This window comes from Amborella trichopoda, chromosome 8 (genome assembly GCF_054954075.1).
Source record: "Amborella trichopoda isolate Santa Cruz 75 chromosome 8, AtrichopodaSantaCruz75HAP2 v2.0, whole genome shotgun sequence".
Taxonomy (NCBI): domain Eukaryota; kingdom Viridiplantae; phylum Streptophyta; class Magnoliopsida; order Amborellales; family Amborellaceae; genus Amborella; species Amborella trichopoda.
This window is the reverse complement of record NC_142343.1, coordinates 35,934,582-36,041,996: the sequence shown is the minus strand read 5'-3', so window position 1 is coordinate 36,041,996 and position 107,415 is coordinate 35,934,582. Positions and strand designations below refer to the sequence as shown.

General features: G+C 36.6%; 5 protein-coding genes across 15 annotated transcripts; 4 read left to right on the top strand and 1 right to left on the bottom strand.

The window, feature by feature from the left end:
- Positions 1 to 11,705: 11,705 nt before the first annotated feature.
- Positions 11,706 to 16,449, bottom strand: FOLK (Phosphatidate cytidylyltransferase family protein). The gene is made up of 6 exons (XM_006847372.4): positions 16,150 to 16,449; positions 14,217 to 14,284; positions 13,954 to 14,085; positions 13,517 to 13,632; positions 12,724 to 12,838; positions 11,706 to 12,116 (listed from the first exon to the last, which is right to left on the bottom strand). Exons 1-6 carry the CDS (start codon positions 16,264 to 16,266, stop codon positions 11,939 to 11,941), a joined length of 726 nt encoding a protein of 241 aa, XP_006847435.3. The 5' UTR covers positions 16,267 to 16,449; the 3' UTR covers positions 11,706 to 11,938.
- A 12,850-nt stretch (positions 16,450 to 29,299) lies between these two features.
- Positions 29,300 to 47,136, top strand: LOC18437156 (protein DOUBLE-STRAND BREAK FORMATION). Its single transcript, XM_020668995.2, has 5 exons — positions 29,300 to 29,361; positions 29,578 to 29,791; positions 30,943 to 31,086; positions 45,702 to 45,834; positions 46,957 to 47,136. Exons 1-5 carry the CDS (start codon positions 29,303 to 29,305, stop codon positions 46,989 to 46,991), a joined length of 585 nt encoding a protein of 194 aa, XP_020524654.1. The 5' UTR covers positions 29,300 to 29,302; the 3' UTR covers positions 46,992 to 47,136.
- Positions 47,137 to 50,522: 3,386 nt separating this feature from the next.
- LOC18437157 (autophagy-like protein) lies at positions 50,523 to 65,841 on the top strand. Of its 5 annotated transcripts, none has more exons than XR_016060619.1 (12): positions 50,523 to 51,070; positions 51,518 to 51,560; positions 51,762 to 51,815; positions 53,875 to 53,938; positions 54,718 to 54,774; positions 61,218 to 61,324; positions 61,452 to 61,490; positions 62,975 to 63,008; positions 63,609 to 63,697; positions 63,894 to 63,972; positions 64,988 to 65,035; positions 65,446 to 65,841. XR_016060619.1 is itself a non-coding variant. In XM_088873646.1 (12 exons), exons 1-12 carry the CDS (start codon positions 50,892 to 50,894, stop codon positions 65,524 to 65,526), a joined length of 984 nt encoding a protein of 327 aa, XP_088729772.1. In that variant the 5' UTR covers positions 50,523 to 50,891; the 3' UTR covers positions 65,527 to 65,841. The 5 variants fall into 5 exon arrangements, 4 of the variants coding, with proteins under 4 accessions (XP_088729772.1, XP_020524684.1, XP_088729773.1 ...); XM_088873646.1 differs by having other exon boundaries at positions 62,975 to 63,118; XM_020669025.2 differs by lacking the exon at positions 62,975 to 63,008.
- Positions 65,842 to 66,325: 484 nt separating this feature from the next.
- On the top strand, positions 66,326 to 68,710 carry EXO70C1 (exocyst subunit exo70 family protein C1). The gene has a single exon (XM_006847375.4). It carries the CDS (start codon positions 66,597 to 66,599, stop codon positions 68,553 to 68,555), a length of 1,959 nt encoding a protein of 652 aa, XP_006847438.2. The 5' UTR covers positions 66,326 to 66,596; the 3' UTR covers positions 68,556 to 68,710.
- Positions 68,711 to 75,288: 6,578 nt separating this feature from the next.
- Positions 75,289 to 98,197, top strand: LOC18437159 (cytosolic endo-beta-N-acetylglucosaminidase 1). Of its 7 annotated transcripts, none has more exons than XR_016060617.1 (11): positions 75,289 to 76,313; positions 80,039 to 80,176; positions 81,472 to 81,581; positions 81,681 to 81,792; positions 81,897 to 82,004; positions 84,110 to 84,230; positions 85,343 to 85,424; positions 86,193 to 86,273; positions 92,982 to 93,028; positions 96,727 to 96,862; positions 97,249 to 98,197. XR_016060617.1 is itself a non-coding variant. In XM_006847376.4 (11 exons), exons 1-11 carry the CDS (start codon positions 75,822 to 75,824, stop codon positions 98,032 to 98,034), a joined length of 2,205 nt encoding a protein of 734 aa, XP_006847439.4. In that variant the 5' UTR covers positions 75,328 to 75,821; the 3' UTR covers positions 98,035 to 98,197. The 7 variants fall into 7 exon arrangements, 3 of the variants coding, with proteins under 3 accessions (XP_006847439.4, XP_088729770.1, XP_088729771.1); XM_006847376.4 differs by having other exon boundaries at positions 75,328 to 76,313; positions 84,110 to 84,222; XM_088873644.1 differs by having other exon boundaries at positions 75,329 to 76,313; positions 84,110 to 84,222; positions 96,727 to 96,818.
- Positions 98,198 to 107,415: the final 9,218 nt, after the last annotated feature.

The following is a 107,415-nucleotide window of genomic DNA, read 5'->3' as shown; positions in this document are numbered from 1 at the left end:
GCATTGTATTGGGTTTTAACTAGATTTGAAAATTCCTTCAATTTTTCAAAGACTTCACTCTTGAATTTAAGCAAATATATCCAGATCATCCTAGAGAAATCATCAATAAAAAGCATAAAATATCTCAGTCCATTATAGGACTCAACCAGAGCAAGCCCCAGCACATCATAATGAATCAAGTCAAAAAGTTTTTCAGCCTTATTTCATGAAGACTGAAATGGAAGTCTTGGCTGTTTTGACAAATGACACATATCACAATTATAAGAGTCAATTGATGATTTAGGTTTTAAATAAAGTAAATATTTATTGGCAGGATGACCATGTCTGGAATACCAAATCTTGCTCAAGTCATCACTATTGGCAACCAAAGCCTTATTTTTCTTATCAATATAATAAAATCCTCGAGACAATCTCCCTTCACCAACCATCTTCCCCGTGACCCGATCTTGAAAGGAAACAGTATAAGGAGAAAAAATAACATTGCAATTCATGCTTTGAGTTAGTTTACTTACGGAAAGAAGGTTTGAAGGGAATGAGAGCATAAAAGAACATCAGAATAAAAATTAGTTCTACATATTCCATTAACGGGGATGAGTGAACCATTTGCAATTGATACAGGGGCTTTATCAAACACATCTTGATAAGCAGATAAAGAATTCTTATTTCCAGTCATATGATCTGTATTCCTTGAATCAATTATCCAACTATCATTATTAGAGGGAAAAAGGGATTGGAGAGCGCAACAGTTACTTGATTCACGAGGAAGATCCTGTGTGGAAGATGAGCTATTTTTTTGTAAAATGTTGAAAGAATTGAGCTAGTTTATCTATAGAAATCTGAATATCGACAATCTGAGCTTATGAAGATTCACCCATTCTATTTCTATTGGCTCTTATGTGAGGGTGCTTTTCCCTACATCTATAAACCAGATGACCAATTCCTTTATAATGATCACAACGTAGAGGAGGTCTATTACCACGACCTCTTCCACGACCCCTAGCTCCACCATATCCTCTTTTTTCAAACATATTATCATTTTTCTTCTCAATATTCTCCTTAGCAGCAACAAAGATAGATTTTTCACTTATTTCATATTCAGACTTTATTTCAACATTTATAACCTTTTTTTGGGTTTCTTCCTAATGAATAGTAGAACAAACATTTGTAAATGTTGAGAGTTTGGTGGTCATCAAAATCTGACTTCTAAGATTCTCATACTCAGGTTTCAAACCAGCAAAGAATGAAAATATTTTGTCTTGTTCAACACGCTTTTGATTGGTCTTCAGATAAGTTGTAATAGGTGAATAAGAAGTTAATCCATCCCATAATGTTTTGAATAGAGCAAGATATTCAGTAATAGTTTTATTTCCTTGATTGAATTTAAAAATTTCTTGCTTTAAATCATAAACACAAGAGATATTGTTATCTTTTCCATAAACTTCTTTTACTGAGTCTCACAATTCTTCGGCAGTATCTGCAGAAGTAAAGTTCTCGGCCATCTTTGGTTCCATGGAATTTAAAATCCAAGACATGACCTTGTGGTCATCGGATTGTCAATCTTCATATAAGGGATCATCAATGGCATGGGTTATTTTCCTTCCATTGATGTGTCATAACTTGGATCGTCCGCTCAAAGAAAGCGAGACAGCTTTTGACCAACTTAAATAATTTAGCCCGTTCAAAGGGATACTAGTTAATTTATCACTAGTATTGGACTCTTTTTCATAGATAATAATTTTAGGTTCAGGGTTCATGTTTACAATATCTTCCATGATGTAAAAAAAATCTGAACAAAAAACAAGAAGACTAAACCCAAAAAGAAGGAAACTGACCTAAGCAGGAGCACTGATTGAATAATATGCTCTCAAAGCCCAAGAGGCAAGAGTGGGTACCAGAAAAATGAATACCTAAGTCGATGGAAAAAATAACCACCTTGAAATAATATGGTCTTAAGGAACACCTCTTTACCTTTTGTAAAAGAATCAAGAACAAATCCCTTGTACTTGATAATCAAGGACTTCACAAAAAGGCCTTGTTATCAGATACCAGAGTTACCTTTGCAAAAACGAAGACTTTCTCTCTCTAGCCTTTTTTTTTTGGAGAGATACCTATGCCCATCGATCTTCAGTGCATCCCACGATCGAGCACCAAAGAGAAAGTCTGAGAAAAAAAGAGCGAAAAAAAATTTTCCGGCGAGGTTCTAGCAGGCAGTATGCAAAAGAGGACACGTTGATTTGAAGGTACTTCTTTGTATTGCGAGATTCAAGCAAAAGGTGAATCGAGCAATGTAGATATTGATGTATCAGAGAATCCGACAGCTGTGGTAAATGATCCAATATCTGCTTCTACCGGAATTTTCAAGAAGAGTATACAATGATCTGAGAAAATAATATTACCCCAAGGTAACACAAGAGATAAGAGCTAGCTAAAGAAAAACTTTTCGGCAATCAATATAGTGAAACCTATTTTGATACCATATTAGAAAAATAGAAAATCACGTGCACAGAAAGAGACAAGATTTATATCGTTCGGCAATGGCCTACGTCCACAATGAGCACTATATCCTTTATTCTGTCATGGTAAAAATACACAGGCTCAAGACAGATAATATATAGAAGAATGGAGCAACAGTTACATCCCATAAAAATCTATCATATACAGTTACATCCCATAAAAATCTATCATATCACATGATATATACTAACCTTCCAAAAATAAAAACCCACCAACAAGTAAACCATGGTATGACAAATTGGCAATGCGGTGATGATGCGGTGGCAACACGTTTTCAATAATGTTGATGATATTCTCTTCTCTGGAGATGATTTCACTTCCATCAAAGATATGAAGCTACAATTGCAAGAGAATTTCAAATGAAAGATCTTAGGGAAGTATCTTAGTTCCTTGGCCTTGAGTTCACTCGTTTTAAGCATGGTATTTATATCCATCAACAGAAGTATGTAGTTGATTTTGTTTTCAATACCAAATTGAATTATGTGAAGGTTGTTGATACATCCATGGAGTTCAATGTTAAACTTTTTGCACATGTTGGAGATCCTCTTTTTTATCCTACAATATGTCACAAACTTGTAGACTCCCTCAAGGATCTTATTATGACACGCTTAGATATTATATATGATGTATATATTGTGAGCCAGTTTGTTTCAAATCCTCGACAACCATGTCTATTAGCAGTTCATCGAATTTTGAGTTATGATCGAGGCACTTACAATCGTAGACTATTTTTTACCTCCACATCCTCTTTAGATCTTAGTGCATATATAGATACAGATTGGGCAGGTGATTCAAACACTTGCTGCTCGACTACAGGATATTGTGTATTTCTTGAATCATCCTTAATTTTATGAAAGAGTAAGAAACAAGATATTATCTCCAAGTCAAGGACTGAAGCTGAGTATCGTGCTATGTCCTTTGTTACTAGAGAGTTTATTTGGGTTCGTGCTTTTCTCAATAACTTTGATATCACTATTTCAAATCCTACACTTTTATATGCAAATAACCAAAGTGCGATTAAAATTGCATCTAATCTAGTTTTTCATGAGCGAACAAAATATATTAATGTGGATTGCCATTATGTTCACGACTACTATATTGATGACACGTTATATCTCCCTTATGTTTCTTCTTCTGCGCAAAAGGCTGATATTTTCACCAATCCTTTATTGTCGTTGTATATTTGTGTAAGCTATCAATTGTGACCTAGTTATACCAAAGGGAATAGTCTCATAGCATATTGGATTGCATGAGACTTTTTGTTTGGCAAAAGAAGGTCACAATACTTACATGGAATCAAATGTGAGATCCAATATGCTGGGAGAGTGTTACGGAGTTCGAAAAAAAAATTAAAGGGCTTTGAGCCCAATCAAAGTCACACCCTAGCTAATTAGTTTCAATCTAATAGCTAAAAGCAATGGTTTAAAAAATGGATCGGTGATCCGGATTGGGCACCTAAAAAACTGATTCGGATCGGCGAATCGACTTTCCAAATCGGGTATCGGCTGAATAGGTCGGATTAAAGCTTCAAAAAAATCCGAACAGATTATTAAAATTCATTATAAATGTTGTTTTTTAAGAATCCAATAAAAAATGAGGGTACTACATTATTAACTTTCATGTTTTTTATCAATTTGTGAATATTGAGATGTTCTTTCCCTGTATAAATTTATTTTAACTATTAAATTTGCATCACATAAAAGAAAAATCATAGAATTATCATGGATAAAATATGTAATTATATATGGACTATTATAAAGAGTAGACTAATCAATGAAAGAGTAGTCATTAAAATCTCGTTTTGGCGAAAAACCCTAACCCGCTAAAAAAACCCAAACTATTATAGCCTAACTAACTATAATCCAAAATTATTACAACCTCACTAATTATAATATTATATACTGAAATTATAATTATTAGTTTACATTTTATAATTATTTTATTAGACAAATAATAACAAATTAAAAATATTTTATAATATTATCTAATTTAAAATGTATTATTGACAACTGTAAGAAAAATAGTACATTACATGATTTATAATATTAAAATTCATAAATAAAATAAAAGATTTGGTTATCAATGTAAAAATTAATAAAATGCATACAAATTTTGGAAATAACACTTTAATTTTTCAAAAATTTATTGTTTTAGGTTTCTATAATAAATTTAGTAAAAGAGATTGTTAGTAGAAAGATGGAGATTTCAAATAGAATAAACTTTTTATTTTTATTTTTTTTATACCTTTCATATTATTTACAAAAATAATTATATCACTATATACAACAAAAATTAACGGTTATATAAAAAATTAATTTTTTTATTTTTCATTTTTTTATGTCTTTTATATTATTTGCAAAAATATTTATATTTATACCAACCACTATATTCACAACAAAAATATTTATATTTATACCAACCACTATATATACAACAAAAATGCAACACATGCCCAAAGGGATTCGAAAACAACAAAAATATTTATACCAACCACTATATATACACAATAAAAATGCAACACATGCCCAATGGGATTCAAATGCAACACATGCCCAAGGGGGTGCCCAAGGGGATTCGACCTTGGAACCTCAAGTAAAAATTCAAAATCATAACCATCAAGCCATCTAACTACATGTTACTATAAATTGCTGATTAATAGACTATATTTACATTTCGTTTTCATTTAATGATGTTTGGGAATTATCCCACATCTAAAGATGAGTATTCAAATTTCGTATATAAATACCTATGCAATATGCATTATAAAATGTGTATAAAAATATTAGGGCAACCGCGCATGTGCATTTGAACACACGTGTGCACATGTGAGTGTGCGTGGAGCACGCTCGCATGTGCGTGTCATGTGTTACGTGTGTGAACCGGGCTGAACCGGATGGGAACCGGCGGTTCCACTCTAGAACCCGGGCTAAACCGGATGGGAACCGACGGTTCCACTCTAGAACTAGGCTGAACTGGATGGGAACCGGCGGTTCCACTCTAGAACCAGGCTGAACCGGATGGGAACCGGCGGTTCCACTCTAGAACCCGGGCTGAACCGGATGGGAACCAGCGGTTCCACTCTAGGAACCCGGCACGGCCACGTGTGTTTCCGAGTCGAATCGGACGACTTGCCCTTTTTTAAAACACTGGCTAAGTGATTGTGACCTTATACCACATGTAAAATATGATTTTATAATTTTTCTAATGATTAAAATATTTAAATTTCTCGCACAATCATTTTCCTTCGTTCATTGAATTTGTGTGTCATAGGCATGTTTCAGATTGCTACAGCGTGGGGATTAATCAAGAGTAAAGACAATTACGATTATTATAACTCCTTTAATATATATCAATGTTTAAAAATTTACCAAGCCATCTCAGAATCCCTCGAGTCTGCTCAGGATTGGCATGGGATAGGTATGAGCCACCTAATGCTCAGGATTGACATGGGATAGGTATGAGCCACCTAAAGTATCAGGTGATTCACAAAAGGGAACAAAAAAAAACCTGTTTTTGTTCATGAAACCCTAGTTCCCCATTTTTAATCTGTCCCTCATTTTTTTCACCAAAACCATGAAACTCATGTCAAAATATTAGTTTTTTAGCCATCTTCCCATATATCAACAAATTTCGATCAAAAAACGAAAACGAAAAAGAAGAAATCGAGGGTCCAATATTTTGGAGCTTTTTTAAAGCCGAGATTAAAAAATCTTTGATTTTTCTCTCACTATTTCACCAAATTCTATCAAATTTGTCCCAAATTGTTCCTCTTGTATTATTTACAATAGTCCTAACAAAATTTTTTTAATCAAAACAAAAATCTCTAAGATTGATTTTGGAAATTTCTCCCCTTTTTTGGCACTTTTTTCAAATCCCTTCTTTTTTAAAAAAATCTATTTTCTCTTCGGAAATCATGAGTTTAATCTTTCAACTACTCTAGAAGAAGTAAATCATTTTTTTTTTTAATCAATGCTCCTATTAGATGAAAACAAAAAAGATGACAATTTGAAAAAAGATTTTATATTTTGAACTAAATTTTTTATTGTTACTATTTCAACTAAAACTATTTTCTAAATGTTATTTTCATCCAAATATTTCATTTGCAATATTTTTCTTGCCACTTTTCATCTCAAGTTTTTCTTGTTTATTTTTGTTTTCCTATTTTTTTAAAGGGCGTAGTTTGCATAAAGTTGCAACCCTAAACAATCCAATTAAGGTGCACCTCCAAATTTTATCATAACATGTAATTTGGGTGTAAAACATTCTTAAGATTATCTGAAAATCTATTTTCATCTCTAATTATAAAATTTTGAACTCCAAAAATGGTTAAAATCAGGTAAATCTATAAATATATGAAAATCTTGAAAATGAACGATCTAGATAATGTGTTGCAAGATACACTTTTTATGGGACTCAAAATCTTTTTTCTTTTTTTTTTATTCATACATCTCAATGTCGAGATGATTATTTAGAGGGTTTTTCAATATTAAAACAACGTTTTGCAACGGATTTTTTAGTTGAATTTTAAAAAGTTTTTCAACATTAAAACAACATTTTCCGATAGATATTTTAAGTGCACTTTTAATTCTATATTTTAAAATTGCAACCTTATATAAACTTTTTCGTTTTTAAAATATCATAGGTCACCAAGCCAACTAGCAAAGGGGGGCAATGTGAGTCAAAACGAAATGGGTGGCCAATTCGACCCACTAGTCTGGTCTTCAAACCCACTATGACATAAAATTATAAGCAAGGTATTCCGGGATATCATTTGATTTCAAACAATTTTTTATTGCCTCATCAAAAGTCAATAAGAAATGGTTGGTTTCAAACAATTTGCTATTTCAAATTACTCAAGACAGGACTATGCTAGGAATGGACTGAAGGCCATGTGGTTCGAGTTAATTGTTTCGTTAAAGTGAACAGTTAACGATATTTAGCCAATGAACATTGTTGTTATACAAGAGATTCGATCTAAAGAGAGGCAAATAATTTTGGGAAACCTTAGATTTCAATTCGAAGAGGTGTAGGAAAAAATTGGGTGGTTAGATTTCTAACCGCCCAGTTGATCGGAACTGGCCGGTTCTAGTTTCGTCCGGTTTTGATGAACCGGCTGGGTTTTAAAAAAAAATCATATAAAGTCCCAAAAATAAGATATTTTGTTTGTAATGCATTTTTTAATGTTTTTTTTATCATTTTGGCAAATATTGGAAATTGTTTTGCCCATTAATAGTTATTTTTTCATTTTTTCATTTTTTAAAAAATTTTAAAAATGCCCATGGGCACAAAATATTATTCTTTAAAATTCATTTTTTCATTAATTTTTTTCATTTTTTTCATTAATTTTCAAGTTCATTTGGATGTGCTTTGCCCAGCCATACTTTAAATATACTTTCATATTTTGTTAAATTTTTTAGTTTTTTATATTTTTTTAACACTTTTTTTGACCATCCTAGACTTGCCCGATTAGATCGGTTGAACTGAGAGATCTACCGGTTAAGCCAGTTGAACCGCTTCTAGCCTTATATCCGGTTAACCATTCCGGTTCAATATTTCTTACACTAATTCGAAGCCAAGGTTATTGATGCAGGTATCTCATACAATGCCCTCTCAGGAAGGCCAAGGCATCATGACAGTAAGGTCATTCTTGCACTCTCCATCATTGCTTTAAATTTTGAAAGGAAAGCAAGAATATGTGCCGATAAAAAGCATTTCAGCCATGGAGATAAAGTCATTCTTGCGGTCTCCATCAGTGCTTTAAATTTTGAATGGAGAGCAAGAATATGTGCTGATAAGAAGCATTTTAGGCATGGAGAGACGAACTTTGCCAATGCCGAGTTCTATATCCGAGAGAAATCAATCGTGAAGTCCATTTTCCAATGATAAACTACTCTTTAGTCAATTGAATCATATTTCAAGAAATGATTTTAGATAGTCATTCTTTATTGTCTTAAATTCTGTTACGATCCTAGATAGTTTAAGGCCTAACTTTTGACATTTCAATTGCCCAAGGATTTTGGGGCATATTGGTTAGGTACTCAGGTTCAAATCCTAGGAAAAAGCTACCTATAGAAGGGGCTACTTGAAAAAATAAAATCAGAGTGAGAGCTACCATAGAGTGAGAGCCTCCGAGGACGTCAACCACTGCGACCCATGTTCAAATCCTAAGAAAGAGCTACCTATGAAAAGGGCTACCTGAAAAAATAAAATCAGAGTGAGAGCCACCATAGAGTGAGAGCCTCCGAGGACATCGACTGCGGAGCGTAGTGGTATATTACGATCCCAAGTGGTTTAAAGGCTTAACTTTTTGCAATTCCATCACCCAAGGGTTTTGAAACCTAACTTTCCACGTTTCCATCACCCAAGGGTTTTGGGGCGTATTAGTTAGGTACCTAACAAATTCTAAAAAGCTGAACCCGGCTAGAGGCCAACTTGTTGAGTCTTAAATTGGTTAGGTACCTAACAAATTCTAAAAAGCTGAACCCGGCTGGAGGCCAACTTGTTAAGTCTTAAATTGGTTAGGTACCTAACAAATTCTAACTGGCTGAACCCGGTTGGAGGCCAACTTGTTAAGTCTTAAATTCTTAGTGCCCATTTTCTATGTGGGTTACCACCATCTCTCGTGTCCTTGCCTCTTCATATGCTTTCCTCAACATCATGGTTCAAGATTTCTTAGCAGCAAAACCCTAGAGGGCTGGCCATTCCAATTTGCATCCATCTATTTCCTCCATTTCTTTGTTTTTAAAATTCCAACGAATCGCTTCATCTTAGTTGCAGTATGAATAATCTTGGTCTCCATTTTATGAATGAATGCAGTGGAGATAGGGTTTATATGATGAGCCTTAATCAAGGCCAACAGGGCATGCATTTTGATCAATTAAAAGACATTTGGGCATCAAAACAACCTCTTCTGGTGAAAGTTTTGAGGTGGTGGACTCTAATTTGATTGTTTAGAGCCTCAGCTCTATATAAATTTTTTCCATTATATTAATATACATATGAAAGTCGTAGATTTAAAAATTATTTATGCCCAAACTTTATATTTGTTTTTATTTTTTCAAAATACTAGAACTTCAAGATTCTCATAAACAACAAAATTGCCATGTCTCCCAAGGTTCATGGCTTAGAGTAAATCTTTGTTATGTTATTTATTCATGGGAAAACTTTCATTGGATCTAGATCAGATATTTCAGAGTATTTTATGTTTAATTATTTTATTACAAATTATGTGAATATAAAATTTGGTGGGTATTATCATCTCAATTGGGTGCACCTAAAAAATATTTTAAAATATTTTTTAAAAAATAAGATAACCCTAAAAATTTTAGGAGTATTTTCGTCATCAAAAAATCTTTTAATATTTTATATATGTGTGACTCTATGAGAAGATGAGACCCCGCCCCAAATTTGGTGCAATCTATAGAACAAAAAATAAAAAAACCAAAAAAAAAATATTAAGGGATAACATTGTGATTGGGGCGATCTCATCCGTTTATTCATATCAGACAGAGTTGGCATATATAAATTCCTTAAGTTGGCATATATAAATTCCTTACACCTATTCGCACATAGAAAGCTTTAAATTATTTTTCTTTCAAAGTTCATGAGTGACTTCCATTAATTAGTCTCAAAAAATTACATTTGCAAATTCCTTACACATTCCTTACACCTATTGGCACACATAGAAAGCTTTAAATTATTTTTCTTTCGAAGTTCATGAGTGACTGTCCATTAATTAGTCTCAAAAAATTACATTTGAAGTCAGAATTGTCAAAGGGAAAGATACAATTTTGGTGCCAGGCTAGGAAATATATTTTCAAGACTAATCATAAAAGCTATCAATTAGATATATAAACATTTAAAAAATTGACAGTCCAGATAATGCATTACACGATACACCAGTTTTATGACTTGAAATTTTTTTTTTATCCTTTTTTTCCATATCTATACATCTTGAAATCGAGATGTTTTTTCCATATCCATACATCTTGAGATCGAGATGATTAATTTATATGTATCCATATATCTTGAGATCGAGATGATCAATTAAAGGTTTTCTATCATCGGAATATCCTTTTTTAATGGGGTTTTGAGATACATTTTACTTCAATAGTATAAGGTTCACACTAGGGTGAGAATATACCCGGTTTGGATCCGAAACCTGAATTTTGGGTCCTACCCGGATCCAACGGGTCAAATTTGGATCCAATATTTGGATCTGAATAATAAATTGTAATCGGAATTGGTACATGTGGATCTGATCTGGGTCCGACCCAATTATTAAAGTATTATATATTATTCTATAGATATAAAATAATATATAAATGATATTTTTGGATCCAATAGGACCCAAATCCATATCCAAAACCAGTATATACTCTTTGGATCCAGATCGGGCCCAAATCCAATTCCCATGTATGCTTATCGGATCTAAATCCGGATCTTAGTGGATCCAAACCTGATCTGATGCATTCTCAGCCCTAGTTCACACCTTATATAAACTTTTTTCGCACAATAAATAAATAAATCTTATTGTGTACTTTAACTCCTTAACTAAATCACCTTGAATTATATACAAGATGTTGTAAATCACCTTCAATTATGTATAAGATGTTGTAAATCACCTTCCATTATGTACCATTTGCTTTAAAACTGCCACAGGAGCAGAAAAAGTTGAAAATAGTGGAACCACTGTGGTCCAGCCTCCAAATCCAGCTCTACCCCCATAGAGCTCCAATCAAATGCATCTTGAGGCAAACCTTAGTTATACTACTTATTTTTTTACAACCTTTTCTAAAAACTTTTCACATGATTATAGAAGGGCTGTACCAATGAATTGCAACTGTACTACTAACCCTTGAAAGCAAACAATGCATATGAGACACTTCTTTCGGATTTTATATAGTTCATAAAGAACAAAAGGCATCACTTATCTCTAGAGTTAATAATTACTATGTTTAATAGCTGTACTCTAGGTAATTGAAAAGGGTGATTTCCAAATTAATGAATACATTAATGCCAATATACATTAGAGTTAGAGGGCCTCACAAGGGGGCTTAATGGGCAAAAAAAGCCAGCAGTTATGCCCATTTAATAGCTTGAAATTTTGTGATGAAAAAAAAAAACAGTGTTAAGTCCAAATATGAACCATAAGACGACTACATGACAAAGCTCGGATGAAGTGCCTCATAAAAAAGGAATACGGCTCGCACTAATTGAATCAAATCAAATGCCAAAAGTTTTTCACTGTCAGTTTTAGTTTCCAACTTCTTAAGTGGATTTTCCATAAGCTGAGAATGCAAATCCAGAAGGGTGACGACTGCCAAGGATACATGCACACTGTATTTGGGATGCGAAAGCCTACAGTGTTGATCTCCACTGCTAATATGACTAAACCATCCAAGGAATGGCTAGTTTACATAAACTAAAAAATAAGCCAACCAACAATCAAAGAAGTCAATGGAACAGTGAGATTATCATCTAGTTTTGTACTGATTGGAAGAGACTCCACAATTGAAGCAGCTAGAGAGACGAGAAAGAAGCCAGTCACTAAGTCCCAGCTTGCATTATAGAAGCCGAATAAGGAGAAGTAATACATGTACCTGTGAGATAATAGAAATACAAGAGAAGCAAAACCACAAATGTTGGTTCAAAATTTAGCGAAGTCAAGTGAAATATTGGCATAAATTGAGGTGAAGGTATATCACAATCCTATGGATTATGACATATGACACTACAAAGGGGCACTTGCCATTCGTTCATTATGATGATCAATGGAGATTATAACTGGTTGAATGTCCAGATGGACCCCACTCCGGTTATCTCCAGTGCCCATTATCATGATCAGGTGATGTACATTCTTTTGCAGAAATTTACCACCTATGATCCATATGATTGTGATATACTTTCCCTAAATTAAATCGAGGTACAGAATACTATGGGCCATATGATCATGGAGAAGTTGTGGTCCAAGTGGTTACCACCAGCGTAGATCAATTGATGGACAAACATGGAGAGAAAGTAGTACCTATCACTCTGGCAATATCATGTCACGAAGGATCCCACTCTCTCTCTGTTACCATCCATCAAGTGATAGGGCAGTGATAAAACTTATGACCAAGGACTTTCTGTGATCATATCGATCTTGATATGGCCGCTTAGGTCAATAAGAGAAGTAAATAAAATAAGAGCTTCATTTGAGTTACATACCCAATCGATGCCATGAAGCCCGCAACAGCCATGGTGATACTACCCATGAAGGACTTGTTCATATTGTAAGGAAGCTTTAAGGTCCCAAATCTCCTTCCCACAATGTCAGCAAACCCTACAAACAAATATAGAGAAGAATTCTCAGCATGGATGACATATTACATGGTTTTCACGCATAAACACATCCAAAGAGATAAGCAGAGATAAGCCCATGCATGAATGCGTTAATTATGCATCAGCATTTGTGATTTTACATATTATCTGAGTATCCTAACATCATAGGTGGGCAAAATATATGCATCAAACATCAAGTCCCATGGACACATTCACAAAAACATGGATCCATGGGCACCAAGAAAGAGGATCGTATGCCTAACACAATACATAGTATGCATTTCCATCCATGCATAGGGAAACAACCACAGAGAATATAAATCACTTCATTACAGGGTAAACTCACACTATTTTAAAAATCAGTGACTCAGGGCTCGGACTCCCCCTAGTCACTCAGAGCAAGTCAGGATGATTAACCCTAAGACCAGGGGCAAGTCTGAACCAAGTCACTAATTTTTATTGTACTCAGAGAGACACAACCGAGTCATACCACTGAGTTCCTGGTGAATCTGAGCCCAAGTCAGGTTTCTATCACCAGAGAAACCAGTAGATTGAACCAACCCAAACAGATATAAAAGGATAATTTAATATCAAATCGTGTGAGTACGAATATAGAGTTTGAGGACCAATTTGGCAACATATATAACAGAGAAAGAAAAAGTATAAAGGATAGGAATACCATCTCCAGAACACAAGTTGCAGATAGCAGCAACGGCAATAGGGGAAGTTCTCCAGAAAACTGCAGTTGCCAGAGTTATGGTACACGCATAGTATAAGGGCCCCTTCAATAGTTCCCTGAGGCACCAAGAAGTATATCACTGTTACTAATCTAGCAACATAGCCTATTATTATCTAAATGCGACATTGTTAGTTATTGTTGTTATCTATGCAACGCATTACTTTCTTTCTGCTACGCTATGCAGGGAATTTCATCATGTATTTTAGTCATTTCACCCTATTTTGGCTTGTATATAGGCTATGTTGACACATTTCATAAATCAAAAAATTTCATCTTTAACAGTCTACATATCTGAGGTCAGCTCTTGCATGTGGAGCAAAAGGACGAAAGTCTATGAGAAACAAGACCACTAATTCAAGGGGAACATATGACCTAACCTGTGGTCTCCATATCTGCTCATTGATTTGACCATATTCTCATTTTTCATAATACCCAAGCCCAATAAAATCATTCGAATTATATTGATCCCTGGAGCTAGAGCTGCTAGATATGCTGCCTCATGTCCGGAACTGTAGAAGATGAGAACCAAATTAGCAGCATGTAAATAGAACAAAAATGGTTTTAGAGGAAGAGAAAGTGACCATAAACAATGTTCTATGATATATTTTCCTTTTAAAGAATAGTCTAAATCAATTTCTACCTGAACAAAGGCCAGAAAAGCATGAAGACCAGCCCCACACTTATATGCACAAGCTTACGGTTCAGTTTCTGCATGAAATGAACAGAGAACAACAACTATAATGTTAAGGGAATCCAAATAGTTGGGAAAATGCAATTTATTTGAAGAAGTTGCTCCTCACCAATTAAAACTCCGGATGTTGGATAGTTTCTTTGTGGAAAATTGGCAGTAAAAATCTAGTTCTTGTCAAATAACAAAATTTGCATTCTTCAATTTCATAAAATTGTAAAGAAAGATTTGAAAATGCGCTAATTTGCAATGTATACTATAATGTAGATTAACCGGTTAAGTAATCAAATGTTCCACATTCCTAATTGCCCCCATATACGTTCTATAGCTCATAGCAATCGTTTAGACAATACATAGAACAGATGATTACACAAACTTCGTTTCATTTTATTTTTCGAAGTCGGATAAAACCACAACGAGAGAGGAAACTGAAACTACAGGTAAAAACTTTTACGAGAATTAAGCACCACCCAACCAAATGTAAACATATTTGGAAGCTCAAGAGTATTCCTTCAAAACATTTGCATTTACTTCAGATCCCTATTCACAAGTGACTAGACTAGGATCAAAACATTTGCATTTACTTCAGATCCCTATTCACAAGTGACTAGACTAGGACTTGTGCAGTTCTAAATCAAAAATAAATATGATCACATCTCACTAGACTAGATATTATCAAGAATTGAAGCAACTAAATATCTTGTAACATCAAAATTAATATTTTAGTTAGAAATTAAGCCAATAATCTAACCTCAGATTTTTAAAGGAAAATTGTTTCACGCTGGCTGGACTGCATTTCTACATATGCCGTCCAGAAAATGTAAAGCATCCATCTTAAAGATGGATGCATGTAGGTGTTCCATCGAAATAATGGAAACTAACCGTCCAAATGTTTTCTTACTAGAATTATTATTTCTAGTTTTTAAATTTATTTATTTTTTCATATTCATAATCTGCATGTTAGAGATTACATGTCTTTAAAAATTAAGTCTTAAAATCCATCTCAAAAATAGATTTATTAAGAGGCCCGCATTTCTACATATGCGGGCTTGGCCACATAGAAACCGGGTCCATTTTTAAATCACTAGACCCCATAGAAATCTCTTGGCTTTGGCAATAAACAGAGGAAAACCCTTGTCATTTTTGGCCAAAAGCTTCAACCTTGAAACCCTTGCTACTGAGTAGGTCCATCACACTGAAATCCATAAACTCGATGACCAAAACCAGTATAAATTAAATTATTTGATAAAAGCTTTAAAGAAGATTTCAAGCAAAACTTGTAATTGTAATTGGAAATCTTCATGATGGCTCTAATTGTAATTGGAAATCTTCATGATGGCTCTAAAATTTCCAACACCAACAATAAAATTTGAAACTAAAACAATAAACACTTACTTTTAGGAGGAAATGGAAGGTATAGATGATTTGTTGCAATATACACCATTTTTAAAATTTGAAATCCTAATTTTTTTTGCTGAGATGATCGATTTAAAGGTTTTTCAACCAGTGAATTGCAATTTTTGATGCGTTATGAGATGAATTGCATTTTCGATCAGATAATTACCTCACATTGATAGATCCACTGAACTTAAAAAAAAAAAAAAATCATGATTCTTAACAGAAGTGTCTTGAATCGATCCGAATATACTCAGTCTATACAATGCTGACTGACCATAACATCAAAATTCCCAGGAATTCGCTTGAGTATTTTAGAGAGAGAAAGAGAGAGATTGGAGGCTTATAAAGAGGGCACTAGCGGCGGTAGAGAGAGACAGTAGGGTCAAAGGGTAGAGAGAGAGAGAGTTTACAGGCTTGAAGAGAGGCACTGGTAGTGGGAGAGGGCATAGAAAGAAGAGAGAGAGAGAGTGAAGTAACGCCTAAATACCTGGTCGAAAACCCCGCGCTTGGCCATCTCATCCCAGAACCGCAGAAGCCCAAGAGCCGCGCCCGCCGCGATCGCCGCTGCCGCCACGTCCCGCACCACCTGGTTTTCCGGCAACATCACGGCCGCTCGCGTCAGAACCCGACGGCTTACACCGCTTTGATCCCGAATAAAATGCCCCCCTTCGCCGGAAAATAAGATAACCGGAATCCCAGAAACCGGTAAACGGCCCACAAATTGGGAGACCGGCTGCTGGAAAACTGAGAGATAACGGCGGGGATAATGGGAAAACGGAGGCCGTGTAAGGGGGAGGTAACGGCCGGGAAATAAATAACGCGGCGTGATTGGAGCTGCCGAAATAACGGAGAGGGGGGGAGGAAACGCATAGAAAGCGAAAGACATCGTCCGTTTTGGAACGAGTACAAATTCATGTGCTCAGTTACACGCGACTGAATCACTGCCAATTAAAATTTTAATTATTATTTTCAGTTTTCAATTTTTTTTATTTTTTCATATTCATGATCTCGTGTTAAAGATTATAATTTCTCTAAAAATGATCAAATTATATTGGGAAAATATATTTATCACCAAGCCTGCATTTGCACATGTGCAGGCTTGGCCACATGCTAACCATGTCCTTCATTAAGAATAATTGTTTTATGGGGGCTGGACTGCATTTATACAATACGCAGTCCAAAAATATACAGCATTAATCTTAAAGATTGATGCAAATAGGTAGTCCACTTAAAAATAATTGTAACTAACCGTTCAAATGTTTTTTCAATATAATTTTAACCTCTTATTATATACAATCCTTTTTTATATTGCTTTAAAAAAAATGTCATGGCCACCCAACTTTATCTTGGAAGAGGATGCCTAAATGGAGCTTATTTTATGTCCCCTTTTGTTGAAGTACTAACTGAAATTAAAATTTGTGGAAATTTTTCCATCATTATTAAGGGTATGCATGTGATACTTTTATAAAATTAATGATTCGTAATGACATAAATGGAAATTTTTGTCATTGAAATTTTATTTCAATTATATCATGAATAGGCATCTCTTCTTCAACCACATTTTTTTATTATTTGGAAAATGTGAAATTTTTAATCAAATTTATTACCTTCTTTACAATATTTTAAGAAAATTTTAATAGAAATATTGTAGGCACCTTATTTTTTAGCTGAAAAAATTCTACGGAATCGAAAATTTTGGAAGTCCTATGAATCTGTTTTAGACCCTCTCTAGACGAATCATAATTTTTGCCTTACCAAAAACATTAATTTTCTAGCCTACACCATGCTATGGAATATGGAGTATTCAACTATCTTAATGCCATTATTGTACACCCCATCCCCATCTCTGCAAAACCTGCACTGCCTCACTACAAACCATCTCTCTCTCACCACCAACTACCCCATCCCCATCTCTTAAAACCGGCACTGCCGCTCTTCCTTGAGCTCTCCCTAGGAACCAAAAGAAAAAAGACTTTTCTAGCCCCTCAAACCATCAAACTCGAACCAGGGGTGGCAATAGGTTGGGTCGGGTCTCGAACACGGATCCGAAATATATAATATGGGACTTGGACCCGACCCTACCCAATTGGACCCGATTCAAAAATAAAAAAATCTATATTTTTTAATATATTTCATAACTTTGAAACTAAAAATATAAGGTAGGACCGAAAGAAAGTCCTATATGATTTTTTACTGGAAAATACTTTCTTTTCTTTCTTTTTTTCACCTCTTTCTTTTGGAAAAATATCACTTACATGTGGTCTTTATTATAATAAAATAAATTTCAAAATAAAATCATCATAACAATAAAACTAAGATCTTAACAACTTGATATCATTGAAATAACTATGCACTATGCTTGAGAATAAAAGATAAGATTGCAATAAACAAAAGGAAGAGTGCCCGAGATTATCTCAACCAGGCTCATTACACCCCACACCGAGTCACCACCATATGATGGTGCGGGATCAACGGTCTAGCTTCAATTTCGAATCGAGAAAGCAAATTTCGGCCAAGCCAGACTAATGGAACATGAACTCATTTGATCACAAACTCAAACCCTAAGTGAATTCTCTTAGTAACCTAGTTTGAGAGAGATGGATTCTCTTTTTGCTAAACCTTAAAACCCTTAGCCGTAAATCCATATTTGAGATATATAAGAGAATAACTCTATAACCTAAACTCATAAGTTCTTTCACAAAATGAGAGAGAGATCAAACATAAGATACTAGTGCATGTCCCTTTTTTGGGATATGAGAGAGAAAGATGGGAATTAGAGATAATCCATTTTTATAGGCTTTGAATAAGATTAGGGTTTCTTAGGGTTTTCTTTAGCTTGCATCTTTTAATGAGATTGAACATAGACCGTCGATCAAGGGTGACTTGTGGGGTGAGAGATCTAAGCCATCCATTCTATAGATGGGCCATCAACATTATGGAATGTGTATGAATCATTATCCCCCGTTCTTAAACCATTTTCCCATCAATATATTTAAATAAAATAAATATCATGCATTCCATAAAATTGCACGATCCATGTCACATATTACATAAAGATATGTCAAATAATATCAAGTAGATAAATACTACCAAATATAAATAAGATAAGTTCCATATCAATTCAAATTGACCATATATTTTTAAAACAAACTTGCTACAAAATATATAAAGCCATGGTCAATATATCCCTTCCAAGATTTGACCACAAGCCACAAATCAAACTAACTTTATCTTAAAAGCAAACAAGAGAATCCAAAGAGGGTGGGGCATGCTACCCTTTTGTGGCACATGTGGGCCCCCACCCACACGCCACATAGTGGGGCCATGTGCACTATGGGCCCCCATGGAATATTATAAAAAATATTGTTTTAAAATTTGAATAAAATAATTTAAAATATATATTTGAAGTTTTTATAACTTTGTAATAACAATAACTGTATTTTTATAAGTCCAAAAATCACAACTAAAATATTGAGAGATTCATAAAAATTTAAATAATAAAACTGAAATCATTTCAATAATAAAATGAACACAATTAAATTAATATGATGGGAAAATGATCCATATGGTTTTAGGAATCCAATATGTAATAACGTGGTACTCCACCTTCAACTGTGGACTACAGACCATACTAGCTTTATCAAACCGACCTAGTGTTTTCCATGACCCACAGTCCAAACAGGGGCTCATTAACGGGTCACCAAAGTCAGGTCGATGAATCAAGGGGTCGCAATCCCAGTCTGTGGATTACAGTTCATCTCCTTGAGACGAGTCAAGGTCACCACGACCTGATGGGACCACAACTCTATGGCGCATAAGGGTATCTCTCACACATGCATACGCTTCACCAAAGGTGGATGATATCTAGTTTTTTCGAACGATCTATCAATATGCATGTTGTGTGATGGAACATGGATAAGGTTTTGGCCCCTGTCTCAGTAGGCCACCGTCACACATAAGGGTCACACAGTCCTTCGGCTCACTCATCCGGGCATGTTCTCGGACATCATCAAGGGCTAACCCATAAACCCTCATCGGTTTGTTCTTTATGCCCAAGTAACATGGGTTTTTTCCAATCGACCGGCCTAGATCGTTAAGCACAAATTGGTATCAGCAAACCATCGTTTGTTTAGTATGGCCCATGAGGGACCACACTCACACTGAGTTCATGTTCCACTATATCATTTCATTTTACAAACACTCATAAGGCATTTAAATGCCACATAAACCCAATATCTTCCACTTAACCTTTAAAGGCCTTATATTCTCTCATTCTTACTTTCTCTCATTCTCATCTCTCTCTCCCAATTACAATCTCTCTCAAACATTTTTACTTATTCTCTCAATACATTAATCATGGCTTTCGTTATCAATCCTTTCACAAAAGGATTTATAGAGGCAACACATTTTTCTCTTTGCTGCTAGGATGTCATCCCAAAAATGGTCGTAAGCTCATCTTTCACATCGCATCGCGAATCATAGATTTATTGTAGTAAAGGACCATCATGTACCCTCATCGCATGGGGTCGTATGTTCATGGGCTCAAAATAGTTCTTCAAATAAGCTGCTTCCTTTTGTAGATATACTACCAGCACCAAACATTTGGGTTCAATGGGTGAACAACATTATAGTTTGTTGTTCTATTTGGCATGCCAAATACTAGCAGGTGCTCCCATTGGAATATTTAGTTTATCTAGATCTTGATCTTTCTCAATCTTACCTCATTCCTCAAGTGATAAAAACATAGTTTTATATGGTTGGAGTTATTATGGAATCGTGGCTCCTTTGATATGCAAAACGTCACCGTGCTATTGCAGAAAATTCTTACTGCCTCACAACGCACGAGGTGAAAGTCAAGTCGATTAAGAAATTTCTTAATCCATACGACCTCCTTGATCACCAAACAGCACGTCATGTACTCTGCCTTCATGGTGGACAATTTCATCACATTCTATTTATTTGATTTCCAAGAAAATGTATGCCCTCCAAGCATGAACACATATCCAGATGTAGACTTCGCATCATCTGGATCTGTGAGATAGCTTGCACATGTATATCTAAATATCCGAGCAGCTAAAAAACCGTGGGACTGTAGCAGGTCCCACTCAATTATTGCACATACAACATTTACATTCTCAATATTCTTATGCATATATCATGAGTAGCATATCAAGTCTCATGTAATATGTAATTCAATACCCGTTGGTTTCACAATATGCAAAAACCTTCATGAACCACAAAGGTTTAACCACACTAGACATCTCGGTAGTAAATTCATACAAACCAAGTTATCTAATCAAATCAACACGTGTTAGGAAAGCCCAGCATGATGGCATTCCTACAACATTTCCTATGGTTCAAAGTCTTAGGTAATCAAGGATTCTAAATAACTAGAACCATGGGTCAAATCATATAGGTATTTAAAAAAAAAATACATGATAGTTTTTCTCTCACTTTTATAAATACCTTCAAGACATAATGTTTTTTTTTTTAATAAAAAAAAAATACATGATAGTTTTTCTCTCATTTTTATAAATACCTTCAAGACATAATGTTTTTCTTTTTAATAAAAAAAAAAAATTGACTTGGTATATATACATCCACAAGCAATAGTTATATAATAGTATAACTGTTAAAATGATTTTCATAAAGACTTAATGGACCTTGCAAGACTGTGTGATTTTCTCAAAACCATATTCATAGACTTAGGCTTTTTTCAAATCATCCAATTTAATTTTAAAATACATGCTTAGCCTTCATAAATCATTTTACTGCATTCACCTTTAATTTCCTACCAAGTCAAGTTCATGGTCACAAAAACAAATCATATATATCATCTTATAATTTTATCCAAAATAAAACATGACTAAATAATGTCTATTAAAGCTTTGACAAAATATTTCATTTGTGGCAATTATGGAGAATTTATCAAGAGATCATCATTACAAGCAACACATCATATTATAGACATTATTGGGAAGATGGTCACCAAGACCAAGTTCCATCAGAGCACTCCCTTTGTGCTTACATATTTAAATGAGCCACATCCATCTCTCGTGTTTCATCCTTAGGGCTCAAAGCCCTTGATCAAATCACATCTTCGTGTATATCACTACCTTAAGTAGTTCAGACTCAAGCACATGGAGACACAAAAACACAAGGTATTCAAAACTGGTACTTTCAAATTTGTTAACACTTATCACTTAATGTCCATACACTCCATACGTATTTATAAAACAATTAGCCAAAATATAACCAAAGCACATTAAACAAAGTCATTTAATCATCTTTCCCTATATGACCTTACCATATTAATTGAGATAGATTTCATACCTCAAAACCATATAGTGTGGTACCTGGGCTTTCTTGATTCATCGTTTTTACTCGTTTGACAAGCGTTTGTGATATTGAAAGTGCATGCAACTATTAAAGAATATATTGGTCATTAGTTTCACATGTCACGAAGTGTCCATCTTTTTGGCACTTGGATTCTCCTGTCTTACACCGTGAAGAAAATATCTTATTCATCCCATTATTTCAAATATCACAATTTCAATTCTCCCACTAATTTTTAATGATTCTGTGCTGCCATCAAGTCTCTCTATGTATCCATTCATTTCAAAGAAACCAATATGCTTTTATAGGTATTATGTTTATTATTCTTTCTGCTATTTTCAGATCGAATACTCTTCACATTGAGTGTTTTATCTTGCCAATTTCGTATTACATCTCTCTGAAGTTGTACTATAATAAACTATACTCATGGCACAGTATAAAGCCTTTTAAAATGATCTTAAAGGTCTCCATAATTGAGAATTCAAGGATGTGCCTTAACATGCTACATCTTTTAATTTACTGCAGCATAGAACATGAGCATCACATGATAAAAATATGATATCTGTCAACTCATAAAAATTCTATCTCCGAATCCTTTTGAGTATTGAAATAGACTAAAAAATATAAAATAATGATCAGTTCCATTCCTAAATCATACCATATAGTGAGTCTTCGTTTCAGTGACATTTAGGTCACAATGCAATTTTCTCAGCAGAAAATCAGATTGAGCACCTCTCGATAAAAAAATTGTTTCTCTCAATTCTCAAAGAATTTCTTCTTCAAATCTTTTGTGTTGCAAACTATACTCAAAACCAAATCATAACATCATAGTTTGAATCCCAAATAATACTTTTCTTCAAATAAGTGACATTCACGTCGCAAAATAAATCATATTGCAGAATTCCATGATGAACAACATCTAATAAAATTATCTTTTCTCTCTACCATCATGGAGTTTCCCTTTCAAGCCAATTTTGTTTGAAATTAGACTAATAATAGTAATGCATATATTTAGACTAATAATGGTAATGCATATATTTAGACTAATACTAGTAATGCATATATTTTCACAAGCCTTATATCACTTCGTTAAGTAGGCTTGATAAATATAGATATTCATGTCTTCAATGAATAACATACCAAATTAAAAAAAATTCAGGATGACCTCTCTTCAAACCAAAATTTTTATTCCGCTCTTCCCATAAATATTTCTCTTTCAAATAAATTGCATTAGAAAATAGACTCATAATAGAAGTCTAAAAATTTAGTGCGGACCATAAAACATTCAATTAAGTATAGAAATAAAATCATGACTTCCAAGTAATGGAAATAGCTTTTGTTGTAAAAAACAGCACTTGCACACCTTTCAATAAATTGATCATATCTTTCAAATCACGAGGAATTTCTTGATGAAACGTTTTTTTCTTGAAAGTAGACTCAATTTTATGAGTTGCAGTAAAATTTTAGTAAGAAATAAAATCATATGTTTGGTGGGAAAAATCACGTAACTCAATGGATAGTTCCTGTATTTTGCAGGGTCAGAACTAACACCCTTCATTGATGATTCCATAACTCTCAATTCCCGTAGGATCTCCCATTGAAATTTTTCAGGTACATCCTACTCTTAAAAATACAAAATATCACTGAAGTATGTAATAGAAAAATATCTCATTATCTTATTCATATCACTACTCCAAAATAACCTAGGATACTTATTCCGCAGACTGCCTTTTCAGTGTTGGAGTATTTCAATCATTATTAATCGTGGATGTATTTCTTGACCACAAAGGTCATTAGCTTTCTTATATCTCATTTCCAAGCTTCATCTAAACTCAATAAAGATAAAAGATAACTAATGGTATCAAGTATCAATAGCTCTAATACCACCGAAAGAAAGACCAATGTGATCTTTTACCGGGGAATACATTTGTTTTTTAATTTTTTTCACCCCTTTCTTTTGGCAAAAGATCACTTACATGTGGTCTTTATTATAATAAGATAAATTTCAAAATAAAATCATCATAACAATAAAACAAAGATCTTAACAACTTGATGTTATTGAAACAACTATGCACTATGCTTGAGAATAAAAGATAAGATTACAAGAAACAAAAGGAAGAGTACCGGAGATTACCTCAACCGGGCTTATTACACCCCACACCGAGTCACCACAATCCGATGGCGCGGGATCGACGGTCTAGCTTCAATCTCGAACCGAAAAAGCAAATTTCGGCCAAGCCACACCAATGGAACATGAACCCCTTTGATCATAAACTTAACCCTTAGGTGAATTCTCCTAGCAACCTAGTTTGAGAGAGATGATGGATTATCTTTCTACTAAACCTTAAAACCCTTAGTTGCAAATTCATATTTAAGAGATACGAGAGAAGAACTCCATAACCTAAACCCTTAAGTTCTTTCACAATGTGAGAGAGAGACCAAATATGAGAGAGTGATGCATGCCCCCTTTTTGGGATATGAGAGAGAAATATGAAAATTAGATACAAGAGATAACGTAAAGAGATTTTTGAGTAGAGACAATCCATTTTTATAGGCTTTGAATAAGATTAGGGTTTCTTAGGGTTTTTTTTAGCTTGCCTCTTCTTATGAGATTGAACATAAACTGTCGATCAAGGGTAACTTGTGGGGTGAGAGATCTGAGTCATCTATTCCATATATGGGCCATCAACATTATGGAAGGTGCATGAACCATTATCCCTCTTTTCTAAACCATTTCCCCATCAATATATTTAAATAAAATAAATATCATGCATTCTATAAAATTGCATGATCCATGTCACATATTCCATAAGGATATGTCAAATAATATCAAGTAGATAAATACTACCAAATATAAATAAGTTAAGATCCATATCAATTCAAATTGACCATATCTATTCAAAACAAACTTGCTGCAAAATAGAAAAAGCCATGGTCAATATATTCTTTCCAAGATTTGACCACATGCCACAAATCAAACTAACTTTATCTTAAAAGCAAACAAGAGAATCCAAAGAGGGTGGGGCATGCTACCCTTTTGCGGCACATGTGGGGCCCCACCCACATGCCACATAGTGGGCCCATGTGCACTATGGGCCCCCATGGAATATTATAAAAAATATTATTTTAAAATTTGAATAAAATAATTTAAAATATATATTTGAAGTTTTTATAACTTTGTAATAACAATAACTGTATTTTTATAAGTCAAAAAATTACAAATAAAATATTGAGAGATTCATAAAAATTTAAATAATAGAACTGAAATCATTTCAATAATAAAATGAACACAATTAAATTAATATGATAGGAAAATGATCCATATGGTTTTAAGAATCCAATATGTAATAACGGGGTACTCCACCTTCAACTGTGGACTACAGACCACACTAACTTTATCGAACCGACCCAGTGTTTTCCATAACCCACAGTCCAAATAGGGGCTCATTAACGGGTCACCAAAGTCAGGTCGATGAATCAAGGAGTCACAATCTCAGTCTGTGGATTACATGTCCTCCCTTAGAGACGAGTCAAGGTCTCCACGACTTGATCCGACCACAATTCTATGATGCATAGGGGTATCTCTCGCACATGCATACGCATATGGCTTTCCCGAACGATCTATCAATATGCATGCCGTGTAATGGAACATGGATGAGGTTTTGGCCCCCGTCTCAGTAGGCCACCATCACACATAAGGGTCACACAGTCTGTCGGCTCATTCATCCAGACATGTTCTCCGACATCATCAAGGGCTAACTCATAAACCCTCATCGATTTGTTCTTTATGCCCAAGTAACATGGGTTTTTCCCAGCCGACTGGCCTAGATCGTTAAATACAAATCGGTATCAGCAAACCATCGTTTGCTTAGTATGGTCCACGAGGGACCACACTCACACTGAGTTCATGTTCCTCTATATCATTTCATTTTACAACCACTCACAGGCCTTTAAAGGCCACATAAACCCAACAAAGGACCCGGACCTGGATCCTTACCCAAATAGTGCTTGGGTCCAAGATTTGGACCCAGATCCGACTCGTCAGGTCCAATTTTTGGACTCATACCCATAACAAATTCTAGTCTACCTATTAGGTCTTGGGTCGTGTCTAGGTCCATTGCTACCCCTTGCTCGAACCTCTTTCCACCCTCACAAACCTGTAACATCTCTCTTTCCCTCTACAAACTCTACACATGACCTCTATGATCCCTTAAAGCCCTGAGGATCATCCGAAACACATAGATTAGTAGTGAGCTTCATTGCCTCAAAATCATTTTCCTATCCAAGCAAGGAACTCAAAATTGAGCGGCTCTGGCTTGATCCTCCAACAAACAATGGGAACGGTCCCCTTGTATCGATAAATTCTAACTCGCGCCACCAATTCCGAGTGCTGGGCCTATGGACCCAACTTTGCCCATATAAGTCTACAATACCTACTTTTCTTTATTTAAATGTTTATTTTATTTTTTATTCTATTTCTAAGATATTTTTTAAAATCTCCCCATTTTCCCTTAGTTTTCTAAAATTTATTTATTTATGTGGTTTTTAGGCGATTTTTAGCTAGCATAGCCAGTGGACCACCAAACAAGCAACCATCGGATCATTTTTCTTTTATGGTTTGTAATTTGACAGAACCTAGTTTCTACCTATGAATGGGCAAGTTTAAATGGAAAATTAGACAAAAATATTATTTTTGCCAAAATTTTGCTTATAAACAAGTACACAATGATCATTTTCTCTCGGAATAAGGTCACAACACCACCTTTAGTTGCACAATAAGGTGGTGGCTGTGCGCCATTCGCCTAACTTAACGTTTTTTAAAAAGTAAAACTTTGAACTTTAAGATTCTCTTGTAGGTATCATATTTTATATTGGGATTGTATACTATGAGATCACTTATCTTCAATACAAGAAGATAAATCGATGACGTATAGTTTGACCGATGATATGATCCTTGATACAACATAATGGTAAGACATGATTTATGTATTCGACCCCAAATGTTTAAGAAATGGCTTGGATGATATTTTTAAATATAAAAAAATAAAGCAGATTTTTTTCAAATTTTAAATCTAAAGTCCATTTGTCATGAAGTAATTGTTAAACAATATATGGAGTAGATTTACCAATGGGGCTCCCTTCTACATACATTCATAGCCATCCAACTTTATCTTGTACGATGATGCCTAAATAGAGCTTCTTTTATGTTCCCTTTCGTTGAAGTACTAAATGAAAATAAAATTTGTGGTAACTTTTCCCCTCATGATTGAGGGGATACAGTACGTTGTACTTCCGTAAAATTAGTGAATCGCAATCACATGAATGAAAATTTTATCATTGAAATTTTACTTAGGTTATGTCAAGCATAGCCATTGCTTATTCACATGTTTTTTTTTTAAAATGTGGACTTTACTTTAATAAAAAATACTCTCTTCATTACAATAATTTAACAAAAATTTAAGGGCCCGTTTGGTTTTTTGGATATGAGTCTCCTATGGGTGTGTATAGGAGACTCATTTCCAGAGATACCAGCCATTTATTGTGTTTAGATGAACTCTCTATGCGGGAGACCAATTTTATCATATATATAATGAGATAATGTGCCGTGTGGTTTGCATAAGGTTGCAACCTTAAACAATTGTATTAAAGCGTCGTCCAAATTTTATCATAAATATAATTTCAGCATTAAAAATTCTTAAGATGGCTTGAGAATTTATTTGGATCTCCAAGTATAAAATTTCAAGAGTTAATTACATATGGACCTTAAATAAGTTAGAAAAATACGAGTTGTTCCTTTTAGAAAAATACAAGTTGCTTCCTTTATACATAAAAAAAAAACTTACGTTTCGGTCCGAGAATGCCATTTTCAGATCACAACTTTAAATTTTGAAAAAAAAAAAAACAAAAAAAAAAACAGTCCAGGGATGAAAAAACTTAATTTTATTAAAAAAAAAATCGCGTTGACCGATATTGATTGTAATTTTTGTTATAAAGAGAGCAACTCGTATTTTCCTAACTTATTTAAGGTTCCAACATAAATAACTCAAATTTTAAACTCCATAAATGGTTAGTAGATCTATAAAGAAATGAGTAGATCTATAAAGACATGATAATCTTGAAAATGAACAACCTAAATAATATGTTGAGAGATACACTATATTTGGGACTCGAAATCTTTTTTATTTATTTTTATATTAATACATTCCGAGGTTGAGATGATCAATTAAAGGGTTTTCTAACATCAAAATAGCCTTTTATGATAGGCTTTTGAGGTGCACATTAATTCTACATTTTAAGTTGTAATTTTATATAAACTATTGGGAAAATTATAGATATCTTAAAATGAACTTTCTAGACATCCTAACCCCCAATATTTTTTCTCTCATACCCTAAACCCCGACATTGGTTTTTATTGAATTTACCTATCCAGTCAAGAAGTCGACAAGTTAAAAACAAAAATGCCCTTGCCCCCTCTACACAAACCAAAATACTACACATGTTAGCTTTTTGAACTCCCTCTCATGTTCTCTCCCTATTTTTTATGTATCTACTTTTTTTTTTCTCTCTACAGTCATTTATCTCTTTATTTGCTTGTTATCTCTCTCTACATGCCATCTCTTCTTCTCTCTCTCCTCTTGCAAAAAAAAATTCGGTCCGACACACTAGGTATCGAACCGCCTTAAATGGACATAGGCTTCTTTGGCACACTAGATGTTGGATCAAAATTTTTTTTGTGGTCAGACCATTATAGAGGTTTCTCTGGATCAATACATGGCTAGTGTACAGGACTACCTTAGAGGTACAAAAGGCAAGTAGAGAAAGAGGATGGGTAGACAGAGGAAGTGAGAGGGTAGGTAAAGAGAGAAAATGAGATAGTGGAGAGGAGAGTTATAATGAGCAGAGAAAGAGAGTGTGTAGAGAGAGTTCAAAAGGCCGAAATGTGTCCGATTGTTGTTTGCATAGAGAGATGGTAAGGGCATTTTCATTTAAATATGTTGTTTCTTGATTGAAGGATAAATACAAGAAAAAAAAACGTTGGGCGATAGGATTTTTTAAAATTGATTTTGAAGTACCTATAATTTTCTTTGAATTTTTTCCGTATTTAAAATAGATTCTACATGGGACAACGTAGATTTTAAATAGAGGCGCATGTGTTATATATATGAGTAGGCTGACTCGTAGAAACCTGTCCATATTCCAAAGAGGAGATCCGAACAGGCCTTTCAGGGACATCTCCGTAATTACTGTGCATTTAAATCTCCTCGTATAAAGAGAAATAGAAGCGTCCCTTTGTGAGTGTTGAAATGGCGGGAGAAGCTGAGGAACTCATTTCAATATTCCGCTCCCAACTCATCCTCAAGCGGTTTTCTCTCTAACTTTTCATCTCTCTCTCACTACATTCTCTCTCATTCGCAGGTCTCTCAATCTAAGTTTTTCTGGATCTCTGCCATATAGGCCTGAGAAATTCCTTGCACTGAACTAAAATTTTTATTGATCTTTATTGTTATTTAGGGCAAAAACTTTACAAACCCTTGCCATGGATACTGAGAAAATGTTGCTTTTGTTATTATATTTGCAGCTATGACGATTCGACTCTTAGGGTTTTGCATACTATCATGCACTCGAAAGATGTAGGGCTTTTGCTCTCTGTTCGATCTCTTGTAAGGGAGATTTTGCAATCTACTGCGTTTGAAAGCCTTAAAGGAGTGGAAGTTTTGGAGAAAACAGTTGAAGAAAAGCTTCAAATTATAGGTTTCTTTGTCCATGCTTTCGCTCTTGCAGGGGATGTTGAGGTCTTGTTTTTCCTCTCTTTGCTTATTTTGCATTCGAAGATGTGAAGTTTTGTTAATGCATCTGTGAATTTATTCCCTGACATTGATTTTCTTTAATTCAGTTTTTCATACTATCTCTATGCAACAAAATTAACATTAGAGTTGAGAAAATGGAAATATGAAAAGTGGAAATGGTTGATGCTTCACTTTTATCAGTTTTTTGATGATTTTATAGTCTTTCTAGGCAGAACAGAGGGAGATATATCTCAAAACACTCAAAAAATGAGTCCAAACTATTTTGTCACTTCACAAATTCTTCCCAGTTTTTTTTGTGTACTTAATTTTCTCATGTTTTCATTATCTTAATCCCAGTTTTCTATTTTTCTTTTTATTTCCCTCTTGTATTTGATCTCAAAAGAAAGGGGCGTCAGCTTAAGAGCATGGTAATCAGTGTTTTTGTACATTATCTAACTGAATTGGTTGTTTGAATTATGTACTTCAATGTTGCTTATGATTGCAGGGGACGTTTTTAGCATCTAATTCATAAGTTATGGATTTTACTTACAGATGTTGGATATGAATTTTTTTTTTATTAGGATGTGCCCTTTGTTTGTTGAACATTGTGTTAGCTTTATTGTTTGGTTGTAGATGATTTTTCTACATTGAACTAGGGGATTAAAATTGATGATTATCAATTCCAACTGTGAATGTGTTTTTGGTCATCACTTTCTTTTTAGCTTAAAGGGATTTTGATTGGCATTGTAGGTTTATATACCCGAACTGCCGCTTTAAGAGCTGGAATCATTAGTACTTGAAGCAATTTAGCTTTTGACATTTCCATATTAAAATGGCGGTCTTGATGATACCATAGATCCTTGCTTTATTTTTTAACAAAGAATAGCATGAACATTTTAGTAGCCTGCATCTATTTTATCGATTTTGGCATATTCTTAAGGATGCATAACTTTGTGGAATTCGCTCACATCTGCCAACTTAGTCTTGTTTGTTCTCCATATGTTAATGTTTTACTCAACAAAAATTTTCAATTACGATTCACTTTTCAATGTCAGCATAGATGCATTTTCTTAATGCTTCACGGTTGTTGCTGATCACATTCTTCATAAGTTATTTTTTCTGATGAACATTTTTGATCAATTCAAGTTATCTTGCAGAATTCCCTGGCATTGAAATACGAGGCTTTGGTTTTACGAGATCATGTTTTTGTGAATAGTCCTCATTTGCAAGTTTCATATGATGAGTGGTTAAAGTTTGCTGAAGATTCACTGAACAATGGATTTTATTTAAATGCAATCCAGGTGATGTTTATCTTTTACATCTGTTTTGTATTTTGCATAATGACAACTCACAGGGTCAATTATCTTCAGATTCTATTTTAGAGAAACTTATTAGGCTTTATTTTCCATTGTAAAGATTCGAAATATGATTTATCTGAACATCTTGAATTACTATTACTGATTTTTTTGTTTCTTCAAAACATGAGTCCATTTGATTCTGTATTTCTACTTGTAAAAGGGGCATGTTTCCTTGGATCTTGTTTCCACTTGAAAACTGTGTGACTACAATTGTATGTTGAACACCAAGCTTTAAATATCAAATTATTATTTATAGCATGTAGTCTGGTAGATTGCTGAACGCTTTGACATTCAATTTATACATTTTTCTCCATGTATTTTGTCTTCTTTTCTATTGCTAGGAGTCAGCAAGGGTGGTTTTATATAGTATTGTACAAGCCTAAGCACAAAATTCTCATTCTTCATGATGGATATGCAATTCAAACACCAGGCAATATGGAGATCTTTCCTTAGATTTGGACCGTTTGGTTAATGCCGCTCTTGATTAATCTTTAACTTTTAGCTTTAGGCTTGAGGTCTCTCCTAAACAGAAATATGCGAGTGTCTTTGAGAGATAGAGAACTTCACGCGTGTGTTAAGATCTTATCGTAATTCTACAAGTAACTCTTTTAGCATTACCAGGATTGCACTGGTCATCAAACTGATAAGTGGTTAGTCTGTGCTTGGATTGTTGATATTGGTGCTCTATAAATTATCAGGGAAATAAATGTCTTAAGTTTGTTATTGCTTAATTTCAAAGAAAAGTTGTGAAAAACACAAGAATATGAGCTTTGTGTGGTAATTTTGTTTCAATAACATTCATAGAGGAGTGCATATGGGCATATGATTTTGCTACAGTGAAAAAGAATGGAGTTGGCTGCATGGGGTTTCAATAATACAAATTATACTTGGTTTAACAGGGAAGTTTAAGGCTACTTATTAGAAGAAATTATACAAATTTGAGGCTCTTTTACTCACTCTGTGTGCTTTATCTTAATGTTTTCTATTGTTAGAACTTCTTGTTTCAAAACTTATTAAGGATGACATCCAAATTCAGGGTTTTATTGACTTCTTTTCAATGCTTGAACAGTTTCACATGCAATATGTCTTGTGTTATATCATATTACTTTTTGATTTGACATTATGAACTGTGGCGAGGAGTTTTCCGGCTGAGAGTTCTAGCAGCGCGAGGACTCCGGTAGTGGTTTTGTAACAGAGGAGTGAGAAGTGCCGGCGAGCACAGGGATTCCGACAGTGATTCTGGGGTGCCATCCCTATTCGGCAAAAACCAACTTCTACCAAACCCACTCAAACCACTCAGCCCGTGTCGGTTGTATTGCAAAACCAGCCGACACCTAAGCCTGCTCCATCTAACCCTACTCCACCCAAGCCTACATCACAACCTACCATCCCTCCTAAGCCTGCGACAGGATCAGGGTACAAAAGGGCAAAGATGACAAGGTGAAGTACGATTTGATCGGGCACTTGAGGAAGCTTCTGGCCCTTCTCAGTATTTACGACGCCCACTTGGTTTCAAGAGACTATCAGACGGCTCTGATCCAAGCTCTCTCCAATCCAGAAGTGTATGAGACCGAAGTTGAGCCCATCAAGGTAGACCCGGCAATTCTAAGCGGCTGTTTGGCAATCACCTTTTCAAAGGATGACCTTCAATTGGGAGAAAAGTTTCACAATCGCTCTCCCTTTGTGACGGGTGAATCGCATGCATGCCCTATCAATCGAATCATGTTGGATGGAGGATCAGCTGTCAATCTTATCTCGAGAAGGATTCTCACTCAATTGGGATTAGGATCTGAAGACCTCACTCAACCTCACATCACAGTCCAGGGGTTCAACCAATCGAGAGAGAAGCCAGCAGGTACAATTCGTCTTCGCCTCAAAATTGGTGAATTAAATGATTACGCTCAGTTTCATATGATCAACACTGACACTTCGTACAACATCCTTCTCGGCCGCCCTTGGTTGCATGACCAGGGGGTAATTCTGTCCACACTGCATCAATGCTTCAAGTATTGTCGGGATGGGAGACAGTAAATGATCTATGTTGACAAAAGAACGTTTCCTGTAGCTGAGTCACATTATGCTGATGCAAAGTACTACTTCACAGAACCGATGTCATCCCAAGAGCCCAATGATGATGACCGGGAAACTGTAAGAAAGACAGAACTCTCACCCCATGAAGATGTCGAGGACATGTGACAGATGCTCACAGACATGTTCAAAGAAGAGGCAAGACAGGGCAAGATTCTCCCCTTAACCCCGATTCATTCTAATTTTCCCTGTTCCGTCCTGGAAGCAACATCATCCCTTCCCAAAGATGACAACCTCACCTCCTCTTCGAGCCTTGAGTTGCTTGCCAAAAATGATGAACCAGAAGACGTTCTCGAGGCAACAGAAGCCATGGGGATTGACTTCCTGACCCCAAAGGTCACGTACACGCCAGACCACCAAAAGTTCTTGCATGTCCCTATTGCACTTCTGGAAGCAGAACAGATACAGCAGCCACCACTAAGGATACTGCAAATCCCGGCTTCCTTGAGCAGGGAAGACTCTTCGCGTCCCACCACAGGGTCAGCTTAGACCAGTAGCCAGCCGAAGGTCTTGCGCTTCCCGGATTCTTTAGAAGAAGAAAGGTCAGAAGAAGAATAACTCTCTCACTCTCAAGAGCAATATACCTTGCTAATTTAGAAAGCGAAGTTCAGAGTATCCAAAATCTATTGATAGTCATATAAACTGCTTCAAAACACTTGAAGGAGTTCATACTTGAGACCAAGAGCTATGATGAGCTCAAAGGGAACGTGCCTCGAATAGAAGCTAAAGCCCATCCGAATTGGAGTATTTACAGTGACAAGGCTCATGTCACTATGAGAACGATGAATTACAAGCCTCTCGCTAACCAAACATTAAGAGGAGAGAAAGTGACTACTACTCCATTTGAGGTCATTGAAGCCACGGCTGGTTGTCACAAACAAAAGCAAGGCATTGGATATCCTGTCTCATCTCCCTCATTAAAGGTTCAGAGACAATAAAACGAGGGTCACCCAAGGAGAAAAACCCAAAGAAGCATAAAAGAAGAGAATGAGATAGAAAGAAGAAAATAGGTATTTCATTGACTAAAAAGTGTCAATGAACAAAGAAACAAAAGGGAGATAGGATGGCATCCTCAAAAGCGATCACGGATGTCATTAATCTTCACCAGACATGCTTCAGAAGATACTTTGGCCTGTTCAATGCTCCACTTCAGATTGAGCACTATCTGGGCCTCTTGCTTCAATAGAGCAGTCTCCTCCTCCAGAGAATAATCAAGAGTCGATAGCTACTCAGCAAGAGCTGCGTCTTCAGCCTCCCAAGCTTTTGTCTCAATCTCTAGCCCCTTGAACTCCTTCGTCAGCCTCGCTATTTTAGCCTTCAAGACAGTCATCTTGTTATGGCGAGCGACTGCCCCTTCAGTGAGGTTTGACCTTCGAGAGGCTGTGGCTTCCCTCTTCTGTGTTTGGGCCTCTACAGATTCGCGACGACGCATGAGGGAGGCCTCCAATGAAGCCAACTGAGAGTTCTCTAGCTACCGCACAGTTGCTTCTTGTTGTAAGGCCTTGAGTCTCCACCCTTCTACCTCATTCAAGATGCTATCAAAATAAGGAAGGATCTCTCTCTCATCCCCTAGAAGAGCAAGCTGCCTTAGGTTTTGAGATGCATCATCAAGTTCAGCTAAGGGAAGTCCCTTCATCTTTTGAGCACCAAGACGGAGCATGTCGATGATTATGCCGGGCACCCCGCCAAAATTTGGCCTGGGAAGAGTGACAAAGGTCCCTGCAACAGAAGCAGTCTCGACCTCTTAGGCTGAGGTAGAAGGGACAATTGCCATGCTCGTGACCACCTCCGCTGGAGAAATCATAAAGCTCGAGGCCCCAGGCTCCTCAGATGTAGAGCAGGCCTCAGTCCCAGGTTGCCCGGAATCCTTAGCATTATTCCCCTCTTTTGGACCGTCACTCATGGTCCTTCCGTCAACCTCCTTTGCCTGGTCTTCTGGAGCCGCTGTTCCTGCCTCAATATGCTCGGCCTCCACAACACCAATTTCCTCTTCTGAACCCTTACCCTCTTGAATTGCCATGCCAGCTTCGGCAGGTTCAAGGCCGACTCCTTCCCCTGGGTCCGCCATTTCAGTTTCGGCCACGACTTCTACCTGGCCTGCATCCTCTGCAGCCAGAGCCTCCGCCACAAAGCGCTCTATTCCTTCATCCTCAGGATCTGCGCCTCCTTGGGCCACTGCCTCTGGACCCTCAAGACCTTCCTCTTGAGAATGGCTTGGGTCTGCGTTCACCATGGCCTCATCATCAACATCTCTTGGGGCAGCCACCTCCCGGAGCTCAGCTTTGGGCTCCGCCCTCGCAGGACTGCTCGGGCCGTCCGTGACCTCATCCCTCACTGCACCCGGGGCAGCAGACCCTTGTTGCTCAGGCATCCTGTCTATCTCAAGCTTTCTCCCTGAACCGCTTCAAGCTCAGGCGTCACCTCTTGATCGAAAGCAACGATGATGGGGCTAGGAGAGCCTACGTTATCTGCCTCAGTCTCTGAAGAAGCAGAGAATAGCTCAAGGGAGGAAGAAGACGATGAAAAAAAAGCAAAGGGTGACTCGGAACGACTAGCAAATGATTCTGAGGAGACAGAAGACAAAGAGCTAACTGACGGCTCCCGAATGATGAAAGCATGCCACTGCTGCGTTTTTGAGGACGCATGGTAGCACGAGGTGGTATGGGAGAAACAGTCGGGGTGATTCAACGTCTGAGAGGTAGCCTTCTTCCTGTTAGTGACTGAGACGGCGACGCTGATCACCCCTTTCTGCTGGTTGCCCTGGGCATTAGTGCGGGAGCTACTGCTGCCCCTCAAGTCGACGGCAATAAGCAGCAGTCGTACAATCGGGTCCCACCTCCTAAAAACCAAAACCGAAGTGATTTCTGGACCAAACATCAAAACAAGGTACCCGTTTGAGAACGACTGGGTACTCGCATTGTTATGACTCTTGATAGAGCAGAGCATGATCATGCTGCAGGAGATTAAATTCCCCGATTGAGCTGAGCAGGTCACGCATGCAAAGTAATGTGCCGAATGTTGTAGAAAAGTTCATCTGGTCAGAGAAGCCAAATTCCACTCTTAGAATAAATTTGGGGGCCTTTCATCTAACATTAGTTTTCACATTGGTTGAATTTTAAGAATCTCTGTAAAGGATAATGGGATTATTACCTAGATTGAAAATATTTCTAAAATGCAGCAAGTTGATTTCGAACTCACTCGAATTGACTTCTCTCACTATTCTCCATGAAGGCTTGGCTAATTCTCTGACTCAATTTCGGCTATGCCGAGTTGCAATCGGGGTTGGTCTCTAAATTGTCTCTAGATCTAATTCCCACTCAAACCTATAGATTATGGAAGGTCTGAACACACATTGAATGTCTTGTGGAGATTTGAAGGACAATTTTGCTGAAATTTCTGAACAGGCTTCAATCCTCTTGTGACAGATTTACTGTTTTCCTTGGTTAAGGCATTCTTATGATTTATCTAAGCTTCATACCATCAGAATGGTCTATGGAAGAGGCTTAACTTCATCGGCTCCAAATAGTCTTTGGGCTGCTGAGACTTGTTCGACGATGATCATAGTCGTGGCATATAACAAAATAGGGACTATTCCTCCTTTTGTGCTTGGCTATCTCTAGTGAGAGAGAAAACCCACCTGTGGCGAGTTGGATGACGAACACAAATTTCATTAGATCTCCAGCCTAGCATGCCTTTTCATGCTGAGAAAATCCCAGTTGATCACAACATAAAACTATTGGATTTCTTAGCTTGTGGCTGCCCTTATGGGCGAGCCAAAGAGTATAGCCATCATCCCCTCAAATATTCGTCATTGCCTCCTTACTTACCATGTTATTGAAATAGTCATGAATCAGGTAAGCTTTTCATTCTATGTGATTTTGGGGGAGAAGCTCGCTTAGGGGATGCCATTCTCAGTCAGAACAAGTCCAATAGCATGACAAATCAAGTTAAGTTATTGAGAGCTCGAGATTTTATCTTCATGGTATGAAAATTGAGAAATCATTGCTATTACGGGGAAGATCTGAGCACCATCAGCTGTCAGGGAATGATACTTTCAAATTATATTGCAGAATTCTGATTGCACTAGATGAGGTTACATTGTGTTGGACAGGTCACATCTATCATCTAAACCTGGAGATGCACTTACCATCTGTGTGGTTTACTCATATCTGCTCTGTCACAGCTTGTTCAAATCGAACTTGGATGGAAATTCAAGGCAAAATGTGGATCTATCAAGTGACTGAGGATTGTTAATAGTGCCCAAACAATGCCACTCTTGGCGAATCATTTTCTCATAGGACCATAGTATTTTGGTCGAATGTAGATTTTGATGTTAACGCAATTGGCTGAAGTTCTCAAGGTCAAGTAGGCCATGCTTTGACTCATTTCTAATTATCGTAGATGCCTTCAAATGACAGTGTTGCATATAATTTGTGAGGGACTGCTGTTGCAAATAGGGGTGAACCTAGAGCACAACAGTGTCCAGTTCTCAGTGCAACCTTGGACCCGTTGCAAGTTTGGTAGTATTTATAACGTTGACTATCAAGTATCATGTGTCCTGTATGGTGTAGGACTAGCTTATCAACATTTTGTGGTTACTTTAGTGGTGCACTTCCCTACCTTTTAAATTCTTCATTACCCTCGGGGAATGTCTGTTTCCAATTTCACTTACACAATGTCCTCTATAACACAATATTACTGTTAGAAAACAAATTAAATACTGAATTTCCAAAGCAGGAGAAATCATTGGTTGAATTGCCAAAGAAGGAGAGATCATTGGTTTCAAGACTTCAGGAAAATTATTTGAGAGTTTTCATGAACACTTGAGAAATTTTGTAAGACTTTGTATTCCTCCTCAAAAATCATTTCCCACTATCGAAATTGCATGAAGGTTATTAAGAATATCTTTCTGGTACATGATTTTCATAGTATGTATTTTTTCCTAGTTGTTGTTGTGTTTCTTTCTTATAGAAAATTTTATATTAATGCAGTGAAGCTTAGGCTATAGAAGAAACTTATTACTTAAATTTTGCAATGTGGCTCAAATATTGATTAAATTTTTTTGGAGCTAATATCCTGGATTCATTCCTTCCCTTGAGCTCTCCTCAGTTTGTACAAATTATTTTATGGCTATATTCTTTAAAGAAAGTTATTTGGTCATAAATTATCTTGTGCGTGTTATTGACTTGAGGATAGAGCCAGTTGCACGCTTGTGGATCCATTTTCAAAATAGGTCATGTCCTTTTCTTTTATTTTTCTCCATGGTCTTAAACAAGTTTGTTATTTATATATGGTTATCTTGTCTTTCTATTTCTTGGCAATTTTCACTTTGAATCTGTGTAGGCATCTGCTGGTGAAAATTATGGAGGGAACTTATTACTTTGACATGCCGTTGGAATGAGTCACAGATAATATCCTCATTATATTTTTGAGAAAGGTTTGTAGAGTTTGCCACTACTGATATTTTTGGGCAATATTTGAAAGGCTGTTTTCTGATGCTTATTTGGATACGGCTTCAAATCATGATCTTCTCTTTAGCTTTTCTCCCTGACATCACCACGGGACGTACCACATATCAAAATGTTCCTCTCGACGAGACGAACACGCTCCAACTGGTTTGAGCGTGATCCGACCTCAGACGATGGAGATATAGGTGTTGCAAGTTGCTGGTGCGTGATTGTGCTTCAATGGTGTTGAGTTACTGGGTAGCCTCAAGAGAATAGCATGTGGCTCCTCCTGTTTTGATGTTTTGTTTATAACTTCTTCCTGGAGTGTCTGTTTAGGCTGAAATTTGACCTCTGGAGTTTTCAACCATGCTGGATCCAATGGCGTGGGTCCCACGACCTTTTGGTGCTTCGAAAGTATAACGGTAGTTATAAGCCATTTTGAGGTGCTAGATGTTGATTCTGTCAAAACAGTTTCTTTGTCTGCACTGCCTTAGACTTGTCGGAATGAGACGAAACTTGGCGGGTGGCTCTCTGATGTCCTTGTAAAAATCTTGGCGCGTCCTAAGACCATTCTGGGACTATGGGAACTTCTACTGACTGTGAGGCTTTATTTACCGACTCATCTACCGACGATACATGGTGTTGAAAAATACGTTCAAACAACCATCTCCTTAGATGCTCAGATTTTCATCCTCATTTTACCCCATATGGTTTTATGACAGGGTTGCTCCAACAAAAGGCTCTTCAGCACAACAAACAAACAAGAAAGTCACTCCGACGAACCAATGATGCCCCTAGAAGGCTAGGTCAACCCTGACTTTGGAGCGGCAATCAGATGTTATACCCAAAGCTGGTTTAGGCAGCGCAGACGAAGAAACGATTATGGAAAAATGGCTCCTAATGCCCTGTAACGGACCCCTATAATTGGACTACTGACGGAGTGTCGAATGGTTGTGAGACCACCGCCATTGGATCCGACGCAGTTGAAAACCCATGTGGGTCAAATTTTAGCTCAATCGGACACTCTGGGAAGAAGTTATAGGTAAAACATTGAAAAGGGGTAGGCTGCACACTGTTCCCGTGATGCCTCCCTGCACCTAGCCGCCATGGATGCTGGCTGGTGTTACATTCCCGGGCAGCAACTTCAACATGTTGTATCTCACTTGTCCAAGGTCGACTTGCGTTCAAATTTTGGGAGCGTGTTGGGCTCTTTCCCTCAAGCATTTTGATATGTGGCACGCGCCGTAACAATGCCTGAGCAGGGAGAGAAGCTAGAGAGAAGTTGCCAATTTGTGACAAGTGTTGTAGAAAATACAACAGTGGCGTGTTCTAATCGAATGACCGCATCACGACGCTTGTGTACCCTATCGATGCAAGACCGGTCCCCTTGCGTGCGTAAGGTTCAAGGCTACCATTGGGCCAAATCTCATGCGTGGTGAACGGTCGGATTTGGCACACGGAGAAGATAAGGCGACTGCAAATTCCGGCCAGCAAGATTAGATTCCGACCAAAGAATCCAAGAATGGGAAAAACCTCATTCGGGCACGAAATTGAGTCCCGTTTGTTATGAAACATTTGTGGGACAATGTTTGTCACGATTGAATAAAGCAATCATAGAAACATGTCAAGAATTGAACACTATCTTCACTCAAAAATTGTAAAAGTCTCATGAAATGAGTATCGCTTGATCGTGCCTCAAAAACACGATCCAAGGCTCGAAATGGGCATCAAAACGATCACCATTCCGAGCTGAATAAGAAAATGAGTATCTTTTGGCTGAACAAATGCCAAAGAACCCCGAATCTACCATTGAAAATCACGAAAGTTCTTGGACTGCAACAGGGACCAAAATGAAATTCGTGGCTTTGTTAGGGCAGGGGCAGAATGGTCATTTTACCCCTATTTTTTCATTTTTTTTTAATTAGTTTAATTGTTATTTTTAAGCAATGAGGTGGCTTTTGAGCATCCACCCATGTTTGGACCCCACCTCTATATATTTGAACGTGCACTTCATGTAAAAGGATCAATATTTGGCAATAGAAAACTCCCATTTTGCCTCAATGTTGGTGCATTACGTCCATGAGAGAGTGGGGAGACAGAATTTTGCGGGTACCTTTGCCTCCCCCAGCGGTTAGGTAAGTCTCTTCTCCCTCTTTCTCCCTTTTCTTCCCCCTTCTCTCTCCCTCTTTCTCTCTGCCCCCTTTCTCTCTCTCTCTCTCTCCTTTGCTTGTTTCATCCTCACAGGAACCCAATGCGGGCCTCCTCAGTGAGTTGATTGTTGACATGTTTTTGTGATTTCTTCATTTAATCGTGATGAGCATTGTCTCATCATCATTTTGCAACAAACGAGACTTGATTTCATGCCCGAATGAAGTTTTTCCCATTCTTGAAATTTTTGGCCGGAATCTAGTCTTGCTGGATGGAATTTGTAGTAGCTTCATCTTCTCCGTGTGTCAAATCCGACCGTTGGTTTCATGTGAGACTTGGCCTAGAGGTAGCTTTGGGCCTCATCTATACGACGGGACTGGTCTCGCTTTGATCAGATGCACAAGCATCGTGATACAGCCATTTGATCACGGTGCGCCACTGCTGTATTTCCTGCAACACTTGCTACAAAATGGCGACTTCTCTTTAGGTTTTCTTCTGGCTCCGGTGCTAGAGGTTGATTCTACCATACTTGTTTCTTTGACTGCACAGCCTTGGACAAGTCAGAATGTGACAGAACTTGGCAGGTGGCATTTTGGAGTCCATTGGAAGATCTTGGCCCATTTTGGGGTCATTCTGAGACTGACGACTTTTCCACTGAATTGCCAGGCTTTATTTACCGGTTTCTCTTTTTTTTTATTTTTTATTCCACATCGAGGTCCAAGGTGTTGACAAATGTCTTTAAACACCAGGCTCTCATAATAGGACTGAAAGTCGCTCTAGAGTTAAAAATAGAACAACTTTCCATCTTTGGCGACTCTGAGTTGGTGATTCGGCAACTGAGATATACAATGTAAGAAAGGACACCCTCAAACCATGCCACGATACTGCAAAATCCTTCATGGTGCAATTTGAGAGCGTATCGTTGATGCACATTCCCAGGCGATTGATCTCTCAAGCTGACGCGTTAGCCAAGCTCGGGGCAACTATCCAAATAGCTCCAAAAGGGCCGACGCTTATATGGGTGGCAGAATGGAGACACCTAGAATTGACAGAGGGCGTTGACGGGGATGATGAAAGGATTCTCTTCCCGGAATGTCCTCCGTACCCATTCGGGGCACTCTTGGCTGCCAAAGACGCCATCAAAGCTGAGAAGGGCGCGCTGCGTCCTCAAAGTCAGGAGTCTGAGAAGTCGAGCAAAGGATTCTTCGACCCAATGTGCATGGAAATTGAATTGGTTGAGGATTGGAGGAAACCCATCATTGACTTTATAAAATATGGCAGACTGCCAGAGGATCGCGTCGAGCGCAACAGTGTACGACGTATGTCTACCAAGTACACCCTCCTTGATGGGAATGTTCTCTTCTGACGCTCTTTTGATGGAATCCTTCTTAGATGCGTCAACATGAAAGATGCAACCCGGGTATTGGAAGTAGTGCATGGAAGAGTCCGTGGGCTTCATCAATTTGGGCATAAACTCTATGAACGGATATGCAGATTGGGGTATTACTTACCATTGATGATCGCAGATGCGTTAAATTACTCCAAGCGATGTCAGTTGTATCAGATACACTCAAATCTCATACATCAATCCCCAGAGCCGTTGCATCCCACAGTTACATCATGGCCCTTCTCTCAGTGGGGCATGGACATAGTGAGGCCTATTGTCTCACCCTCATGTGAGCCGTTTGTGATGTTGTGATTCCACCACTGGGGATTTTTGTGTGCATCCTCTTTAGTTGGAACCAGGGTTTTCTCTTGTGCTGCCTGGAGCTCTTTGGGACCAGGTGGTGAAGTCTTTCTTGAAGTTTTGTGCTGCCTGGAACTCTTTGGGACCAGGTAGCGGCGAATGGTGCTCATCTTTTTTTTTTTTTTTTTTGAGCCCTGACATCAAGGTGACATCAGGGATTTTCTTGAGGGTACAAGCTGGGGCTGTCTGTGATGACATGTGTCGTATCAACCTGCTTGTTGGTCCAAGCACGCTTTTTGGGTTTTCACTTGGATTGGGGAAGTGGCACCGTTGGCACGATTTTCACCGACTTCCCTTATATTTGGGGCTCCTTTACCCATGGCCTGGCGGCCATGTCCACCCATTTTCATCCGTTTTTGCTCACGGCGCCCTTGTCGGGTTTTCATCGTGCTTGGGTTTTTGCTTTTAAGACATTTTTACTAACGGTTTCGTGACTGTGCCCGTCCCTTTTCATCATTTTTTTTGTGGGGGTATATTTAAGGTCATGCCTCTGTGACCTGTGCGAAGCCTTTTAACATCATGTGGCTAGGACGTTTACTATAGTTTTAGGTCATACAGTTAGACCGAGGTTGTGCAGTTTAAAGTCATGTTGCGAGGACTTTTTGCAGTTTAATGTCATGTTGCGAAGACTTTTTGTAGTTTAAGGTCATGCAGCTAGACCATTTGCGTGGTGCCTTTTAACGTCGTACAGTCAAGACATGACTATAGTTTAGGTCATACAGTTGGACCGTGTTACTATGGGGCGGATCTGGTGGCTTTCGGCCCATTTTGGGAAAGTGGATCGTGGTGACCCACTAGCTTGCGGCGAGCGAGGGCATTGAAGGGGCTTGCCGCTTTGTGAGAGTGGGTGAGGCTCTTTGGAAAGTGATGGATGGTGCTGAGGAAGATGTATTCCTTGAAGAGTTGATGAAGGTGGTATGCGCCAAAGGTGTTGGGTGCGCGTGTGTGAGTCGTCATGTAGGTAAAACTCCAAGGGATAGAGATAATGGCTCGGTAAGAAGCGGACCCATCAGGGATTGCTGGGGTAAGTATGGCTCCATGGGGATGAAGAGTGATGCACACACCGTGTGGTGCGCATGTATATGGAGGTGTGTTTAAGGTCAGGCCTCCGAGACCTGTGCGAAACAGTTTAACGTCATGCGGTCAGTCAGGATGTGCACTATAGTTTTAGATCATACAGTTGGACCGTGGCTGTGCAGTTTAAAGTCATACGGCTAGGACTTTTCACAGTTTTAGGTCGTGCAGCTAGACCGCTCGCAGGTGCCTTTTATCGTCATACGGTCAGGACGTGACTATAATTTAAGGTCATATAGTTTGGATCGTGGTTGGCAATTTAAAGTCATGCTGCGAGGACTTTTTGCAGTTTTAGGTCGTGCAACTAGACCATCCGCGTGGTGCCTTTTATCGTCATACGGTCAGGATTTGTACTATAGTTTAAGGTCATACAGTTTTGACTGTGCTGCTATGCAGTTTAAAGCCTTGCGGTAAGGACTTTTTACAGTTTTAGGCCGTGCAGCTAGACCATTCATGCGATGCCTTTTATCGTCATGCGGCCAGGACGTGGATTACAGTTTAAGGTCATATAGTTTGGACTGTACTGCTATGCAGTTTAAAGTCTTGCGACGAGGACTTTTTGCAGTTTTAGGTCGTGCAGCTAGACCATTCGCGCGGTGCCTTTTATCATCATAAGGCCAAGACGTGTACTATAGTTTAAGGTCATATAGTTTGGACCGTGTTGCTATTCAGTTTAAAGTCTTGCGGCGAGGACTTTTTGTAGTTTTAGGTCGTGCAGCTAGACCATTCACGCAGTGCCTTTTATCGTCATGTAGTCAGGACATGGACTACAATTTAACGTCATATAGCTTGGACCGTAAAGTTTAGGGTCGTGCACCTAGGCTATGGCGTAGGTTACCATGGTGGTGAAACTTTGTAGGATGTAGGCTGGTATGGAGCAACCTTCACTAGCGAGTAATGTGGCCAGCATGACCCCGTGGGGTGTGTTTGTGGCTCGGGTGCACTTCACTGGGGATGGTGGTGAACCACAGCTGGTTGGCGCCCGACGTTGAATTTAGTGAGGCATGTGGCATATCATTTTAGTAAGGTGCACGGCGCTGGTTTCAGCGGAGTACAATGAAGCGCACGGCGCTGCCTTTAGTGAAGCACCGGCGCTGGTGAAGGATGCGCACGGTTCTTAGTGAATGAGGCGTATGGCACTTAGTGAATGAGGCTTACGGCGCCGTCCAAGTGTACGGTGTTTGATGAGCTGGCAGAATGTTGTGGACGGTGGCCAGTTGGTGGTACCAGTGGCAGCTCTTGTATTTGGGATGATGGAAATGCAATTCAAACACCAGGCAATATGGAGATCTTTCCTTCGATTTGGACCATTTGGTTGATGCTGCTCTTGATTAATCTTTAACTTTTGGCTTTAGGCTTGAGGTCTCTCCTAAACTGAAATATGCGAGTGTCTTTGAGAGAGAAAGAACTTCACGGCTGTGTTAAGATCTTGTCATAATACTACAAGTAACTCTTTTAGCATTATCAGGATTGCGCTGATCATCAAACTGATAAGTGGCTAGTCTGTGCATTGGTGGATTATTGATATTGGTGCTCTATAAATTATCAGGGAAAGAAATGTCCTAAGTTTGTTATTGCTTAATTTCAAAGAAAAGTTGTGAAAAACACAAGAATATGAGCTTTGTGTGGTAATTTTGTTACAATAACATTCATAGAGGAGTGCATATGGGCATATGATTTTGCTACAGTGAAAAAGAATGAAGTTGGATGCATGGGGTTTCAATAATATAAATTATACTTGGTTTAACAGGGAAGTTTAAGGCTAATTATTAGAAGAAATTATACAAATTTGAGACTCTTTTACACACTCTGTGTGCTTTATCTTAATGTTTTCTATTGTTAGAACTTTTGGTTTCAAAACTTTATCAAGGATGACATCCAAATTCATGGTTTTATTGACTTCTTTTCAATGCTTGAACAGTTCCACATGCAATATGTCTAGTGTTATATTATATTACTTTTTGATTTGACATTATGAAATTTAAACCTGGTGTTAGATTGTGGTCACTTATGAACATCTTGATTTTTCTGAATGAAATTCCTTTTACCTTTAGGGTTATGATCATGCGGTCCTATCCCTTCAGTCAACACATCCAAATCATGGTGTTTCTTGTGTTCAAGCGCACGAGGTTGAGGAAATTAAGAAACTGAAAGATGCTACGAGGACTTTAGTAACTTCTCAATCAGGTACTGAAATATCCTAGATAGCCTCTTATCTTTCACATGTCTTTCTACTTTTTAAGATCCATATTTCATGATAGAAGAACCGTGTCCAGTAACATGATAGTAAAAATGAAATATTTCTTTCTGAACCCTTAACTTATATACTAATGATCGATGGTCTTCTTCATTTTTGGTAAATATCGATATCTTAATCTTACAAAATTCAAGAGAACACAAGGGCGATAAAAGAAAAGAAGACTTAACAGTGCTACATTGTGATTCAAATTGTAGATAATCTATGTTATGTTATCTAACCTATCAGCCATCAAGTTTTCCTCTTGTTTGTGCGACTAGGCACACAAATAATAATCTCAGTATAATAGCTTGATAAATATTTGATTTCTGAAGAAAACTCTCCTAATCTCTATGGAACCAGGGAGTCTCCCCCAATCCAATGTATGGTATTGATAGAGTCACCAATCAATGCCCCTTCAAATGCTTCATCAAGATTCACACTGCTCCTGTTGCATTTAGTTTAACCTATGCTGGGTTCCCGCTAGAACTTAGCTGTTGTACCGTCTTGTTCTGAATCACACCCCAAAGCTTAATCGCTATGATTGTGTTTTGAAAGTAGGACCAGAATTAAGCTTGTCAGGCTAGTGAAGGGAGGTTTTCTCTCCACGTGCAATCAAGAATTAGGCATCCGAATGCGAATAAACTAATCCTAAACTGTACAAGAGCCTTGAAGATCTGCTAACGCAATTCCAGTTATTGCTCATAAAATCCAGAAATAACATCTCAAAAAGGATCTTAACAAAAGAATATCATGATTTGGAAGTTTTAATGCAAAAAATGGAAGCAAACGAGTTTGCCATTTTTTTGGTGGTAAGTTGGGATACAAACCTTGGACATTGTTAATAGAAGTGGAACCCCTAAGATAGAATATAGAATATAAGAAAAGTACAAAGAAGCGTACAAATCCGATTTGGGACTGTAAAAGAAAAAGAAACTCCAAAATTAAAATGAAAATAACTTCTAAATGCCTCCCTAGTTGTTGACATGTTTGGGATGTTGGCATGGTAAGGGGAATAGCATGAGGTATAAGATGCTTATATGGAGTAAGTTTTTTATGTCTTGGCATTGCAGAATGGCCGAGGGTGGTCAAGGGTTGTATCCATTGAAGATCGTCCTAAGAGCCCAAACAAGCTGAGCTACCCTTTGTTATTATGTCCCAAATTTGATCCTACTATTGTAACTACCTATCAACAATAAAAGAGAAAGCAAATGAATTTTCTATGGGATTATCGAGCCTCATTTCCACAAGAATTTAGATTGGCTTACAAATTTTAGGCAATGGTTTGTACTCTATCCAATGTTTAAAAAAATGCTGATCCGGATCAGGAATCGTCGTGGCCGAACCGGCTCTCGTGAAATATCGAGAACTGGCTGGTTCCCCCATGACACAGCCAGTTCTGGCTAATTCTCTAACAGAAATGTAGAATTAGTGTTCTGCCAAAGAACTGATTAGAACCTGCCCCACTTTTTCTTTATTCTTTTCATTTTATTTTAAATTTTTAATGTCTGGTTCGAAAATCCGGATCGTTGATTTTCTGAACCGGATAAAAAAGTCGGATGTGCAATCTGGGTCACCAATCCATTTCTTAAAACCTTGATTCTATCGTTTCTTGTGACTGGTTTAGAATTATGTCAAACAATTTACTAGTAGAAAAGTCCCACAGCTGTGTGACACTTATGTTTGATTCCTAGAGGTTTTGTTTTTTGGTTTTTTTGTTCTTCATCCTTGGTGGCAAGCAGTCCAGGCTCAAACGGCTATATATTTGAAAAAGAAAGCCGGCCAACTCAGTGGAGGGAAGGATTCAAAATCTTTGGGTCCAAGACATTTGGCCTCATCCTTGTTCCGAAGTGGCATCAAGAAGCATAACTTGAGAAAATTTGAAGCTTTCTCTGAAGGCAAACTGCCCCAGAATATAACTCAATAAAAATTAAACTAAGGACTTTCTTCATAAAAAATTGCAGCTTATGTTACTTGTAAAATTCATCAGCCATTTTCGATATTCTTTGTCAGTGAAAACTTTATAATACCGATGTTACTTGTAAAATTCAACAGCCATTTTCGATATTCTTTGTCAGTGAAAACTTTATAATACCGATGTTGGAATGATTGATTCATGCAACACTGCAAAAAAAAAGAAGCCACATTTTGCCTCCATGCTGCCCAAGCATTTACCCCTCTCTCTCTCTCTCTCTCTCTCTCTCTCTCTCGCACATTGTGACAAGCTTGTGTATGCGCACTTGGCATGCACATGTGCAAGTAACGTGAACGACAATAAAAAAAGGGATTCTAATACTTTGATATCATTTATTTTTGGTACAAGGAGGTCACAATTAGTACTAGCAATTAGATGTCAAATTGGATGGATTGAGGTGTGCCACAAAGTTTGATAAATTCTTTTTTGAACTTGAGGCATAGTTAATGATACTCACAACCATCCAATTTGAAATCCGATGGACAAAAGTGATTGTGATTTCCTTCTATTAAAAATAAATAATTTCTTTGTATACTTTTCCATAAAAAAAAATGTCGTTAGAGTTGACACAAGAAAATAAACAAAAGAATAAAAGTCGAAACTTACTTCAGAACTGAATCAAACTCGAGCTAAAAAAGCCAATATAATTGATTTCGTTGAAAGTTCATCAAATTTTATTGAATTTATACTAAATGTTCCATCTTGGACCGCCAAGAATTGAAGGATCTCAAATTACTACTTAGTATCTGAATTTCAAACGTCGATGAAAATTTTGGCTAGCCTTAATAATAGATCCATTAATACATGTATCTTAAAATTGGTACAATAATTGAAACCTAGGTGGGGGACGTAGTACAGCACATTTGGTTCGCGTGGGTGTGAAAAGATGCATTAAGACCGATTGATATTAAAATATTCCCACATATTTTTTGTTTTATGTAAAAATTTCACGTGAATCAAACGTGTTATGAGTTTGTGAGTGCATATAGGCCGCTCACTTGGGAACAATTGCGTGCTTAATCCCTTTTTGCTTTGAGGGATTTGGTCTGAAAACTTTGTATTCACCTTACAATTACTAGATGAATAATTCTCAAATAAAATGATCTCAAATAAAATGATTTGCGGGGTTAGTGTTTTAGCTCTTGAGATGGGATCTTTTCAAGCAATTAAATTTTTAATTTTTTATGTTATTATTTTATTTTATTATTTGTTTTTTATCATTGATTTTTGGGATGAGTAGAGAACATCCTTAACATGTTTCCCAAAACGGTGTGGTTTGTATAGAGACAATCAAAGTAGAGTGCACTTTCAAATAGTATCAAGAAATGTGGTTTTAATATTGAAAAATATTTGTGATAGTTTTAAAATATATTTTCATCGTTAATTATAAAATCTAAAGCTTCACAAATAATGTAGATCGGGCAGATCTATGAGAACTTGAAAATCTTGAAAATTAACGTTCCAAAAATGCATTATAAGGTGTACTATTTTGAAAATTTAAAATCCATTTTTTTTCTCATGTCCATTCATCTACATGTCGAGATGATCAATTTGAGGATATTTAAGCATCAAATAACCTCTTTTGGTGAAATTTTTGAGGTGGGCTCTAATTTGATTGTTTAGAGCCACGATTATATATAGAGTTTTTCTTTTCCAAACAGAATACCCCTAGGAAGTGAGTTTTTGCTCGACAGAGTAAGTGTACAGTTTGCTTAACCTCAGAGCATATCTATTTTGTTCTTTCAATGAGAAATTTATGAAAACACATTTAAAGCATCAACGGTTTAGAATTTCACTTATTTTGATGGGATTTCTTATATCAAATTAAAAGAAATACGAGAAATGTTTAAAGGAAAATCAGTGGGTGTCCATCTTTAAGATGTGTGTTAAAGGTGACCCAACCAAAGTTTGAAACAAACAGTGTAAAAAAAAAAAAACCGCGTTAAAATTTTAAATTTGTTTATTTTTGTATTCATTTCTAAAATGAATTATAGAAGGGAGGACTCACATGAATAGTTGCCTTGGCTGACTCGCCAAAACTCCACCCATTGTTAAATAGTTATAAACTTATAATCTTAATCTTAGATAAATTCCCCCGATTCATTAACATTGGCCTTATGTTACCCCACTCTTTCGGACGGGTTAAACATTTCTTGCCCTCGCGATTATAAATTTTTAATTTTTATTGACTTATTCTCATTAGTCGGATAACATATCCGGATCGATGTGGGTCAGTTTCCTAGATGGCTGGTTCATTCCAACAATTCGGGTCTTAAAATACTATTTATGCAATTAAAGTTAGTGGTGGCAATGGATCCAACTAGATCCAAGACTCTACAGGTAGACTCAATATTGGTTCTGGGTCTGGATCTAGCCGAACGTGACTATACTTGATTTATACCCATAGTCATAGAGTATATGATGGCAATCATGTATCTTTAGACACATGCTAAGTGTTTATGTTGTCGCAATATTAGCAACATTTATATTTTTATTGGCAAAAAAAAAGAAGAAGAGGCCCATAATCAGAGAGTATATGATGGTAAAAAAAAAAAAAAAACTAAAAAACTCATAGTCATTAGATGGCAATAGATCCATCCAGACTCAGAATCCGACGGGTAGACCTAGGACCCAACGGGTAGACCCGGGACCTACTTAAAGTTTGAGCCTGGCTCACCTGAACGGCTGAGCCCCATGACTGTTTCCATTTGAAACTTTGGTTGGGGTTAATTCCGTTAATTTAAAGATGAATAAGGGGTATTCAACGTCATTTTGTCCTGCAGTTTACTACGGGCTTTGTTCCGATCGTCCGCGATTTGCCCTTTCTAAAATTCCCTCCAATTGTACAACAACGATACACTGAAGCTAAGCTCCAATGGCGATTTCCTAGTCCCTCCCTCTGTCCCTCTAAAAATTTTTGAAGAATGAGAATTTCAGCAAATGTTCTTGCCACCCATCTATTTGCTCTCTTTCTCTGTCTATGAATGGCCAATTTCTTGCCCCTCTGTATCTCTCTCTAAAAGTTTGTGAAGGATGGGAAGCGCAGCAAATGTTCTCGTTACGCATATTCTTCCTTTCATTCTCTCTCTAAGAGTGGCTTTAGCCTCTGCTAACACCTGCGAATTCAGCATGCTCGACCAAAACAAGCTTTACAATTTCAGCTTGGCATCCCCAATAAAAAATTACCCTCATGGGGTTCTCAGCGAAGATGGGTAATTCTTATTTTTCTTTCCTGCCCATTTTTCTGCCTGTTTATGCTGTTTTTGTGTCAGGAAAAATTGGGTTTCCATTGTTTTGTTGTTTAGTTTTGAAACTCTTCTTATTTGTGCCAATAATACTCATTGTACCTATGAAAATTAGGGGATATTTCTATGGTTCTGTTGTTTCAATTGGATAGCGGATAAGTTTTCTTCAGTTCTCCTATTTATTTGGATATCTACTTTGTTTTGGGCATGAAGTTTAATCTTTTGTAGAGTTAATAAGGCTCAGCCTTGATGGTTTCTTAAACAACATTTTGTTTCCAGTTTCCACTTTCACAATACCTCAGAGGAAAACAACGCTTAATTTTTTTGCAGTATGGCATATACTTAATTTGGAAATATTTTGCAACATGGGTGCCTTAAACTCCAATTACATATTGTTTATGTGTTTTTTTACAGGTTTTATGTGGTTGCATTAAATGGCACCATTCTTTGGTTTCAGGTTGGTTTAATTCATTGTATCCCATTTTTGTTATTCTAGAATTCAACCACAAGTAACAGTTTAATATATACTCTGGTCACACCCTCGCAGTATTGTTTGATTCTATTTCCTTCATAACACTTAAGAACTGTTAGAACTATAGAACTTATATTCTAATAACAGCTATGGTTCTCATTTGTGATCTTTTACTGGTATTCACAGCTCTGTGATAGGATGTTATTCAATCATAACCCTCCAAGGTGTTTCAGATGCGAGGTAATTCTAATTGGAAGCAATGCACCATTTTTGTTGTGTATCCATGGATAGTCACTTTATTAATATGGTTAGAACAATCACAAACCCCTTACCCTCTAAATTCACAAATAAATCCTCTTGGACCTCCAACTTCTCCATCTCCATCTCCATCATTATCCCAGCAAAGTGGGCAACCTCTGTGAGATTCTATAATCTATATCTCCCTTATAAACAACTTTCAATAGGAACTATAACTTACGGTGTTGTTGCATTTGAGGCACTAGTCACCAACATCATGTCTAAAACATTACCCCACACAACCCCAATTGACCTCCTGGCAGCCTCTTGGATATTGGATATCTATAAAGCACCAACACAACTTTCATGAAGCTAATGGATATTGGATATCTATAAAGCACCAACACAACTTTCATGAAGCTAATTCTAGGTTTGGAGCTCATCATTCATTTTCTCTCATAAAAATAGATTTAGGCATTTGGAGATAGAAGTTCTTCAAGGCTTCCTCATGAACTACAAACTCAAATAATTACCCCTTCTTTGAATCTCAACCAACCCCTCAAGTCATTATACGGTGCTATGTTAGGAGACAATTCCTTCTCCTGTGGCAGCCACACTAAAAGAGCAGAAATCTCCTACCTTCCTCCTTGCTTATTACTCCTGACATCTTTTCTCTTTGATAGTATACTCTTCACATCAAGCTCTCTTCCTGAACTTGGGGGAGACCACCCTACAAACCCTCCCTCTTCACTTTCCCTATTCTGGATGATGTTATTGTAAACTTCTCTATACACCTAGCTTCCCCTTTATTTCTCACACCGTGCTTATCCAACATCAAACTTGGTCCATAACATGGTCTTTACCCCCAGACTGGAATATCCAACTAACAAGAAAAAATAAAGAATGCTAATTGATATGGGGGAAAAACTGAATCTGGTATGGACTCACCAGAAAATGATACCTTGGGTGGAATCAAGCATTACATGGATGTAGGGGTTACCTTTCAAAGCTGATGGTGTAAGAGCAATACTGTGTTCTAAAATTGGAGAGTGTGAACCTGGTTGTGAGAGAGCATCCAGACCTTGAACAAGTTCCAGTGTCACAATATATTCACTTGTTTTGTTATTAGTTCTTATAGTCTTGCTTATGACCATGCAATGGCGATCCCTTGATTTTTCATGTTACTTTACTGACTTGGTTCAATGAAGTTGTGTACATCCCAATTTTAGGAAAGGAAAAAATTCGGAAGATTTCTTTGTTCCTTACTTGAGTGGTAGAAGCTTGAAGGTTTCTCTGCACATCCAAAATTGAGTGTTTGCTTCATGATTGTTGCAGTAATATTGAAAGAAGCATGAGTGCCTCTTTTCGTTTGCTGCCCTCTTTTACTTTTTAATCTATAAATTATTTACAGTTCAATACCCATTTTTAAAATCCATATATTCTTCGTTTTATTTTTTTCTTTTTTCCCTAGTTTGTAATATCTCCATCCAAAAATCCATGGGATGCATGACAGCTTCTTGTCCTGTAGTAAAGGACGCAAACTCTTGTTGGACTGACTCTTTTAAACTCTTAATATATCCATGGCCTGAATCAATGTTTAAAAATCGAACTTGTGGGTCAAACTGGTTGCCCACTGCTTCAGAGTTGAACAGGTCGAGTCAGTGACAGCTTGGCCAACTCAGCCTTATAAAAAAAGAAACAAAAAGAAGAAAAATACAAATAAACAAAATTTAAACGCTTTAAAATGTTTAAGTTTGGCTTAAGAACTCCAAATCATCTTAAAAACACTAGTTTGGCAAAGTTTTTTTTTTTTTTTTTTAATTTATTTATGCACCCTTAGGTCTGAGTCCCTATTTAGGGAGGGATGACTTGGTCTGGATGGTTACTGGTCGCGGTTCGACTCATGCTTTTTTTAAACCCTGGCCTTAATCATAGAATTCAAGTCAGTTATGTTTTGTAGAGAGTTATCACTTCCTTTTTATTATATCTTGTTCACTTGCTTTTTATTATATATTGTTTTCTTCATTGCTTGTTGATATCACTTCCTTGTTTGATCGTGTAGGGTTGTGATGGGTCACTATACTGTGGTGCAAGATGCAGTGCACTAGTGGCAGAAAATATTGCAGGTATTTGGGCAAGTCTAGAAATCACATTTAGGCCAAACTTTTTCATTTTGATTTGTATCTTATTCAATTAAAGAACTCAGCATGAGTAAACTGCATTTCTCGGGTACATGTACAATTAATCACATGGGTTTTAGAGGAGAGACTAAAGAGGATTCATAACGGCTCTCACCATTTGAGATTGGGAAAAAATGTCTGAGATAGAAATGGCATAAATGACTGTGAGGTACCTTGTTGCTATGTTGCCTATGAAAGCTTTGGCCATATGAATTCATATCAAGTCATGAAGTATAGAATATTGTGCTGTCGTTTATTTTCCAACAATCAATATATTGATGGTTAATACTTATTTGTCTTACAACTTACATGATTGGCTCTCATGAACCAGGGTAGATTATCTGCCCATCTAAACATCAAATGGCACTATCAAAGTTTTTGATTCTTCTTAATCAGGAAATTGCATGATTTTATTCCCATCTTACGTGCCTTAAGTCAGATATCAAGTACATAGGTAATCCTTGAGATGGATATTCTCTTGCGTGATCTTTCCATTTCAATCCTATTGGTATTTTAGCACAATTAAATCCTTGTTCATTTTAGATGCCCTTTAACATTTGTAATGGACAAATCTCCTTCTGTTGCATGAGGCACTCTCATGCTTAAACCCTTTATAATAAAATTTCAAAGATATGCGAGGCAGCATATTTTGTTCTGAAAGAAGAAAAATCTAAGTTAGCTATCTGGTATGCTTAGACGACACAATGTTCTTATGTGTTTTGCAGGCTATCATGTATGTAGAGCAATTGGACGAGCCTCTAACTCAGTTATTACTCTCCTAGGTATGACATGTCTGTTTTTGTCTATTTTTTTAGAGCAGTACAATTTCATCTTGATCTTCAAAATGGGAAAATTAAATTAAAATTTCAGGTCCTATTGCTACGTTATCTTTGTCTATTTTCTATGTTAGACACTCTAATTCTGCATACCATGCACTGCCGTATGCATACTGATGATGGGTATGAAGAAACTGGATTTGGTTTATTTTTTTATCACAATATGTTAAAGGTTGTGCATATTATCTTTTATAATACTTGTGTTGCCTTTAAGTGTTCTTTTTTTTTTTTGAATTTGTTTCTATTTTTTCTTCTTGTAACTCATGAAGCTTATTTGGCACAACGGATGTCATATCATTTCAAGTGCTGAAATAACACATCTTCTCTGTTCTCTAACATTCTATTGGAGTTTCAACACAAAAAGATTTTTGAATTTCAATCCTTGAGTTTCTTTAGTAATTGTTCAAGTCCAATATGTTCTGTTGTTTCTTTTAGAAAGTGTATTTCATAATGATAAATAGGATTAATTTGAAATTAGTTTTTGTTTTAGGGTTTTTAATTTAAGGGGTTTATGGGAAAGGATTTGAACATAAGGTTTGTGAGACTATGGTCACTTAGGTTGGGAGAAGCCGAATGATCATTCTATATTTAGATGACTACATTGAGAGTAGTCCTTTTGGACTTCTTGGGAGTGTCAAGTGTAACATCTATAAGTATTTTCGATTGGGCAAAATGAGGGAAAGTAGACTTAGGTGGTCTAGTCATATGAAGCGTCGACTTGAAACAACACCAGAAGAGTGATTTGGTTCAAGTGGAAGACTTTAAAAAGGGCAAGGGGCAGGCCCAAAAGGACATGTATGGAAGTAGTGGGAAGAGATATGGTGAGTTATAGGCTGATTGAGGGTATGACCCTTGATAGATTGGAATGCTGGAATAGGATTCATGTAGCCAAACCCAAATAGTTGGGATAAGTCTTGGATGGTGATGATGATGTTGATGACAACGATGGTTAATTTGTAAGTCCAATATCAAAGTGCCTTATTGTTTATTGGTTGCATGTTTTCAAATCAAAGAAAGTTATTGCTTGAAGGGCTTGTAGAATTGTAGAGGTAATCTACCTCTATGGCCTCATGGACTTCTAGGTCATAACAGTGTCCAACATAATATGTTATTATTTTAAGATTCTTTGTCTTGTGGTTTATTCCTTGTCTAAGCTTTTGTCTAATAGACAAAAGGTTTCCCATGTGCCTTGTTTCTCACTTTGTCTAGGTTTATATCCTTAAGATGTGAAGTCTTGCTTGTATTTGGCCCTCCATGAATGACCCTCTAAGTTTACCCCATGATGATTTGTCAAAAAAGGACCAAAATGATCATGGCATTAGAGCCAATCTAATTGTCTCAGTGGAGTTCAAGGAGTAGTCTCTTATTATGGAACAAGGGACTAGGATTTGAAACGCATTTTGTTCGAGTCATTAAGGATGGATATCAACAGCAAGTCGAATCAATTCAGCATTGAGAAGTTAACAAATTCTAATTATCACTTACAGAGGTTATGTATGAAGGTGTATCCATAAGGGCATGATCTGTGGGAGAATGTCGCTAAAGCATATTCAAATATATTGGCTGACACACTGGCAATACCAAGTTCCAAAGGAAATGAAGGATCAATTGTGTGAAAAATCTCTTTGCCCTTCTTTCTTCAATAACAATGGTTTCATTGAGCATACTAGAAATATGAAAGTCTCTATTTGAAGCATGGGCAACTTCAAAATCTCTCTTCTCTTGTAAATAATGCATGGCTTCAATTTCTTGAAAATTAGCTTGCTGTTGTTTCACAAGGTAAAATGCTTATATTCCAATATTTTATAAAATTAAAAGATGAATCTGCCAAAATAAGAGCTGAATTTGAAAGAACCTGTGACTAAAGCATGGTTAATGAGACATCTTATTCAATGTCTTTTAGAAATGAATACACCCCAAATTTGTACTTCTATGTAAGGTTGCATGATCTAACCGACTATTGCAACATTAAAAATCTTGTGGTATACACCAAATATCTGATGTCTCAATTTCCAAAAGTGACTATATTCTATTTTTGGTCACTGTAAGACAATTGTTTGTCCAAATTTTTAGAAGAAAAAGCCTTCCCAGAATTCTTTTCTAATGGACTAAAAGGTTTTCCAAAATCAAGTCATGAGTCAAATAATCGTGCTGAACTTTTTTTTCAAAGGCCTAAAATTTTTCGTCGTTGCATATGTGGGGAAGTTGGACATATAGACACATGAAAAGTGTTGGGAAGCAAAATATGGCAGCAAGAATTTGGATTATTGCACTGTCTTCATAAGAAATGAGCAGGAGATAAATTGAGGTATTCCTGTTCTAATATCGATTGTACAAATTTTATATGAAAGCGCTTTGGCGGTCATGGATAATAGGATAGATTGGATCATTGGCTTCAGCTGCCATGATAACCTAACCAGGGATAAATCAAAGTTTTAAGGTCCTTTGAGAATATTATTCAGGTGATGCGATTGTAAGAGCCAACAACTCAATCCAGCCAGTGGAAATGAAGCATCAAAGAAAGGTGCCTCAAGTACTGATGCCATGATTTTCAAAACTGTGTATCATGTGCTTGGTATGACCAAAACTTATTATTTATTTATTTTTTGAATGTGTCAACTGTTGAATTGAGTTAGAGGAGAAACGGTACATAGGTGTAAGAGAGAGGTCCCTGAGCAGGTAGGGGCCCTGTAGAAAAACTTCAAGGGTCAAAAAATATACGCCTCTGAATAGGCTACCAAAAAATGTTGAACATGTACAACTTTGAGAACAAAAATAAAGGAATCTGGAGAGGAAAACGTGCTAAGATTTCCATCAAGCGTCAATGGGCAAGTTGTGGGTTGGGTAGCTCCAGCTTTTGCAAGAGAGTCAGCAACGATGTTAGCTTCCCGCTGGATGTGCCTCCATGAGACGTGGGAGGCTTCGCACCGGTCAAGAGATGATTGAGTCTCCAGGGGGAAGGTGCAGCTCTGGATGCCCATGCAGTAACGTATTTCAAAAAGCGCTAGGCGACACCTATGCGGTCGGGGGGTCTAGACTGCCCAGCTCCTAGGCGGGCGCCCAGAACCTGGGCAGCCCAGTAGAATTTTTTTTTTTTTTGGGTTTCCTCTCTCTAAAATAGCCTCTAATGGGGTTTTACCCCTTTAGTATTAAAAAAATGACCCAAAAATACCTTCAAGGAGCCACATTTTTGCCCCTGGGTGGGGTGCAAGCCTTGGGAGGCCGCCTAAGCGGGTTCAGGCCGGCGCCCAGGCGCTGGGCGGTATGCTTTTTGAAATAGTGTCCTTCAATAATAAGGAACGGTTTCCATTAGGGGTTGAAGGCTTTAAGGCCTTTGAGGAGGGCAGTAGCTTCGGCTGTAGTAGAGTTAGCAACACCAATTTGTCGGGAGTAGGTGAGCAGCGTGCGCCCCTCGAAGTTTCTAAAGAGGCTTCTGACACCTGCTGGTCCTAGGTTACCTAGGAAGTGGCCATCGAAATTCAGCTTCCAGCATATACGTTTATTTGGGCCAAATGTAAGGTACTGAAATTTTTTTCTGATGTTGTGTTACAAGACAAAAGGGTTAAATCATTGCATGTTTTACCCTCAAATGAGGCCTATGTTGAGAAGGATACTAGGCATGACATTTTTGTCATATGTTATAGTTGCCAATATGAAGGCACATCACTTACCATTTGAGCACTCTTTAGGTAGAAGTACTTCACAACTAGAGCGTGTACATTTCAATGTATTAGGTCCATGCAGGACCACAAAGCTATAGCGGCCATTGATGCTTGTGTGAGTAGTTATTTCTTCTCGTTTCTCTTGTGTGTTTTTCATGAAGGAAAAATTGGAAGGTCTCTCAAAAAGTGAAGAACTTACAAGCATGGTTGAGGTGGACTAGGCTTGAAATCAAGTGTTTGAGAATCGGTAATGCAAGGGAACACCTTTGGGGAGTTTCATAAATTTTGTGGTGAAAATGGAATTCAAAGGCAAAAAAAATTGGTGGCTGATCCCAAGTTATAACTCAGCATAAGTGTGTAGGCCATGGAATCATGCCAAAACTTTTCCAAGGAGTGTTGTTTGAAGCCATGAAATGCTCATGCCATATGTCATAAACTGGTTACCACTTTATTCAAACAACATTAAATCCCCATCTTATACTTTTAAATAATGGGCCCAATTTTATTTTTATATGACCATAATTTTCATGAAAGTACGAACCCCCAACTTTTTTATTCCACCCATGTTTTGGGCGGAATTTTGAAATAGTTGGGCTGGACCTGGTTTGGATTCTTGATAGGCTCTGGCCTGACCCAGTCCTGGACTCTAGGTCGGTGTCCTTTGATCCGAGTCCTGGCCAGCATCACCCTTGGCCTGATCCACTTGAATCCCTAATAATGGCAAACTCATTTTTGAGAAATTGAAGTTGAAATATTTTTAGCCAGTGAAGAGAGATTCTAATGTCCTTACTTCCATTGGATGTTCAATATCTTTGATGCTCTCAGTTAAATCCTTACAGACTGAAGCAGGAAGGGCAAAGAGAACCATACCCTATTTGATGCTCCATTTTCTTTGAATATGTCATTTCTCAGTGTGTCAGCCAGTATTCCCAAATCTACTCTTGGAGGACAAGTAGAGTTTATTAACTTCTCCATATTGAATTGATTTGACCTACTATTGGTTCTATCCTCAATGATTCAAATTACATAGCTTTTTAAATAATTAAGGCTTCATTCATCCACGAGAGAGCTATTTCTTTTCTAACCAAGGTTCCTTTGAGCCAGCTAGAATGGTTTTGCTGCCAACTCTCACTTCACATTGAATTTCTCCAAAGTGTGGAGAAATTATATGTCCTTGATTGTGTCCTTTGAGGTCTGCACTCAATTATAAAAGTAAATTTGGAAATGAATTGAGAGAAGAGTCACTTAATAATTAAATTCATCAAATACAACCTACATACTAAATTAATCACTTGCCTGTTACAAAAGTCTCTTCCTCTCCCTATACTCCTACCTCCCATCACCCAAGTCCCACACACTTGGCTTTATTTTCACTCCCTTACTCTACTTCTGATTACTTTATACAAATGAAATGGATTTACATGTAGATATAGAAGATTTCTAAACACTTTATAGGACCTGCCCAATGGGATTTCTTGGACTTTGCGAGAGCCCTCATGGTCCATACGAATTTTGAGTCCTTCATCTAGGAAGGTCCATTTTTAGGTTTTTTTTTAGTTTTTGACGTAGGTTATTTCAGGCTAGGAAATTTACACCACCTTGGGCTTCTAATCTCTAGAGAATTCTAGGATGACCCTTGCTAAAGTAACATTTTTACCGTCATAATAATTTGGCCAAATACCCTTACAAAAATTCCAAATTTTCCAATCAAGTTAGCATGATATTTCAGCAAAGTTCCAATATATAAAACTGATTTCTGACATTTCTGTTAAATATGTTTCTTAAAAAACTTTCCATATGTGTGAACTGTAACAATTGTACTGAACTTCATTGGCATTTTAGTTAATGTTTTTTCCTTCCTCATGTTATTGTATTTTTCCATTAGTGGGTATCTCATGTCTATGTGATTTGTTTATATAGGACTTATTCTGTCACTTCCATATTGCGCTCTTTTTCATTCCTTGAGTACCACACACATCATAGCATGGTTTTAGAAGTAGCATATAGGGAATCATGCTGATTGTGCTTATTACATCTTAGCATGATTTTATTCTGTCCAAATCGTATCTTGCAATCGACATTTTGTGCTGATTGTGCTCATCACATCAAATTTCTTGAGTCCTTTTTCTATAGGTGATTTCACATATTTAGAGTAATTTGGTTTGAGATGTTTGGGAAACCTTGTGGTTCACCTGACCCTCATCCCAGTTGGAAAAAGAGAAAGTTCAAAGACCATATAAATCCCCAGATTTCTTCACTTATTGTGTTATGTAGTTAAGGTAGGAAAGTTGCCAGGAATCTACAAGCAGTTCAACATGCTGAGCGTACTATGGATAGTGCTGCACAACAAGAATCAGTGCATTGAGGCATATTGCAAGTGCACCCTTGTTACCATTAGTTGCAAACTGAATAGAGAAAAAGATAAAAATATAATATATTGAGTTGTCTTATGATATTATTAGGTTAACATTCTCAAAAAAGATATTCCTCCTTCAGCTCTATGTGGAAGGATGATGAAGTGCAAGCTTTCTTTTCAGCTATTATGGTCATTTTGGTCGATTGTTTGGTGATTTAGTCCTTGGGTTGCATGCGGGAATCTGTATTTGTTCCTATATAATTTTTTATCTATATAATTAATATCTCTATATCTGGTTTGCTCATATTAGTATTTGAATTTTCTCAATGAAAAGTTTGTACTAAATTTTCCTTCTTTTTCAATTTCCATAGATAGAAAGGATCCACATAAAGGTGTTATTGTGAGGATGACTGCTAGCAGTTATAATAGTAATTGCTCACTTTCTGTATCGGTTGTTTGTGATACAAATCGAGCACTGGTAATTCTCTTTTTGTTGTGCATTAGCATTTTTCACTGTGATATCTTTGCTTTTCTAATGTTTGTCTCATTAATTCAGTCAGCAAATTCATTAGTGCTATATTTTTACTTCTCAACATCACTTGCAGGGTCCAAACTCACTGGAGCTATTAGGGACATGTGATTATGTAAGTCTAGTAAAATTTCCTTGTCAATCCAGTTATATTTTGAGACTTTTTGAAATCATTTCCCTTCTTGCTTATTTATTTATTTATTTGCTTTGAATTTGGCAATGTGGTGGCTATCATATTTGTTCTGTGCCATAGGTCTTGTCCCATTTCAAAATTGCAGTGAGAGGATTTCTTCTTATTAGTGCTGACTACTAGAAGAGGTGTTATTCAAAGAATTTATGGAATGAACTTATGTTTTGATACCAAGGAAAGAACAGCTGTATTATACATCTAATTTCATCGTCTCCTCCAATCTTTTGTTTTCTAATTTTACTCTACTCCCTCTTGAACCAATGTTTCAAATGCCCTGAATCCTTGTACTGTCCTCAAGTAACATGTCTTCAAAATTTGCAGCACCAATTCAAAAGGAAAAGTCTCAATTTTGAAGCACTATTTGACATCCATTAAGAGCTCTAATTGCCTGGATTTCATGAAATATTGTTCACCATTTATAATAAAAAAGGTACAAGTCTAAACGAGCAAAAGAAAAACTACCCCCTATTAAAACCCAAGTTTGCTAGGTTACCTACCATTGAGTTTGCTTCCCTTTTCACATGAGATAAATTTTATGTCTGTGGTTTCCACTCTTGTTGGCGAGAGAATAAATAATTCATGTATATGCTTATGCTTCCAAACATGATATATAGTTTAGCTATTAAGGTAAAGACCTTTAGCTTTCCAGATGATTGGTGAACACAGAATTCTCATTCATTATGTGTGTTGCACAAGTATTCCGTCTATGATACGTGTCTTAGAAAGAAATGATAGTATTATTCATTGTTATTGAAGGCCTTAATGGGTTGGGCCTGAAGTTTGAAAGTATTGCATCTACTTGATACAATAGTAGCAGATATAGGATTTAAGGACTCTAGATTGTCTATTCAGTCTTCTTCACTGCATAGTTGATGTTGCTTCTGAGGAGACTTTTCTTCTTGCGCTATATATTCCAAACTGCACCTACTATATTAAGAGTGATTCCCATTATGGTAAAAAACCAAAACATGTGCATCTGAACCACCCTAGGCGCCTTTATGCTAATGCTAGGTACCAAATAGGCCCAGCTCATGTTGCAATATACCACCTTCTAGCAAACGAAGGTCTGCCTAATTTTCCAGTCTGATGTTAACGGCCATGACTATGAAATGAAAAAGAGCCAGCATCTATCCTCCAAAGCGGATCTGATAGCTCCATGATTTTATGTAGTTATTTCGAGGTACCTCAGTCTTAGTTATTAGTTTAATAGTTCACTGATTAAATCATTGTGTTGAAAGTAAACTTTTTACCAAGTTGCCTTTTTAAAATAGGAATGCTTGTATCACCCATATTCATTCATCTACCTCATTTTATACGTGTCACAGAATGTCCATCATTCTTGTTCTTGTTGGTCAACTTGTGGACAAAACATAAATGCTACTTTTTCTCCTCATGGCTCTTTTGTGCAGGATCATGTGACAGATCAGTTGATTGATAAAGGAGGTATAGATGACAGGTTTTTACCTGGATTCGTGTGCTTTTCCATGTCATGCTTCTCTGCCTTCATACTTTTACTGGGAGATTGGTCAACAAAGTTGTTGCCGCATTGTAGAGTAGGACATCCATGTTCAGAATACTTTATTCATATTTGTGGATTTTTCTTTTTTATAAGGAACTGTTCATTAATTATTGAGTAATATTATGACATAGTTGTATTCCAAATTCTTGTGATCTTTCTTTTCCTTTGAATATTGATCAGTACCCTATCTAGTTAATGATCGTACATTGAAAAGAGTGCTAGCTTTACAAGCGTATTTGAATAAGGCTACCTGCTTGTATGATGTTGTATGTTCTCATCTATGTGGGCCTTCAAATGTCATATCTTTATGTAGTTTGTCATAGTATGTTGTTTTCATTGATGGGTTTTATGATGTATGCATGGATTTAACTTATGCATCTCAAGTTTGAAGTTCTTCCCCATTTCATGTTTCTGATGATTAATACTTCGTATGATGTTAATGTGACGGTTTTGCAATGCAAGTCTGGACATGCATGAATGTATCTCTGTTAATGTTTGAATTACTGATCTGGAATCGTGCGCAGGCTACTGTTCTCAGGCATCCAGCTGGTTGTGCTAAGGTCATATCTCTTGATGGAAATGAATGGGGATGGTTTGGTACTCTCATTACTATGTATGCAGTTTCTGCTCTTGATGATGCATTCATTGAAGGGGTTCTTTTCATCTAGGCTGTTGCACTTTAATTTTGATAGTCTCATTATGTCTAACTAATTGAATAAGCAGGGGATGAAATGGATTTCTCTTGTTTCTAAATAGATATGAAAGAATTGGTAGTGATAGCTGATTTGACAGTTGCTTCTGATTTTCAGAATTGTGTGCCTCTTTGGAGCATATTTTCTGGTTGGTATGGTTTATCGGTTCTTTTTCCTTGGAATTCAGGGTGTAGAGGTATGCATTCTCTTCAACCCCAATCTTTATCAGTTTAGCGTTCTTTATTCTGCTGCTTTGTATCGTTGAACTAATTGAACATATTCTTTTGGATAATGTTTTGTAAGGCAATATGTGAAGTTTTTATCTATAGCTTGATTTTATTTATCAATAATATATGTGAGCCCTGGAGGCTGACTATAGTCATCATCTGTAAATTTAGACTTATTCCTTAATGGGATGTTTGTGTAGATAATATTCTCTCACGGTGCACCATCACAATTAAAGAGTAACCTCAAAAGTAAATTAAAGCAAATTCATATACTTTCGTGGGTTCCACCTATGTGGTTAAATATGTCATTGTGCTATCTAGTTTCTACCAGTCATTCTTTCTGCAATGATAAGATAGGTACTGAAAATTCTGATGCATGTGAACATTTTACCCTTCTAAAGTGCTTTAGTTTCTTAAAAAGACATTATTGTGGAAGTTGCAAATGAGATGAGTCAAGAATATGCCCCCTTTCCCCTTGGTTTCACATAAAACCATTGTGTGCTTGAGCAGATCCATTCTGATTTTTGGAACCAATTTCTCCGTTGCTTCTAAATCTGAAGCTCAGATAGTGACATTTTCCGTATTGTACCTTCTAAATGTTATCATATTTCAATAGTCTAATTCGTTTGAGAAAGAATGATAATGATATTTGTTGTACTTCATGTATGATCCCATTCGTTCTTTTCAGGTCCTCTAATTCTGAACTATCATATGAGAAATAGAAAACTCCCTTCATTTATGGGTATTTTAGATCCGTGGGATGTCTGTTGTCATTCATTTAAGAGACTATAAGTTCGAATATGATTTTGGTAAATTATGTATTTGGCGTTGCCATATGGAAGTATACATGGTTTTTTGATTACTTGGGCTAGAGCAATTAAGCATACAACATTGGCTATCCAACGTTGTACTGTAAGCTACAAGTTATTTGTATATCATGGAGATAAGGGTTAGCAACAGTTCTAAGGGCTGCTTCAATTTCAGGTGGTTCCCAACCTGGAGTTTTGGCTCAGCCTACCACGACGATCTCAGGTTTGTATGATAAATCAGATATTTCATTTGATAGTATCATTGTACGGTTTATGTGCCAGGGTGTTAAAAATATCTTACATTATTTGCTTCATGGTGTTTTCTAGTTGGTTTTTCTGTTGTTCTCAATCTTGAAAGTTGAAAACAAAGCATGTACGAGTCTATTACACAGCAATTGGCCCTTTTTCTACTATTTTTGGTTTACATAACTATTTGAGTTCTGTTGATTGCTTCACAATTAGTTTGTGGACAAGTTTTTCTAGCTGCTTTCCCATTTCATTGTTAAATGGTCAGCTCTATTTATGTTATGTTTAATAACTTCAGAATGTTATGTTATATAACTTTATGCTGAACCATTTCTTTGACTAACCTTTGTTTGTCATGGACTGCACTCTCTTTGATCTTCTCTGTAGAATCTAGTGGGAGCTATATGGAGAAGAACAGGCAGACAGGCTCAAGCAAGCCGGAGCTCATACAGTACACTCAACTTTTAAAGTTTTAATGGCAAATTTGTCCATTGTGACTCAATTTTGCATTCCTGTGGTGTTTACATGAAGAGAGAGAAGGGAGAGAAATGTGGTAAAAGGTGTATATTGATTCATTCACATGACCTCTCTGCCTGAGTCCTTCGTAGCAAGTGAATGAAAGTCCCCGGTTCATGGGATTTATCTTCTGATTTGGCAAGTAGATAAAATTGCAGAGTTGTAGATTAACAATTCTTTGGTTTCTATTGCTTATTTTGGATGGTGATTCTTGGCATTTTGTAATAAGGAATGGTGCTATCCATGCTTCTGCTGATTTGAGCAAAATCTTTGTGAAGATTTTATTTTTATTTTTTATTTATTATTTATTTTTATATAATGTTCCATGTGAAACTAATTGTGAACTGTTCTCGTCAAAAGGATGAGAGGGCCAAGAGAGAGAGAGAGAGAGAGAGAGAGAGAGAGAGAGGGAGCAGCATTTGACTGAAATGAGTTAGACGAGTTCATGTCCTCCCCTGTTATAATACTTAAAAATAATTACGAGCACATGGGGTATAATTTATTTTCTCATTAGTGTAGAGAAAATTTTTAATATTTTTTTTTTAAAAAAAATGTTGATTTTAAAATAGATGCTTAGATCGAAAAGATCGTCCTAGTTCTGATATAGATATCAAATTTTTATATCTGAAAAATCATTTCAAAGAGAAAACAATAATGGTAAACTTAGAGAGAGAAAGGCAAATGATAGATGTGGCTTGCACATGAGAGAGATTCCAAGTTATTAGTGGCTCCCCACTTCTCATGCTTGCATCCCTATCGGAGTCAACAACCAAAACTCTCTTTCTCTCTCTCTCTCCCCCCTCATTTCCCGCCACCCTCTCCTCCCAAACCTTTGACCCTTTCCAAAACCCCTAAAATTACAAAACCACCCTTACAAGGTGATCCTGTCTCCTTCCGACAAAACCTCTACCCTTCTGCTTCCCTCTTCAAACAAACCTTCTCTCTCTCCTCCATTCTCCCCTGCTCCCTCTCTCTCTCTCTCTCTCTCTCTCTGCATGGCCTGGCCACCACTCTAAACCCAAATGGAAAATGTCCCTCAGAGAACCCACTCCTTTCCTGGTAACCTCCTTCGTAAAAATGACCATGAAAAACCAGAAATCATGTCGGAGGGCCGCTATGACTCACCTAAAAACCGCCATGACTTGGATTTAGACCAAATTCCTGCGGTCTCCACCACCCCTGAAACCCCTCACTGTGAGGATCTCGACAGCTTCACCTCTGATCTTGAAAGTTTCTTGGCTTCGATAGCTGGAAAAGATCAGAAACCGGAGCCACCGGCGTGTGTTGAAAGTTTCAGTGAGAAACTCTCTGGGAAAATCTTGAAATGGGAGTCCGGTGATCGGTTAAATTGGTTTTCTGGCGATGATTCTGGGCAATTCCTTGAATCGATTGATCTCGTATGGCGACTTTCTCAGGCTCTCCCTGAGCATCAGAAACTTGCTGTCGTCCTCCAACAATCAATGGCATTCTTGGAGGAAGAGCTCCGGTCACTTCTTGAAGATTCTAATGATTTGGAGTCTGATAATGATCGTTATGTCATTCCTCATCCACTGGAAAATGATTCTCCGGTGAAGTCTGGGAAAGATTCCAGTGATGAAAAACAGGAAGATTCCAGCGATCAAAAACATGTTTCTGATCAGATTCCGGCTGTTTTTGATGCATACTCACCAGAAAATTTGGCTTTGATATCAAGGATTGCCAGAATAATGATCAAAGCGGGTTATGAGACTGAGTGTCTACAAGTGTTTAGCATAGCAAGGCGGAAGCTGTTCGAAGGTAGTCTGGCAAAATTAGGATTTGAGCGAATCAGTATTGAAGACGTGCAGAAGATGCAGTGGGAGACACTGGAGACCGAGATCGGGAAATGGATGAAAGCTTTTCGCCGAATCGTTACCTTCTATTTCCCATCAGAGCAGAGGCTCTGTGAAGAGGTGTTTGGGAAAGGTGCAATGGCTGATTCTCTATTCCAAAACTTGGCTAGAGGTGTGGTGATCCAGCTTCTCAATTTTGCAGAAGCTGTCGCCATGAGCAAGCGATCTGCAGAGAAACTGTTCAAGTTTCTAGATATGTATGAGACTCTCAGGGATGTGGCTTCTTCGATAGCCAGTGGCCTCTGTTGGACCGAACTGTGTGTGGAGATCGAGTCTGCGCGCTCTCGACTGGGAGATGCAGCAGTTGGCATTTTTGCAGAGCTCGAGAGTGCAATTCATGGTGATGCTGCACGGACTCCAGTACCTGGAGGTGCAGTGCATCCGCTCACTCGCTACGTAATGAACTATTTGAAGCTCACCTGCGAGTATAAGGAACCACTGGAACAGGTGTTCTTGGAACACCGAGTAACTGCTGCATCCCCTAAAAAAGAGCAGAAGAATTCACCGGAAATGTCGCCTCTGGGTTTGCAGCTTGCAGGGATTATGGACCTCCTCGATAAGAACCTCGAGGCCAAGTCCAAGCTCTACAAGGACTTGTCTCTGAGCTATGTCTTCCTCATGAACAATGGCCGTTACATAGTCCAGAAGATCAAAGACTCAGAGATTTACGCCCTTCTCGGCGACGTCTGGTGCAGGAAGAGGAGCTCCGAGCTTCGCCATTACCACAAGAGCTACCAGAGAGAGACGTGGACAAAGGTCCTCGCCTGCTTGAAAGACGAGGGTCTTCATGCTAAGGGCAACTTCTCTTCAGGGGTTTCAAAGGCTGCTTTAAAAGAGAGATTCAAGCAATTTAACACACAGTTTGAAGAGATTCACAAGACACAGTCTTCATGGATTGTGAGCGATGAACAGTTGCAGAGTGAGCTCAGAATTGCTGTTTCTTCTGTTGTGATTCCTGCTTATAGATCCTTTTTGGGGAGATTCAGTCAATATTTAGATGGAGGAAGGCAAGCTGATAAGTATATCAAGTATGGGCCTGAAGAGCTTGAAGCTTGCATAGATGACTTATTTGAGGGGACCCCTCCTTCAATGATAAAGAGGAAAGCTTGAATTGAGTGCATGCATTTTTTAGGGCAAAGATTGTTGGTTGGTATTTTGTTGATTTTTGCATGGTCAGGGCAAAGGTCCTTTGTGTTTACTTGTTAACTCTGTATTATTTGTGGAGGGCTATTGAGACTGGCCTAGTTTAGGTCGGAATTTTCCAAGGTAGTGCATGCATGCATGTCCTCCACCCAAGAGGTTACTCCTCCCTCTCCTACACCCTTTTTTTTTTTATTAATGGCCAGTGCCTACCGGTCTGGTTGGCCTCGCCTTGCGTTCTTTTTTTTCTTTTTTTTATCTTTTTGTTTTTGGCCCGGCCCGGCCCCGCCTGGCCTGGCCTTAACCATGTAATGCCTGGCTTCGCTTGGGCATGCCCGATAGGAACAAGGGTCGGGCCGAGGCCATGGCAGGCCCAGCCCATGGCCACCCTTAGGCCAGAGGTTGGTAATTTTTAACAATCTATCCCTCCGTCACTCTCACATGCTGTTCCCATCCACAAAAAAGATGGTCCAATGAAGCTTGAATCATCTAAACTTTAGTGGGGCTGACTTATTTGGTCATTCTCATATTATTATGTTTTCTTTTGGTAAATAAAATGGCTTTTGGTAAATAAAATGGTTTCAGAACTCTATTGTTGCAAACTTGAATATTGGACCCATTTTAGGCAGTTCGTTTAAGGTGATTTTCATCTTTTTCATTGTTAATTTTACTAAATTGATTTTCAAATTGAATTGGTGAAAGTAATGAACAAGACTAAAATGTCTGGAGTTCTTTTGTAAATTGCAAAATTAAATTGCTTATTTTTAAAATTAAACAATTTTATAGATATTATTATTTTCGTAACAAATGACACTAATTTTGATAAGTAACTTATCTTCATTCAAAGGAGATGCTTGTTTTGTTGTGCTGTGAACTCATAAAACCTAGTGCCGTTGCTTTGATTTTAAAAGTCATCACTAATAAAAATCACTTGTTTTTTTTTTATTAAGGGTACCGTTTCATAAGCTGCAAACAAATAAACAATCAAAATAGGTGCACGTCCAAACTTTGCTATGAGATGCAATTTTGGTATCGAAAAATCGTAGGATGATGCGAAAATTTATGTTTGTCTCTAATTATAAAATTTTAGACTCCAAAAAATGGTTCAAATCGAGTGGATATGTAAACGCGTGAAAGTCTAGAAAATGGATGGTCTAGATAATGTATTATAAGATGTATTGTTTTTAGGACTTAAAATCTCTTTTTTTCTCTATATCTATACATATCGATATCAAGATAATTAATTAGATGTTCTTCTAACATTAAAAAAACCTTTTTTGAAGGATTTTATAGTTGTACCTTAATTCTATATTTTAAGGTGCCAACCTTATATAAACTTTTTCCTTTTAGAAAAAGGAAAGTATTTTATCAAGCAACAGCCAGAGCCACATTGGGGCTGAGCTACCATGGAATGAGGGTTAGGCCGAGCCAAGCTTGGGCCATGGGCCCAATGGAGCTGGCCTAACTCCACTATTTTTTTCCTTATTTTTTTCATTCTTTAAGTCTAATAGGTCTGGCCGAGCCTTGACTGAATGAAGGCCAGAACTGGCTCGGTCCATGCTTGACCTGTTGCCAGCATAGTGCAAAGATGTAGTTTTGGCATCAAATATCCTACAACTCAAATCATGAGGACCACAACAATAATAAATAAACAAACAATATTTCAAGCTCTAAAAATGGTTTATTTTATACATATTTTTGGGACTATTTGTTTTAAGTATCCATCGATCGGCCATGCCTGATTATTTTTGGAGCTTCAGTGTCCATGATCAGGAGCCGAAATAGATTTGCATAATAGCATAAGAACTATTGGCATCAAAACTACGTTTTCCAATAGAGTTTTGCACAAAGTTTACCAAAAATCGTAAAGCCCGAGCTAGACCCATGAAAAAATAGGAAAAAGTTTTATATAAGGTGATTTAGATGTAAGGTTGCAGGAATTTATATTGTCTATTTAGTTACATGATGTAGATTAGCACTATCTTAAAGATGTACCGGATCTTAAAAATGGCTTAAAATAAAATCTATACCATCTAAATAAATGAACAAAATATAGAATACCCCAGCCTTACTTTTGAAAATAAACTTGTCGCCCTATACAAATTGCACCTAATAAAATGGGGAGTGGTTTGTATAAGGTGATAATCTCGCTTGTAGAAATAAGGTACAATATTATATGAAAAATGGTTTGATAGGGCTGCAGCTCTATCAAAACAAGTAAAGCCTCACCTCATAACTTATTCAAAATTGTAATTTAAGCATCAGAAAAATTTTGCATCAATCATCTTGGTTTCAACATTATATAGTTGTAAAATAAAAAAAATGGATTTCAAGCTCTAAAATTAATGTATATTGTAACAAATTATCTAGATCACCCATTTCACCCTAAAAATAGTGTTCATAGATCTGCAACTTTTGTACCATTTTTTGAGTTTTAAAGTTTATTTTCGGTATTGAAAATTGATTGTAGAGCCATCATAGAGATTTCCATTGCCGAAAGTGCTTTCCGAACGAGGATTTGAGGTGAGGGTTTATTTTGTTTTTAAGCTTTATAGAAACCTCATTCGTATTATATACTACTTAATTTACTTGAATCATATAGATTTGACAAATCTTTTAAAACAATATCAAAAAAATAATGTCTTTTAGAACACTCAAAATAAAATGGACACTATTGACTGTTGCAATTTATTTGTAGATTTGTACCGTACTTCTGCAAATAAGGTTTCTAACTTTCAACGGTGCCTAAGTTTCTTCAATAAATAATGTAACTCGATCTATTCATTAAAATGGATATGGAGTGACGGGCACAAGAGTTGGAACTCGTGTGCTTGGTGATTAGAACAACACTATTAATCATGGGATATATAATAAGGCTACGGTTAACATGCGGCCAAGCCCACACATCTGGAAATGCAGGCCCCTTAATAAATTTATTTTTGGAAATATAATTCAATCCTAATTTTTAGAGAATATATAATTTTTAATATGGAGTTCATGAATATAAAAAAATAAATACAGTTTGAATACTAAAAATAATTAAAAAAACATTTGGACTGTTAATTTCAATTGTTTTTAGATGGACCACCTATTGACATCCATCTTTAAGATGGATGCTGTATACTTTTGGACCACATATTGTACAAATGCGGTTCAACCTACATGAAACAATTGTTCATATAAAGGATTTTTAAGGAGAGGGAAGCTATTTAAAGGAGTTATCTCTATATTTATTGCCCTTATACCTAAGAAGACCATAATTACAAGACTTAGGGATATTATACCCATCAGTCTTATTTCAAGCCTTTATAAAATTGTGGCGAAGGTGCTAGCTGAAAAGTTGAAAGTGGTTCTGCCCTTAATTATATCTGGACCTCAATCTGCCTTGATTAAAGATTGGTTGATCACAGATAGTGTGTTGGTGGCTTAAGAGGGTATCCATTCTAGGGTTTTGAGTGGAAATCCGGGGATTGTTTTAAAATTGGATATAGAAAAGGCCTATGATAGAGTAGAGAGTAGTGTTATTTTAGAGATATGAAAAATATGGGGTTTGGAGAAAAAAGAAGGAGTTGGATTTATGGTTATTTGTCCACTGCGCATTTCACCATTCTTTATAAAGGGAGCCCTACTGGTTTTTTTGGTGCTTCTCGAGGATTACGTTAAGGTGAACCATTATCTTTTATTTTTGTTTACAATCTATGCATAATGCTTTAGTCTTATGGTGCGTAATGTGGAGAGTAAGGGAAATTTTGCTGGTTTTAAGGAGGCAAATGAGGGACCGTGTGTGTCACATTTGCAATACGCAGATGATACTTTTATCTTCTGTGGGGATTGAGATTGACCAGGATAAAAATATTGCAACCTTTTTGCGATGTGGTGAGGTTTCTTTGGGCCTTAAAGTCAAATTTGAGAAAGCCACTGTGATTGGAATTAATTTTGAGGATTATGTGGTTGATGAGATTGCAGAGGCTGTGGGATGCAAGATGGATCATTTCCCAAGCACGTACCTGGGTATGCCTATCTTTGATGGAAGGCTCCCATTGACAGTCTAAGATAAAGTTATTCAAATAATTCAATTTAAATTGGATCTGTGGAGCTATAAATATTTATCTTTGGGTGGATGGATAACACTACTATGAGCGTGGTTGGCTATCTTACTGATATACCAGATGTCTATCATACAGATCCCTACATCAGCAGCTAAGAAAATTGAAGGTATGACGTCTAGGAAATATCATCTTCTAGGTGGGACAAGATATGTACGCCAAAAAATGAAAGGGGATTAGGATTGAGGAAAGTTGGTAAATCAAGCCCTGCTATGTAAATTGGAGTGGCGTAGTCTGCAGTTTAATGATCAATTATGGTTTAAGGCAGTGATGGTTAAGTATGGCTTTGACAATTTTGGTATGTGGATTGGGCCAAGGTGTGGTAATAGAGATTTGTCTTGCGCCTGGAGAGCCATTAATCTTTACAAGCCTTTAATTCATCGTAATGTGAGATGGAGTTTGGGTAGTGGTAACCTGAACTTCTTTTGGCACCATAAGTGGATTGGTTGCTCTATGTTATAAACTGCATTTCCGTGTATATTTGAGAGGATGGATAACCCCAATGTGATGGTCGCATATATGTTTGAGGTTAAGGGGAGTCTGATTGTGTGCAATATTTAGTTGCCTGATAATAGAATTTCAAATGTTAATTCACTTCTGGAAATCCTAAATCAAGTTCACATTTCAGAAGTTGCACAAAATGAGGTAGCTTGGGAGATTGAGAATGATGGAATTTTTACAGTGAAGTAAATATATCTCATTCTTTTCTATGATCGATAGAGATGGTTGATGCCGATAATTGCCCAAATTTGGAAATGGTCGATACCTCATAAAGTCTAGGCTTTTATGTGGTTGGCGGTTCAGGATAAGGTTCCAACTGTGGACAATCTGATAAATAATGGGAAGATATTATTCAATGTATGTTTAATGTGCAAAGGGGATAGTGAAACATGTACTCATTTGTTTCTTCGTTGTCATTTCATCTCTAGAATATGGTCTTGGTTTTTTTTCTCAAATGAGGACCTTGATGGTGATAGGGATTATTTCAAACCTCTCTCTGCCATGGCTGCCGCAGTTAGGAAGAATGATTTGGCAAATAGTTAGAGGTGGTGTTTTGTGGGACGTATGGAAAAAAAGAAATAAAAGAACCTTTGATGGGATTGGTTTATCTTTTGAGTTGGTTATGGATAGGATTTTGCATATTGTATGATTGTGATTATCTGTTGCTAAAGGAGGGGATATATTGGAGATTGATATCTGAAGAAATCTACCAAATCTTTTTAAGATGGGAGTTATCACGTGTAGGCCTAAAGGGATTTGGGTTCTGTCGATGGAGGGAGTTTTTTAACTGAACTCTGATGGGAGTTCGTTGGGGAATCCATGTTATCTGGATTTGGTGGAATAGTGAGAGATTGGGGAGGCCGTGTTGTGTTCTCATATGCGGGACCTATAGGGGTGACTACTGCCAACTATACGGCGCTGCATGCTTTGCTTCAGGGGCTAAAGTTAGTTGTCGATAGAAATTTGGGACCTTAATGTTTGATAGAAGGTGACTCATTGAATGTGATCAAAGCGGTGCAAAGGAGAGCATAAGGTACCTTGGGACTTGAGATCTCTGTTATTGCAAGTTTGGCATTTAGCTTGCCCATTCTCATTTTCCTTTTTGCATGTTTACAGGGAAGCCAGTGGGTTGGCGGATTCGCTGGCCAAGGGGGTTAGTTTTTTGTCTAAGACTTTTGTCTCTAATAATGTAATTTTCTTTGATTAGACTTTAATAAAGTTAGATAAGTTCTAGTAAAAATAACATAAAATAAAGGACAATAGTTTGATAAGACTACGGCCTTCTCAAAGTAAGTAAAGCCTCAGCTCATAACTCATTGAAAATTGCAATTCAAGTATTGAAAAAGCTTTACATTGATTATCTCGGCCTGAACATTATGGTTGTAAAACAAAAAAAAAAAATTTCAAGCTCTAAAAATAATGTATATTGTAACAAATTATCTTGGCCGTCCATTTAATACTGAAAATAAGTATTCATATATCCCCAAGGTCTATACATTTTTGAAGTTTTGAACCGTCAATGTTGGAAATTGATTTTGGGAAAAGTTTATATAGATCCGAGGCTTTAAACAATCAAATTAAAGCCTACCTAAAAAATTTCTCTAGAAGATGTCGTTTTGATGCCCAAATATCCTCAAATTTATCATTTCGACATCAAGATGCATGGATATGAGAAAAAAAATAGATTTCAAATTTTAAAAATAATGTAATTTGTAATGAATTTTTGGACCGTCAATTTTCAAGATTTTCAAGTTTTCATAGATCTAATGAACTACATTGTTTTGAAACTTTAAATTTTATAAATAAAAATAAAAATATATTTTAAGGCTATTATAAAGATTTATAACATTGAAACCACATATCTCAGCACTATTTGAAAGTAGGCTCTAATTCAATTGTTTTGAGCTTAGACTCAATAAAAACCACACCCATTAATTTTTGAGCCGTCACAGTTATTTTTGTTGCTGACAATGCTTTCCGAAAATTTGGAGGTGAGGGCTATATTTTATTTTCATAAAACCGTAGGCCTCATAAAAACTTCATCCTATAATATATTGAATCGTAGTAATAGAACGCACGGAAATCAATTACCCCATCAATGGATTTCTTTCAAATAATGTCTTGCAATGAAAACATAAGAAAGAGGGTATGAACCATTTTTGTCCAAGAGTTACAGTCACTAATTATCCTCAGAGTCGAGAGATGAATCACTAATCCACGTTTTGATGCACAAATTCCAAACTTATCAATGGAAGGACTGTAAACGAGAAGAAATAATGCATGCCAACTATATTTCCAACATTTATGTCACGGCCTTGGAAAGTTTCCGCGCTAATAAAAAGGAACAGCAGCACACATCTTCACCAAATACCCCTCTCTCTCTCTTTCTCTCTCATCCATCCATCCATCAAGGATCTCTCTTTCTCTCTAGCTTCGTATAGGAGCAACCAGCCATGGCGTTAATATCCAGATGCCAGGACCCAATCCCTAAAATGCATTTAAGTGATATCGAAAGGAATTTGCTCTGAATGTCTCCTTGTGTTTGGACGGTAGAAAATTGAAAACATCGTGCCATGATTAGTCAGTCCATGGCGTTACGTCCAAGCCCGCACCCAAATGCCACAATAAAATGAGGCCTCTGCTTCGTTACTACGCAAAGAAGGCTTTCTCTCTTTTAAAATCTCTTTCCTCTCTCATCTCTGAAGCCCTCCATCACTTTGCAGAGTGCCCGTTTGAAATGGCGGAGAACCGTAATTCTTCGCCATTGGCGCCCCCTTTTGATCCTAAGAAGCCTGCAACTCCTATTTCCTTTCCCATTCCGAATCTCGAAGACCTCGAAAATAGGTCTTATTTTGAGTCGTTTCATTTCCCCTTCAATAAGAGCTCTGTTCCTCTGCAAAAATCCTCTTCTGGTTCATTGCCCCGAAGGCCAAGGATACTGGTTTGCCACGACATGGATGGTGGTTATTTGGATGATAAGTGGATCCAAGGTGGCTCCAATGGCGATGCTTATGCTATATGGCACTGGCATTTGATCGACGTGTTTGTGTATTTTTCCCATAATTTAGTAACTTTGCCACCTCCTTGCTGGACCAATGCTGCTCATACCCATGGAGTCAAGGTATTGCTTGTCACTTTCTCATTTGTATGCGTGTGTTTCTCTACAAAAACTCTTTTCTCTTTTCCTTAAAATTTTGTTATCTCACTCACTCCAATAATAAAGTGAACTTGTTTTCTTCTCTTTTCTCCTGTGTGTGTTTGTATTTCAAGGAGTGGGATTTTCCTCTGGCTTTTGCAGTTTGGTCTTCCTTACTAAATCTTTCTCTTTGAAAAAGGGGCATTATCTATCCTCTGACTTCTCTCTTTCTCTCTTTATATGTAGACCATTTACTTTTGATGTAAGGAGGTCATAATGATGTAAGGAGGTCACAATCATTATTGACCGTCAAGATTTGAAATTGAGTGATTGAGGATGTCATTGTTTGGACACAAAGTCTAAAATAAAATTTTTCGAATGTTGGGATATACTTCATTCTATTAAATTTCACATACAATGATTGTGACCTCTTTGTATAAAAAATAAAGGCTCTCATAGTATACAATCCCTAATGAGACCATTTACCTTTGATATATATATATATATATAAAAGGTTGTCTATTAAGGGTGATGACCTTAAAGTTTCCCTTAACCAGTCTCATGCCCGAGTATAGGGGTTGAGTTGGGTTAGATAGGCAGCCAACGTAAATTTTTGTCAAAACTTATTGTGAATCTTGAACATACAATATCTGCTTATGCTAGGGCATTCCCTAGAAGTGACGCACTGTACCAGAACTTGAGTACAGTGAGAAATGAGCAAGGGGTAGCTAGGGCGTTCCTCAGAAGTGACACATTGTACTGGACCTCAGGTAGAGTGAGAAATGAATAAGGTTAGTTGCCTAGGGCGTTCCTTAGAAGCGATGCCATTAGTGAAGTGATGAGGTTCAGAAGGAATTATTGAAAAACAATCATGTAATAAAACTTGACAATGTAATAGAAACGATCAAAACTTAGAAGAATATAAAAATGTTAAGAAAAACGCTAACAAATAGTAAGTAAAGCTAAACTTAAGGCATATGATAATCTATATAATAAACTGGGAACAAGAGATGGTGAAAAAGATATATTCAACTTAACAAAAATAAGAAAAAAAAAAGGATCTAAACCATATTAAATGCATTAAGAGCAAGGATTAAAGGGTGATGACAGGGTTAACAAAAGATGGAGAGTTTATTTTCAAAAAATTATTAAATGACGAACACAATGGGAACATAACGGTAGAAGGAACTGTTGGTACAAATGAGGGCGGAGGTCATAGATACATTCATAGGGTTAGGATGTCATAAGTGAAAGAAGCTTTGAAAAGAATGAAAATAGGAAAGACTTTAGGATCAGATAGTACCCAGATAGAGGTTTGGAAGTGAATGGAGGAGATTGGCAATAACTGTCGGGCGAAGCTCTTCAACAAGGTGTTGAGAACAAATAATATGCCAGACGAATGGAGGAAAAGTATTGTGGTACCTATTTACAAGAACAAATAAGACATACAGAATTGTGCGAACTATCGAGGGATCAAGCTTATGAGTCATATTATGAAGCTCTGGGGAGAGAGTGATTGAGCAATGACTAAAGCATGAAATGGGTGTATCTGAAAACCAATTTGGTTTTATGCCAGGAAGGTCAACAACTGAGACTATTTTCCTACTTAGACAACTGATTGAGAAGTTTAGGGCGAAGGGAAAAGACCTCCACACGGTCTTTATTGATTTAGAGAAAACCTATGATAGAGTACCTCATGATTTGATTTGGCGGGTGTTGAAAAAGAAATGAGTCTTCTAACACTACATCGACTTAGTGAGAGATATGTACGTTGGAGCGCTAACTAGTGTACAAACAACTAGTGAAGATACAAGTGAGTTTTCAATGGCAATAGACCTACATCAAGGGTCAGCATCGAGCCCATACCTCTTTGTCTTAATTATGGACGACTTTAAGCGCCTACAGGATAAGGTATCGTGGTGCATGTTGTTCGCAAATAACATAGTTTTGATTGATGAGACCTGAAATGGCGTCAGCACAAAGTTAGAACTTAGGAGGGATGCCCTAGAATCCAAAGGTTTTAAAATTAGTTGGACTAAGACAGAGTATATGAAATGCAAGTTTAGTAATAATAAGAGTAGAGATGAGGAAATAATTAAGATTGACGGCCAAGAAATAAAAAAAAGACCGCACTTTCGATATCTTAGGACGATAATCCAGGAAATGGAGAGATTGAAGAAGATGTTGCACATAGAATTAGAGTTGGGTGGGCGAAGTGGAGATGTGCAACTGGAATTTTATGTGATTGTTGCATACTAATGAAGCTGAAGGGCAAGTTCTATAGGACAACTGTGAGACCAGCTTTGCTCTATGGGGCAGAATGTTGGGCGGATAAAAAACAATATACCAATAGAATGAGTGTAGCGGAGATGAGGGTGTTGAGATGGATGAGTGACAAGACGAAAAAGGATAGAATTCAAAATGAATCCATTATGGAGAATTTAGGTGTGACACCAATAGGCAATAAGATGAGAGAGAGTAGACTGAGGTGGGTTGGCCCTGTGTGGTGCCGCCCAAGTACATCACCTGTTAGGAGGTGCGAGTTAGTTCATGTGGAACGATTGAAAAGGGCAAGGGTCGGGCCCAAAACGACATGGTTGGAAGTAGTCCAAAACGATATGGGGACTTATGGCCTCACTAAGGGTATGACCTTTAATGGAACAAAATGGCTGATCAAGATTCGTATAGCCCAATTAATTGGGAAAAGGCTATAATGATGATGATGACAAGGAGGTCACAATTACTTATAACCATTTGATGTAAAATCTGATCGTTTGGATGTGTCACATAGTTCGAGAAAATTTCTTTTGAACTTTGAGCTTGGTCAATACAATAAATGTAGCCACCCAATATTATATTATTCAATAGTCAGGACTAATTGTGACCACCTTGTACCAAAGATAAATGGTCTCATTGTATACTTCTTTTATATATATATAAACACTTAAAAAGTTCATGAGTGAAGTTCTACAACACTTCACGTAGAACCTCACTCAGTGGCTAAGTATCGTCCGAAGTTTCATCAACCAGTCACAATTTTCTGGCAATGTCTGAATTTTAACAATATTTTACAAATCAGATTTTTCTCAAATCTTGTGGATATATGCATCTCAGTGAGGTGCACCTAAATGTAAATGTTAATGTTAGAATGAGTTGTGATGGGTGCATTTATTAAAAAAATATTTTTTTTATTGGAAACATTATTTTTTATAACTAACTTAATCATTAAGGGCCAATTTGAAATTATCACAAAAGTACAATAGCATTTTGGAATTTAATTTCTTGAAACTTTATTTGGACAATGCCTATAGCTTTTAATAGAATTTTAAACTTTACTTTTATAAAGATAACAAAAGTATCCCTTATCCTTTAGTGGTAATAAACATGCACTCTTACTTGATGAGCAAGCTATATAAAAAAAAAGCAATGTTTTGAAAAGAAACTACATAGGTACTAAATAGACCCTAAACAACCTATTCTATCATTACTATTAGTATTTCAAAAGGGTGTGATATATACATTCCATATATATATATATATATATATATATATATATATATAGTGTGTGTGTGTGTGTGTGTGCACGCGTGTGTGTGTGTGTGTGTTAGCGCACACGTGTGTGTTGAACAATATCTAATTGATGTAGTCATATTTGAAGGGGGTGTGTGTATGTGTTGAACAATACCTAATTGATCTAGTGATATTTGAAGGTATTGGGGACTTTTATTACAGAATGGGATGAAGGGAGAGCTGTAGCTAATACTTTGTTAGCTACTCCAGAGTCTTCTAGAATGTATGCTGATCGTTTGGCTGAGATTGCTGTGGAATTAGGCTTTGACGGTTGGCTGGTATGTTTTGGGTTCCATTGTGCTTCCTATTTCTTTTTCTTAATTAGTGTTAGACAAATGAAAACTAAGATTTGAAAAAACAGTCCTTTTAGGGTCTAAGTAGCCGTCCTGCTCCGCCTGGTCCTAGGTAGCCAATCCTGGGCCGCCTAACCATGGGCAGCTGCCTTGGCAGGCCAGGTGAGGTTGTCTAGTGCCTAGGCATAGGAGCCACCTCAGCTTTTCCCTTGCTTGAGGGTAGAAAATGACGTCCGGTAAGGGGCATATTGGTCCTTTTCCCTCTAAAAGGGAAAAAAGAAGGGTTTTCTAACACTAGAGTTAGTTGAATTCTTTTTTAATATACTTTTTAGCATTTTACTTTATGACTTTCACTATATCATGGTCTGGGAATTGGAACTTTGGATTTTGAAATGTGTATGTATATTGGCGAGTATGAACTATGGTCCTCATGTTGTGGACTTCCTAGTATCATATTTCATTGCAGTCATTTAATATTTGAGGACTTTTATTACTTTATGAGTATGTCAATGTCCATGTAAAGACCACACATATGTTGCTCCTGCAGCAGCATATAATACATCTACTCCCTCGGGCAGAAGACCTACTTGGGAGGGATTTCCTAATCTGAAACTTCGGGAACCACCTAAGAGTCACTAATGATTATTTTCAAAAGAGAAATTTGGAATTTTAAGTTTTCACACATAGATCTCACCCTAAAAAAATTGGATGGTCTGTGTTCAATCTTGAGACATTAATTTTTTCAAGTGCATAGAGAGTGTGACTTGGAATTTTCCTTTTTTTTTTTCCTTTTTTTTTTTTTTTTGGCTTTTTTGGATGTTAGTCCATGGGTTGAAGTGGTTATATCCTGAAATTTGGTGTCCTAAAATTACTCTGAGATTGGGTTTTACCCAAGGGAGTATGTGGACAGTATGCTTCTGTGGGAGCATGAAATCTTTTGGCCAATTTAAATATTACTATCATACTTTTTATGATTTTTCCTCTGTGGTTGTTACTTGCTAGTTAATTTAATCTTACATTACTGAGGGAATGCTGACTTATTACAATCGTGAAATGTGATTCAATGATTTCAATGTGTTTTTCAACATTCAGCTGCATATATTTATATACATACATAGCTAAAATAAATATATATGCGTAAATGCACATAAGTGAAACAGAGATATATGTGCATTTGGATGGCAGGCATATGCATATATTGTTGTCTGGGCGCCCCCCTACCACTTAGTGCTTTCTAGTGTTGCATTAGAATTGAAGAATTGAATATGCGTGATTTGCAGATAAATATGGAGGTTGCACTGGATGTAAAGCAAATACCTAACCTAAAGGAATTTGTAGACTACTTGACTCGGTCTATGCACTCTTTGGCTCCTGGATCTTTGGTGATATGGTCTATTCTGGGGACCTTCTAATTTTAAATATTTGATTCATGAGATTTATGATGCTGAGTGTGAATCTTATTTATGTTGTAAGTATATGGTGGCAATAGGTACGATAGTGTGACAAAAGATGGCATTCTTAGCTGGCAAAATCAATTGAATGATCTCAACAAGCCATTCTTTGATTTGTGTGATGGCATATTCGTAAATTATTCATGGCAGGTAAAAGATATTGTTTCTGAATTTTTCTTCCTTTTATCTCTTACTTGTGGTCATATTCATTTTGTGGCATTTTTTTCATTTGTTTGATATTCTTGGCTTTCTAGGAGGACTATCCTAAAAGTTCAGCTGCTGTGGCTGGCAGCCGGAACTTTGATGTATACATGGGAGTTGATGTTTTTGGGCGAGGTACCTATGGTGGAGGACAATGGACGGTATTCCTTTTACGCTTATGCTTGTTATACTCTATGGTTTGATTCTAAGAAATCTAGTAACTAAAGCTGTCTTGTATTTCTATCATTCCATGTTGATGTTCATTTCCTGTAGTATATGTATACATCGGACAGATAGGGCAAGTATCATTAGTTGTATCTCGGTTGTTGGCTTTGCATTTCAAAAATAAGTATTAAATCTTGTTTTCAGTAGCATGAAGATGAATCTCGAGTGAATGAGATAAGTGGGTGGAATGGTTTCCCTTGGCTATTGGTAGATATGTGATTGAGTAATTTTAAGGTGAAGATCCTTGGTGAGAATGAGTAAGTTGGTAGGTATGATGTGAACAAGGGCCCATACTAGCACCGTACTCAATAACCGTTGAATAGGATCCATAGCTAGAATGGGCAAGGGTTGTGCTGGTGGTAGTTGTTTTGGTAGGAAGAATATTAGGAGAATTGGGTAACTCGTAAAGAGATATACATGAAACATGTGGAGAGTAAACAAAAAGTCAATTCCTCTTTATGCGTGAGGAGAAAAACAAACTCTTTAGATTACAGGAGTGTAGCCTTTTTGATGTTCGATATATCCTAGTGGGAGCTTTGCTTGTTGCTACCACTACACTTAGCCTACTATGCCACAGAATAATTTCTTAAGGTTGGGGCCTTTGCTTAAGTCCTTGATGATGATGCGTGAGGGGACTTTGCTTGGTGATGTCATTGTAGCTTGGGAAACAGCAATTGAGTTTTAGAATAGGAGTTATTCACATTTAAATGGCGTCTTTAATTTCAACGTAAATGGTTGCCAGGGAAAATTCAGTTGAATATCTAGGAAGTGCAGTGGATAGTTTATTTTAGAGTGTGCATAGATGGTTCTTGATGGATTATGTGATGTTGTTAAAACAGGGTTTTAAGGATGATGACATATACGCCCTTTTCCGTGGTGAAAGTTTTCATGTGTTGTATGATTTAAACTATTGTCCAAATTTCATGAAAAGATAGGAAAGAGTTGAGACTGATTTTTTAAGAAATAATCCATGTGTATCTTTGGACACAAGGCATCACATGCTTCAGAATGCATGTCTAAAGTAGTTGTCACTTTATTTGTACTAAGAGTAAGTTAGTGAAGGTATTCCGCCACCTACAACTGGAAGACTAGAAACTTAGGTCAGCTTTCACTAAGTAAATAAAAACTGAATGAAGACCATGATTTAGAAATTACAAAATTTGTTCAACCTCTTCACAAGGCCCAAGTGTCATTATTTATCGGACTGACATTGTCTAGAAGGTGATGGGATAAGAAAACTATTTCTATATCAGATTTTGTACTTTAGGCCTGCAGCTTGCTTGCATTGTTGTGCCATATTGGGAGCACTTCCTCCAGTTATCACAATGAATTCCCACGCTCCTGTAATTTCATGATTTCTAACTCTCTAGTATACTCATGGCATGCTATGTGGGGATATTGTGCATTTAGACAGTAATCTGTATATAGCTTTTGGTTCTATTTTACTAGCATGCAAGTCGTAGATCTTCTTTGACCATATGTTCTGAAGGGATGCATGCCGTTTGCTGTCTTGAAGATCGCCTCCATAAAATGGGTGAATCTCCCGGGTACTCTGTTTCTTATACAAAAGGGGTTCCACAACTTTAGTTTATGCACAGACACATATTATTAAATATGTACAAAACTATGCCTGGTTTAATCAAATTTGTGTCCATAATAGTGAGTGTGTTTCATGCCAGGCCTTGATCACCAGCTAAAGTATAGCATTTCATCATTAAGAACTATTGTCTGTTTACTGGTTTGTATGCATATATATCATCATCCTAGATGAATTTAAATAGTTGTCTTCGCATTTTTTTTTTTAATCTGCGACATAAAAATTCATCTGCTTCAAACTCCAACTTACAATGTAGTTCTTTTGCATTTTGCTGCTATGCTTTAATGTAAAATTCTTAACTCTAGAACACATGTAGTATATATCTTGACTTCGTTTCTGTCCTTGACATATTCTCTATTGAATTTGAATGTTCTGAAATTCATGGGTCACAAAATGAGTAGAATTTTCAGCAAAATTTGGATTTGTGACAATAAAATTTTCTAGACCAATGTTGCACTTGAAGTGGCGAAGAAGGATGCCGTTTCAGCTGCAATATTTGCTCCTGGGTGGGTTTATCAAACAAAACAAGGGCCTGATTTTGAGACAGCACAAAACCGGTAATACAGTACGTATTTCACATTTTGTATAATTAGCTGAATCAGTAAATTTAATTCTATCGTTTTTTAAGAATAGTATTAGTGAATGGTGGTTAGTTGACTGTTGCTTTACTTTTTTCAAATGTGCCATTTGCTATCTTATCTTTTGTCATTGTCTATTGAAAGCCTCGGTAATAATTGGGTGCAGTTTGCATAAGGTGACAACCTGAAACAATCCAAGTAAGGCATATCTCCAAACCTTGTCAGATAATATAGTTTAGGTGTCATACATTTCAACAATGACCTGAAAATCTCTTTCACATCTAATCGTGAAATTTCAAACTCAAAAAGCGGTGCAGTTTGAGCAGATCTACAGACACTTGAAAATCTTGAAAGGACGGTCTAGATAATGTGTTACAAGATGCATCATTTGTAGGACTTGAAATTCTTTTTTTTTCCAAATCCATATATCTCAAGGTCGATTGATCAATTGGAGAGTTTTTCAGCATTAGAATAACCTTTCTCAATGGATTTTTGAAGTGTGCGTTGCTTCTACAGTAAAAAGAGCAACTTATATAAGCTTTTTCCATAATCATATGTACCAGCGATAGTTCTTTTGTTTCTACCTTGTTTATCTGTATTAATAACCCAGCTCATGGCACTGAAAACATACATTTAACTATGGAACTTTACATTGCAAAGTAGACTGGACATGGGTGCACCCATGCAACATCCCCTCTCTCTCTCTCTCTCTCTCTCTCTCTCTCTTTCTCTCTCTCTCTCTCTCTCTCTCTCTCTTCTCCTAATATATGCGCATGCTTTTATGCGTTTACTTTTTGAAGAAATAATATCCTTTTCTTTATTGCATTTTCCACAACCATTTCTCCTCCTCAGCCTAATCCAAATACCCCTTTGATTTGTTGGAGGCTTATGCAATATGCAGTCATTTAGGACAATCATTTATTTCTACTTGGTGGATATTGTTGTTTATAGTTGGTATCGAATGGCAATGTCTTTGCTGTTATGAGATGTTCTCTTTATATCTTGTCTTCGTAATCCTTCAATTTGACTTCATAATCATGCAGTTTAACATTTAAGCATGTATCATGACAAAGTTCTTAACATTGTTTTGGATTTGCAGTTGGTGGGGTCTCATTGAGAAATCGTGGGGCATATGTCAAAATTATCCCATACAGCTACCTTTTTTCTCAAATTTTGACCAGGTTGTTGCTTATTTATGTTAGTGTTGATTTGAGTGTCAAAATACAGTATAATTGTCTTATATTTGCATTTAGCATTTATTTAGTTAATATGATGGGGTTAACCTTGGTAACATGTTTGTTATGATTTATGTGTTTTACTATTTGACCAGGTTGTTGCTTATTTATGTCAGTGTTGATTTGAGTGTCAAAATGCAGTATAGTTGTCTTATAATGCGGTTAACCTTGGTAACATGTTTGTTATGATTTATGTGTTTTACTATGAAGAATATTTTAGTATTAAGTTTTATGGATTTTCTATTTTTGGACTACTGTAATTTTCTATCTTTTTTGGTTAGTTTTCTGAGTTGAGGAAGAACATCATTTTATACATATTCGAAAAGGACAAGAAAGCGTCACACAAGTTTTGTTCTAGCTTTTGTTTATTTACTTATGGGGTTATCATATAAGTTGGAAATAACGATGTTATTAATATAAGTGCATCTTGTTAATGGGAGCTGCTGAATGGTACTTGCTCATCTAACATGGACCTGATCATGATTTTTCTTGGTGAAATCCGACCAAATTATTTTTGATCTTGATCCCAAACTGTCCTTTACAAAAACTATTTACCTGGAACTTTCTCCAAAAAATTACCTAAGATGAATCAAAATTGCATCCATTGACGTAATTTGACTTCCCAAATGATGTGATGATTATGATCGTCTCTATTAAGTACGTTAAACTTGGTTCCTTGGCATGCCTATACTGAAGGACTTCAAAATTATTTAGGGTCATGGCCAGCATTTTTTCATTGAAGGTCAACCAGTGTTAGCTGATCCATGGTGTAACATTTCTTCCCAAGGTTTCCAGGTATGCATCTTATCTAGTTTTTAGTTGTCAGATCTATATCGCGGTGTTGTCGTAATTTTTATCGATTCTTGGCCTTTATTTTTGTTTGTTCATGAATGTTATAACTAGGTGCCAAAAGCATCCTTTACTAGTTTTACTTGTGCATCGAAGGTCATTTGTATGCGGTGTGCTTGTCATGATAGATATCGTTTATGATGAGATTTATCAAGATAAGGGTTATGACTCATCTTATTATATATAAACATTCAAATAATTTTCTCTAAGCATTAACTTGTCATCCTTTCCAAGTGATGTAACATCTCAAGTGGTTATGACATCTAAATTCTTTCTTTTTAGATTACCATGAACACCAATGAGTTTCTGGCTTTTTGATGAGTATCTTGGACAAGTATCCACAACTTCAGACCACCTCTATGCAGTGCGATTCTCAATAAATTGTTGCAGATCACGAGTTTACAAAATAAAAACTTGTTCTCTATCTACAATGATTGGATCTGATTTCAAATTTTAAGTTGTTGTATCTGTTTATCACAGCTCAAATATCTGCAATCACTTTATTGGCGTTAGCTGCTCTTAGTGATCCTGGATAAATCTACCACAACTGACACATCGGGCTATCATTAAAAGCACCATAGGCTTATCATTACAAGCACCATCTATATTGTCTTTTGGGCTCCAAATCATGGGGAAATCCAATGGACCTCCAATATCTAGCTTAATGAGTAGAACATCAAGAATAGAGTTCTCTAGTCTCCTTAAGCCACCAAAAACCATGCTAATTATATTTGCTGCTAAGTTTGACCTTTATTTACAACAAGCTCAACTTCGAGCTTTCATGTGTGTTAATTTGGAAAAGGAAGCTGAAGGGGTTATTGTTTTCTGTTATTTGATACTGGCATATTCTTAGAGACTAAGTTGAAACTAAGTTGCCCAATTTTGATAGGATACAGAGAAGGGGATACTTAGCATTTTCCAAATTATGGGATATGAATATCATCATCATTATCATCCTAGCCTTATCCCTACTATTTGGGGTTGGTTGAATGATTCCTGTTCCGCCCTTCCACTCTATAGAGGGCCATACTGACCCTCAGTCAGACCATAAACCACCATTTCTCTTCCCACTACTTTCATCAATTTTTGTGCCTTCCCCTTGTCCTTTTAGAGCTTTCCACTTGAACCAAATCGCCCCTCCAATACATGTTGTTTTTAGGTTGACACTAGCATGACTATACCACCTCATCTTATCGACTATTGGAGCCAGCCCCTAAGTTCACTCTGATATATTCATTCTACTTTCTATCCTTTCTTGTCTTGCCACTCATCCTTCTTAACATCCTCATTTATGCTACACTTAGGAATATATTGTTTTTTGACTGCCCAATATTTCGTCCCATAAAGCATGGCTGGTCTTACAGATGTTCTATAGAACTTCCTCTTTTGCTTCATTGGTATGCGACGATTTCATGAGACTCTGGAAGCACTTGTCCACTTCTTCCACCTAGCTCTAACTCTATTAACGCCATCATCCTCAATTTCATCATTCTCATGGATTATCGATCAAAGTTATTGAAAATAAACTCTTTTAGGTACTTGGCCATCAATCTTAATTTCTTCATTTCTGCTCATATTATTACTAAACTTGCATTCTATATATTTTGTCTTTGTCTGACTAATTTTAAAACCTTCAGGTCCTCGAGTATCTCCCCAAAGTTCTAACTTTGCGTTGACATCGTCTCTAGTCTCATTAATCAAAATAATGTCATTTGCAAAATGACATAGACCATGAGACCTCATTCTATAGTTGCCTAGTTAACTCGTCCATAACCAAAACAAATAGATATGGACTCAAGGTTTACCCCTGATGTAGGCCTACTTCACTAAAATCTCCATTGTTTCGCCACTAGTTGTCATCACACTAGTTAGCACTCCCACGTACATCTCTTACCATGTCAATATATCCTTTAGAAGACTCATTTCTTTTACAACACCCACCAAATTAACCATTTAGATGCCTATCATATACTTTTTGCCAAATTAACTCTTTAGATGCCACATCATATACTTTCTGTAAATCAATAAGACCATGTGGATGTCTTCACACTTCTTCCTAAACCTCTCAATCAATTGCCAAAGTAGGAAAATAGCCTCAATTGTTGACTTTTCTGGTATAAATTTGAACTGATTTTTTGATACACCCATTTCATGTTGTAGTCATTGCTCAATCACTCTCGCCACAACTACTAATGTGGCTCATAAGTTTGATCCCTTGACTGTCGTGCAATTTTTTATGTCTCCTTTGTTCTTGTAAATAGGTACCACAATACTTTTTATCCATTTGTCTAGTATCTTCTTTGTTCACAAAATCTTGTCCAACAATTTGGTCAACCAGAATATGCCAATATCTCCAATGCACTTCAAAACCTCTATTGGGATACACCATCTGATCCTAAAGTCTTTTCTATCTTCATCTTTCACAAAGCTTCTTTGGCCTCAGATATCCTAATCCTATGAGTTTATTTATAACTTCTGGCCTGGTTTATGGAAAAGGTTCCTCCTAATGCTATGCTCTCATAATGGTCGTCATTACACAATTTTTTAAAATAAATTCTCCACCTTTCATTGACCTTATCATCCTTCCCCAAGACCCTCTAGTCCTTAGTCTTAATGTTTTTAATATGATTTAGATCCCGACACTTCTATCACATTTTTGCCAGTTTAAAGACATGTTTTCACCTTCTCTTGCCCCCAAGTTATGACATAGAGCATCATGTGCTTTATGCTTAGATGATCATTTTTCGCTAATGGCCTTTTAAAGCTCTTCACTCCACCACCAAGTTTCCTTATCTAAGTGTTTTTCCCTCTAGATTCACCTAAAACTTCTTTTGTCGCTTTTTTAATTCAATCAATTATCTCATTCCACATAGCGTTAACTTCGTCAATAGAATTCCATTTTCCTTCTTTTATCAATTTATTCCATTAATATGTCTATTTTCTCCCTTTTTAAATTCCACCACCTAGTTCTTGGACGCCTATAAATTTCGCTCCTTTTCTTCCATCACTTTATCCAAATATCCATAACCCTAGGCCTTTGTTGCATGGTCCAACTCTCTCTTAGTATAACCTTCCAGTCTTTACATGATGATCAATCTGCTTTTTTAACTGCAAAGAAGTCCATTTGGCTTTTATATGATCCATTTTGTAAGTTATTGAATGTTCGTCTTGCTGTTTAAAGTAAGTGTTTATTATTGCTAGGTCGTAAGCAATAGCAAAATTAAGAATATTTATCATCCATTTCATTTATTTCCCCAAATCCATATCCTCTATGTACCCTTCACATCCTCTACAATCTTTTTCTACATAACCCTTCAAGTCCCTTCCTAAAAAAGTCCTCTCCGTTTGCTATTCCTCGAACTAGTCCATTTATGTCCTCATAGAATTGTCTTTGAATTCTATCCCTTGGTCCTATCTATGGCGCATAAGCATTAATTGCATTAATTATCTCCGGCCCTAGCACACGTTTAATTAATAGGAGCTTATTACGTATTCTCTTATGTTCTACCACTTTATCCTTTAAAATTTTGTCTACATCATTTCAGTTATTAACCTTTCCTACATGCCAATGTTTATATCCATCAATTTTCTTAGCTTTTTACGCTCTCCACTTAGTTTCCTATAGGCAAGCTATGTTAACTCTCTTTCGTCACATTGTATCTACTAATTTCATAATGTTACCTATTAAGCTTCCTACAGTCGATGTAGCTAGACGAATACTATTCTCGTGGACTAGCTTCTTTACCCATGCTCGTCCAAAATGGTATGAGAATCCTTGCCTACTTATCATTGCAACTGGGTGACATTGTAGAGTGTTGCTTCCAGGGAATGCCCTAGTTAACTGTAGCTCATTTCTCATTGCACTCATGTAACTAGGATATGAATATGGATACAACTTTCTCTGAAACCTCAATACTTTTATGTCCTTGCTTATGTATTTCATAAATATATATTTCTCGCACTTTGATACTGATATACCACATTGTAATGTATAGTTTTTTATTTTATTCATTTTATATTTTTATATTTATATCATTTGGTATTTATAAGTATCCTAGGAGTGCCCGGTATTTGTTTTGATGATATCATACCGAGATTGGTATTAAGTATAATAAGCATCCATGTATCATGGGTCGAAGACTATTTTGCATGTGCATGCTCATGCACCGATGTATGTTTGAGTGCATGTGAACCAGAGTTATCAGGATCTTCTAAGGAGGGACTGCTTTTGCAATCGGATCTCGTTCTAGCACTTTGAAACACAGGATCTCAATTTCGGGTGATTCCTTGATATTAAGGATCTCAATCCAGAAAATAAGAGTCTCCATCCTATGTTAATGGGACCCAAATCCCTATACCAGAAATCGTCAGTCATAAGTAAGTGGAATCGTGATTCCACCAAAATGGGATCAAGTATCCTATGCTTTGGGCGCGAGTTTCAACATCACTTTTTTTATTCATATATCATGGAGTATGGATTTCCAGTTTTTTATGACCTACAAACTCTCTAAATGCCATGATTTCCTATGTATTTACACATCTTGTGAATTGACTTGTGTCTAGTTCCAAACAAAGGCAAGAAGAGAGGGCATGGAGAGAGAAGGAAGTAGTTGGATCTCATATAATTAGGGTGGCACATTACACTACAAATAGGATGTGTGTTGAATTTGGTGGTTGAAAGAAGCTTCCTTTATTGAAAGTGCAAGATTGCCTCTGGGAAATGCTAACTCCCTGTTCCTACTTTTCTGCACCGGTTTTAGTACGCCCATAATAGGGGAGTTGAGAGAGTTGAGTACTGACAATGTGAGAGTGAGATAGACCACAATGTTCTCCAAGGAATTTGAAGAGAATAAGAGTCCATAAAAGTCTCCAATGAGTGTATATATTAAGTAGTTGACGAGATAGCTAGAGGGACAGAGAGAAAGAAACAACTCCCAAAGGAAACAAAGATCCATTCATACCCAAGGGCTTATTAGGTATTACATTTTATTTTTTAGTATGGCTTATTAGGTATTACGTTACCGTATTGATTTTTTAATATCACCACTTATTTGTGAAATCTTGCTCCATTTATAACAAACAGTCCGAGAGATTTTCAAGGACATGATTCCTGTTTACCTTAATACTTGGGTTCGTGAATTTAGAAAATAAAAAAACTGTTAAATGGAACTCGCGCCTAGATTGAAAGTTGGACTATGTGATCTTCAAAATTTTCTTTGCTTTCTTTTATTTATATCAGCTGGAACACTTATGTGTCTAGTTCAAGGATTCTCACTTGCATGCCACTTACATAAACTCTCATTCAAATCGAAACAAAGTACAATGCATACATTTGAGATAATGAAAAGATATCTAGTTGTAACTAAATGGGATCCTAGTTGTAACTAAATGGGAATTGGATCCATCGGGTCAAGAATCATGTGAATTCACTGAGGCGCTCTATCTTATACTAGCAGCTGTTAACTACAATCATCATCTCAAACCAACCCAATGGAACCAATAACCCACAGCCCATCGAAGGGTTTCATGATTGGTTCATAAAAGTTTGCCAATAAATAAAGAGAACCCGATTCTAGTTGATGGATTTCAGGTTCCTCCTTGAGTACAAACCACGTCCCACAGGAGATATGCCTACTATTGCAATGGTGCAGGGGTCCATCCTTTCTGCACATGTACACGTCATACCCTTACAGGTCACTTCCCAAAGATAACTATCATGTGTTCATGCTGTACAATGGCAATGATGAGGATTTAGCCCTCATCCTCTCGGATTTGCCAACCGCACACAGGGATCACGAAGTCTATTGGTGAACAAACCACCTTGGGCATCTTCATACCTTATCAAGGGCGAACCTAACAAACCCTCCTCAGTTGTGCATTATGCCAGGGCTACAAGGTTTTAGACATCATCCTGTGCCTAGCTTATCAAAACCCGGGTGAGCCACGACATCTGAAATGTGCCCCATTGGTTCCACTGGATCCTACTCCCATTGGGGTTTAATACATCACTATGTAAAATGTATTACATGCTCTCATAAGGCCTTTAAATGTTCACCAACCCCAACAATGATTACAGTACAATGGATAATTGCACTTTGGGATCCTCGAACCTAACATGATGGAATGCAATCCCATCCTGTAAGGGATCTGCTCCTTTGCAGATGTGGAACTTGATCCCTAAAAGTCAGGGATTTCAAACCTTGAATTTGCCCATGTATGGAAATCTTTCCCTCGACCATGGAACTTTAAAACTTTCTCGCTCTATGCTTCCGCACTGAATCCCAGAGCTTTTTTTGCTCCCAGCCCAGTGGTGGTCTGTTTTTTTATCTTTTCATACATGTTATCATGTATTGTGCTTTCTCATTGATCTTCTATATGCATGATACATTATGCGATGCACCTGAGAACTTTCATGCCTAAAACATGCTATTTATAAATTGATGTATTCTTTTATTTTATGTTATGTTACTGGCTGAAATAAGATATTTTTGATTTTTTTTTGTGTAATTTGTAGTTATAGAATAGCATGCCTTCTAACTTGTCTCTATCATGAGTCAACCAAGCTTTCAACTGTTTATAGTGTCCATTCCTTTCTGCTAGGCCTATGGTGATCATATTTATTTATTTTTATTAATTTGTTTTCTCATTTTATAGCCTCTTCTTGAAGATGGTACGGGAAAAAGAATGCAAGTCTTTGTAAAGTAAGTAGTATCATCATTCTGTTTCCATTATCATTTCCAGTTAATGCATTCTTCTAGGACATGGATGCAATCATCATTAATTGGAACCACGGAACTCTCCTATATGCCCCACATAAAATGGAGTGAATGAAAAATTTCATTATAAATTATCAAGCAAAGAAAATGGATCTAGTAGATTTGTGGGAAATCATCAATAATATCCCTTAAATTTCAGTAGTTTGAAACTTACCATTTTTTCTTCAAATTTACGCCCATCCGTGTTAATTCACTCTTTTTTTAAATCCCCAATAACCTTCACGGACCTAATAGGTTCGTAAAGCCTTTACGGACCTATTAGGTCCATGAAGGTCTTAGCTTAAAGCCCCACACCTTAGGTTAGGTTGTAAGGCTAGGGGCTAGGGCGTTTATGGCCTTATTAGGTCTGTAAAGGCCCCATTGCTTGGGGCCTTTACGGCCCTATTATGTCCATAAAGAGCTAATAGGCCCTTTTATACACATACACACACCGAGAGAGAGAGAGAGAGAGAGAGAGAGAGAGAGAGAGAGAGAGAGAGAGATAGAGAGAGATTGGGGTTGTTGAGTTTTTGTTGAAGTTTTGGTGGGAAAGGGTAGTCAAATGAGTGAATTTGAAGTCGCTTAAGCTGGGTTTTGGATCATCTTTTGTTGTATCTGAGTATTCTGCATGGCCAAGTTATATATTAAAAAAATAAAACTCTTGGTGAGATCGAAGTGCTTGTTGAAATAGAGAGGGCTTCAAATATCATTTTTTGTGATTTTTCCCCTTCTTCGAAAATAATGTGAGTTTTGTTAGAAATCCAGCTAAAGAACGGTTGAACGGAGTGATGGTTATGAGATTTGATTGGGTGCATTAAGCTTTTTATATTATTGTAAAGAACAACTGTTTTTTATGAACAACATCCTATCCAAATGAAGAGCAAAGAAGCAGATTGAGGTTCTTGTGGGTTTTCTTTAATCAACAAAACCTAACTAAATTGATAAAAATTTCTGTTGTTTTTCTTTAGATTTTTTGATATAATGGGCGTCTTAGGTCTTTAGGGATATAATACTGCTGTAAAGGCCCCAAGCAATGGGGCCTTTATGGACCTACTAGGGCCATAAGCAATGGGCCTTCATGGAACTAATAGGGCTGTAAAGGCCCTAAGCCTCATGGACCTAACTTAGGTGTGAGGCCTCAACTTTAGACCTTCACGGAACTGGTAGGTCTGTAAAGGCTTTACAGATCTATTAGGTCTGTGAAGGTTATTTTGGGGATCAGAAGAAAGCATGAAAAAATGATTATGGGTAGGAATTTTAAGAAAAAAGGGTAAGTTTCAAATTTAGTGAAAATTTAAGGGATATTATTGATAATTTCCCTAGATTTTTTAATACAAATCTAAACATAAATTCATGATTTTTTATTAAATTCTTACTATTATAGTTTGTATACTTTTTTAAATATAGGGACTCTGATACTATTTTTCCGGCAATGAATTGTGTCGGAAATGCATTCAGTTGCAGAACCGCTAAAATAAGTTTGCAAGACTTGAGCAAACAATGAATCTAGTTTCGAATTGAACAGTTGTAGTTAACAGAGGTTGTGGCTTCAGAAAGAACTGAGAACGTTTATGGTTGAGCACCGCGGGTGATGGGGTGGTGTCTGTGAGTTATAGTTGTTTCTTCTTTTATTAATTGCAACTCAACCTGATTTACAATTTGTTCTGCATCATGGATAAGAAGAATGGATTGGAAATCATGGTATAGGTCAGTGTTTGAAAGGTCATTTTCAATTTGAAAAAAGCTCGCCAAGGCAACTTGATTAAATAAAGAACTCAAGGTATCCCTGCCTTAATTCTTACTTAGATATTTTTGTGGTGTTTCATCACTAAAATACAAAATTCAAACAAGTAGAAATACTTCTCTGACTCGGTGAAGTGTGGTGTTCAAACCCCATCATACGTAACTTTATTTTTGTATGCCTCTTCACAAAAACAGAATTTGAAAACTTGCCAAATTTTATTGGAGTTGACCATTCAACTTGGCTAGAGCATGCAAGTGTATAATTATGGGCACTGTGATCAAAGATCTAGATTTGGTCATCAGTCTCTATGAGATCTTGCTTCTTGATCTTGCAGTGTATCACATATGGGGTTGTGAACTCAAAAATGGTATTTCTTGCTTCCTCCTCAAGATTGTATTGAAAGTTTGCTGAAACCATTGATTTTGTAGCACTTTTTAATAACCTGTTCCATTCTTAATTACAATATCTTATCACTTGGTTTTTATTATATGACTCACTTACGAAAGAAGAACCAATGTCATGGAAGAGGAATGCTTGATGAAGAGTGAGATCTACATACTTTGGTGATCATGTGTGCTGAGAATGTGATCATGGTGTAAAGCCATTTTTTCATGCTTGCTTGAACCCTATGTATGTTGTGTGTTGTATGAAAGCTTTGTCTGAAAATTGCTCACCCTCAAAAACTTCTGGTAGGTTCATTTTTACTTTTATCCCCGGGACCACAATTATGCATAGAAGATAATAGTCTAAACTCTAAAAGAGTGTCAGTATTCAGTATCCCTGTATCAACTGTTGTGCCACAATCCTTTTGAATATATTAATCTACCTTGTAATATTCATCTACCTTGTAAATTACGTTGTAGACCTATCTGAATTAGATTTCATTAGTTGATTTTTTCCACAATGCATGCTTGTTGTACCGTTGTCTAATTCTATTTGAGGGGCAAAAATTATTCCACAAAATTTTTAATTTCTATTATATTAATATGATCTCCGTAGTATGCATGGGATGATCCAAGTAACACAAGAGAATGATGCAAGTATCCAAATTTAGGAAACACCCAAGAGGACAAATTAATAGTAAGCTACAAGCTGACACACAACTATGGGCATTGAATGTACTTGCATATACCAAGAAAACTTCATGCATTATAGTTCTTTAATTCTTTCATCCTGCGAAAATAAGTGGAAGTCTTCAAGACAGCCAATGCATATTCTCCCTTTAATGCTGTGAGGATTGATCCTTCTCACCAATGACCTAAGCCTACGAGTGATGAATACAGTGTCATGCTTGTTACCATTTTGGCTGAGTAGTAAAGGGCGATAGTGATGATGGAGAGAATCGAGTGCAGTTGAATTACTCAGAAACATCACATTTCTCTCTCTCTCTCTCACCCACATGCCCCAACCCCCCCCCCCCCGATACCCTGACTAAATAGATAAGTTGTATTTGGCTTGTAATTATCTAATTATATAAAATATTTTGAGAAGATGGTATTCCCAATACATCTTTGAATTTGGTGGTAGCATCACAGAATGGGTATCATATACCATGGAGGCCTCAATGGTCGATATGGCTCATTTATCTGTACAAAGTCATTCTGCAGTTCTCGTGTCTGCAACTTTCCTATCTCTTTATCTTTGTAGTTGTTATTTTATTTTAATGGGCTATGATGATGATTTCGTTATAAATTTAAGATATTGGAGACATGCGGCGTTAGCCATCATTCTTTCTGCCAATTGAATCATCTTTCAACAAATATAATAAATGTAAATGCATCTCTCAACAAGATGGACGTATAGTAGTCTACTGCCTCAGACTTTGCTTGACTTTTCAGTCCATAATATAAGCTCACACTAAATGTGGGATTCTGACATTGGCTTCTGTTTTGAGCTATAGTTTTAAGGATCCAGCCTATAATGGTGGAGGACACATTACAATTGAAGGAAATCTTGAAAAGAATAATACTTTCTTGACAAGGCTCTTCCATGGTGAGCTCACTTTATCGGATCTACCCATACATGTTTCGTATCACGTAAGAATAATCCCTCTAACCACATTATCACAAATCCTTGTGATTTGCAATGTACATATTTCTTGTGTTTATTTCTTGAAAGCAACCTATGATGCTTTTCATCATGACTTCAAGAGTAATTTATCCTTGACATTTAAAATCTAAAAAAAAAAGGTAAAGCATACCATAATCCAAGGGAGTATGGTATATAGTACTCCAAAGGGGCATCCATTGTCTGTTCCTAATGACGGAAACATACAATGGAGGTTGAGTGGTTTACTGTAGACGAGCTCACCGGGATATTCATTTTGGTAAAGTTAAATTCCAGTTTTCCACGCTGTCATCGGACAGTTATGGTAAATTGCTAAGTATTCTCTTGGTTGATTGGTTCTCTCTTTGATATGCAGGTTAAAACAAATGGCACATCAACTTTGTCTATGGCCCTCCAATTTTCTTCAACTTTAAAAGGAAGAACCACATTTCTTCTTACACCGGTTGGAACAAGCATTCCAAATGAGAATTCTATCGGAGAGGACTTTCTAGGGTTTCCACCTGGATTCGGCAAAATCAAGAAATTACCAATCACAAAAACCCGAGTTCGAGTCACTGACTGGACTTTGTATGAATCAACATTTAACATGGATGGTTACTTGCTAACTGATATCCATGCTGTCTGCCACAATGGAAACCCTGATGACGATTGGATCATCAAGGATCCAAACCCCAGTCTCAGCAACGAAATATCAGAGCCTAATTTAGAATTACCAAGTTATTCTGCATCCCTTGGTCGACTTTCCATAAAGACAACTGAACAAAAACCTGGGTTTCCCCCTTCTAGTGCTTGGTTATTCGAGAGTGAGGATATTTCTTGGACCAAGACACCTGACGGGATTAAGACTCTTAGTGTTAAGCTCATTTGGAGACTCAAAGAAAGGTCGGATTTAGTGTTCTCGAGATACAATATCTATGCAGAGAAGTTAGTGAGAGGCATTGGAGAAGATCACATTGGAGTGGGTGTAGCTGGTGCTGAGGAATATCTTGGGTTTGCAAGAGTGGAGGCCTTTTATGTATCTGAAATGCCTGTTCCTCAAGGAATTGGTGCTCTCAAGTTCCTACTTCAAGTGACTGGAATGGATGGAGCTTGCCAAGAGGTGGCTGATGCACCATCACTTGTGTTGGAAGTTGCAGAATAGAGATAACATTGTGTTTTTTCAGGCTCTAAGCTTTTCTATGCTCATGACGTGTCTCTCCAAATTTGAAAATGGAGAGGGGACATTGTCAGTGGGACAATCATTTTCTGAATCATGGCATCAGCATGGCCAATTATTGGAATAAGATTTAGTTGTGTTTATCAAACAGTTTTATTTAAGGGAAATGTTTATATAAGGTTGCAACCTTAAAATGTGGAACTACGGATGCATCTCAAAAATCCATCGGTCAAGGTTGTTTTAATGTTGAAAAACTCTTTAAATGATCATCTCGACATCGAGATGTATGACTATGAAAAAAAAAGGATTTTGAGTCTCTGAAATGGTGCATCTTACAACGTATTATCTAGATCGCCTGTTTTGAAAATTTTCATGTGTTTATGGATCTACTTGATTTTAATAATTTTTGGACCTTAAAATTTTATAATTAGATTCGAAAATAGATTTTGAGATGATCTTAAGAATATCTTACATCAAAATTATATGTTAAAGATAAAATTTGAAAGTGCGCCTTAAATGGATTGTTTAAGGTTACAACCTTATGGAAACCACATCCTTTGTTAAAAGGTCTTAATGAGAAATAAAGCATTTGTGCTAGAGGTGACATTGTTGCTCTGTGTATGCTGCATCTGTGCCGGGCACGTTTTTACAAGCAGTTGAATGCTAAAAATAAAATTCATCGTTAAAAACTAAAAAATGTTTATACGGAGGCGAGGCTTTAAATAATGAAATTAGAGCCTACCTTAAAAATTTCACTAGAAGAGGTTTTGATGCCCAAATATTTTCAAATCGATCTTCTTGGCATCAAGATGCATGGGCATGAAAAAAAAAATAAATTTCAAGTTTTGGAAATAGTGCATCTTGTAACGTATTTTTGGAACGTCAATTTTCAAAATTTTCAAGTTTTCATAGATCTGTTTGATCTACACTATTTTTTAAGCTTTAAATTTTATAATTAAAGATGAAAATATATTTTAAGGCTATCACAAAGATTTTCAGCATTAAAACCATATTTCTTGACACTATTTTAAGGTGGGCTCTAATTTGATTGTTTAGAGCCTTGGTTCTAATACAAAACTGCACCCTATTTTCAAATCCCTTAGTTTTAAATTGAGATAGAACATTTTTATTTCTTACATATAAAAATTATAAAAATTTGGAACATGTTATAGTATACACAAATATTTTATTTTCTTAAAACTAGCGTATATATTTCAGAGAAATTCGCCAAACTATGCACTATTTAACATTGGGTGCAGTTTGTATAGAGTCTAGGCTCTAAACAATCAAATTATACTCTACCTTCAAATAGCGTCGAGAGATGTTGGTTCAATATTGGAAATCTTTATGAAGCCTTAAAATATATTTTCATCATTATTTATAAAATTTAAAGCTTAAAAAATAGTGTAGATCAACAAATCTAAGAAAATCTTGAAAATTGATGGTCCAAAAATTCGTTACAAAATACACTATTTCCAATGCTTGAAATCCATTTTTTTTTCTAATGTCCATTCATCTTTTGTAACACTATTTCCAATACTTGAAATCCATTTTTTTTTCTAATGTTCATTCATCTTGATGTCGAGATGATCACCTGAAAGATATTTAGGCATCAAAACAACCTATTCTAGTGAAATTTTTGAGATAGGCTCTAATTTGATTGTTTAGAGCCTCGGCTCTATATAAACTTTTCCCTGCATTTCACCTATCCTTCTTGTTCTACTTCCAAAAGGCCCAACAAAGAACATATCAAGTACACATTAAAGGGTGGCAGTTTGATAGAGAGGAAATTCCCCTCCATCAAAGCCAAAGCTGTTTTAAGGAAACCACCTATGTGAAATGTCGGTATTTCCGGATATCTCACTCTATGCACACTATGCGATATTAGGTAAATATTAATATCTCTTGGGTAACTTAGTGACATAGAGATATTGGTGTTCATAAATACTAATATCTTATAGGTGAGATTTTGGTATTCAAAAGATTACAAATACCTCACATCATGCTTAAAGTAAGACATTGGCATTTGGAAACACCAATGTATATATATAGAAACTTAACTGGTTAGAATATCAATGTCACATCGTGACTTAGTGAGATATTGTTCATACAAAAGACCAAACTCATGCCAATTTAGTTAGATATTAGTGTTTGAGAAAAGCAATACTTTATAAGGTCTTTAAAATGAGACTGCATACCATTTATTTTTGTTACAGAAAGGTTATAACTACTCCTGACCATTAGATATCAAATTGGATGGCTTGAGGGGTGTCACAAAGCTCAATAAAATTAAATTTGAGTTTTGAGTCTAGTCAATGACACAATCATAACCAACTTATTTGAAATCTGATGGATAATAATAATTGTGACCTCTTTATAATAAAAGTAAATAGTCTTTTTGTATACATGTTATTTAAAATGTAATATTGGTATTAAAAATACTAATATCTTCATTTTGACGGAAGGGAATGAAATCTTCCCCTCCATCGCTTTGCAATTATTTATTGACTCGTTGTGGCATTGTCTTAAGAGACGAAAAGAAAGAATGGGTGCAATGGTTAAAACCATGTGACTTGAGAGTAGTTTGATAATTTTTCTAAATTTAATGGAGACCAAATCCCTTTTTCTATTGGGATATGACTTAAATCCTTTTATTTGAATAAATCTTTTTTCATTACGAGTGCGCGCAAATTTCTGCAAGGGATAATATCAATAAAGATTGAATGACTTCTTATCTATGGGATTTTGAACCAAGAGAGAGATACCATGGTTTATTGTCCTATGCAACCCAGCATCCACGGTAAAAATGCCAAAAATGAGATCTTAAACTACTTTATTTTAGCATATGGTATACTCTTAAGGGAGCATAGTGTAGATCTACTCCCTCAATCAAAAGACCTACTTAGGAGGATTTTTTTCAACCTTAAATTTTGGTAACCACCTAAGAAAAGCTAGATTATTAGTCTAAAAAGGGAGAGTTTGAAATTTGAGTTTTTTTTAACACTTAGATATCACTCTATAAAAATTGGACGGTCGCTATTCAATCTTGAGATATTAGTTTTGTTTTCAAGTGCATTAGAGATGCAATTAAAAATTTAGAATAATCTATGGGTTGAAGAGGTTGCATCCTTAAAATTTGGGGTTCTAAAATTAATCCTAGCTATAGTTTTTATCTGAGGGAGTAAATAGACAGTATACTCTTGCATGAGTGTAATATCTTTTGGATTGAAAATTAAAGAGGCCCAAAAACAATTAGGAACGTATCGTAGTCATATTTGCGAGGAAACATTATTTATTAGGAGGTGTACTACTTTATTAATATGAAATATTTTTCAAACAATGAAATTTCTTGATTACAACTTTAGATATCAGAAAGGTGTTATGTTGCTCATTTTCAAATCCGTTGTTTTATAATGGAATAAATTATTTTTGGGAAATTTATCTAAATATATCTAAGTATTTAAAATAGTAAACTCATGATCATGTGTATTTTGATGGCCTTTGTGAAATTAAATCAAAATAAATAGGTAAAATATTAAATAGTTCATCTCTTAGATGCATTTTTTAAATTTTTATTATTAAAAAATCCATGGATTAGAATCAAATCAAACAACATTGGAGTAGTGATAATGACTTTACAAAGAACAATAATTATTATGTTGAGAAAGAACAATCTTCAAAAAAAACTTTAGATACAGTAATGGCAAAGATTTTAGGGAGTAGGCACTTACTAGAAAAGATTAGAGTTCCTGTTCATTAACCTGGTGTGCCCCAATCTTCAATAAAATCAAATGGCTCAAATCATGTAATTTTTTTTTAGAATAGAGAGACAAAACTGACATTTTTGACTCTTCAAGGTCTAAAGACTCATTTCTCCATACCAATTGAAACTCGAGGTCATATGGATAATTTTTTAGAGATATGTACAATGAGACTAATTATTTTTTATATAATGAGGTTACAATCATCATTGACCTTTAGACTTAAAATCAAATGGTTGAGGATGTGCCATTGTTTGGACACAAATTTCAAAATAAAATTTGTCGAATATTGTTGCACACTTTCATCTATTGGATTTCACCTAATGGCTAGAAGTGATTGTAACCTCCTTGTACCAAAAATAAATGGTCTCATAACATACAATCCGTAATTTTCTCTAGTTCTACATCTCTTAATCCCCTCTCTAAACATTGGCTCCCTACTACTTTTGGTATCTCCCTTGATATATATAGGACAATATTGTTACGATTCTTAAAAATCCCACTTATTTTACTGCAACCCCTCAACTTTTATTCCTATCAAACAACATTAAGAAGTTCACAATTTTCACCTTTGCTGGTCCCATTGGACTGGCCACGGCTAATAAAGCTGAAACCATAGCACTTTATCATGGCCTTAGACTTTTCAAAAGCAAAAACCAGCGAGTGTCTTACATTGTGAAAGGAGATTCTTTAAATGTTATCAAATGGTACAATAAGTAATATAAAGTATTATGGGAATTAAAATCCGTGTGACTTCAAATTCGAGATTTACAATAGATTTTGAGGATCTCTTTTCCTAATGTTTATAGGGAAGCCAATGATGCGGCGGATATTCTTGCTAAAAATGGTGCTTCTTTACCTTGTATAGTGGTACCTGATAATGTAACTCTTTCCTTGTAATTCCATGTCATCAATAAAGTTATTAACATTTGTAAAAAATAAAAAAAACATTAAGAAGTTCACAAGTACTTCATTCAACCTCCTCAAAATGACAATATTGCCCTTTTATTTTAATCCTTATTAAATGTCCAAAACGAATTCTCAAAATAATACTCACATCCTTTGCTTGATGACATAGGAGAAAAATGTAATTTTATAGGCTATGGAGAAAACATTCAGGGTTACAATTGTGCAAACCCATAATGGAGAAGGTGTTATGAGTAGAGATGTTGTGTTTAACGAAGATGGTATTTAGAATTAAAACATTAATTAAGAAAAGAAAAGTATGGCTATTGAGGACTTCAAGAAGGTGCCTTGAATTCCATTCGAAACTCATCATCTATTGACCCATGTACTTCTCTAGCAAGTGGCTCATCTCATAGGCCCAAAAAATAGAAAGCCTCTTAAAAAATATATTAGGTTACTTCTAAGTTTGATGTTGAAAATGATAATCTCACTTTGTGCAGATTTTGATCCTATTGCTTTTGGTGGAGCATATAAAGATGAGATATGGAAAGGGTGCAGTTTGCATACGGACAGGTGTAGAGGTAAGGTGCACCTTCAAATTTTATCATGGTATATAATTTTAATGTAAAATGTTTTTAGGATCATCTCAAAATCTATTTTTATATCTAATTATAAAATTTTAAATTTTAAAAATGGTTAAAATCAAGTAGATCTATAAACGTATGAAAATCTTGAAAATGGACGGTGTAGATAATATGTTGTAAAATACACTATTTATGAGAATTAAATTTTTTTTATTTTTCATGGTCATACATCTCGATGTCGAGATGATCAATCAAAGGGTTTTTCAACATTAAAACTACTTTTTCCTATGGATTTTTTAAGGGTATCCGTAGTTCTACATTATAAGGTAGCATCCTTATATAAACTTTTTTTTTTATTGAAAAATGCTATGGACGAAGAAATTGAAGCAATTGCAAATAATGACAGATAGGGGCTTACAATATTACCAAGCGGCTACAAAGTACAAGACAAAAAGGAATGCAAATGGGGAGGTCGAAAGGTACAAGGAAAAGTTCGTAGCTAAAGTTTAAGAGCACAGACATAAAATCGATTAGGATGAGGTATTTGCCCCCATTACCTGCTTAGAAAGTACTAGATTTTATTTTATGGGCACAAAATAACTAGAAAATCTTGAAATGAGGGTAAAATCAATATTTCTGAATGGTTTTCTTGGAGATGAAGTGTACATTGAACAACCTATGGTTATGTAAAAAAAGAGCATAAAACCAAAGTTTATAAAGTGAAAAACTAAAGTTTGTAAAATAGAAAAGGTGTTGTATCGTTTAAAGCAAGTACTAATTGCATGAAACAGTAGAATTGGTAAATATTTCTTAAAAATAGCTTTACTACGTTCCAGGATAAACATGCCCTATACATAAAAGACAAATAGAAAAGAAGATATTTTACTTGTTTGTTTGTACATTGACGATTTGGTTTTTATAAAAAATAATCAAAGTATGTTTCAAGCTTTTAAGGAGCCTATGATTCAGAAATTTGAATTGACCAACATTGGGTTCATAGCTTATTTTCTTATGATTGAAGTGAAACGTTTATGAATGGAATTCTTATATCTCAAATTGGTTATGCAAAACAAAAATTCTGAAGAAATTTAAGATTGAGAGTTGCAACCCAGTAAATAAATTGGTAGAACATGGTATAGGTTTGAAAAATGATGGTAATGGTGGAAGAGTTGGTCCCATTTTTATCCCACTTTCGTTAGAAGTATGGCGGGAAGCCTTTGGTACTTAACAAAGTCTAGATACTCTATTTCGAGTCGGTTTGGTTAGCCAACTGTGGACACCTACTTTTTTTTATTGGATAAATTTTATTATTTTCTTGACATTAGAAACACTTAAGAAAACCTTTAGGACTACACAAAGCACTTTGGATCACAAGACACCAAGGTCCATGGCCCTCATTCCATGATCCTTTATATTTTTAAACCTCTCATTTAAATTTGAAAATAATCTAAATCCAGGATAGAGATGACATTTAAATTCATAATAATTATCCAAAATTGTGTGAGAGATAAAGAGAATCAAAATCCCATAATTCTGAAGGTCTTTGACCAAAGTGACACACTTTGGGCGAGACAAAGTGTGTTACTCAGACCTGATGACACAAACAACAAACTGTGTTTCTTTTGGGCCGTTTGGTGTCGATTCTTTATAAATGTTCAGTGCTAAGCTTTACGGTACATTTTGTGTTGACTGGTCATGTTTGGCCAAAATGACACATTGTGTGTCGTCCATACATTTGACTAACAGAATTTTGAATTTTGAGTTTAACCAATTGGATAAGCACTCCTAACCATCTCGCAACCATTCAAAGGTTTATAAAAAGACCTAAGGCCGACATCGTATGAGTTGGTCACAAAAATTCACTAAGTGAAAGGAGACACTTAGAATTCTAAGATTATGAAACCCATTAGAAGACCCATACTTCAACCTTTAAACCTTAGATCTAGATAACCCAAAGTCCCATTTCAACCAACGCTACAGCTCAGTAACTTCTGAAGAGCGCGAGAAGGACAATGGTGTAAAGTGAAGCCACATTCCTAATACACGTGAAGCTTTAAGCTTTGGATGTCCTGGGCCAACTAGCCCAGTTAGGCCATCTTTCCCCATCTTTCAGTTATCTTAGTTAGATCTTAATTATTGTATTTCTCTAGGTATTTAAGTGCGGAAATCATGCCAGCCCTGCTGATGATCTAAGGGAAGATCTGCTCATTTGAATAGATCAACCCCTAGTTCATAATTCGACTGATCCTACAATTTCTCTAAGATTTTAATTAGGAAGTTTGTAGTGTCAAATCAAGAGGTATTTTCACTTAAAAATCTCTCAGAACTGCACTGTAGACACCAGTATATGGAGGCTCCAAATACATCCCCATTTGAAGCTTGTAAAGAGATTTCTGCAGTACATCAAAGGGGCTCATGATCATGGTTTACTTTATTATTGTTCTAATGCGTTTGATCTTGAAGGGTTTATGCATAATGATTGTGTTGAGGATTTGGAGATAGAAAAGTCACTTCTTGTTATATTTCTATATGGGGAGCACAACATTCACATGTTGGTAAGAAAAAGAAAACAATTGTTACAGTGAGTTTATAGCCACCTCAAGTATTTGCCATGCATTATGGCTACAGACTCTTCTTAAATAGCATCATTATCCTCGAGTCTGCAACAAAAATCCATATTTATAACCAGTTGATTATTACATTGGCGTAGGACCTGGTCTTTTATGAACGAAGCAAACACGTCTACACTTGGGATCATTTCATTGGAGATCAAGTAAAGGAGAAAAAGATGGAGCTTGTCCATCCAAAGGCTCAAGATCAAGTTGCTGACATTCTCACAACATTTAAAAAATTGAAAATTATGTTAGGTATGACGAAAATTAAAAATCAAGTTTAAGGGAGAGGTATTGAAAAGATAAGTTCAAAAAGTAAGCTTGATGTCAGGAAGGGAATTTCGGGTGTTTATAAAATATATAAGGGATATTTTTGGCAGTCTTGAGTGTAGGAGCGCTGCATAATATACTAGAAAGTTAATTTGAATTTGTATAGCGTAACGAAGTGATGATTCCCTAGGATGAGAATGTGGTGTCCAAAGCATGCAAACTTGGAATGTGTTTCTAGAGCAATGCTTCTAAAAATTAACTTTTAAGTCTTTTAAGTGCATCTTAAGAGAAACAAAAGTCATTATAATGGTGTGAAGTCTAAAATGATATACAACCAGCTATATACACATGTACTTTGTTTTTGTGATGCAAGGAGTGAAATTGAGCTTGTAGTATTTATTTTGTGAGATTATCTACAAAGTGATCATCTATCTTTTGTATATGGAGGTCACAATCTTTATTGTTCCGTAATTTCGAAATGGGTGGTGTAAGAGCGTAATTGAATCTATGCAAAGTTCCAAAAACAAATTCTTAGACTTTATGATTCATACCAAGCCATCAATTTGACATCTTATGAGTGGGAATGAATTGTGACCTCCATGTACAAAAGAAAAATGGTATCTCTGTAGACTTTCCCTTATTTTATTGGCTTAAATTATGCTAACTAAACTTTATATTTAAAAAGTTTTAGGCCAAACCTGGGCATGGGTAGTGTTGGCCTGGGCCTAACCTAAAATAATTTCGGGCCTATCAGTTAGGGGTGGCAATAGGTCGGGTCGGCAAGACCTGGACCCAAATCCAAACCCAAAGTCACCAGACCAGAACCCGAAAATATTATGTGGGACCCAGACCAGATCCAACCGGACCCTGATCCAGACCTAATTTTTTATAGAGAACCGAAAGATAAAGAAAAATGACATATAAAATAACCAAATAATTTTGTAGGACTAGAAAAAAAAAAAAGTTTTGTTGGGTTTATGTGACATTTAAAAGCATTATGAGTGTATAACGAAAAACATTTATTATAGTGGAACATAAACTCAGTGGGAGTGTGGTCACTCGTGGACCATACTACACAAATGATGTTTGCTGATACCAAACGGTGCTTGACTATCTAGGCCAGTCGGTTGGAAAACCCAAGGTACCTGGGCATAAAGGATAAACCGAGAAAGGATTTGGGGTTAGTCCTTGATGAGGTCGGAGCTTATGCTTAGATGAGTAAGCCGATGGACT

Bases quoted from the DNA above. Each gene is read 5' to 3' on its own strand.
- FOLK (XM_006847372.4), bottom strand. From the start codon at position 16,266: ATGTTGCCGGAAAACCAGGTGGTGCGGGACGTGGCGGCAGCGGCGATC. The intron at 12,839-13,516 runs GTATTCCTATCC...ATTTGTTTGTAG, and splicing joins CAACTTGTGTTCTGGAGATG to GGTTTGCTGACATTGTGGGA. The intron at 12,117-12,723 runs GTATGTAACTCA...ATTATCTCACAG, and splicing joins GGCTTCATGGCATCGATTGG to GTACATGTATTACTTCTCCT.
- LOC18437156 (XM_020668995.2), top strand. From the start codon at position 29,303: ATGGCGGGAGAAGCTGAGGAACTCATTTCAATATTCCGCTCCCAACTC. The intron at 29,362-29,577 runs GTTTTCTCTCTA...TTATATTTGCAG, and splicing joins TCCCAACTCATCCTCAAGCG to CTATGACGATTCGACTCTTA. The intron at 29,792-30,942 runs GTCTTGTTTTTC...GTTATCTTGCAG, and splicing joins CTCTTGCAGGGGATGTTGAG to AATTCCCTGGCATTGAAATA.
- LOC18437157 (XM_088873646.1), top strand. From the start codon at position 50,892: ATGGGAAGCGCAGCAAATGTTCTCGTTACGCATATTCTTCCTTTCATT. The intron at 51,816-53,874 runs GTAATTCTAATT...TTGATCGTGTAG, and splicing joins CAAGGTGTTTCAGATGCGAG to GGTTGTGATGGGTCACTATA. The intron at 63,698-63,893 runs GTATGCAGTTTC...TCTGATTTTCAG, and splicing joins TTTGGTACTCTCATTACTAT to AATTGTGTGCCTCTTTGGAG.
- EXO70C1 (XM_006847375.4), top strand. From the start codon at position 66,597: ATGGAAAATGTCCCTCAGAGAACCCACTCCTTTCCTGGTAACCTCCTT.
- LOC18437159 (XM_006847376.4), top strand. From the start codon at position 75,822: ATGAGGCCTCTGCTTCGTTACTACGCAAAGAAGGCTTTCTCTCTTTTA. The intron at 81,793-81,896 runs GTAAAAGATATT...TTGGCTTTCTAG, and splicing joins TCGTAAATTATTCATGGCAG to GAGGACTATCCTAAAAGTTC. The intron at 85,425-86,192 runs GTTGTTGCTTAT...AAAATTATTTAG, and splicing joins TTTTCTCAAATTTTGACCAG to GGTCATGGCCAGCATTTTTT.